The sequence below is a fragment of the Carcharhinus amblyrhynchos genome, chromosome 16, assembly GCF_965287045.1.
Source record: "Carcharhinus amblyrhynchos chromosome 16, sCarAmb.v2.hapA, whole genome shotgun sequence".
Taxonomy (NCBI): Eukaryota; Metazoa; Chordata; class Chondrichthyes; order Carcharhiniformes; family Carcharhinidae; genus Carcharhinus; species Carcharhinus amblyrhynchos.
In genome coordinates this window covers 14014742-14134873 of record NC_137339.1, presented here as the reverse complement: position 1 = coordinate 14134873, position 120132 = coordinate 14014742, and the positions used below count along the sequence as shown (strand labels likewise).

The window sequence follows — 120132 nt, the reverse complement described above, 5'->3', positions numbered from 1 at the left end:
ATTTTGGTCCCCTTATTTGCGAAAGGATATATTGGCCTTGGAGGGAGTGCAGAGAAGGTTCACCAGGTTGATACCAGAGATGAGGGGGTTAGATATGAGGAGAGATTGAGTAGATTGGGCCTGTACTCGTTGGAGTTTAGAAGGATGAGGGGAGATCTTATAGAGACATACTGGGGATCCCCAATTATTTCCATATTTAGGACTCTTCCATGCCAGGAGATGCTCAATATTTGTCTGAGGCAATGGAGATGGAAGCTGTTTAGCTTCTTTTCTTGGCTTGCAGAATTTGTCCATGCTTGACGACAGTGAAGAAGATTTCTGAGATCACAGGCCTGGTATCCATGGAGTTTTGTGTTTTTGGTTCATTTGCAGACTCCTCAATTGACTTCTCAACTTCGGGGTGACAGCTGCAACCTTGGCAATCCTGCTGCTGATATGGGTGTCAAGGGTCAAGTTTTTGATAATTGAAACAGTTGGTGACTTCCAGAATGAGGTTGTAGATGTTGAGGGAAAGTGGCGCCTTTACATCCTGGCCCACAATTTTGGTCTTCCTGATGCTTATTTATCAGTCCAAAGTCCGTGCAGACTCAGGGGAACCAACTTAACTGCAAATGACCTTCAGTATAGGATCTCGATGACCAGGATATTATGCACTTTGGCCTTGGCATACAGTCTTGCTAAATTAAACAGTCTGCTGTCAGTTTTGGCAGGCGGGGAGACACCCTCATTTGAGAAACCAAAAGTATACAATAATAGCATGGAGAATCATATGCCAAGAGAGTTGATATCAGGGTGCAGCCCTGCCTTACCCCATTGCTTTTCTTGAAAGTGTCTGGTCCAAAGACATTTCACCAAAACCGACAGATTCCATTTGCCTTCCTAGTTGCTTGTTGTACTTGTTGGTCAACTTTGTGTTCCTGTACAAGAACATCCAAACATCAACATTTGTAAGTTTCACACCATTTCAAATCTTACTGCGAAAGTGAAAAGAATCCACACTTCCCCACATTATATTCCAACCTGCATGTTATTGCTCATTCGCCTAATCTGTCTATATCTCTTTACAGCCTCCGTTTCCTCCTCAGTTTCCATCCACTCTCTGTCTCTTTCTCTATGTCATTAATATAAATTGTAAACGGTTGAGACACTGGTACTGATTTTTGCAGCACTCCACTTGTTACAGCCTGCCAACTTGTAAATGCCCCATTTATTCCGAATCTTTGCTTTGTGCCCATTAACCAAACCTCACGATGTACCAATATATTGACCCTTTTACATAAGCCTGCATTTTGCATATTAATCTTTTGTGTGTCACCTAATTGAATGCCTTTTAGAAATCCAAATTTACTACATCAACTGTTCCCTTTATCTACCATAATAGTTACATCCTCAACACTCTAAACTTATCAAACATAAAACCACATTGACTTTGTGTCTGACCATCTTATGATTTTCTGTGCATCTTTAAGACTTCCTTACAAATAGATTTCAGCATTTTCCCACTGACAGATATCAGGTTAGGTTGGACCGTAGTTCCCTGTTTCCTCTCTCACTCCCTCCTTTTCTCAATAATGGTATTGCATTCACTAACTTCCAATCCACTCGGACCATTACAGAATCTAGGACATTTTGGAAAATCATAAGTAGTGCATCTGCTATCTTTGCAGCTATCTCATTTAGAACCCTAGCATATAGATCACCAGGTCCTGGGGATTAGGCAGCTTTTAGTTTCTTAAGTTTCTCTGCTGATAACAATTGTCTTAATTTCTTCACTCTTATTCGTACCTAGGCTATCCTCCATTTCTGGTACATAGCTTATGTTTTCCAATGTGAAAACAGACAAAAAATATTATTTAAAGTTTCTACCATTTCCCTTTTCCCCATAATAATTTCTGCCGTCTCTGTCTCCAAGGACCAATGTATGCTTTGGCTACTCCTTATTATGTTCTTTTAAAAATCTGTTTTTATATTTCTGGCTAATTTGCTGATTTTTATAAACCTTTTGGTGGTCCTTTGCTGGATTCTAAAACCTTCCCAATCCTCAGACTTATTGTTGCTTTTGCAGCAATGTAAGCCCTCTCCTTTTAATCCAATATTACCCTTAAATTCCTTGTAAACTGTGGCTGTATCTTTTTTGTGGAAGTTTTGTTTTTTTAATAGGATGTATCTTCTGAACATTTGAAATGATTTCTTTAAAAGTTTCCCACTAGTTATTTACTGAGGCAACATTAGACTGTTCTCCCCATATACATACAGAATTGGCTTCAAGTTTGAAGTTCTCATTTGTTATTGGAATATATCACTTTCAACTAATTATTGAATTCAATTGTATTATAATCACTATTTCCCAGAGGATCTTTTACTATGAGGTTAACCTTGCCTCACTGCACAATACTGGAATTTAAATAGCTTTATTGATAGTTGGTTCTACAATTACTGCCAGCAAACTTTCATGAAAGCATTCAATAAACAAAGCTTGCAGATAACATTTACCAATTTGAAATGTACTACCAGCTCCAATTTCTTGTTTAATGCTCTGTTCAATGGTATAAAACTATTGCTGGGGAAGTCTACAAACTACTCCCCCTAGTGTTTTCTGACACTTGCTGCTCCTAATCTGCAGCGACACTGATTCCACTGCCTGATCTTCTCAAGGTCCTTTCTCGTAGCTGTCTTTATGGCATTCTTTACTATCAAGGTTACTCCCTCCTCCTTCTCTATTTGCCTGACTTTGAAATGTTGTGTTCTCTGCAATACTTATTTAGCAACCTTAGTCACCTTATAACCATGTCTCTGTAATGGTGACAAGATCTAAAAGATCATAAACCAACATATTATTTACATTTTTAATGTACAATCGCCTTTTAACTATGTAGCTGTTTATTTATTTCATATTAATTAATGTATATCAGTTGTGGTGTAACTCTGTGCATGGAGTTGTATCATAGTGATAACATTAAATATCAAAACAGAAGACGAGCACAGACTAAAGAAGATATTTAAAGAATTGTACTGAACTACACTGTAGCCTAAAATGCAAAACATAAATGATTACTTCAGTGAAAGGTTTGCCAGAATCAGCAGGTTCTGCGAACTTACTTAAACTATAGGAGGGCTCATACTAGGAAAGATAAGTAGACTGAGCTTTGTTCAGAAACAATAAATGTGCCACATTGTCCCAGCTCTGGAAATTGATAATGGCGTTGGAGATAACAAAGTGGAGTAAAGCTGATTATGGTACCTCATTTGTGTTCTTCAAAGGGGGCCTAATCAGGGAATGTCTGGAGAAAGTGTGGAGATGAACTGTGATGTAATTAAAAAACAATGAAATGGAAAGAAAAAGCAGGCTTCACCTTTCATGGCACAGGACCTTAGCAAAAAAAGGAATAAACAAAGAGCCCTCAAACTATCTCTGCTTAGAACAAGTTGGTCAACTGCTCAAAAGACACTCACAAGGTTTGCCATTGGATTGACCACCAAAATAGACTCCAGCTTGCAGGGAAGCTAAACAGCTGATATTGTCATGAATTGTGGATTAAATAAATATGTCACCTTTGTTGAAACTTTATCCAAGTTGCTATGTCAGTGATAATGTGGATATGCCGGCGTTGTACTGGGGTAAACACAGTAAAAAGTCTGACAACACCCGGTTTAAGTCCAACCGATTTATTTGATAGTAAACTCACTAGCTTTTGAGATTTCCCTCTTCGTCAGGTGAATGGAGAGTTCTGGCCTCAGACCAGAGGTTGTCAGACTTTTTACTATGTCAGTGATACCCAGAGTAAAGACAAAAGAATCATAGAAATCATAGAAACCTTACAGCGGCCATTCAGCCCATCGAGTCTGCACTGACCACAATCCCACTCAGGCCCTATCCCCACATCCCTATATATTTTACCCACTAATCCCTCTAACCTACACATTTCAGGACACTAAGGGGCAACTTTAGCATGGCCAATCAACCTAATCTGCACATCTTTGGACTGTGGGAGGAAACTGGAGCACCCGGAGGAAACCCACGCAGACACGAGAAGAATGTGCAAACTCCACACAGACAGTGATTCAAGCCAGGAATCGAACCAGGTCCCTGGAGCTGTGAAGCAGCAGGGCTAACCACTGTACTACTATGTCGCCCATCTTTAGAATCAGAAAAGGGTCTTTCAAGATTCATCCTTCGGTGTGTTATTAGTTCATCTAATTGCCGACACTTCATACATAAAGGAATTTTAGTTGATTTTTTACTACCATTGCCTGCCATTGAATCTTATTTACTGATGCACTATTACCATTATAAACTCCTTGCCCACTCTGCTCATCTTTATTATCATCATTACACTGTTCTATTATCATGACTTTTCTCTTCGGATTTTTAAGGGGAAGGTGATGGTTAAGTGGTATCGCTAGATTATCAATCCAGAAACTCAGCTAATATTCTGGGAACCCGGATTTGAAACCCATCATGGCAGGTGGTGGAATTTGAATTCAGTGAAAATACCTGGAATTAAGAATCTACTAATGACCATGAAAACCATTGTTGATTGTTGTAAAAACCCATCTGGTTCACTAATGTCCTTGAGGGGAGGAAATCTGCTGTCCTTATCTGGTTTGGCTTACATGTAACTCCAGATCTACAGCAATGAGGTTGACTCTCAACTGCTCTCTGAAATGGCTGAGTGAGCAACTCAGTTCAAGGACAACTAGGGATAAGCAACAAATGTTGGCCAGTCAGCGATGCCCATGTCCCATGAATGTGTAAAAAAAAATCACTCTTCACCTCAAAATTGTCAAAGTCTCATCCACAGCCTGAGTTACACAGTTCACCAGGACACCAATCCCAGACTGGAAAATAGAAGTAGTAGGCCATTTGGCCCTTGGAGCCTGCTCTGCCATTTATCTCGATCATGGCTGATCATCAAGTTCAATATCCTGATCCCCGTTCCCTCTTGATCCCTTTAGCCCCAAGAGTTAAATTTAATTTCTTCTTGAAATCACCAATGTTTTGGCCTCAGCTATTGTCTGTGGTAGTGAATTCCACAGATTCACCACTCTTTGGATGAAGAAATTTCTCTTCACCTCAGTCCTAAAAGGTTTACCCCTTATCCTCAAACTATTACCCCTAGTTCTGGACTCCCCCACCATAGGGAACATTCTTTCTGAATCTACCCTCTCTAATCCTGATAGAATTTTTAAGTGGAGTCCATATCCCTCTTTCCTGTGGTGTCTCTTGAACCAAAAATCTTTTTCCTGCAACACTTTCTGAGTCACACATTTAATTATCTAATCTGCTTGATTCTATGTCAATTGGCACATTGATCGGGTAGGAATTCAGATATGGTTATCTTCCTGGTTCTGCATTTGAAATTGAAGCCTAACTTCTCAAAATCTCTTAGCAGACCATCCCAGGTCTATCTGTGTTATTGGTTCCTATATGTATCACACCAATTAGATTCTCTCCCTCTCACTCAAAGTTCATTTTCAACTGCAAGGAGATGTCCTTAACTCCGGCATCATGCAGGCAAAACAACCTTTGGAGCTCCAGGTCAGTGCTGCAGAAAACAGTATCGACCCCCCTATATACAATGTTCCTTAATACTACCATAGACTTTTTGCACTCCCCACTTGAATGACATCCTGCATTAGGTTGCCAAAGTTAGTTTTCTGATTCATCCTGCAGTCCTTGTTCTCATCCACACAGATAGCAATGAATTGGCTGGTCAATATTAAAGGCTGAGGGTCATCTGTTACTACATGCTAAATCCCCAGACTTGCCTGATTCGCAGTCACAGTTGATCAAAATTACCTGTTTACCGATCCATAGGGTGGCACAGTGGTTAGCAGCATTGCCTCACAGTGCCAAGAACCTGAGTTCGATTCCCGGCTTAGGTCTGTGTGGAGTCTGTACGTTGTCCCTGTGTCTGCATGGGTTTCCTCTGGGTGCCTCCCACAGTCCGCAAGACATACTGGTTAGATGCACGAGCCATGCTAAATTCTCCCAAGGTGTAACTGAATAGGCACTGGAGTGTGGCGACTAGGGGATTTTCACAGGAAGTTTATTGCAGTGTTAACATAAGCCTACATGTGACACTAATAAATTTTAAAACTTAAAAAAAAACTGAACTATACTTTTGTAGAAGGATCAGTTAGATTCAAAATATTAACTTTGTTTCTCTCCACAGATGCTGTAAGAAGTCTCACAACACCAGGTTACCCAGACAGTAAACCAATGAAGTAAATCTGTGGGTTCCATTAATTGCCTGTGATCTGCACGGACATGTGCTAAACATCATCAATATAAAACACTTCCAAATGCAAAGGTGGGCACAATAAGAAATCTCACAACGCCAGGTTAAAGTTCAACAGGTTTATTTAGTATCATTCAGCTGGTGAAGGGGCAGCGCCCCGAAAGCTCGTGATAGCAAATAAACCTGTTGAACTGGTGATATGAGACTTCTTACTGTGCCCGCCTCAGTTCAAAATCAGTTCAAAGCACCCTGCAGATGCTGCCAGACCTGCTGAGTTTATCCAGCATTTTCAGTTTTATTTCAGATATCCAGCATCCACAGTATTTTGCTTTTATTGCAGTAGCATTTGGGTTTTGGCAAGAAAGAAGGCTGAAGACAGTGGCCCCATCCTGAATGAGTCTCTGAGGCACTTGAGCAACATAAAAAAACTGCAAAGGGGAAGAGATGCTGACTTTGTCTCACATCCTGAAATCAAATTTTTAAAAACTGTACAATAAAAAAAGGCTCCAACGCCTATTTTGCACCTTTAGAAATGAGTTTGGAGGGGTTTTCAAGATGATTAGGATTGTCCATGTGCTGATTTACTCATGAATGAAAATCACCCACATTCTGGCGGGCTGGTCAGCAATGCACCAGCCGGGAAGCACAATGTTTCTCTTTCCTGCTTCAATAATCAATACACGACTGGACCTCCCGAGCTAGTTAGATGATATTGAGATTTTGCACACATAACCAATCCCAGACGACAAAATAATTTCAAATTAAATACACGCAAACTGAAGGCATTGATTTGATGATTATGAATGCAAATAAAGAGACATGTACTGACAGAGCGTGACATTAGGAGGTAGATATCTGTAATGTTTCACTCTGTAAACAAATCTGTACTTAATAAAAAAAATCCCAGACGGCAAACCAATGAAATAAATCCGTGGGTGCGATTAATTGCCCGTGATATGCATGGGCTTGTGCTAAACCTCGTCAATATAAAACACTTCTAAACACAAAGGGGAGTTTTTTTCAGCTGAACGGGACAAGTATGAGTTCGACACTCGACAGAGGTTTCATCGTTGATGGCTTCGGAACGATATCTTTGTCCAGCTCTGACCAGTTAGCCAATACCTCGGCTGCAACTGATGGAAACCAACTCACGAATGCAGAGCGAAGACCACTCCCCTCCAAGTGGGAGTGCGGTGTAACTGACAGCGTTGGCTGTTGCCAGAAAGCTGACTTTTTCTGCAAACCCAAAGCCCCGGTGAGAAAGGAAGTCTCCACATCTCAGCCAGAAGCACTGGCAAATGCAACCTCGCCGAGCGGATCTCCCGCGACCCCGCCGCATGCGGACCTGAGCATCCTTGCCCAAGAACACCCACCTTGTCCTTCTCCCTCGGAATCCAAGAGCTTCTCCATGGATGTGTTGGGAACTGCATCTTCCACTCCGCTCTGGGATGAAGACAACCAGAAGTTTGAAGCTGCAGATATCCCAAGTGACCTTTCCAGCATAGATGTCGCCTTAACTTTAGATGTATCTGAAATTGCGGGGCAACACTGAACCAACCCCTCTGGATTTGCTTCTGCCTCTTTAGTACCCGAAGCGAGATGGGACGGATAAGACCTGTAAAATGCGACTCCCACCCAGCCGAATGTTGCAAACGACTAAATGGAATAATCGTACATTTTTTTAGTGTGTACCTTTTGTAATGTTTTGTGGTATTGAATAAAAACGTAATTCTCGAAACGAATCGATTTCTCCATACCGGACCGTTCATTCATGTTTTTCCCATCTCGCCTTAAATTCCTCCGGTTTGGTACCTCTACAATGAGGATTAACTTGTACCAGAAATTGCCTACTTTTCCTATGTCCCGAGTCCCTTTTTGTGCAGCTTATTTTAAAATAAGCACAGAAGTCTCAATACCAGCTTAAAGTCCAACAGGTTTATTTGGTATCATGAGCTTTGGAGCACTGCACCTTTTAAACTAAATAAGTCTGTTAAGTCCAACAGGTTTAAATGAACAATGCTCCAAAGTGCCTGATGCCAAATAAACCTGTTAGACTTTAAGCTGGTGTTGAGATTTCTGCCTGTGCCCACGCCAGTCCAACACTGGTATCTCAAGATCATATTAAGTGTTAACTGTTAACTCCAGTGCCGTTCCTGGACCTCGCTCTGGATCACTTTCCTGATGTGGATGTGCCGGCGTTGGACTGGGGTAAACACAGTAAAAAGTCTGACAACACCAGGTTTTAGTCCAACCGACTTATTTGATAGTAAACGCACAAGCTTTCGGGTTAGTCCCTTCGTCAGGTCACCTTTTTACTCACTTTCCTAGCATAGGTTTATGTTGTATAGATTTTAAATTTGGCTTCTTTGTTTTGGTAAACTTCAGTAAAGAGCCCTTGATTTTTCTCAATGCAATGTGATCAAACCTGCTTTTATTCCCCTATCCTGATCTCTAATTGAGTGCAGAATTTTGACACTTCCAAGGGTGGTTATGGTTGGTGGCTTACATAACCATTTGTGACTAAGTAGCCAATTGGATTAAAATCTTACCTTCAGCCCCAGCATGTAATTAACAACTCACTTGCCCAACACTTTAGCAGCTGGTCAAAATTATTCCCAACCAGCACAATTCAATCTTGTGTCCAACGAGAGCCTTTCTGGCTCAAGTGATATGCTCCAAATCTAACTGAGCTAATGAGAACAGGCCATTTTGCCCTTTGAGCCTACTCTGCCATTTGTTTTGATCATAGCTGATCATTGAAATTCATATCCTGATTCTTCTTCTTTCTTTCCTTCCTATCCACAGCACTGCCTGCCCCCTCACCCACAATCCCTTTAGCACCAACAGCTATACCTAATTTCATCTTGAAATCAGAATGTTTTGGTCTCCACTACATTGTGGTAGTGAATTCCACACATTCACCACCTTCTGGGTGAAGAAATTTCTCACCTCTTAAAGGTTTACCCCATTATCCTCAAACTATAGTCACTAGTTCTAGACTCCTCCACCATCAGGAACATTCTGTCTGAATCTACCCTGTCAGAACTTTAAGTTTGATAATGTGTAGGTTAGAGGGATTAGCAGGTAAATATGTAGGGACTGGGTGGAATTGTGGTTGGTGCAGACTTGATGGGCCAAATGGCCTCTTTGTGCACTATAGGGTTTCTATGATTCCCTCTCTCTTCTGAATGCCAGTAAATACAATCCTGACTTAGCCTCTCCTCATGACAACTGCCATCCTAGGAAACGGCCTGGTAAACCTTTGCTATAATCTCTCTAGAGCAAGGACACCATGGGCTGCAGTGGTTAGCACTGCTGCTCCACAGCTCCAGGGACCTGGGTTTGATTCCCAGCTTGGGTCACCGTCTGTGTGGAGTTTGCACATTCTCATGTCTGCTTGGGTTTCCTCCAGGTGCTCCCAATTCCTCCCACAGGTTAGGTTGATTGGCTATGCTAAAATTGCCCCTGTCTTGAGATGTGTAGGTTAGAGGGATTAGTGGGTAAATATGTAAGGATATGGGGTAGGGCCTGAGTGGGATTGTGGTCGGTGAAGACTCAACGGACTGAATAGCCTCCTTCTGTAGTATAGGGCTTCTATGAAAACTGCACCCAATACTCCAGGTATGGCCTCACCAATGCCCGATACTCACATCCTCTTGCTACGAAGGCCAACATATCATTGCTACCTTTATTGCCTGCTGTAGCTATGTGCTTACTTTCAGTAACTGATGCATAAGGACACCAAGGTCTTGAATAGCCAATTCTCAGTTTACACCCATTCAAGTAACCAGTCTTCCTATCATTGGTACTGAAGTAGAAAACCTCATTTATCCATGTTATACTGTATCGGCTATGTAAATACCTCCACACAGTCTGTCCAAATCACACTGAAGCATCTCTTTATCCTTCTCACAGCTCACTCAACTTTACCTGCAAATTTGGAGATAATGATCTGGAAGAGGGAAAATGTATTAATAGGTGAACAGCTGAGGTCCTATCACAGATCCCTGTGGAACCCCACTAGTCACTGAATGCCAATCAGAAAAATATCTATTTATGCTAACTCTTTGCTTCCTATCTGCTAATGATCTTTCTATGCCCCTGAAGAGACTACCTGCAATCTTATGTGCTTTAACTTAACATAGTAGCCTGTTAAATGAGACCTTGTCAAAAGCCTTAAAGTCTAAAACCACATCCACTGGTTAGCCTCGGTCAACTCTACTAGTTAGACAAAGAATTCCAATAGATTTGTCAAGCATAATTTTCTTTTGTAAAACCAAGCTGACTTTGTCTGATTATACCGCTGCCATCCAAATGCTGCATTATGAAATCCTAGATAATGGACTCTAGCAACTTCCCCATTACTGACATTATGCTCACAGGTCTATAATTCCCTGTCTTCTCTCTACCTCCCAATTTGAATAATGTGTCTATATTACCTACCCTCCAAACTAGTCCAATGAATTTTGTAAACAGCAATGGTTCTTTATTTCTAGGGTCACTTCCCTAAGTACTCAGGGATGAAAATTATCATGACTTGGAGATTTATCCACCTTCAATTCCACCAATTTCCCCAAAACCATTTCTCTACTAATGCAGATTTCCTTCAGCTCCTCACTAAAATTTGTTTCTCTCAGAACTTCTGGTACATTGCTTTAGTCTTCACAAAGGAAGATATGAATAAAGTATGAATTTAATTCCTCAGCCGTTTCTTTATTCCCCGTTACGAATTCTCCCATTTGATTGAAAGAAAATGTAGGCCTCTTACAATCATTTTCTCTTTACATACCTGTAAACTTTTACAGTCAACTATTTTCTCTGCTAGCTTACTTTCATACTCTTAATCAATCCCTTGGTCCTCCTTTGCTGAACTTTAAACTGCTCTCAATCCTCATGCCTGTTGCTTTTTCTTGCCAATTTGTGTGCTTCTTCATTGAATCTGATAACTCTAATTTCCCTATACCAGATAGATTGCCAGATATTCAGTCAATTCTACCACTTGCTTCTCTAATAGCCCAATAATACCCGATTCACTTTTGATGCCACTAGGTAACTTGCATTCTAAATCAATCCCACTGCATAAATATTCCTAATCTGGGCATTTTGGTGCAAACTTTGATTACATTTCTGCACATGGACATCTAGTCCTGTTTTTTTCAGACCAAGTAGTTCCGAGGTAAAGCAGAATGAGCTGTTAATTCTATCACCTGGTATTGTCATGGTGGAGAAAGAAAATAGGCAAATCCAGTCTGGATTTAAGATCAGGATGGGGAAAATTGGCCGCCTCTCCCATTATGTTGCATGAAACTGCTTAATTCTTGCATAGGAATAATGATTTGAGGAAACCAGATCCTTTAGAGTTTCAAGATGTTAATACTTTGAGGTCAACTTGCAAGAAAAAAGTGCAGCCACCGAGTTCCATACAAGCTTTGTAAGTCTAAATCCTGACTACCTTAAGTGTCTTTGTAATCACAGAAGCGCAAACTTCACTGTTACTGCCCTACAAGTGATCTCTCAAATGCCAGGATTTAAATGACAAACACGAACATGTAGTAAAAAATTTTATTTACAAATTAAAGTACAAACAGGAAAATTAACAAATAGATAAACAGTAATACTCAAATTCAAGAGAAAGTATATGTAATTTGAAAACTAAAATTGACTTAGATACTAGTCACTTATTTTAAATCAAATGCTATGAACTTGAGATTAATCTTAAGTACAAATTAGTAACTGCAGGTATTTACAAGCATGAGTGTTTTATAATAGGATATGTTTACCATCATCTTAAATGTAACAGTAGTGTACAAAATGCCTTGAAGTTGTATACAGACAAATAATGATTCACCCTTTCAATACAAAAATATACATTTTTGAATAAGGAATCTAACATTTTGGAAGCTACAAGGTGTAGAAGAGCCAAGTCCTGCTGTATCACCACCATGAAGACACAGTGTTCAATATCAGTGATAGTGCACTGATTTCAGTTATTTGGCAAACTAATTATTCCCGTCTCTTCCGTATCTAGGTAATGCTCCTGTAGAGGGAAACAAGTGTAAGCACTAGAACACTGCAATGCATCAGATGGTATTTCACACGCGCAAGTTGAACGTTTTTTCCAAACTGCAATTGATAACAAGATTTATTTTTTAAAAACATCTTCACCACAAGTTAAATTTTTTTTTATACCTGATTCAGCTTCTTAAACTCCACCACCTGGAAAAAGATGTGTTCTAAAATTTCTTTTGCACTACGATTGTCTTGTCTGTTTGATACACCAAGAATGTCACCACACTTACGAACGTAAAATTCAAGATCATCATCAGTACCTAGAAACAAATCAACACTATTTTCATTCAATCAAAACAAACAGAATAAACCATTACTGTCATTTTAATATTTTAATATAGCAACATCTCTACTACAGCAGCCGGAATGATTATGCAGAACAGGATAATCTTTCTAGGTAAAATTTACTCCAAATTATCACGCTTGGCAATAGAAAATCAGTGTGTGCTCAGACAGTTGTTGGAAACTAATTCTGAATGGGTCCACTGTATGCATGTAAAAGCATTTTTCATTAAATTGGTGCATTACAGAAATGATTGAAATACTCTGGAAATTCCCCACGTGACTTCAGTTGATCTGTAAACTCAAACCCCAATAAGTAGTGACCCCTGACTCTGCCAGTTTTTCTACTGGGATATAAATACTATAGGAAGTTTTACTGCACCTATGCAAGGTTTAAATGAGACCACAGCTAGAGTGTTATAAACAGTTTTGGTTTCCTTATTGGAAAAAAGGATACAGTTGTGTGGGAAGCAGTTCAGAGAAGGTTCACAAAACTTTTTTTTTATTCATTCATGGGACAAGGGCATCACTGGCTGGCCAGCATTTATTACCCATCCCCAGTTGCCGTTGAGAAGGTGGTAGTGATTGCTGCAAGCCACGTGCTGTGGATTGATCCACAATGCCATTAAGGAGGGAATTCCAGGATTTTGACCCAGCGACTGCGAAGGAACAGTAAATTATTTCCAAGTCAGGATGGTGAGTGGCTTAAAGGGGAACTTGCAGGTGGTAGTATTCCCACATACCTGCTGCCCTTGTCCTTCTAGATGGAAATAGTTGTGGGTTTGGGAGGTGCTGTCTAAAGATATTTGGTGAATTGCTGCAGTGAAATTTTGAGATTAAGGCTTACTTTATGAAAAATTGAACAGGTTGGCCTATAACCCATTAAAATTTAGAAGAATGAGAGGTGATCCCGTTGAAACATAATATCCTGAGGGGATTTGACAGGGTGTATACCAGGAGAATACTTCCTCTTGTGAGAGAGAATAGAACTAGGGGGGGACAGTTTAAGAATATGAGGTCTTCCTTTTAAGACAGAAGTGTGGAGAAATCTTTTCACAGTCATCAGTCTGTGGAATTCTCTTCCCTGGAAAGCAGTGGAGGCTAGGTCAATGAACTTACTTACGGCTGACTTCAATCGATCTTTGATATGGGGGAAATACAGGAAAATTGGAGTTCAGATCTCAACCTGATCATCCATGATCTTATAAAATGGTGGCACATACTTGGAGGATTGAATGGTCTACTCCTGTTTCAAAGTCCCCTGTTCCTACTGCCAGATCCACATTTGTTGCCAGAGACAAGAATACAAATTTGAAGGCACATGTAGCAAGGATTCACAGAGTAAATTTCACAACTTGTCAGGTTGGGTTTGCATTCCTAACCTTTGATCGTCTGCTGATAAACTTCATAAGACTGACTTGACTCCAGCAGCTCTCTTTATTCCTTGTTTTGGGATGGGGGCAGGGATGCCTAGTTCTATCAATCTACTGTCTGAACTTGGATGCACACTATTTGGGGAAAGACAAATTCTACCTCTTGTCATTTTCTTATTAACTTAGTTTGAAAACTGGTGATGACTTCCAAAGTGTCTGAATGAAAGACAGATTATACCTGCACCTTCACAAAAATCAGAGGAATTCCACGAGAATGGAAAAATGATTACACCCAATGAGAGGGTTAATAATCTCTCAAGTTTAGAAATTAAACAAGCTGCTATGAAAAACTTCTTATAAGAGCCTTCACAGACAGGCACCAAGGCCTGGGCAAAGCTCATAAAATCAGACATCTGTAATTGGAAAATGGGGATGATCCACATATACAGAAACAAGCTGTACCATGATAACTTGTAATAAAATACAATGGTGTATTAAGTTTTCACACTGATTGGATATTGTAATGAAGCAAGCATAAAGTGATTGTGATTGATTAATGCTAATTACTTGTAATTGATTTTGAAAACTATAATTGCCTCTGAATATGTCATTCTGGCTAGTTAGAGATGTGAACTGTAGCATTCCAGCATTCTTGCTCCAGCTTGCATTAAAACAGCTGTTTAAGAGAACTCTGTTACTTGAAGGGTAAAAGTTTTAATCAATTAAAAGGCTGATATTAAAGCCAGCAACACCCATTAATTATTTCAACATTGATTCAGCTGCAAAAAAACTATGCTCATGGTCAAAAAATGTGTGCTATCTTACCCCAGCCCTTACAAAGACAGAACTGTGAACTTCAGATTAAAAACTTTCCAAGATATTTCATGACTCTTACAATAACTTGCATTTAAATTGCCAAGTCACAAAAGGATACATCAGGACGGAACAAAAAGTTTGATTAAAGAACTAGGTTTCAAGGAGCATCATGAAAGAGAGAGGTGGAGAGGTTAAGGAGAGAATTCCAGGACTTAGGGTGAGGACAATTAACGGCATAGCTTCACAACAGTGGAAAGACTGAAATCAGGGGTGCACAAAAGACATGAATTGGAAGAGCACAGAGATCTTAAAGACTTGTAGGATTGGAGGAGGCTGTAGAAATATAGATGGACAAGGTCATGGAGTGATTTGAAAATAAGCACAATGATTTTAAAGTTGAAGAATTGTCTGCCTGGGAGTCAGTGAAGGTTGACTTAGAGTGAATTAAGATAAAGGGAGCAGAATTTTGGATGAGTAGCAGTTTATGTAGAATTCAACAGGTCAGGAGTGTTGGAAGAAACAAGTCATAATAAAGATGTGGATAAAGATTTCAGTAGCAGAACAGCTGGTCAAGGTTGTTTTCAGAGATGGGCATGCTCTGATTTTACTGCAGCAAATTATAAAATCAAAGAAAATTATATTTTAAACCCATATTTTTAAAACCCACATTTGCTTGAAGTCCATTCATGCAGCACAAACACAAGCAAAATTATCAGCGCAATCCTTAAAACCTTTTAAAAATGGCCAATGTTCAAAGAATAAAACATATACTTGGGAACAGTGGCTTAGAAACAAGGAATAATTAATCAATTATAAAATGAATTATTAGCTCACATTTGTTAGTCAGCTGTGCAAGTCTGACTTTCTCAGATGAAAATGTTTCATCAAGATCAAAGAGATCCAAAGTCGGGGCTGGTAACTCTCTAAAAGAGGGAGGAAAGACCTGTCGGATAATAATTAAAAGAATGTATTCATATACCGCATTACAAGAGAATCACCCACACTGATAAAACTGGAATCATGCAACTTTATTTTTTTGAAGCTGGCAATACTTTGTTTTGTTTGCACAAAGTAGATCTTGCAGTCTCAGTAGACTGCCATACTGTCACTATCAGAGCCGAATTATCACAAGTGTGTTGGATTACTATCAAAGAGGCAAAACTGCACTATGACGTGTTACAATAGCTAGCCATCAAGTCTGCACCAAAAATGATCCTACCCAGGCCCTATCCCCATAAACACACATATTTGCTTTCTAATCCCTCTAACCTACGCATCCTAGGATCCTAAGAGGCAATTTAGCATGGCCAATGCATCTAACCCACATTTTTGGACTATGGGAGGAAACCCATGCAGACATGGGGATAACGTGCAGACTCTGACCCAAACTGGGAATGGAATCCAGCTCCCTAGTGTTGAAGCAACCATGTTAACGACTATGCCATCGTGCCACCCACGGAATGAATAATATTTATCTTCTTACCATACCATTTTCACCATCACCTCAAGATAAGACAACTGGTACAGGTTTTCTTAAATTGCAGATTTAAAAATAAATCTCACCGACGGGAATAAGTAAATGACCAAATAAAGAAAAGTAAAGTTCATTTATTAGTCACAAATAAGGTTGCAATGAATTAACTCTGCAATAAAGTTACTGTGAAATTCCTCTAGTTGCCATACTTTGGCATCTGTTTGGATCAATGCACCTAACCAGGGAGGAAACTGGAGCACCCGGTGTTAAAGAACACAGATTACATTTGAAGACACCATCATGGCCCTTTCAAATATTCTATAACATTGTCTGTGAATCTGTACTTACAGCTGGCTGCAGTGTAGGGAGCGGTGTTTCAAACTGAGGTTGTATTAGTTGGAGTGATTCATGTTTCACATTCAGTTGTTCATACGCCCTGGAAACAAAAAAAATTGAAAAGCTGATGAGATTGGGGGTTCTAACAGTACATAAATTGATTCCCCTATCACAAAGTGTTTAATCATCTACATTTCATCAGGAACTACATTTATTTACCATCTTCTTCTAGTTAGCAAAGTAATTTTGTCTTAATTATGATTGCTGGATAATCCCAAGCATTCTAAGAATTACACAAACAACCAAATTAAGATTATCAATTGGATTCACAATGTAGCTCACTACGCTTGCTAGAATATTTATATGCAAGGACCTAGTCTCTCAGGCAAAAGGAATATGTCTAGACATTGCATTCTTTTCAAATAAACAAACCACAGGAGACAATAGCTCCCAGGTGTATTTGCCATGGCAACGCCTCAACTTAATCAGAACCAACTTGCCAACCAAACAGCAGCACCTTTCTCATGCAGTATAAAATGTTGCTCCTTCTCTCTTGATAAAAGCAAGACAAAACGCTTCAACAGCATGTCTCTTTTTCAGCAATAACATTTTATGATTGTCTATTTTAAATTCTACTCACTTTTCTACTGCTACTTAAAAATATATCTCCGAAGTACAGTATATTTCATACACAATGAGAGATACTAACGTGATAACTTTTGGAAGAGCCATTGTGTCCAGTTTAAACACCGACATATCAAATAGAGTGGTAAAGTCTCTTGGATTTTCATCCCCTTCTTGTAGGCACACCCTCAATCTGTCAGATAGTTTAGCTGTATCTGGAAGCATGGTGTAATCTGAAATCTTATAATAAAGATTTTTCATCAATAATACAGGAAGAGTAGCAATGCAAAACAAAATGTTAGTTTTCATTCAATTAAATAACACCAATCTTTATGCTTTAGTAACAAATGCTCCTGATAAAGGTATACATTCTGTTTCAGCATTAGGTACATGTAAAAGCGAGTCAAGCAGATCCTTCTAACCCCATCCTATCTGCAAATTATTATTCCAATTTCCATTTTTTGTTTAGCATCCTGGGGTGTCAGTGATATCAATTGTGTTCTGCCCGTTCATGATATACATATAGTATTATTGATGCTGTGCTGTACTGCTGCCCTGATGGCTCAACAAGTTTATTCATTGAGGATGTGAAAAGTGCTTCATAAATGCAAGAAATCTTTTAGCTTTTCTATACAATAATGCCTGCATTTTCAGGATAACAATTTTTTTTTGTGAGAGAAAAGAGCAGACATTTTAAGTTCAGATGTCAAAGCTTTGACAAAGGGTCATCTGGATTTGAAACGTTGGCTCCTTTCTCTCCTTACAGATGCTGCCTGACCTGCTGGGATTTTCAAGCATTTTCTCTTTTGGTTTCAGATTCCAGCATCCGCAGTAATTTGCTGTTATCAACTTTTTTTTTGCACTGTGTCAAGTGCATAGTTTTTAAAAAAGGCATGCAGCATTTCCCACCATTTGCTCTAAACAACTAGTTTACCTCCGGATCTTCTGCGTCAATTTGGTTCAAATGGATTTCATTTGTAGTCAGCCATTGGAAAACAACATCCTGAGACAAAAGGCACAAGAGATGGAGGATCAGCAAAGCACAGTATAAACTTTCTGACATTATCTTCAGGGTCCATAGACTGATTGCATCTGATCGAGAACTTTCAAAAACACGTAGGCAGAGTTGGAAGATCAGTTAAGTCGTTAGTATGTTACGCAACAACAAAGGAAGAAAATTAGATAGCCACAGGAGTATAAGAAACATCTCAAAAAAGTGATAGAGTTTGAACAAGGTGCTGTAGAACTCGACTTGAAGCATTTTTACAAGCTGGTCTTCCTCCTATAACAAAGACATCCAGATACTGAAGAGGGTGCAATAATTTCTTATTTGGAATTTGGTAGCTGATTTATTAGGAGAGGCTGCAGAAGCTGGGAATATTACCATTGGAGAAAGCCATCTCAGGCTTTCAAGATTCTAAAAGGTGTTGTGAAAATCATTTCACGATACATATGTTTATTTATTTCTGTCACAAGTAGGCTTACATTAACACTGCAATGAAGTTACTGTGAAAATCCCCTAGTCGCCACACTGTGGCACCTGTTTGACTACACTGAGGGAGAATTTAGCACAGACAGTAACTCAAGCCAGGAATCAAACTCAGATCTGTGGCGCTGTGAGGCAGCAGTGCTAACCACTGTGCCGCCCCCAAATGTAGGAACATAACTTTCAATTTTAGGTAAATCAAAGTTATGAATGGAAGATAATTGAAATACTGAAATTTAGAAGTTTTCAGATCACCCAAGATATTTACACTTCAAAGGTCCTTACATGTATACGTTCAAGATCAGATTTAGAACTGTGAAAACAATAAACAATGGACAATACCTTTCTGAATCTGGTGGAGAAAAGATGTCCACAGTTGTCTTTTTAATAGATTCTAACATAAGGACATTAAGCATTCATGTGTTTGGGAAGCCTTAATCTATGTTACGTGTAACACCCTCAAAAGAAAACCTCCAGCAGGTTTGTCACACATGATTTCCCTTTTATAAATCCAATTTTATCATTACTTTCTAACTGTCCAGTTGCCAGACCCTTTATAATAGATTCTAACATTTCCCTGTTATTGATGTCAAACTAACAGCTCTGTAGTTCTCCATTCTCCCATCTTAAATAAGCTTATTTATTAGTGTCACAAATAGGTTTGCATTAATACTGCAATGAAGTTACTTGAAAATCCCCTAGGCACCACACGCCAGCGCCCGTGTGGGTGCACTGAAGGAGAATTTAGCATGGTTGATGCACTTAACCAGCACGTCTTTCGGACTGTGAGAAGAGACCCATGCAGACATGGGGAGAATGTGCAGACTCCACACAGACAATAACCCAAGCCAGGAATCAAACCCAGGTCCCTGACACTGAGGCAGCAGTGCTAACCATTGTGCCACTGTGCTGCCCGGGGTTACATTTGGAATGATGGTGAAAGCAAGACTAGCGTGATCCTACCAGCTGTGTGCGTGCAGAAAATCCGCACTATGGTGTCAGTTTAGGTCTTTAAATGTATCTCAGATGAACTCTGCATTCCTAAATTATCTTTGTGAGGAAAGTGAGAGTTAGTGAATTGCAGTTATTATACTCTGTTGGATTCTTGTTTATTTACTCTCTTCATCTGCAGAGAAAGACTGCGGGCGTCCAGGAAACTAAATCTTAAGAGTAGCAATGCATTAACTAATAACAGAAATCACAAAGCGATTAAACATTTCTCCAACAGAAACATGTAATTAATCATTGCCAACCATCTTGCACACACAGCTAATGTTGAAAATATATCCAAACAGGTATATAATTCACTCATGCTTCGTTCACTAGACAATTCAAATCACTGAATCAATTGGATTCCACTTTAATGTTTTTGCTCTTATTTCACTTGTAAAACTTGACATTTTAAATCAGAGAAAGAGAAATTATGTGCATAATAAAGTTAACATTTATCAATTAAATAATTAATAAAACTATCCCAAAACAGCATACCATAATTTTGCCATTTTCTTCTTTGTCAAGGTACTGGTCACTGATCATGTGACAAGATCCCAGCACAGCCAATTTTCCGTTCTGGAGCTGTTAACAAATTTCACATATTTTTCAATTAAGATAATTTGTAGCTCAAGTTCATTATTCTGACACATCAGCTTTTAAAAGTATGGAATTCCTACAGTGCGAGGAGGTCATTTGGGCCATCGCATCTGCACCGACTGTCCGACAAAGTATCTTACCAGGCCCTCTCCGCCACATATCCCCGTAAGTCTACACATCTACCATGGTTAATCCAACTAATCTACGTATCTTGGGACACTAAGGAACAATTTTTTTTCACCACGGCCAATCCACCTAATCTGCGCATCTTTGGACAGTAGGAGAAAATCACAGAACCTGGAGGATACTTATTCAGACGTGGGAGAACGTGCAAACTCCACATAGACAGTCACCCACGGCCAGAATCAAACCTGGGTCCCTAGCGCTGTGAGGGAGTAGTGTTAACCACCAATTCCATTCTTAACGCCTTGTTTCTAGCATTTTTCCTAAAGGTGTTGGGAGTGTCTTTCCCTGGGTAGGAAAGATTATAAGAAAATATCATACAGTATATGCCAGCAGACGCATAATCTTCTTTTATAATATGAAAGAAAGGCTAAATCCAAGGTGACATTTCTTGTAGGAAAATGTGTTTTTTTCCTATTCTCAGTTGTTTTATAATTGATCTATGACTTATAAAACAAAAGCATAAAAAATTTATTTAGTATGTTATAGTTGTTCCTAAAATCAGGCTATTTGCAAAGGCATGTCTAATTATTTTTAAACATGGGATCTTTCAGCAAGTTGCTACCAAGTTATTTGGAGCCTAAAAGGGTACGTTGTTCCTTAACTAATATTGTTATTAATGTATTGTTATTAACACACTTTGGTGAACTACCTGTACACAAAGATGTGAAAGAATTGGTAAAAACTCAAACAGCAAGGTTTTGTTCCCAGGAAATGTCCTCTGTTTTATTAAATTTAAAAAAACTAGTAAAGTGTCCAGGGCATTGTCTACCCATAGTATGCAACAAATAAAAGCTTTTGCTAAAAAAAAGTACAAGGTGATGGCAGAGTAGGGTGAGATTTCAGAAACTTGTTCTGCAGTGCAAACTGGCTGCCAGAGCTTGTACTTAATGACCCAGACTTAGCATTTAACAGCAAATGAGCAGAGCTAGCTGCTCATTACACTGAACCACAGATCTTTTGTGCATTTCTCCACTGGAGCTGGCGGTGATTGGAATCAAAAACAGCTCAGCACCCCCTTAAACAGGGGTTCTGGGAAATATGTGAACACATGGGAAGCAACTGTGTATTTCCTTAACCAGTCAGAATAAAGAACTCTTACAGAGATAAACAGAATATAAACCAGAAAGTGCCAGTTATTTTTGGTATCAGAGAGGTTGTTTAATAATAATTAAGACTTGGCACACTGTTAAAAGATCACTTACGCTTCTATGGAGAAGCCCTAGCTTTTTTTGAAGTTTTTAGTGTGTGCTTTGTGGCTAAACGCTGAAGCTTTGTAACGTGCCACGTTTCTCAGCAAGGTTCTGGTGTAATGCCACTTCTGGAGGAGGACAAGTCAGACAGCAACTTCCTGGTCTAATCAGCATGTACAGATGCCAGAAGAGCATGGCGACTTCTTGTGAGCTGTGCTCAGCATATCCTCCAATTGTATCTTTTACTCTCATTCTATGCTTCTCAAACTTTATTCTAACTCTTTTAAACTATCTTCCTCTACACGATAGCCATGACTGTAACATTAGATTCCGCCGTCTTCTCTGAGCATGGTATGCGCTGTATTAGTATACATTGTCACATGTATAATACATATGACAATAATAAATCAAATCAAATGTGGTATCTGATTTAGTTGTTAAAGGTGAGTGCTGTTAGCAAAATTCAGACAGCTGACATGACAAAATTAAAAGATATATGTTGGTGTAGTGGCTGTACCAAACAATTGTTATCACAGGAAAGGCAAACCCTATGTAGAAATTTAATAATGTGCAGATATAGCTAAATTATTTTCCAATTCTTCGAACAAAATTTAAAGTAAATGAGGGCGTGTCTACATTCTAGACATTTTATTATTACTTATGTCTATTAATTTTCCTCACAAACTATTTTGCGAATAAGCAGTATTTTTTGTTAAAACATGAGGATAATTCCAGTTACAAAGGTTTAGGACTCACTACAAGAGCTATTCTATGGTGCCCCTTCTGACTGTGATAATCAAAGACCAAAATAATGGCCAGTTATTCTGGATGCAGCACAATCATCACTCCAGGACATGCACATTTTTGAAAGATTATGAAATTTACATGCAAGAAACAGAAATGTAAGTTGGTAATTACCAAGGAACAAGCTGTAAAATTATTGAAGCAATAGTCTGATTTAAGCAGTGGATATCTGCTTCTTCCTTATTTGAGGAACTGTCTCCCCTGATCTTTGGAGTTTGGATTAGTTTATTTCCTGGTCCCTACACTGTCTAAAGCTTTTTCCCAGTCACTCTGCTCCAGTTTTCTGGAACTTGTTGTAGAACTACTTTGCCTTGTGACCTTGTCCCTTGTCTTTCAAAGTCTCTTAAAATTCATCTCTTCCTCCTGGTCTTTAATCACCCCAAATTTCTCCAATATTTGTTTGGTTACACCTCTCTGCCTTGTGAAGACCTCTGAGATAAAAGGAGTGCAGCTATTACCATTCTCATTAATCACTGTGGTATTCCCCAAGCAAAACAATACAAGTTACAAAAAAGGCAGATAGTCCATAGGAAATAAAATACTGAGTATTTGACTTGCTCAGTTTCACAAATTGCCATCATTATGTTTCAGTATATATAACTGAAAGGAAAAACATCTCTATTTAACGCAAAACTTGAAACTTTTATTCTGACATTTGAAACTGGACCTTTGATTTAAAGGCCTTTCTTTCCGATACATTGTAGACAATTAGAAAAACATTAACAAAAATCTCCAGTAGTGCTGCGTGTGAGCAGTCTTAGAATCATAGAATCCTACAGTGCAAAAAAGGCCCTTCAGCCCATCGATTCTGCACCAAACACAATCCCACCCAGGCCCTACCCCCATATCCCTGCATATTATACCCACTAATCCCTCTAATTTACGCATCCCTGGACACTAAGGGGCAATTTCATAGCATGGCCAATCAACCTAACCTGCACATCTTTGGTCAAGACGAAGTATAGTGTTGAAGCGTAGCTGATACGGAACAACTGGAAGGATTCATTCTGAAGCCATATTTCTGGTCTTTTTGTACATTACATTAATTTTATATTAATTAATTATAGTTAAATATCAGAACTGTCACAATTTGGAAAACAGAGAAGTAGAGTTAATTGGGAGTTTAGATATTTCTCAGAAGGTGGTTAAGGAATAAGAAATTGGAAAATTGAGATGCAGCTACTGGCAGGAAAGCTCAGTTGAAGCACAAGAAGTTTCAATGGCAGTTTCTGTTATAAACTAGAAAGGGATTTCTTGCGGGAAAAAGGGATTGACACAAAAGTAAGGTCTGGTAGACTGAAATATGTACTGTTGCAAAGCTTTTAAGCATTTAACAGATAAATTATTTAAAACAAAGAACAGTAGAGCACAGGAACAGGCCCTTCAACCTACCAAGTCTGCGCTGATCATGTTGTCCAATCTGGACCAAGCACCTGTATCCCTCTATTCCCCTCCTGTTCATGTGTCTGTCCAGATAAGTCTTAAATATCACCAAAGTGTCTGCCTCACCACCTCACTTGGCAGTGCATTGCAGGCCCACCCCCCCCCACCCCGTGTAAAAAAACAACTTCCCCGACACATCTCTACTGAACCATCTCCCTGCCCCCTTACCTTAAAACTTGTGCTCCCTTGTAATTGTCATTTCTGCCTTGGGAAAAAGCTTCAAAGTCTTGACCTTATCTATGCCAGTTGTAATTTTATAAACTTCTACCGGGTCACCCCCTCAACCTCCGTTTTTCCAGGGAGAACAATCCCAGTTTATTCAATCTCTCCTCATAGCTAATACCTTCCATACAAGGCAACACCCTGGTAAACCTTTTCTCTACTCCCTCTAAAGCCTTCATGTCCTTCTGGTGGTGTGGCAACCACAATTGGACACAGTATTCCAAATCTGGCCTAACCAATGTTTTATATAACTGTAGCATAATTTGCCAACTTTTACATTCAATGCCCCAGCTGCCGAAGGCAAGCATGCCATATTTTTTCTTCACCAACTTTTCCACCTGTGTTACCACTTTTAAGGATCTATGTGGACCTGTACTCCCAGATCTCCCTGTGTGTCTATGCTAATAGGTCTGTCATTTATTTTATAGCTCTCACCTGAATCAGATCTACCAAAATGCATCAGCTTGCATTTGTCCAGATTAAATTCCATCTGCCACTTCTCCATCTAATTTTCCAGCCTATCAATATCCTGCTATATTCTCTGACAATCTTCATCACTATCCACAATTCCCATAATCCTAGTACCATCCGCAAATTTGCTAATCAAACCAGCTACGTTCCTTCCATATATTACAAACAACAAAGGTCACAGCACTGATCCCTGTATCACTAGTTACAGACTTCTATTCAGAAAAACACCCTTCCACTGCTACCCTCTGTCTTCTATGGCCAAGTAAGAAGTCCAATAGGTTTATTTGGTAGCACAAGCCACAAGCTTTTGGAGCACTGCCCCTTTATCAGGTGAGTGGGAGTCGTGTTCACAACAGGGCATATAAAGACACAAACTCAAATTACAAGATAATGGTTGGAATATGAATCTTTACAGGTAATCGGGCCTTAAGAGGTACAGACAATGTGAGTGGAGAGAGGGCCAAGTGCAGGTTAAAGAGGTATGTATTGTCTCCAGCCAGGACAGTTAGTGAGATTTTGCAAGCCCAGGCAAGTTGTGGGGGTTACAGATAGTGTGACATGAACCTAAGATGAGGCCGTCCTCATGTGTTCGGAACTTGGCTATCTATGACCAAGCCAGTTCAGAATCCATCTAGCTAGGTCACCCTTGATACTGTGTGATTTAACCTTTTGCACCAGCCTGCCTTGAGGGACCTTGTCAAATTCTTTACTAAAGTCCATGTAGACAACATCCATGGTCCTTCCCTTGTTAATCATTTTATCACCGCCTCAAAAACTCAATCAAATTAATGAGACATGATCTCCCTCATACAAAATCATGCTGTCTTGTTGCAAATAAGACCATTCAGTTCCAAATGTGTATAGATTCTATCCCTGACAATCCTCTCCAATAATTTCACTATCACTCATGTCAAGCTCACTGGCCTATAATTACCCAGGTTGCCCTTGCTATGCTTCTTAAATAAAAGAACATAAGAACATAAGAAATAGGAGCAGGAGTAGGCCATCTAGCCCTTAGAGCCTGCCCCGCCATTCAATAAGATCATGGCTGATCTGTCATGGCTCAGTTCCACTTTCCCGCCCTCTCCCCATAACCCTTAATCCCCTCTCTTATCAAAAACCCATCAACCCACGTCTTAAAAATATTTAGCGAGGCAGCCTCCACCACTTCAACGGGCAGAGAATTCCAGAGATTCACCACCCTTTGAGTGAAGAAGTTCCTCCTCAACTCCGTTCTAAACCGCCCCCCTTTTATCTTGAGGCTGTGCCCCCTAGTCCTACTGTCTTTTTTGAGCGGGAAGAGTCTCTCCACCTCTATCCTATCCATCCCATTCATCATCTTATACGTCTCAATGAGATCTCCCCTCATTCTTCTAAACTCTAATGAGTACAAGCCTAGTTTATTCAGCCTCTCCTCATAGCTCAATCCCCTCAACTCCGGTATCAGCCTAGTAAACCTCCTCTGCACTCCCTCCAGGGCCAAAATATCCTTGCGCAGGTGCGGCGCCCAAAACTGCACACAGTACTCCAGCTGCGGCCTCACCAATGCCCTATACAGCTGCAGCAAGACCTCCCTACTTTTAGATTCAATCCCCCTCGCTATGAAGGCCAGCATCCCATTTGCCTTCCTGACCACATGCTGCACCTGCAAGCTGGGTTTTTGCGACTCATGCACAAGGACCCCGAGGTCCCTCTGCACCGTCGCCTGCTGCAGTTTTTTGCCACGTAAGTAATAGTCCTTCCTACCATTATTCCTACCAAAGTGGACCACCTCACACTTGCCAACGTTAAATTCCATTTGCCATTTCCTGGCCCATTCGCCCAGCCTATCTAGATCCTTCTGCAGACTCTCCACACCCTCCGCACAATTTGCCGTTCCCCCAATCTTGGTGTCATCAGCAAATTTCGACACCCTACACTCGGTTCCCTCCTCGAGATCATCTATATAAATGGTAAAAAGCTGAGGCCCCAGCACCGACCCCTGGGGCACTCCACTAGTCACCACCCGCCAATCCGAATAGCACCCGTTGACCCCCACTCTCTGCCTCCTATTTGACAACCAATCCTCTATCCACGCTAACACCCTACCCCCAACACCATGTCCCTCGACCTTCTGCAATAACCTCTTGTGAGGCACTTTGTCAAACGCCTTCTGAAAATCCAGAAAGACCACATCCACCGGCTCTCCTCTATCCACCGCCCTAGACACATCCTCATAGAACTCCAGTAAATTTGTCAGACATGACTTCCCTTTAATGAAACTGTGCTGCGTCTGCTCTATCAAGCAATCCTCTAATCCAAAGATTTCTACTGAGGCCCAGCAATTTCCTTTCTTGTCTCCCTCAGTAATCTGGGATAAAAAGTTCAAAGTTAAAGTTTATTTATTAGTCACCAGTAAGACTTACCGTGAAATTCCCCAATCTCCACATTCTGGCACTTGTTTGGGTCAATGCACCTAATCAGCATGTCTTTCAGACTGTGGGAGAAACCGGAGCACCCAGAGGAAACCCACGCAGACACTGGGAGAATGCACAAACTCCACACAGACAGTGACCCAAGCTGGGAATCAAATCCAGGTCCTTGGCACTGAGGCAGCAGTGCTACCCACTGGGCCACCTGTGATAGACAAATCCCCAGGCCCACATGGCACCTATCTTATTGCTTTTTAATACACCAAACACTTCCTCCTTTGTAATGGTGACTTGCTCTAGAGGGATGACTTTCTCTAGAGGAAAATTATACCTTGGAGTGGTAGAATGCCAGAATCGGCCTGTTGAGGGGAAAACACACAGAACCAGTCGACAGCACTGCAATGGCTGGCTTCATTACACTCAGTGTAGCACCAAATGGATATACAAATGTTAGGGCCCTGCAGCACATAACAAAAATGAAGTTACTAAACGGTCAAGAAGATAGCCAACTTGTCAATACATGATACATCTTACATAACAAAATACCATAATGTTAGTACATAGGTGAGTGATGCCTCAAAGAATCCATCCAAAAACAATATAAGACACAAAAAGACTGAAAGGCAGCCCAACAGAAATAAAATACTGTAAATACAAACTGCCACAACTTTTTTCAACATATAACAATTGGATGAAAAGACACTTCTAGTTAATGTGAAACTTGAAAACTTTATACCAACAATTTAAAAATTATTTAGAATGAATATGAAGGCATCCAAAAAAGCACAATCAGACTGTTGGTGGAAAGGTTTCTCTCTCAGGTGCACTGTAAACAATAATAAAAACATTAACAAAAATATCCTTCCCAATATCTTCAAAGAGGAAAAAGTAAGCAATAGATTGGTTGAAAGTGGCTCAGAGGATACTGCAATATTGCTAGTTCATTGATAAGCATCAATTATGTCACTCTAACAATGTCTTTAACTACTGCTTGCCTAGAAATGGGCAAAGTAGTTAAAAATACTTTGATTGTTCAACATACTACTTCATCTTCACTGGTGTTGTATGAGGAGCCAAGATAAAGTATTATGTTGAAGAGTAGAGGAGTTAGAGAATGGGAGGCAACTGGATGAGTGTGCACTCTGAAGTTGTATCAGACTTACATACCTTAGACTAAGAATATAAAAAAAACTGCTGTGGTTGCCGTCTTTATCCTTTGCCATTATGGTTTGCTCTGTGTGGGAATGTCTTAAATGCCTGCACATCTTCACCCATATCATTGCTCGATCTCTTGCACCCAGTTATAAGATACCATAAAACATCCACTTGTAACGTGAAAAGTTGAGACTGACTACTAATGTGGGTATATAACATGTTGTAGTTGAAAAGGGAGAAGTATTATCTGAAATGTTGGGTATACGCAAAAACAATTTCTGGGGCTGAGAAAAATGGGTTCATCCTGCATACAGTGACCTAGCTTAATGAAGATCTTTTCCAGAAATCTATTAAATTTTAACTTTTCAAACAATGGCTACCCATCTGTTATTGGTGGTTAGCACAATTCTAGAATTTTGTTTTAAATTTGAATAAATGTGATAATGATACATAATTACATATTTCAATTGCCAAAATGCACCTTTTAAAGAAAAATTCCCCCATTTCATATTTTGATTAGCACTGGAACTAATATGGAATTAGCAATCACCAACATGTATCTTATTACTTTATGGCACAATACTAATACTCAGCATTAATCTACTTTGCCACTAAGAACAAGTAATTGTAATAGCACACAGAGTAGCTGCACAAGCTCATGGGAGAATGAAAAAAGATCAGTTTAGGAGACAACTAAATTATTGCATTGACACATACTGCAAGTAACATTCATTAATTATGCATTTTGATTTTTATTATAGTTCCATAATAAACAATATTAATCAGGGAAAGTTATCCTTTGAATTTCAGTAAACTGGTCTTTCAAATTCTTTGCTACTAAATGCATTATGTTACTTATGTAATATAGTGACTGTACTTTGGAAGTAATTCATTTGTCGCTAAATGTTTAAGGGTGCATGTAGGATAGTAAAGCAAATTCCTTTGTCTTTGTTTTCAATGTAGCTACCACTATGTGTAGTTTATTGAATTTTAGTTTTGCTTATTAAAATGCCGCCCTGCAAAACTATTTCTAAGTGGTCAATTTCTGTATTCAAATCATAAAACAATTATTAAGCAAGATTACCACACAAACATTAAGAAGTAGATTAAAATTCTGTGGGACAGAAACCATGCTTCTATTTGATGACTTTTGAAAAACCTACTGTAAATTGTTGCCATTGTTGTCTTCATCCATTATACCTGGCACAGATTTCCCAGCAGCTCGACTAATTTCCCTGTGAACAGCAATTAATTTTCTGTAATATAATTTGGAGGGGAAGCACCTTCACAAAGCAAATTCTAGAGCAATTGATTCCATTTAAAACCAAGATACACAAGATCAAATCCCATTGGTACACTTTAGAAAACTAAACTTGCCATCCATAACTGACTCTCTCTCCTCTGCGTGATCCCACACAATGATAACCTTTGGGATTCTGATTGCAGGATTAGATGAAGTTCTTCATCAAGTGCTATAATTTTGTGGCAGTAAATGGTTTTAAAATTCCCCAACAATATATTACCATTTGCAATAGCAAGTTACTGAGAAGACTAATTGAGCTGAAACTCTTCCCGGTTTAATAAAAATTTAGTTATACAAGCTTTATCAACTGCGAGTAGAGTCATTTATCAATCTGTGGCCCATTTTATAGGCTGCAGTCATTGTAATAATGGGAATTCACTGGGTAAAATAGAAATGACAAGATAAGTGCCTTGTCAATGAGGAAGCAAGTAATTTTTCAAAACCATGAGAGCCACTGGAAAAGTGATAACCTACTCTTAATCAAACTTTTTTTTTACTGTTCAGCAAAATAGCCTAATCTTATTGTCACCACTTTTATCACTTTTCTATTGGAAAGTAAGTTAGCAAGACAGCTCAATCATAATTTGACAGCATTTGCCATGGCAGAAAACATGGATCGGCCAACAGAGCATGGTTTCAAAAGAAGCTCAGTAGCAACTGAGATCAAGAAAATTAACATAACTGAAATGATTTCCTTTCCCCCTAAAACATTTGGTACATATATATGGAACCTGAATGGAAAAAAAACAGCCAGCAGACATTGGATAAAAGCAAATTAATGAGGATGTTGGAATCTGAAACCAAAAGAGAAAACACTGGAAAATCTCAGCAGGTCACCAAAGGGTCATCTGGACTCAAAGTGTCAGCTTTTCTCTCTCCTTACTGAATGCTGCCAGACTTGTTGAGATTTTACAGCGTTTTCTCTTTTGGAGACAGAAGACATTACCTGTACATAAAAAATTGACAATTAATGGGATAACATCAGAATGTATTTTCTGAAGTAGTGACTGAATCATTGGAGTATAACTTTGTCATCCTTTGCCAAAATAATTTATCAACTAAAGATGTAAAGTACTTTATAAGTAGCATCATACAGGCAGAATGAAAATGATTAGATTAAGCTGTAGATGAAATATAAGGTTACCTGTTCAAAATTCCATTTGATATTAATGCTTCTTTAGGGTGGAAATATTTGTAGTACATATTTCTCACAACAGCATCTTGAGGACAAAGATATTTAAAATTATGATTTAAACAGAAAGATACAAATGGAAAAATAGAATCTGAAGAAAATTTACCATGCTCACCATTATTTACCATAATTCCATACTCCTCTAACAAAAAGTTTATATTTGTGTCATATTTAGATTCTCCACCTTCCCCCAGCATCACAAGAACGCGCCCTCCACTTTCTAGGTACTTTTTCAATATTTCAAGCTGTAAGATAGAGGGAAAAATATTACAATCATCAATTCTGAATTCAGAAAACAGAGTATTCTTCAAAATAAAACTTGGTTCCAATCATAGCCTGAAAATAAGATGCACTATGATTACATAATTACTAGCATACAGAAATGATTAGCCTATAGTTTGAAAATTTGCAACAAACAATTTTGTAAATGGGCACAGAGATAAAGATAATTCACTAGATTTTCATTGAAGGAAGAATGTGTGATTTAATAGGAGGCAATTTGTAAGAAGCCTGTATATATTATACATGCTTGTACTATTTGCCTATTCACATCCTGTTACTTAATGCACCGCATCAGTAGTAATCTTATGGTTCTGGTGTAATGGAACCCAGTGGCATTGAAATCAACAGAGTAGCAGTGAAAGCTCAATTGAGGACATTGTTCTTTGAATTTGTTCGACACGGTCCAGAAAATTAGCCCCTATTTCCTTGTTTTAACTTTATGATGCAGTGCTGAAGCACTTAGCCACCAAAATCGGCTACAAACATGAACACGTTTTCTTGTGCATTATTAAAAACTTGTTTATTAATATCTGCACAGCATAATTTCATGGCCATTACAGTTTACACAAACATGTGCCTCTCCATTCCACTACCTTAATAGAAACCATCAGGAAATGATTTGTAAGAAATGTATTCAGACCATGCAATATGCATGGACATGTATTTAACATTGAAGTTTATTACAGTTCCCAAATTATTATTTATGCAACTGCACACATTTTAGTTTATTGACCGCTGGTTTGTGCGCATATTAATTATTTAAAAGACTAAAGAAAATCATGGTAAACAGAAGCAAAAATAAAATATGGTCATAAAAATTGCTGAATAGTGCAATTTTCAAATCTCAGGAAGGTTACAGTGATATCTGGTTAATCGTCTTCTGATGTGACGGGCAAATAATTCAATTTTGCTAGATGTATTTCCCAATATATAAAATAAATATAAACTGACTTGTTTAGAAAGTAGAAGATGGTGGCACAATCTTAAGATTAGGGCTAGGACATTTAGGAGCGAAATCAGGAAGGATTTGTCACATAAAAGAAACTGGAAATTTGGAATTCTCCAAAACTCTTGCAGATGCTTGGCACATTGAAAGACTGAAATTAATGGGTTTTGTTCATTGAGACTTTCAAGGAAAATGGAGCAAAGATGGGTAAGTGGAGTCAAAGTACAGATCGTCCATGATCTAACTGAATGACTGAACAGGCTTGAAGGATTAAATGGCCTATTCCCAGGAGGTTTCCTTGTTTGAGTTAAAATGTTCATTATGTAAGCTATATGTATCCAGAGTTTTACCTACAATAGGATGCTACAGAGAATTCAGGAGCTTAAGTAAACTGACTGTCTCTTTTTGTGACTATTGTGCTGACCTTTGATCCGAAAGCAGCGCAGTAAGAACATACAAACGTGTAAATTAGTAGGAGTGGGTCCCTTAGCCCCTTGAGTCTGCTCTGCCATTCAATAAGATCAAGGCTGATCTTAACATCAAGGCTGATCTTAACATCAACTCCGCATTCCTGCCTACCTCTAACCTTTTCAGCTCCTTCCAATAGAATCCCTACAGTGCAGGAAGAGGCCATTCAGCCCATTGACTCTGCACCAACTCTCCAAAAGAGCATCTTAGCTCGTGCACATAGCCTATATATCTTCAGCCATTAAGGGGCAATTGACCAAGCCACCTCATCTACACATCTTTGGACTGTGGAAGGAAACCCATGCAAGCACAGGGAGAATGTGCAAATTCCACATTCAAGACCAGAATCAAACCTGAGTCCCTGGGCTGTGAGGCAGTAGTGCTAACCACTGTGCCACCTTGTTAATCAAGAATCAATGAAAATTCATAATTTAAAATGTCTGTACAATCTGTAATTATTTTTAAATTCATTTCCAAAGGACTTTTCAGAGTTGACATCAATTTTAAAGGGATCTATTGTACCTTTCTTGGATAAAATATTGCTCCTCGTGTCCTGGCAACCTATGACCTGGAAGCAGTACCAACAGAAAGGAAGTCAGGATACAGACAGCATGCAGTCACACACAAAGGAAAACTAGAAGCAGAGGAGTTGAAGAGTGAGTGTCTAGATGCAGGCAGAAAGATAAAGCAGACAGAGACAAAAAGTGGAGCACATGGAATTCTCGTGAGGAGAAGTAGGATATCACTCTCAGGAATAGGTCAGCTTTCTATTTGGCAGGAAGGGAGACAGCTTCAGGAGGCAATGTGCAAGCTGGCTATAAAAAGGTCCAAATACTTGAAAACTATGTAAACAGCTCAGGGGTATTAAAGATGTTGGATATTTTTTCATAGTGGCCAAATGAACCAGGGGTGTTATAGTTTGCTCAGTAGAAGAACAACTCTGGAAAACTACATGATCAGAACTGTCCTGACCCGAGGGAGAGAGCTCATACAAGAATGCTTTGCTTATGCACCTATGAAACTCTGTTGTGAAGCTAGAGCTCCTGATTTACCCTGCATGAATAAAGAACACTATGTTGTGGGGCTGTAATGCCAATAATGCCACATTTGTACAAGGAGTGATGGAAATGCTTGTGTTGTGTAAGATTTGTTGTATCAACTATTAAATGTGAAATTTACCTTTTTATATGAAATATAATTTGTCTGCTAATTCATGTTTAATTTGCATTGGTTCCATGTCAAAGTAAAAGCTAAAAAAAAGGAATCTTGTTGATAATTCATCATTTAGGGGTTATTCAGTAAATTTGGTTGTTTTGGTTTACAATTCCACTGTGGGATCATAACACCAATCATAAACTAACAAATACTCGCAAAACAGTAAATTTCATTCATAGAATTAATGCACTTTCTTACTTCAGCAGCAGTAAATTTTTCTCTGGGTCCTGCTGTGATCCACAGTTTCACACCCATCATCTTTTCCTCTGTAATTTCATCTTTAAAACTGTCAAACACAAAACGCATCAAGTCTGAAATTATTTTCTCAAAAACATATCCAATACAAGCTTGCTGGTCTTTAACAGTAACACTAAACTTAACCCAAGATATTGTTGCGGATATGGTTCTTGTATTTAGTATATTTAGATATTTTGGCATAGGAATTAAAAGTTTAACTGTAGAAAATGGAATAAATGCAATTAAAACAAGCTTGGAGTCTATAACATTCAAACGTTTAGGGTTATGCTGTCTTAATGGGCTAATGGCTAGAAAGGCATGATCATAAAACAGCATGTAGACTTACTTTAGCTAAAGAACTGGAGACGTGATGTCGACAATCCTTATAAGAATAGCTGTCCAGGGGAACATTTTTATTTTGAAATTAGTACTAAATTAGTTTACATTCAGCAAACCCTGAAAGGTTGTAAAACCCATTTACTTCATCGTATCAAAGAAGAAATTGTAAATGATGGATAATTAATCTAAAGGTTGATTTTAAGGACAGCCCAGATCATGCTGTATCACCATGGAGAATAGTGGAACTTAGCAAAGTTTTCTGGTTTCAATTTATCTGGATTTTTTTGTTGAGAGAGTTAGTTGCAATTAGGACCTTGTGTGATTTGCAGTACACTGAGAGGAGATAGCTAAAGTAAATGAAAGTTAGATGTACCTGCACTGTAAGCAGAATGAAAAAACGAATTTCATCATTTGACCCACGGAACGTGAGTGAGGCTTGATCTCAGTTTGAATGGTAAGGGAACAGAAACTGGAATATTGGTTTGTTTGAAACTAGCAGAAGAATCTACAATGAATCTACAGTAGTGTGGCAAAGAAAGTAACAAAACGATGAGTTTGGAAGTGTTGAAATGGAAATCAGAACAAGGGACTGATACATCCAATCAAGAGATGGTAAATGAAAGTTTTATCTCTGAGAATAGATGCAGGCAAGGACATTAGCCAGAGGATTATGGCAAATTATATAGGTTGTCTCAACAGAAGTAAATAACTCCAGGATATCAGAGTATAAGAGAATTCTCGGGGAAAAGTAAGAATTGAACCTGAGTACATAACGTATGTCTTTAGCAATCATATTGTTAAGTTAACAGTGCTAGTTTTGTTTAAGTCTTTTGTACACAATACAATTTGCAATCTGTTTAAAAATGAAATCTTGTGGTGTAGCTCCACGGCTGAAAGCAAATATTCAGATTTATCTTTAAATGTTAACAGTCCCTAACTGGATCATAATATATGTTTATTTTTCTTCTGAATCTGAAAATTCAGGTATTTACTAAAATAATGAAGTCACAAATTTCATAATTTAACTGAAAATAATTTTACTACATACAAAAATCAAGGAATGTAAATATTAATAGCTACATTATCTTAAATAAGATTAAAAGCACAATGAACACAGATACTTATGCTTTAAACTTCTTAACTCAACTTTCCTTCCATACTCATTTGACTTGTATTCCAAACAATTTGTTAGATGGTTACCCAGAATTGAAAGATTAACCACTAATCTGAGTACTGTTCCAAAGACTCGTAGAAGGGCTTCAATTTTATGGTCCTTCCATTTATTCTGGCAGGGCTGTTTCTTCAAACTTGCATCAACTGTCCCATGAATGTACACTGCCCATTCAACATAGGCTTTGCTAACCTCTCAAGCATAGCCTTTTCAGGTCAGAACTCTCCTGGTTCTAAAGTTCTTCAACTCTCTCACTCTCTCTTCTCAGCTTGGCTATCCCAGAAGTCCAACTTATTGTTGACAGAGTCCTTCCATTATCAAGGAGTTTTCAAAAGCTCTTTTCGCCAACACCCAGAATTTCAATTGAAACCTACCTGAAAGGAACATCCTCTCTAGCCAGCTTGTACTAAACTAAAGCCAAGCTATTTGATCAATTACTGGCAGCCAGTTGCTTTTTACAAGAAATCTTTCAGAGAAACCTAATTCTTAAAGGGACCATCATCTCAACATAAAACATAGCTCCCCCCCCCCAAAAAAAATTTATGGGCCATCAAAATATAAATGAATTCCAAACCAATAGGTTACAGGTTAAACTATTTTTCATGACATTACCCAGTGTCTTTGAAACATCAGTGATAGACATAGCAATCTTGTTTCGGATCTTAAGAATTTTTACTTCGTACGTATATTATTTTAGGTACTTGTAGTTTTCTAGTTTTAAGAGTTTAAAAGATGGAAGGATTAAATACCTATAATTAGTTGCCTATATTCCCTAATTCATTGCCTCCCAAATAATTTTTAAACTGACAATGGTTCTCTGACACCTGTAATTATGAGAAATTGCATGTATTTGAACTGACCATAATAAAGTTTTGTTTTCCTATTATTCACAAAATGCTGGAGGCATGCTGTCTAGAAGATGTTGACTGCATAATTTGGCAAACCAGCCAGCTATCTTCTAAGCTCATCTGCTCCTGCTTTCTATGAAGTTTATTTATTAGTTGCAAGTAAGCTTCCATTAACACTGCAATGAAGTTAATGTGAAAATCCCCTAGTTGCCACACTCTGGTGCCTGTTTGGGTAGACTGAGGGAGAATGTAGCACAGCCAATGCACCTAAACAGCACATATTTCAGAATGTGGAAGGAAACTGGAGCGTCTGGAGGAAACCCATGCAGACATGGGGAGAATGTGCAGACTCAGCACAGACAGTAACTCAAGCTGGGAATCAAACCTAGGTCCCTGGCACTGTGAGGCAGCAGTGCTTTGTCATATCATTAACTGGATGAGATGAGTGGACCAAGTCAACCGGTGCTACCGTAGAGGCATCTTTGAAACCTATTTTTAACTAATTGTATTTTTGCCTATTCTTTTGTACTAGCCTGACTTCAAAAAGAATCTTCTGAATCTTCAATACTGATAGTGCTCAGTAAAGTCCCCCTCATTGTTCTGCTACATAAACATGGAGCTAGCAGAATTTGCCATAAGATATCAGCATCAGGTAAAACAATTGTTGACAAATACATCAGCATTAGCTGCCTGTGATTAATTTGGAAAGCAGATATAGCAAACTGCATTTGATTTGTAAATAAAATTTAAAAATAGACACTGTCATTGAGCATGTGATCTCAATATTCTTTGCAAATATGTATATGTGGTTTAAATGTTTAGAGTTCATTGGTAATAAATATAATTCCAGAAACCGAGTGTGAAAGTGTTTTTTAAATTGTTGAGGGCTTTACTTCCTTGCTTACTGAATGTTAGATATTAGTGAAGCACATTACTGTTTTATGTGAATTTACGCAAGGTATTTTCTACTAAAAGCATGTTATGAAAACAATGTCACTGTAGCCACACCTGGGGCTAATCAGCAATTTCTATGGACAACACTGATCTAAATTATTTTATCATGGACTTCAGTTATTGAAGAAAACAGTTATATTAATAGTGCTAAATACTTAGTATTGCAATACAACAAAATCTTTGATTTTGTTTTGTAAGTTGATCTATTTCCGTTTCAGTCAGACGGTTTGTCAGCATAGTATCTGTTACCAGTTGATGTCATCAAGATCCTAGTATACTCCCAGCGTACAGCCAAATAGTATAATCTTCTGAGTTTTGTCCCAGGCTTGGGAAAGTACTTAAAGCATAGGAAAAGTGCTTTGACTTAAATACTTGAATGTCTAAGATGCGTCTCAAATAAAGCAATCACAAGTTAAAAATGCAAACACTTGCCTTTGTATCTTCCAGTTGGCCCGAAGTTTCTTCTGCAATGACTTGTACCCACTGCTGGCAGTAAAGAGTTCTTTCTTTGATGCGTTAAAAACTATAGTATTTCGTTGCTCCTTCTCCATGGTTTTCTAAAAGAAAGACAACTTATATGTGTTATCATATATTTTCACAATGCTAAAAACGCAAACAAAAATTTGAATTCAAACATAACCACATGCCAGTCACTTGTCCTAAAGAAAGGTAAAACTAATGAAGACTTGTACTTTCAGATACAAGCTGTGTGAATTTGGTCATGGTTCAGTTTGTACAAAATTGTTTACTATTTAAGATACACAACTGACCACAGAAGTACTACTACTACTGTACAGTTAATTGCAGCATTCTGAACTACATGTTCTGCATTAAAGTGCGGTCTCATCAATTCTCATGCTTCAATTAATTTAACTAAAAAGAGTAGCTCCACTGTACAGATTAGGAAGATCCCATGTCTATCCCGAGATTATCTTGCAATTGAAGTATTTAGCTGAGACTACGTTGAGATGCCAAATTGGCCAGAGTGCCCCTGACTTAGAGATTATGTAACATCAACCATGGTTGATATCTGATACAATATCACCTTTTGGAAGCAGAAATAGATAAGATAATTGCTGAGAAATGCAGAAACAATAAGACAACAGAATTGGGGATATTAACTATCCTAATTAGTACAAAAGGAATAGAGAATACAGAACTCTTGAAATGCATTCAGCAGAAATGTTTTTTCGTAGCTAGCATGCAATAACTCCAACAAGAGAAAGGGCAATTCTGGACTTAATTTTTTAGGGAATGAAACCAAGTGGGAGGAAGGGAATTAGTGAGACAGCATTTTGGTGCTAGTGACTATAATTCAGTTTGACTTCATGCAGTTATAGAGAAGGATAAAGACCCAAGAGTAAAAGGTTTACATTTGGAAAAGGCCAGAGTCATGATTTGTCAAAAGTGGAGTGGAAATAGTTACTTGAAGGTAAATCCATGTGATCAAGCTGTAATCTGTCTCAGATTTTATTTTAGTAGAATTTAGTGTATTTGCTCAGACATGCCATAATGTTAGACCAAGAGACAGACGAGAGCAGAATTAGGCTGCTCAGCCCATCCAGTCTGCTCTGCCATTCAGTTGTGGCTAAGATTTTTCTCAACCCCATTCTCCTGCCATTTCCCCATAACCCCGATCACATTATTAATCAAGAACCTATCTATCTCTGTTTTAAAGACACTCAATGACCTGGCTTCCACAGCCTTCAACGGCAAAGAGTTCCACAGATTCATCATTCTCTGGCTAAAGAAATTCCTCCTCATCTCTGTTTTAAAGGATCGCCCCCTTTAGCCTGAAGTTGTGCCCTCTGGTTCTAGTTTTTCCTATTAGTGAAAACATCCTCTCCATGTCCACTCTATCCAGGCCTCGTTGTGTCCTGTAAGTTTCAATAAGATCCACCCTCATCCTTCTAAACTCAATGAGTACAGACCCAGAGTCCTCAACCATTCCTCATACGGCAAGCTCTTTATTAGGAGCTTGTCACATAACCTCTGAAGAGCCAACTTGGTCAAGTTTTCATTTTAGGTGAATATAAAAAGATGTCAGTCGATACTGCCAACAATTATACCTCAGAAACTAACCTGATATAGTATTCACCGAGAAGCAACAGATGATTGTATTAGAAGGAAATACCTCAATTACCCTGTAATTGAAGGATAAGTAGTTAATAATCAATTAAGTTGGATATTTGTATTTCTGCATTTTTCGACTAACACTTGTATGAACGAAGTTAAAGTGCTGTCATAGTCTGGGAAAGGGAACCTGAACCTTTGAGATTGACCCTATCAAATACACAATGACCCCTGCTGAAATTGCTGGGGCCTCAGCTATTTACCATTTATATAGATGATCTGGAGGAGGGAACCGAGTGCAGGGTGTCGAAATTTGCTGATGACACCAAGACTGGGGGAAAGGCAAATTGTGCGGAGGGTGTGGAGAGTCTGCAGAAGGATCTAGATAGGCTGGGCGAATGGGCCAGGAAATGGCAAATGGAATTTAATGTTGGCAAGTGTGAGGTGGTCCACTTTGGTAGGAAGAATGGTAGGAAGGACTATTACTTACGTGGCGAAAAACTGCAGCAGGCGACGGTGCAGAGGGACCTCGGGGTCCTTGTGCATGAGTCGCAAAAACCCAGCTTGCAGGTGCAGCAGGTGGTCAGGAAGGCGAATGGCATGCTGGCCTTCACAGCGAGGGGGATTGAATATAAAAGTAGGGAGGTCTTGCTGCAGCTGTATAGGGCATTGGTGAGGCCGCAGCTGGAGTACTGTGTGCAGTTTTGGGCGCCGCACCTGCGCAAGGATATTTTGGCCCTGGAGGGAGTGCAGAGGAGGTTTACTAGGCTGATACCGGAGTTGAGGGGGTTGAGCTATGAGGAGAGGCTGAATAAACTAGGCTTGTACTCGTTAGAGTTTAGAAGAATGAGGGGAGATCTCATTGAGACGTATAAGATGATGAATGGGATGGATAGGATAGAGGTGGAGAGACTCTTCCCGCTCAAAAAAGACAGTAGGACTAGGGGGCACAGCCTCAAGATAAAGGGGAGGCGGTTTAGAATGGAGTTGAGGAGGAACTTCTTCACTCAAAGGGTGGTGAATCTCTGGAATTCTCTGCCCGTTGAAGTGGTGGAGGCTGCCTCGCTAAATATTTTTAAGAAGCGGGTTGATGGGTTCTTGATAAAAGAGGGGATTAAGGGTTATGGGGAGAGGGCGGGAAAGTGGAACTGAGCCACGACAGATCAGCCATGATCTTATTGAATGGCGGGGCAGGCTCGAAGGGCTAGATGGCCTACTCCTGCTCCTATTTCTTATGTTCTTATGTTCTTATGTTCTTATGAATGAATTGGGTGCTTGTAAAGACATTAAGATAAGAAACAGTTTAAAAAGGCATTGTCTAAAGTGTTAAGGCAATTTGAGCAATTAGCTAGAAACCAATGAATTAAACATCACAACATTACTGACCAATTAACAATCTCCAACAACATTGGCCAAGGTGGCATTACAGCACCTTTTAGGGATATTAAAAGGGTACAGGAAAGTCTTGTGTGCAAGGGAAACACACTTAATCTTTAGGGACAGAAGTGAATGAGAACCCCTGCCAACGGGGATGGGATGTGGTGTGGTGTTTGTAGGACTTCAGGGACAATGGACAACTTCCCTGTCAGACAAGAGTTTATTTTGTAGTACTGTGCCTGAGCAATTGAGTTTTGTACTGCTAGTGTGGATCCCAAGAAAGTTGTAGCACTCTTCAGAAGCTGTTCAGAGATACCCTGCCGGCACAGAGAGTAGAGGTTGCTGTCCGCTTTGGTAGAGTTTTGTTGAAAAGTATACTTTACCTTTATTTCCCTTGTTAGTTAGTTGATGTTTTAGTTCATTGAATAAGTTGATTGGTCTTTGATAATTGCAGTATTGTTTCATTTTGCTTATAATAAATAAAGTTCAATATAACTTTTAAACCTGCAACACCTACCATCAAAAAGGACAAGGGCAGCAGGTGCATGGGAACACCTCCAGTTGGAAGTTCTCCTCCAAGCCACATACCATCCTGACTTGAAGATATATTGCTGCTATTTCACTGTTTGCTGAGTCAAAATCCTGGAACTCCTTCCAAACCGCACTGTAGGTATACCTACAACATAAGCATTGCAGTGGTTCAAGGAGGCAGCTCACCACCACCTTCTCAAGGGCAATTATGGATGGGCAATAAATGCTGGCCTAGCCATGACACCCACATCCCATGAAATAAAAAGTTATTCCCTAATTCAGTGTTTGGGTCTTTGCCAGATGGATATATCTCTGTAGAATAAAGTAAGTTTAAAAAGGATAATTCAGGTTCCAGTAATTAAGCTGCATGGAACTAAAGTCAACTAGGCTTAAATTCATTAAATATCCTTTCCAAATGTACAAGAGCAGAGGGAACCATTCAGGAGGAAATAGAGAGAATTCGAAGCAAATAGGTTTCAAGAAAAAGGAATAGGACTCCCAAATTTAGAGTTCTCTGCTACGCTAATGTCAAAAATCATAAAAGGTACAATACAAGAAAAATGGGAAGCTTATGTCAGATATCAAGAGTTCAGTATTGCGGGGAGCCTAGAAGTTATACAAAATGCAGGACTGAAATTAGGAAATCAAAGAGAGTGCAAGAAAGAATATTGGAAAGTAAATCAAGAAATATCTAAACATGTTTTATAAATATGTAAAGAAGAAGGTAATAGCTAAGAAACGGGTAGAAAAACATTAAGGACATTCTGAGGATCTCACTGAAAAGGGGGCAAAATGACACTGGTGCATGGGAGAAACTATTATGTGCTACATAGCCTTATTCAACAAGCTGCAACACGTTAGGAAACTGACTGCCTAAACTCAGCTGCAGAGAAATGACAAAAGCAGAAAGACAGAAAGTAGAATCCTAGCTTGAGAACTCATTTCCTTGGAACAAATCTGTCCTCGCTGCCCAAATACCTGTGATCCAGGATTGTCCTACTGAGTCCGTTAAGGGCACACAAATCATGAAACTTGAAAGATGCCATCCTCCACGTGAGGGACCGATGAGGGTGAAGAATACAATGACTACAAAATAATTGTAACTATTTACTGCAAAAAGTCATCCAAAACAAAGGATGAAGGTGGAGAAAGAAAAATATAAATACTAGGATTTGGAGCTAGCATATAATTTTCTATTAATTTAAAATGCATTGTTAAAAGTTTCAGCTTTTTTTTCCTATCTAGTAAAAAGTACTGCTGGGAACCTGATGATATGTATTCTTAAACATGGGAAGTAGGCCTGGCATTCCTTCCCATGGTTCTCAAATGATTAAAGAAGTAAGCCTTTTAACAGCTATCTAATGGTTATAAATCCTTTGATGTAAGCATACACTAACTTTAGGAGCTGGAACTGAGACATCATTATACAGCAGCCATCAACAGCTTTCTCCATTTGGGAAGCAAATGGAATCAACCTGGAGATAGTCAGAATTTAGAAATGATCTTATTACAAGTTTCTTGTTTTGGGGAAGTCAACTTCTCTCCTGTATGCCAAGAACTGGAATTTGCAAATTTATACATTGCATGAATCATGAGGGGGCATGCCAGAGGATTCAAGTTTAGCCTTTTACCATGACATTTTGTACCACAGGTTGGCCACGATGCACTTGTGTCTACTTTTGAAATTTGGTAGGTTTCACAATACCATGTTTCATTCAGGTTAAAAATAGTAGGCTAATTTCTTTAAAATAATATTTGCACGTGATATACAGTAGATATAATTCTTTGCCTACAAAACCGTTGGAGAAAGAGTCAAAAATCATTAACTCATTACATGATTAAAAACTTAAATGAACATCATTATACAGAGCCCCATTTCATTGTTTCAGATAAATAGATAGTCAAAAAGAGGCAGCTAAGATCTTTTGGGGTTTTAAATCTCATGTCCAGCACATAAAGCACTGCTTTTGCACTGCAGAGTTCTCCTTGTATGACACATTTGATTAGGGCAACTGGCAAAGTAAGAGAATGTATCCAATGCCGGCAGCTTGGTTGTGAAGATTTCATTCATGCTATAGCCCTGGATCTGATGTTTATGATCCATTGAAGACAATTTTGATGGAAGCACTCAAGCAGTTGCATTTGTTTTCTGCACTGAACCTGTGACTCTGACCCATACAAGAGGGTGATGACACCAGCTCTGAATACTTGAATTTTAGTAGAAATTCGTAATGAATAGTTTTACCTGGCATGCTTTGAGGGGCAATGTTGGCCATGGACAGTCGATTGCTTATGTCCATGTCAACAGTGGAATCATCTGAGATAATGCTTTTTACATAGGTAAACTATTTAACAGAATTGAGGTTTTTGCTGTCGTAATGTTCTCAGAGCTGTGATTGGTAAAGGACTTCTTTTTTAAGGCAGCAGCAGATGAGTTATGTACAAGTTGGGTGGGTTGCACCCTGGCAGAACCTGGACCAAAATCTTCGCAGGCTATTTCTTGTACTGTTGGGGATGGTTTAAATAGAATGGCAGGGGGATAACAAGAGAGAAAAAGGAGGATTGAAATGAAAATCAGAAAAGTAGAAAGCAAATGTGAAAGGCAGAAGAAACAAGGGCTAGCAGCAAAGAGGTCCTTAGCACAAATAACATGTGTAAAAGTATTGAAAAGACAACTCTAAAGGCACCATATCAGGATGCACGGAGCACTCACACACAATAAGTTAGATGAATTAACAGTGCAAATAGATATAAATGGGTGCAACATGGTTGTGATTATGGAGACATGGCAGGAGGGTGATAAAGGCTGGTAACTGAATATCTAAGGGTACTCAATATTTAGGAAGGATAGGCAAAAAGGAAAAGGTGGTGGGATGGTGTTAATTAAGAATGAAATCAGTGCAACAGTGAAAAAGGATATTGGCTCAGAAAATCTAGCTGTCATCTTGGTGGAGTTAAGAAGCAAATTATAGGGTGCGGGGGGTGGGGGGGAAAACATTAGTGGTAGCTGTCTTTAAGCTGCCAAACAATATTGGTAAAGAAAAAAATGATTTTAAACAGGAAATTAGAGGCACATAACATGGGTGACTTTAACCAATGCACAGATTGAGCAAACAGAATTATCAATAATTCAGTGGTGGATTAATTAATGGAGTACGTATGAGTTTTTTTAGACCAAAATGTCAAGGAACTAACTAGGAAACACGCACAATACCAAATCTGGAATAGAACTGAGAAAAGGTTCTTAATAACCTTGTTGTGTGGAGTCCTTTAGAGAACAGTGACTATATCAAGATAACTAGTATGATCTGAAAGTAGGCTCCTATACAAGGGAAACCACAAAGATAGGAGGCATGAGTTGTTTACAAAAGATTGGGGAACTTTGTTAAAAGGCATGGTGGTAGATAGGCAATGGCTAATGTTTAAGGAATAAATGTATGCATTGCAACAGTTATAATATAATCCTTTTCTGGCGTAGAAACACAACAAGAAAAGCACAGCTAACAAAATAAATTAAGGATAGCATTAGATCTAAAGAAGAGTCATATAAAGTTGCTAGGAAAAATAGTTGAGGATTGGGAGCAGTTTAGAATTTAGCAAAGGAGGACCAAAAAATTGATTAGGAGGGGAAAAGAATATGGGAGTAAACTTGCAAGTAACATAAAAATGGACAATAAAAGTTTGTATAAACATGCAAAAAGGAAAAAAAAACAAGGTCCCACAAACCAGATTCGTCGAAAAAGTAAAAGCTCATGGGAAAGAGGGGAATTAGACAAACCGGATCAAAAGCTGGGTTAGTAACAGGAAACAAAGGGTAACAGTCAATGGATGCTTTTGCAAATGGAAAGTTGTTTCAAGTTGTGTTCCACAGGGTTCAAGATCCTTGCTATTTGTGTTATGTATTAATGATTTGAGACGGGGGAGGGGGGCACGATTGAAAAATGTGAAGAAACACAAAGATTGGCCAAGTAGTGGATAGTATAGAGGAAAGCAAAAGTCAACTAAACAGTATCAGTGGGATGCTGGAGATCAATGGAGTGGCAGATTGATTTAAACATAGAGAAGTATGAGGTAATGTGTTTAGAGAAGTCAAACAGTTATAGGGAATACAAAATAAACGGGAACATACTAAGAAGGATAGATGACGTGAGAGATCTTGGCATACAAATACACAGATCCCTAAAGGCAGCAGTTCAAGTTGACAAGGTTATAAAGAAGGCATACAGAATGCTCTCCTTCACTGGTAAAGGTATAGAATACAAAAATAAGGATATAATGTTGGCATTGTATAAAGCATTGATGAGATCACAACTGGAGTATTGTGTGCTGTTCTGGTTACCAGGTGGCATGGTGGCAGAGTGGTCAGCACTGTTGCCTCAGTGCCAGAGACCCGGGTTAGACTCCCGGCTCGGGCCACTGTGCGGAGTCTGCATACTCTTCCTGTGCCTGCGTGGGTTTCCTCCCTCAATCTGAAAGATGTGATTAGGTGCATTGGCCATGCTAAATTCTCCCTCAGCGTACCTGAACAGGCGCCGGAGTGTGGCGGCTAGAGGATTTTCACAATAACTCCACTGCGGTATTAATGTAAGCCTACTTGTGATTAATAAATGAACATATTACAGGAACTACGTAATTGCTCTGGACAGTGTACAGAGATTTACAGAAATATTACTAGGGCTAAAAAAATGTAGCAATGAGGAGAGATTGGGTAGATTAGAGTTATGATCCTCGGAACAAAGGCAGCTGAAGGGTGACTTGATAGAGGTGTGCAAAATTATGAGGGGAAGAGACAGAGTGGGCTGTATTGCCTGTGATCATTGAAGCTATCCGGTCTTCTCCACTTGGTCCATAGACATAAATGACCAGAAATGTCCTTTTTGAGTTTAACTTGTCTTCATATTTTAACTTCAGAATAAATATACTTGTGAATCTCCCATGGCTATCTGTAGTTAATTCAGCAAGAATTTTGACAATTAAAAGTATATTTCTCAGACAGAAATTGTGGCTCTAGTCTTGTGACTGATAGAATGTCTGAAGCGCAACTAGCAAGGTGAAGTAAAAGTAATATTTTGTTGTGCTTAGATTAAGTAGTCTGAAAGTATGCAGTATGGGAGACAGCAAATAGTTATGAACTAAATATAATCATGTTCCTTTTCATCTGCCATTTCACAGTGGTGATGTAGAGATGTCAGCATTGGAGTGGGGTAAACACAGTAAGAAGTCTCACAACACCAGGTTGGAGTCCAATTAGTTTATTTGATAGTAATCTTACAAGCTTTCGGAAAAGGTGTTCCTTCGTCAGGTGCGTGGAAGGTTCTGATCAGAGAAGGGCATATAAAGTCACACAAGGTTTACAGAATACTGATTAAAACACAAGTCTTTACAATCATGACTTGCCTGGGCTTGTAAAATCTCACTTACTGTCCTGTCTGGAAACAATATGCATCTCTTTAACCTATGCTAATACTACCTCCACTCACATTGTCTGCATCTTTAAGACTTGAATAGCAGGTTAGCTGTAAAGACTTGCATTCTAATCAGTATTCTGTAAACTGTGTGTGACTTTATATGCCCTTCTCTGATCAGAACCTTTCAAACACCTGATGAAGGAAGACTGTTTCCAAAAGCTTGTAAGATTATCAAATAAACTGATTTCACGGTGGCACATGGAAAACATAATTCATTACATGGCAAGAAGATTTTAGTAGTTCTGAATAAGAGATTATGAACAGAAGGATAAATGGATGATACTAAAAGAGTTTATTCTTACAACCTAATAGCAGCACTGGTTATGCTAACTGAATAGGTACTTTATGTATATTGGAAATGGCTGGCTATTTTAGAAGAATTACACAATGTTGCAGCAGTGAACAATACATCTAGGACAAACCTTCATATAAAATCAAATGAGTACCAATTATGAATTACCACCCCCCATCTGTGAAAAATCAATGCACAAATGGAAGGCAGATCATTGTAGAAGTTTATGCTAATATAATCCAGTACAATCTACACCATAAATTGAAGAGATTGTGTTTGACAATTCACAACTTCAGTAAGAAACGACAACTGTATCTGCCTGGAAGAGTCTGAAAATGATTGACAATGATTGGATTTGCATAACATCAGCGTCCCAACGTGCAAGTGAAGTGTAGGCCCTTCAAACTAATGAATAGGGAACTTCCTCAGTGTCAAGTTACTCATTTTGGTAACTAACAGCGAGTTGGTGGAAGTAATGTTGGAAATGGGTTCACCAACTAGCAGTTCCACCATAATCTCTATGGTTACTATTCACCAACAGATGCTCAGTACAGAAGGCGGGGGGGGGGGGGGGGAAGAGGGTGGCTTCATAAGCGTATGCGTCTCTCTCGGTATCTGGACAGGTGATAAAATCCCAACCCATACGACAAGGGGAGTCCTGCACCACCGCCGTTTGAAAAAGCTTTAAACGCCTGCAGCTCCTTACCTGTAAACTCGCCACCATCTTCCTCCCCTTCATGGGTGAAAGCCGCGCTGCATCCTGGGATTGGTAACCAGGGCGCCGTGCTGCATCCTGGGCCCGTAACCAGGGCGCCGCGCTGCATCCTGGGCCCGTAACCAGGGCGGTTCTAAGCAACCGTAGCTCCAGCGGTTGCTAAGGAGGTGAAGCCCAACGATGGACTGGAATCAGCCGGAGGGAGCTGCGCCCGGACGAGAAGCAAACATGGGGAGTCATAAAGAGCACCACAATAAAAATGTGGGCTACTCGCGACAAATTGTGTGAAATCGATTCCCCTGTACATGTTAGAAATATATATTCTATCAGAATTAATGAGACTAGAAACATACATGGCCTGACTTCTGACAGAACTTTAGAGCAATGGAATCGACGCCATGGAAGGCCGTCATTCAGAGGAAAAACATTAATGGGATTTGTCTGTCGGCGTCCAAATAATAATGCAGAGAATGACATTCAACAGTTGATATATGCTACAGTAACCACCGTTGACTTTAATCCACACATTTAAGTTTATTTATTAGTGTCACAAGTAAGTTTACGTTAACACTGCAGTGAAGTTACTGTGAAAATCCCGGCACCTGTTCGAATACGCTGCGGGAGAATTTAGCGTAGCCAATGCGCCCAACTAGCACGTCTTTTGGACTGTGGGAGGAAACCAGAGCACCCGGAGGAAACCCATGCAGACGCGGGGAGAACGTGCTGACTCCACACAGATGATGACCCAAGCTGGGAATCAAACCTGAATCCTTGGTATGTCTTTTAAGGTACCAATGTAATAAACTAACTCAAATTAATTAAGGGACAAATTAAAAGGGTAGCTCCCCAAAAGGAGGGGGAACAGCCCAAACAAAAAGCAAAGTTGAAAGGAAACTTAAAACATGAAATCAAAACGCGATTATCGGAGTCACAGAAGGTGTCAGTTGCAGCTGTGGACACTGCATGTTCCCTCTCCAGGGATACCTAGCCGCGGTAGAGGGGCACATAGTCAGGATGGACGATCTCATCAATCCCCTGCTGCCTGGACCTATTGATGACCCGCCTTGACAGGCTCAGGAACAGGTTCACGAGGAGATTGCCGTACTGACCCATCCCTGTTCGCACCAAGTGCCCGTAGAGCAGGAGCGTGGGACTGAATTGCAAACAAAACATCAATAAAAGATTCTTGAGGAAAACAAAAAGGGTGTGCAATCTACAACGTAAAACGTAGACATGGTCCACGGACTCCACAAGGTCACAGAAGGGACAAGCTTGGGAGCCCGTGAATCTTAAGAATCTACAATTGTACAGTACTGCTGCATGCAGCAAGGTCTACCCCAGGTCCCCAAGATAATTGGGGGAGATCCCTCTGTAGAGGGACCTCCACCGCCCGGCAGCAAAAATGCCTGCCAAGGTGTATCCAGGCGACAGGCAAGAATGTGGTAGTGGAAGGCATGCAGCAGCAGCCCATACAAGAAACGTCTCTGTCCGGTGGAAAAAGGCACCGAGAACATTTCCATGAGGTGGCACATGTGGGGCACCTGACCCGGGTGGGGGTCTAGGCTTCGGACCAATATGAAATTCCATCCGAGCAAAAGCCTCAATGAGCGAGTTCTTTTAAGGCACCAGACAAGTAAATGAACTTAGGGACAAATTAAAAGGGGCAGCTCCCCAAAAGGAGGGGGAACAGCCCGAACAAAAAACAAAGTCAAAAAGAAACTTAAAAAAATTAAATCATAATGTGATTTTTGGGGTTTAGAATACACCCCAACCCCTACAGTGCCCAGTGGCATGGAAGATGTCAACTGCGATGGCCCACATGCTCCCTCTCCAGGGATACCTGGCCATGAATATAGCCGCGATAGAGGGGCAAACAGTCAGGATGAACAACCCAATTGATTGCTTGCTGCTCGGACCTGTTGATGGCTTGCCTTGCTAAGCCCAGAAGCAGGTTCATGAGGAGGTCATCCTCCCGACCCGCCCCTCTCTGCACCAGGTACCCGTAGATCAGGAGCATGGGACTGAAGTGCAAACAAAACATTAGTAAAAGGCTTTTCAGGTAAACAGAAAGGAAGTGCAGCCTAAGACACAAAACATAGACGTGGTCCATGAACTCCGCAAGATCACAGAAGGGGCAAGCTTGGGAGCCCATGAACCGAAAGAACCTATGGTTGTATGGGACTGCTGCGTGCAGCACCCACCACCCCAGGTCCCCAAGATAATTGGGGGAGATCTCTCCGTAGAGGGACCTCCACTGAGGACCTCAGCTGCCCGGCGGCAACAAGGTCTGCCAAGGTGTATCCAGGGGACAGGCAAGAACGTGGTAGTGGAAGGTGTGCAGCAGCAGTCTGTAGAGGAAACGCCTCTGTGCGGTGGAAAAAGGCACAGAGGACATTTCTGTGAGTTGGCACATGTTGTGGGCCACCTTCATTGCTAGAGGGATGGAGGTTAAAAACAGTGAGATTATGTTGCAGCTGTATAAAGTGCTGAGGCCACACCTGGAGTACTGTGTATAGTTTTGGTCTCCTTACTTGAGAAAGGATATAGTGGCACTGGAGTGGATGCAAAGGAGACTCATTAGGTTGATTTCGGAGTTGAGAGTGTTGGCTTATGAGGAGAGACTGAGTAGACTGGGGCTATACTCTTTGGAATTCAGAAGAATGAGGGGAGATCTTATAGAAACACATAAGATTACGAAGGGAATAGATAAGATAGAAGCAGGGAGCTTGTTTCCACTGGCGGGTGAAACTAGCACTAGGGGGCATAGCCTCAAAATAAGGGGGAGCCGATTTAGGACTGAGTTGAGGAGGAACTTCGTCACACAAAGGGTTGTGAATCTGTGGAATTCCCTGCCCAGTGAAGCAATTGAGGCTACTTCATTGAATGCTTTTAAGGCAAGGATAGATAAATTTTTGAACAGTAAAGGAATTAAGGGTTATAGTGAGCGGGTGGGTAAGTAGAGTCGAGGAAAAGGCAGTGCAATTAAACAACTACTTTAGTTACATCTTAATGGAAGAAGACACAAAAAACGTCCCAGAAATGCTAGGGAACCAAGGACCTATTAAGAAGGAGGAATTGAAGGAATTGTATCATTTTAAGAAAGTGCTGGAGAAATTAATGGAACTGAAAGCCAATAAATCCTCAGGGCATTAACGGAGATGGCCACGGAAAACCAATATTCAGAGGGAAAGCTAGATGAGTATATAATGGAGGAGATAGAAGGAGAAAATGATAGGATGAAATGACTGAGGATAAAGAAGCATGATTGACCAGTACCCCATCTACCACCAATAATATTCACTGCCTCTAGCACTGACACTGCGGGGACGATTCTCCAACCACATCTGTCCTGGAGAATACTGTGAGGGCCTAAAAATCATTTCCGCATCTTGCACCAAATGGTTGGTGATCCTCCTGGCCTCTCTCTAATGGTGTGGAACGGATCACACCCAGAAAGGCTGCAAAGCTAATTGGCATATTTAAAGTAGTATTTAAATATGCATTACCTGTTTGAATCCCACCACACAGGATCCACCAGACTTTGGGTGCGACGTGAGAATGGTGAAAATCACTACTAGTCTGTATTAGCAGAGGCCTTACGCGGTGGCCAGGCCAGGGGCCTCAGAGGCCATTGAAGCTCCTGGGTGGTTGGGGTCATGGCTGGACAGTGCTTGTCAGGCAGTGCCCACCTGGTGGTGCTCTAGACACCCTGGCGGTGTCCACCTGACACCTTGGCTGTAGCCACCAAACAGGCCAGCAGTGCTGGCTGGGCATCACCAGTGTGTTAGTAGGGCACATCCAGTGTCAAGTGGAGGACTATGCAGTGGACTTTGGTGGTGGGATCATGTAGAGATGGACCTTGTCAGGGGTAATGATATGGGTAAGGGCAGGGGCATGTTGAGGGTCAGGCAGGGGGAACCCATCAGGAGAAGCCCGGATACCAGCGACTTGTGTCGGGGAGGGGGTGGGGAACATGTGGGTGAGGTGGTCCCAATGTGTCAGGGTGAAGGAAGAGGGTCTCTCAGTGCACTGTGAGATTGGAGCACCCTTGCACTTTGAAGCTGGACTTACCAGCATATTTAAGCCCTGTTTCCACCCCCCCTACCCCCACTCCCCAAGCACTGGTGCAAAATTCCAACTTTCCCGAAAAAAGTGACTGACTGTGTGGGAGGATTTTGGTATGGAGCATGCATGAGAGACTGGTGTGGATCACTCTAAATTCTCACTGGGCTGAGAAGGATTGCAGTTGTCCAGGGGTGGGTGAGAGGCCAACTGATCAGGGGGGCCAGCGATCACGCTGGGGGGGGTGACTGAGAACTGTGTCTGAGCTGTTGCACAGAACACAGTGATTGCACCCTCGACAGTGAGCTTTCTGGTGAGCTTAAGCCCCATCTCCTCTCCCTACTGGCAGGAAACAGTTCGTGCATTATTTGCACAGAGTGGCATAAGATTGGACTTGTGGCCTTGCCCAAAAAACAGATCTGAAACTCTCCTGTTTTCATACTCATTCAGGATTGAATTATTTTTTGTAAGATCTCTGTGATCCTAATTGTACAAGGCATTGGTGAGACCACACTTAAGTACAGTTTTCTTTTCTTAACTAAGGAAAATTATGCTTCCTTGGAGATGTCCAATAAATCGTCCAGGGATTAGAGTATTGGTTTATGAAGAGATGTTGAATGGAATGGGTTGATGTTTCCTGCAGTTAAGAAGACAAGGTTATTTGATGCAACCTACAAAATTCTTGACTTTTGATCATGTAATTGCTGAGTGGCTGTATCCCTGACTGAGGCATTTAGAACTAGGAACCATAGTCTCAGGATAAGGGAATGGCCATTTAGGTCTTCATTGTTGTAACGTAAAGAAAAGACTTTTGCACATGTAGATTCAAACTAACAACAAGATTTATTGAAAGAGATGTTCTTTACACAGAGTACGAATTGAAATTAAAAGCGGGAGCAGCTGAAACACCCCAATTGCATCGCCATCAAATCATGTGACCAGCTCTTAAAGCAATTATCCAACTACTTAAATATATAACAATTGTGGCAAAATGTGTTTATTCAAAGGGTTCAGGGAGTAGTGGAGAACGAGATTAATAGTTTTTGCACGCTAATCAAGGGATGTGAGGATAGGGTGAAAGTATTCTTGAGGTAGAAAATCAGCCATGACTTTATTGCATAGAGGGGCAGGCAAGAAGGGGCCATTTAGCCTATTCCTGCAAGTTAGCATAAGTTTCAGCCCTAGCCACTACTAGCAGGAGGAAATCCCAACAGATGATACATTGAACAGTACAAGTCACTATAGAACATCTTTCTCCTGATCAACAGTGTGAAGAAACAATACCATATTGAGCACTTATTTCACTCGTTGGCAGCAGTACCCTCAGAATTCGATATTTGTCTCTTTGCATTCGAACCATAATACAAATCTATAGTATTGTGAAAATATGTTCTTCTATGTGATCTCAATTCATGTTTTCCAGAGCCTCAAATCAGAGTTTTAATTTCTGCATCAACTATAAAAAAGCCATCACTAATATGTTTACTTCACGCCAAAAAAGATGATACTAGAATATAATATTATGTATATTTTCACTCTGATCCTTGAACCCAGTTCTTATGTGAAGAACTTTGGCAAAGAACTGCATTTACTATAAAGAAGATTTCTCTTCGTGGAGTTTGGTGACAACTCAGTGAAGGGCAAAGACTTCTTATCCTGCCACCATTTTCCCTTACTGCCACAAATGTACCTTACAATTTGCTCCTGAAACTTCTCATATGGGCCAAAAAATAAGCCCTTCATTTGAAAACTTAGGATTCTAAGCATGAACAAGAACTGGATAGATATATGCCATAAGCTTAACCTGGATTGAATTTTCTCCCCCAACCTTTCAAAAATAGCCACAACCATATGGTCCTCTAGACAAGAACATTTTCTAAAATGTTTGTTAGAGTTGACATCCATTTGAACTCTTAGCTACTAAGTTATGGGGAGGCAGTGGCATAATGGTATTGTTACTGGACTAGTATTCCACAGATCCAGGGTAATGCTCCTGAGGACCAGAGTTCAAATCCCACCACAGCAGATGGTGAAGTTTGAATTCAGTAAAAGCCGGATGATGACCATGAAACCATTGCCGATGGTTGTAAAAACCCATCTGGTTCACTAACGTCCTTTAGGGTAGGAAATCTGCTGTCCTTACCTGGTCTGGCCTACGTATGACTCCAGACCCACAGCAATGTGGTTGACTCTCAAATGTCCCCTAAGGGATGGGCAATAAATGCTGGCCCAGCCAGTGACGCCCAGATCCCATGAACAAATAAAAGAAAAATCAATATTTGGGATAGGCACCTTTTATTTTCCAGCAATATCTTGAAAATCCTCAAGTCAGAGAAAACTATAATATTGGATTTTCAGGTATCCACTGCTATATCCAGTTGGTTAGTCCATCATTCAAGATGAAGAATAGATCAGATCCCTGGGGCAAGAAGACCAACATAATAGTATCTGCCAAAAGGAATACAGTAGTGCTTTCATGATTGTGGAATGAAAGGGACAATTTTACTTACACGTCTAATACTAATTTCAAAAAACCAGAATTTAAAGTCATGAACAAATATTTGGGAATCAGAAGAATCATTGCATAAATGAACCAACAGCTTGGTATGTACCAGAGTTGTCATTTTATTGTCAGAAGCTACTATTGAAGAAATTTTAATCTAAATTGAGAAATGGAGTTCTGAGTTGCAGGAACTAGCAATTGAGGTTGTGCAATTCAGGCTTGTTTTAAACAGTATTCAAGTCTGCATGTTTATAATGACAGGAACAGGAAGGTTAACAGCAAGGTATATTATACAGCTGGATGTCACAGAGAAAAATGGAAGGACAGAAGGAACACAATGTTAAAGCAAAGTAGAGTTAAGGGCATTTTACCCATATATATGTCCATGTGTATACATGTTTAGAATTGAGTTGTGCAAGGCATGTTTGTACATTAATGGGAGACTGACCTGCAAGAAATGCTCCATAATTCATAAATTCTTAAGCATTATACTCCTCAGAAAACTGTAAGTGAGTCATTTTTCATTCAAGCTAAACATTAATTTCCCCAGATGTTTTGTGCGGTTTTCAGTGTCTTTTTTCTGATAATAATGTCCATTTACATTCCTCAGTTTAACTAGATACTTGTGTTATCATCTCAAATTATCATCTGTAGTAGCATAGGAAAATCCCAGGAATGCAGTTGTTGCAGTTGGACTGTTAAAGGTAGAATCAGGAATGCGTCCCACAGAATTAGGGACAATTTCTTGTGTGAATTCAGGATCAAAATGCTGTAGGTCACCAGGGCCAGTCTGAAAAAACAAAGACATTGTGAAGCAAAAAATTTAAAAATTGCTAAGTTTATTTATATTATCCTGTGAGACACAACTTTTTTTGGTAGTGAAAATACTTTAGGTCCCTTTATTTGATGCCATGTCAGGTATTGAATGGACTAGCCATGATAAAGCTCACTATATATCTAATCAGATCTTAAAATAATAGTCAAAATTGCACTTTTGCACTCTGATGCTTTCCCTCCAGGCCTCCCCCACCACCCCAGATAAGTACTGCTTACAGTATTGGGGTAGTGCAGTCTTACATGCACTTTTTCCCCCTCAGGACCTCTTTAATTTTGCCATGCAATTTAAGCCTTCACATACCTGAAGTGTGAACTTGGGACACTAGAATAAATTCAAGGAAATTTAGAGATAAACCCTTACAAAATTATATGCAGGAAAAAGTGAAAAACCTTTCTTTAATAAATACCAAAAATTCCATGCATTTCCAATTTTCCTAGCAGATGAATGGTGGACAGATTTCAGCCAGTCAGACACATCAGCTACTGGTTTTACTTGCAAATCGAATGAACCCAAACAGGAGTCTGGTATGTCATAGGTGCCTCAACTGACTTCTTCATCTCACTATAATCATTTTTTCACTTACTTGAGATTTGGGAAAGCATCCATCTCACTATGGAATTTCTACAGTTAGAAGTGAGAAGGTAATTGCTTTGCATTTGTAAAAGTCTCCCTAACATAAATGAGAATTAGAAAATCACCTATGGGGATATGGCAGATGATATGAGTTTGATTGTGTTTGCATCTAAAGTTTGAAAAGTAACAGGTGGTCTCAACCTGTTCTTTGCAACATTTTGTCCACCATGAACACTAAAACATACCCTATATATGATGAACTGACTGGAGAAGAAACCATATGCAGACACAAGAACAGCAACCCAACATTACCTTGTGTAATATAGATCAGACTTAAATACACCTGTCCAACTATCTCCATGTTAGGTGCTAAATTGCGAACATTGCTCGAGCAGATTTCTATACCATTGTATCCTCTTGCAAAATGCCACATAACAAAATATACAGCTCTACAAGTATATAAACCAACAGAAGCCAGAAAACATACCACATTGGGATTGTATGGTGGGGTAATTCTCTTGTGGTAGAGATCCTCCCAGTTGATGGATGAAAAGAATATGTGCTTTTTTATATCAAGCTGTGACAGGAGAAAATACAGTGAAGTTAGTCATGCCTCATTCTAAAGTTTCAAGTGAAAATTATGTTGTTTGGATTAAAGACCTTGAAATGATTAGATCTGTTACCCAACACATTGCATGTGCTCAGTGTAAAAGACAGTATCCATAACTATTATTGAGATTGTTTTGCATCAAAACTTAATCTTATGTATGCAGCGAATAGGCTGTAGCATTCCTCAGGAAAAGCAATCCTTTGTTTATGGAGTGCCAAGAAAATATTTCAATTTCAGAGATGCTCAGAAAACTTAATAGGCTTAACTTTCAAATATATCCAACCACCTCAGTGCAGTAATCAACAAAACAAAGAGCTGAAATATGTAGCTAAAATAGCAGAATATAAAGTAAAGACATTATGTGCAAACTAAATTGTACATTGTTTTCACTGCACCTCTCTACAGTATTCAGACTTGATCAGTGACAGAGCAGAGGCATTCAACACTGGAGGTAATATAGAGCTTCACAAAAAATTGATCCCTCATATTAAAGAATTGAGATATAAAGAAAGATAGGAAATTTGGATTTTCAGCCTTGAGAAAGATGAAGTGATGGGTGATCTTTTAGAGCTATCCAACTTTGCCAGCATATGGAAAGGATAAACAATAAAATTACTTCTAACACATGTCTGACAGACAGATTCATTACAGTTTCAAGACTAACATATGATAAACTGAGATAAAGAAGATCTTCACACACACAGTCATTAAATTGAATGAATTTTTAGATAATGGAATAGAGGTGAAAGCCCTGAAACAATTAAATGTAATTGTGTATGCTGGATGAATTTAAATGGATGGAGTGGTGTTCCTCTTCACAAATTACATTGTGATGTTGTAATATCTCTCATGTAGTCAAAACATCCCAATACACATCTTAGTCAAATTAATTATTTTGAAGTGCAGTCGTGTGGCCAATTTGCATAACAGCAACATTCCATTAATAGCAAATAAAATAAATGATCATTGAACTTGTTCTGATGGTATTGATTGTTGGATGAATGTTGGCCAACGCACAAAGCAAATGCCCTACATTCTTCCTCAAAATAAGGTTATGCTGATGAACTCTCCTTCTAATCAGTGTAAAGTATCCTCATATAATCCAGTGATTAGTGTTCAGTCATGTACAAAATGTACACATACAAAATCTGCTTCAGCTCCTAATCTTCTCTTTTGGTCCTTTTGTAGAAGTCCCATCAGGATATCACGAGCGGCTGTTGATTTACCCATTGGCAAGTGGAGTGGCTTGTAGAGAATATTATTGTACAACTCAGCTACATCTCGGCTGTAAAAGGGTGGCTGACGACATTAAAAAAACATTGAGTCATTAACAAAATTTTGAAGGAAATAAGCTTGCATCAAACTAAATTTACTGTTTAGACTTGATTAAAGAGAAGCTTGCACAATAGACAAAATAAATTAATAAGCCTGTTTTCTTCATTTTAAACTGTTTTAGACTCAAATTGGACATATTGTGTAGTATTTTGAATACGTCTTGAATATTCTAACAATTTTCACAGTAACTTCATTGCAGTGTTAATGTAAGCCTACTTGTGATACTAATAAATAAACTTTAATTCTCCTTCATTGTTACAATTATTTCAGTACTAAACAGAGTAGTTAGAAATTTTCAGTTTAATGTACAGTATTTAATACTACAACGTAAATTCGTTCAGAGTATTGAAACCATCACCAACTGCAGTAGCAAGAGACCCCAACCATCTTAATGCAGCCCATTGGATGGGATAATGGCAGCAAGTATATTGGATGGGGAGTGGTGGTCAAGAAATATATAGTTTAATATATTGATTGTGAAAAAATGTTAAAAATACACCTAAATACTACATTGAGTTTTGGGTACAGATTGCAGGCTCAAGTAGCTAGATTGTTACTCACCAATCCAAATAACATCTCGTAGAGGACTGCCCCGAAGCACCACCAGTCAACAGTCCGATCGTATGGTTGTTTTTTTAACACTTCTGGAGCAAGGTACTGACAAAACAAAAGTATATTCAGAGTGGATGCTTATAAATTTTCCGCAATGTGAAAATATACTGTTTGTGAGTATTTCATGGGAGTAATAGCCAATTGAAAGTTCATCAATCACATGACAACAACAAAAGTAAACAAAATAAAAAAAATTCCATTAACTTTCTTCCACGAATTAGAAACCTGATCAACAATCAGAAGTTAGACCTCACTGAAGTGTAATATTCTTGCACTCTCACTGAAGTTTATTTATTAGTGTCACAAGGAGGCTTACGTTAACAATGCAATCAAGTTAACGTGAAAATTCCTAGTTGCCACACTCTGGCACCTGTTTGGGTATACTGAGGGAGAATTAGGCATGGCCAGTTCACCTAATCAACATGTCTTTCAGACTGTGGGAGAAAACTCGAGCACCTGTAAGAAATCCACCTGGACAAGAGGAGAATGTGTAGACTCTGCACAGACAGTGATGCAACCCTTGAATCATATCTGGGTCCTTGGTGCTGTGAGGCAGCAGTGCTAACTACTGTGTCACTGTGCTGTCTTATGTATACAATCCTAGGTGCCCATTATCCACACAAGTATGACCAATGATATCATCATTCTAGGAGTTATCATTAACCAGAAACTGAACTGAGTAGGGTCAAAGGCTAGGAATCCTGTGGCAAGGAACTCACCTCATGACTTCCCAAAGCCTGTCCATCATCTACAAAGCACAAGTCAGGAGTGTGATTAACTATTCTCCCCTTTTCTGGATGAGTGCAGCTCCGACAATGCTCAAGAAACTCGACACAAGTCAGGACAAAGCAGCCTGCTTGATTGCACCCCTTCCACAAGCATTCACTCCCTCCACCACTAACACACAGTGACAGCAGTGCAGACCATCCAGAAGATGCACTGCAGCAACTCATTAAGGCTCCTGAGGCAGCAACATCCAAACCCAAGACCGCTGCCATCTAGATGGACAAGGTAAGGCAACACATGGGAATACCACCACTTGGAAGTTCTTCTCCAAGCCACTCCTCGTCCTGACTTGGAAATACGTTGCTGCTCCTTCACTGTTGCTGTGTCAAAATGTTGGAACTCCCTCCTTAATACCACTGTGGGTGTACCTGTACCTCAGGGATTGCAGTAGTTCAAGAAGACCTCCTCAAAGGCAATTAGGAATGGGCAATAAATGCTGGCCAGTCAGCGATGCCCACATCCCGTAAATGAATTTTTAAAAAATTCAATTAATGCCATATGCTTTAGGAATGATCCTGGACAACATTCAGTCATGTGAATTTAGTTTTAGAGACAGAGCAGAGAAGGATTAGTGTCACCTGAAATGTATGGTGAAATGTAGAAACGTGAAAGATGTTTGATTTGGACTTAGCTGAAAAATAAATAAACTTTGCAGGCTGGATGCCCTAATTGATGTTACTTACAAAAACTATCTGTGTGGTCGCTTCACATACAGGCTTTGATTATTTAACCCTTTCACGCCAAATAAAATATAAAATTGTCACACACGTACCTCAGGAGTCCCGCAGAAAGTAGAAGTTGTTCCTGTTGGTTCTATTACTTCTTTACAAAGGCCAAAGTCTGTTAGTACAATATGACCCTGAAATAAAGTAAAACCTGGTCATGATAGGCGTTCTGAGACATTTTTATTTGAAATGAAACTGGGAAGACTGTTATTAATACCTGAGAATCCAAGAGAATGTTTTCAGGTTTCAAATCCCTGGAATACAAAGTGAGATCTACCAATCAACTACAGAGGCTTCGGAATTTTACTTTTATAATATTGCAGAAAACACCTCCTTCATAGCAGAACTCACCGATACACAATGTTGAGTGAATGCAGGTATCCTATAGCGCTGGCCACCTCCGATGCATAAAATCTGGCTCGTGGCTCTGGAAACGTGTGCTCACGTTGCAAGTGGAAAAAGAGCTGCAGCATTAAAAAGAACACTTCTCAGTGGTTGTAATATGTCAATTGTTTTCCAGCAGTTGCATGGTTTTAAACTGACATCCCTCTGCATCAACATGTTGTGGAGGAGCTGGTCAGTAGCTATAGCAGATACCAGAATGTCATTTCCTTTGGCATGGTTCCCCCAGGATATTGTCAACTTTCAGCGACTAGGTATTCCCAATATTACCTCAGTCTTCCAGTCGCTGAGAGCAACTGTAGTCCCCTTCCCCTTGAGCCTCATCAATAGGATCTAGTTCCCTCACTAAATTTACTGCAAGGAGATTTTGAGGATTTTAGTTCACTGCATTGCAACTGTTTTGCCAATGCTGTGGGTTGAATAATATCAAAAGTTTAGCGTAACATCAGGATAGTATGAGTCATAGAGTTTTAAAAAGTTCAGTGTAACATCAGGATAGTATGAGTCATAGAGTTTTACAGCACAAAATTAAGCCCTTCAACCCATCAGCAAGCGGCTGTTTTAGCCGGAGATCAAAGTATTCAAAACTTAACCTTGATTCAGATCTCAAAAGTTCCAAGTTCTGCTCCTTCTCTGGGGCCTCTGTGCCACCTTGTGGGTAGTGCTGGGAGTGCAGCTGTGCAAACTGCTTTAGAAATAAGGGACAAAGGAGGCCCCGGGAGTGAACAGCGCAGAATCTGGGACAATCAGCAAAATTCCAGAATGAACCCATACAAAACAGGGTGGTTGGCTGTTGAAGTCACCAATGTATATTGTCGGGTGTGCTGTTGGGCCACGTCATTTGTTTTGATTTATTATTGTCGCATGTATTAGCATACAGTGAAAAGTATTGTTTCCTGCATGCTATACAGACACAGCATACTGTACATAGAAAGAAAGGAGAGAGTGCAGAATGCTGTGTTACAGTCATATCTAGGGTGTAGAAAAAGATCAACATAATACAATAGGTCCCTTCAAAAGTCTGAAAGCAGCAGGGAAGAAGCTGTTCTTGAGTCAGCTGGTTCGTGACCTCAGACTTTTGTATCTTTTTCCCAATGGAAGAAGTTGGAAGAGAGAATGTCCTGGATGCGTTGGGTCCTTGATTATGCTGGCTGCTTTTCTGAGGCAGCAGGAAGTGCAGGCAGAGTCAATAGATGGGAGTTTGGCTTGCATGATGGATTGAGCTTTGTTCACAACCCTTTGTAGTTTCTTTGTGGTGCTGGGCAGAGCATGAGCCATACTAAGGTGTAATACAACCAGAAAGACTACTTTTTTTGGTGCATCTGTAAAAATTGGTGAGAGTGGTAGTTGACATGCCAAATCTCCTTAGTCTCCTGAGAAAGAGGTGTTGGTGGGCTTTCTTAACTATAGCATCGGCATGGAGGGACTAGGACAGGTTGTTGGTGATCTGGACACCTAGAAACCTGAAGCTCTTGACCCTTTCTATTTCATCCCCATTGATATAGACAGGGACATATTCTCCTTTATGCTTCCTGAAGTCGATGACTATCTCCTTTGTTTTGTTGATACTGAGTCGTCGCACCAGCTCATCAGATTCTCCAACTCTTTTCTGTATTTTGTCTCATCATTGTATGAGATCTGACCCACTACAGTGGTGTCATCAGCAAATTTGAAAATCGAGTTGGAAGGGAATTTGGCCACACAGTTATTGGTGTATAAGTTTAGTAAGGGGTTGACGATACAGCCTTGTGGGGCACTGGTGTTGAGGATGATCGTGGAGGATGTGTTGATTGCGGTCTATGGGTTAGCACGTCTTGGATCCAGTCACAGAGGGAGGAGCTGAGCCCTGGGCCATGGAGTTTGGAGATGAGTTTCGTAGGAATAATGATGTTGAAAGTTGCGCTGTAGTAAATAAATGGAAGTCTGATATAGGTCTTTGTTATCTAGGTATTCCAGGGTTGAGTGCAGGGCTTGGGAGATGGTGTCTGCTGTGGACCTGTTGCGGCGGTAGGCAAACTATAGCAGACGCAGGCAGTCTGGGAGGCTGGAATTGATTAACATGACTAACCTTTCAAAGCACTTCATAATGATGGATGTCAGAGCCACCAGATGATAGTCATTAAGGCGCACTGCCTCGTTCTTCTTTGATACTGAGATGATGGTCATCTTCTTGAAGCAAAGAGGGAACTCAGATTGATGTAAAGAGAGGTTGAAGATGTCTGCGAAACCCACGCCAGCTGGTCTGTGCAGGATCTGAGTGCTTGTCTGGATGCCCAGTTCAGGCCAGTTGTTTTTGAGAAGGTTGACTTTTGAGAAGGCTGCTCTGATGTCTGCGATGGTGTTGTGGTTTGTCAATATAGTGCAGGAAATCCCTGATCAGAGTGAAACAGTTAATGTGCCATCTTTGAACTGGGCTGATGGAAATTATCTCCACCACATTCAGGAGGTTGTGGTTGGAAGCAATGTGCCCAACATGTACACTGCTGTCTCAGTATTACTTTGGTCGCAATGTCATTGCTGAGTGAGACCAGCACAAATAATATGCAACCAAGGATATGGAGGGGCAAAAAACAAAGGGAAGGGGTGCTACAGTTAAATGTAAAAGTCAGACAATAAAGCTTATGAAGAAACTGCAATCTCCAGGAATCACGGTCCACTAGTGCCCATCCACTTACCTCACCACCATTTACATAATCCAGGACAAAGTAGAGTTTCTCTGTTGTCTGAAAGCAGTAGTGGAGCCCAACCAGAAAGGGATGCTTGAGATTTTTCAGCAGCACATTGCGTTCAGCCATAATGTTCTTTTGCTAAGTTAAAATAGATACTTTTAGAATCTAGAGAAAAGATCCTTTAGTCAGTCCATTTAACTACTGTACATCGACATTCTCTGGGTACATTTCTAATTTGTGGGTGAATTCATATAGGTTAGGGCCATGCTAAATTACCCCTTAGTGTCCAAAAGACATGTGGGTTAAGTTTGTTAGCTGTGGTAAATGGGCAAGTTTATAGGGATAGGACAGTGGTGGGGGCCTGGGTAAGATACTCTTTCGGAGAGTCGGCACAAACTCAATGGCCTGAATGGCCTCCTCCTGCACCGTAGCGATTCTATGGTAAATATCAAATTCAGCCCAGCTTCAGTACACCTAAATGCATGCAATCCTATCCTTAAACAATCTCTTTAGTATTAATTAGCAGTCATATTTAAATTTTTACCCTAAATTTATTCCAATGCAAAAGCACAGTTGTAGTCCCTTTCCCTGATAACAGTCTGAGGTTAGCCTAAAGTTCATAACCTTAGTGTCATATTTAACCCTGAGATGAGTTTCAGAACTCACATTCATGCCACCATTGGGACTGCTTATTTCTATTTCTGTAGTATCATCCAACACACCCTATCTCAGCTCATCAGCTGCTGAAACTCTCAGTTATGCCTTAAATACTATTGGATTTCATTCTTCCAATGCACTCCTAGCTATCTTCCCACATTCTACCCACTAGAATTCATTTGAATTTCTGCTCTCTCTGTCTTAATTTGCACCAACTTCTATTCCCCTATCGTTCCCATGCTCCCTGATCTACATTGGCTTCCACTCAAGGAACGTCTTCAGTTTAAAATTCACATCCTACTTTAGAAACGGCGGCAGCAATGTGGCACAGCGGTTAGCACTGCTGCCTCACAGCACCAGGGACCTGGGTTCGATTCCCACCATGGATCAACGTCCGTGCAGAATCTGCACTTTCTCCCCGTGTCTGCGAGGGTTTTCTCTGAGTGCTCCGGTTTTCTCCCACAGTCTAAAGACGTGCAGGTTAGGTGCATTGGCCAGGCTAAATTCTCCCTCAGTGCACCCGAACAGGCGCCGGAGTGTGGCGACTAGGGAATTTTCACAGTGACTTCACAGTAAATTCAATGTAAGCCCACTTGTGACAAATAAATTATCACAAAATAAATCCTCAATGGCCTCATGCCTCCATCTCTGTGACCTCCTCCTACCCCACAACCCTCCGAGATATCCGCACTTCTCTCATTCTGATCTCATGAGCATGACTCATAGTGGATAGTCAAAGCTTTTTCCCAGAGTGGAAGAGTCAATTGCTAAGGGCACAGGTTTAAGATGCGAGGGGCAAGGTTTATGAGGTAGATTTTTTCCCCAGGCAGTGGTGGGTGCCTGGAGCTCGCTGCCGGGGGAAGTTGTGGAAGTGGATACGATAGTGACTTTTAAGGGGCATCTTGACAAATACATGAATAGGATGGGAATGGAGGGATATTGTCCCAGGAAGGGTAAGGAGTTTAAGTTAAGTTGGGCAGCATGGTCGGTGCAGGTTTAGAGGGCCAAAGGGCCTGTTCCTGTGCTGTAAATTTCTTTGTTCTTTGACTCCAATTTTTATCACTCCATCACTGCTGCCTGTGTCTTCAGTTGTCTGGGGCCTCTTGGCCTCTACATGTTGCTTATCTCTTTAAGAGGCTCCTTAAAACCTATCTCTTTTTAAACGAGGCTTCTGGTCATCAAACCTAGTGGGTGAAATTTAATCCATTTCGTCCTGGTGGGTAACATGGTGGTTGGGCCCACTTTTATTTTTGTTCATTCAGGGGACATGGGTGCCACTGGCTGGCCAGCATTTATTGTCCATTCCTAGTTGCCCATTTCAGAGGGCAGTTGAGAGCCAATCATGTTGCTGTGACTCTGGAGTCACATGTAAGAAAGACCAGGCAAGGCGACAGATTTCCTTCCTCGAAGCAAGTTTGTGAACCAGATGGGGTATTCTGACAATTGACAATGATTTCATGGTCATCAGTAGATTTGTATTTCCAGATTTTTATTAGTAAATTCAAATTCCACCACCTGCCGTGGCGAGATTCAAACCTGGGCCCCCAGAACGTTAGCTGAGTTTCTGGATTAGTGATAATATAACTAGACCATTACCTCCCCTTAATTGTGGGAACGCCCACCCTTCAGCCTCCCAGTGGCAGGAAAAACAGCTGTGATTAAATTGGAGTCGGGAACCTGGAAACTTGCCTACTCATGCTGGGATGTCAATTACACAACCGAGCCAATTGACATCAATTATTTGAGCCCACTGGGTGTAGTGGGAGATCAGGGATTAAAAAGCAGTCATGTGGCTTTCCTACACTTCCAAAGGCCATCTACCAAACCCTATTTATCAGCTTACCAGGGTTGGGGGAGAGGTGTCTTGTTGTCGGTCCTCAATTGAAAGATCCAGCATCAGAAAGAGAAGAGGGGGTGGGGAAGCACGGCAGTTAAAAGCTACTCCCCTTCCAAAACCCTTCTCTCCTGCGATTCCTATGACCCACCTCATGTCCTCATTTACCTGAGTCCATGGGATCTAGCAATGTTCCCTTGTGAAGTTCCTATGGCAGACAATGTTCCTGGTGGTTACTGCCAGCCCTGTAAAGCTAATTGGTGGGCAGCCACTGGAGGGCAGGATTTCTGCTACTGGAGTCCTAAATGCTCGGGACAATCCGAAGCTAGTCAGTTAAGGGACCAGGGAGACAATATTGGGCCTCTCTCACAGAGTCAACATGGTTTTCCAACAGTTTGGAGACCCATGGGACCTGTGTTGAGAACATTAAATCCAAACCAATATCTCCTTTCATGGCTTGCTGTCATATTTTGTTTTGTATTGCTCCTGTGAAGCATCTTGGAGAATATTTTATTAAACTTAAAGTGCTAAATATAAGATTTTTTTAAAAAAAGTTTATTTATTAGTGTCACATATAGGCTTACGTTCACACTGCAATGAAGTTACGTTGAAAATCCCCTAGTCGCCACATTCCGGCACCCGTTCGGGCACGCTGAGGGAGAATTTAGCATGTCTTTTGGAATGTGGGAGGAAACTGGAGCACTTGGAGGAAACCCATGCAGACATGGGGAGAATGCGCAGGTTCCACACAGACAGTGACCCAAACCGGGAATCGAACACGAGCCCCTGGAGCTGTGCTAACCGCTGTGCTACCTAGTTGCCATTACACTAAAGGAGTTAAACAATGAGGACAGTCTTATACTTACATCTTTTCTATTCAGAATCATCTTCTTCTGCAAGACTTTGATGGCATAAAACTTGCCATCTGATTTATGTTTAGCAAGGAGAACCTAAAATAAAAGTTCAGAGATTTAGAGTCCTAACTCTGTAAACCACACTCATAGGATATAAAAGCTATATGTTTTCCAAGTCTATATTGATTATATTTCAAGCATAATTTTGACCGAGTTTGAACTAATAAATTGGATCATATTTCAAGACAGTTGCAAGTTTCTGTCATAGAGTCATAGAGGTTTACAGCATGGAAACAGGCCCTTTGGCCCAACTTGTCCATGCCGCCCTTTTTTTTGAAGCCACTAAACTAAACCCAATTGCCAACTATCCCTCTATATCCATCTCACCCATATAACTGTCTAAATGCTTTCTAAAAGACAAAATTGTACCTGTGTCTACTACTACCTCTGGCAGCTTGTTCCAAACACTCACCACCCTCTGTGGGAAAGAATTGCCCCTCTGGACACTTTTGTATCTCTCCCCTCTCACTTTAAACCTATGCCCTTTAGTTTTAGATTCCCCTACCTTTGGGAAAAGATATTGACTATCTAGCTGATCTGTGCCCCTCATTATTTTATAGACCTCTATAAGATCACCCCTCCTTCGCTCCAGAGAAAAAAGACCCAGCCTATCCAATCTTTCTTTATAACTCAATCCATCAAGTCCCAATAGCATCCTAGTAAATCTTTTCTGCACTCTTTCTAGTTTAATAATATCCTTTCTATAATAGGATGACCAGAATTGCATACAGTGTGGCCTGTATTGCATACAGAATTGCATACAGTGTGACCTGTATTTCATACAGAATTGCATACAGTGTGGCCTGTATTGCATACAGAATTGCATACAGTGTGGCCTGTATTGCATACAGAATTGCATACAGTGTGGCCTGTATTGCATACAGAATTGCATGCAGTGTGGCAAGTGTGGCCTTACCAATGTCTTGTACAGCTTCAACAAGACGTCCCAACTCCTGTATTCAATGTTCTGACCGATTCTGACCTGTTCTGTGAACTGTTCACTTTGACAGACCTGCTTTTAGCTTACTCGATGAGAATACCTTATTTTAAAAATAACGCTCTGTGGAAAATGGAAACAAAATGTAGAATAAAAACAGAAAACATTGGGAAAACCCAACAGTATTTTCTGTTACTATTTCAGATTTCCAGCATCTGCAGCATTTTGCTTTGATACCAAAATGTTCTGATTTTCTTCCCGCACCTAGTGGCGCACTAAGGCTGACTTTCATCTATTTCTATAGCTAGTTATTCTGGGATCAGGTCGCTAATCTGTCGCCAGGGGCTCATAGCTTGAGGGGCACCACTCCACATCAAGTATGGTTGACCAAGAGTCTCCCTGCTCTTACCATCAGCCACAGGTGTGTTGGGAGGATTTGCAGGTTGCCACTCAAACTGTTTGGCCACATTATGAATATACCTTCCTTGGCCATCAGGCCCTGGAGTGGGACTCAAACCCGGAGGTTCTGGCTCGGAGGCGGGGATGCTAACCACTGTGCCCTGAGACCTCCACGACAAAATATAGCAGCTTGGTAAAGCAGGTTCAAAGTTTGCACTGCAGGAGAAACCCAAACATAAAAAGTACAAACAAAATAAAATTATCTTAGCAGTAAAATTTCACTTACTTTCCCAAAGCTCCCTTTTCCAATAATTTTGAGAAAATCGAAGTCTGTTGGTTTGGCACTGCGAGCAAATAATCATGTTTTTAATGAACTGTTCCCTGGGACAACAGAACATGATTCCAATATTAAAATTAAATGAACTCACAAGGAATTGGCAGAAGGTCCCAGGTTGATGTTATTCGGTACTGACTTGACCTGCAAGGGTAAATTTGGATAACGTGATCAAAGGAAGGGATGTGCTTGTTAAATGATTGAATAAGAATCTGGAAATAATCTCTCCCTCAATGTCAATAAAACGAAGGAGATGGTCATCGACTTCAGGAAGCGTAAAGGAGAACATGCCCCTGTCTACATCAATGGGGACAAAATGCTAAGTGTCAAGAGCTTCAAGTTTTTAAGTGTCCAGATCACCAACAACTGTCCTGGTCCCCCCATGCTGATACTATAGTTAAGAAAGCCCTCTACTTTCTCAGAAGACGAAGAAAATTTGACATGTGAGCTATGACTGTCACCAATGTTTACAGATGCACCATAGAAAGCATTCTTTCTGGTTGTATCACAGCTTGGTATGGCTCCTGCTCTGCCCAAGACCACATGGAACTAGAAAAGGTCGTGAAAGTAGCCCAATCCATCACGCAAACCAGCCTCCCATCCATTGATTCAGTCTACACTTCCCGCTGCCTCAGCAAAGCGGCCGGCATAATTAAGGACCTCACGCACCCCCGGACATTCTCTCTTTCATCTTCTTCTGTCAGGAAAAAGATACAAAAGGTCACGTACCAACCGACTCAAGAACAGCTTCTTCCCTGCTGCTGTCAGAGTTTTGAATGGACCTACCTTGCACTAACTTGATCTTTCTCTACGCCCCAGCTATGACTGTAACACTACATTCTGCACTCTCCTCTTTCCTTCTCTATGAACAGTATGCTCTGTCTGTATAGTGTGCAAGAAGCAATACTTTTCACTGTATGTTAATACACGTGACAATAATAAATCAAATCAAATGTCAGAACAGAAAATTACGGGTTAAGGGAGTGTTTTCTACTCACTGGATTGCCTTCCTCATTATGAAAGGGATCCTTTCGGATTTTTGAGCGATTCATTTTTCACAAGGCGACTGGTTCTGGAAAGAAGAAATCTCCTGTTTTAAAGTGCGATTTTATAAAGAGAATCCAATTCAAACAGATATATGATACCTTCATTCTCAAGTGGTACTTGAAAAACTTGGGAGCAAGTAAAGCTTGCATTATTTTTAATCAGAATGGTGTCATTCACAAGGGTTATATAAGAAATTACAAGCGTACTGAATTGAAAAAAAAAATGCACTGAACATTTTCATCTGTGAGACTGTGCGTGCTGCCACCGGTTTCATGTATTTTCAGATTACTTTATTACTTTCACAACAAATCACTCTTGCAACAATTCCAATTCTACTCCCAGTGAAACGGCACGGTGGCACAGTGATCAGCATTGCTGCCTCACAGTGCTAGAGACCCAGGTTCAATTCCTGGCTTGGGTCACTGTCTGTGCAAAGTCTGCACGTTCTCTGCGTGGGTTTCCTCTGGGTGCTCTGGTTTCGTCCCACAGTCTGAAAGGTGGGCTGGTTAGGATGCATTGGCCATGCTAAATTCTCCCTCAGTGTACCTGAGTGTGGCGACTAGGGGATTTTCAAGATAACCTTATTGCAGTGTCAATGTAAGCCTGCTTGTGACACTAATAAATAAACTTTTAAAAAAAACTCCTTTCCCTGAACTCTTTATAATCTTAAACCTAGGCTTTTACTGTCCTCCCCGTGGACTATCCGAAGCTGTTGCAGTGTTATCAGCACCTATTCCCAAGTTAGGTTCTCAGTTAGCTAATTAGATATATTTACAAAAAACGTAAGCAGGTAGGTTTACAGAATGGCTCAATCCTTTGTATAAAGACTGCAAAGAAGCACAAGGTTGTTTAAATCTGTATAAAGCTGCAGTTCCAGTGTATATACAACTTCATCTGCCAGCAGTTTCTAAAACATTCTCACATCCACTTCTGTTTAATCCACAATTAATTTACTTGTCATACTCTAGTGTATTTGCACTGCATTTCTTAGACCAGAGGTTTAAACATTCTCAGTTTCTTCAATGTGTCTGGAATGGATGACAAATTCCAGGAAGGCATAAAGTAACATGTAACAATGTGAACAATGACAAGATATTAGATCTTCCGGTATTCTCATTTCCAGGTTAATTTCTGGGCAGTGTTATAACCTCTTAAGCAAAGTTTTACTTAACACGAAAATAGTATTTGGATAGGAGCCATTTCCTACACGGAACCTAGTTCTTCCTCCACTCACTTCCACTGCAGAAGGTGTGTCAGACCTTGCTAGGGAAGATTGATCTAACAATGTTGCTCTCCCATGTATACCTATGTATCAGGCAGCTCGCTGGTCTCGCTGTAAGCCATCTGACTGTACAGCCTAGGCATACCCTGTCGGAACAGGTAGGTTGCCATCGTTTTACCAGTGAGCATCTGTGCAGCAGTCACATTGTCACAGTAAACCCACCATTAGTGTTGGGTAAGCTTCTAAAGGCCATGCTGTGGGATATAATTAATATTCACTTTAAAAGGCATGGGTGATTATGTAAAAGACAATCACACCTGACAAGCCTAACGGAGCTTTTGTAAATAAGCATGGTGGCACAGTGGTGAGCACTGCTGCTTCGCAACGCCAGGGACCCAGGTTCGATTCCGGCCTGGAGTCTGCACATTTTCCCAGTGTCTGCGTGGGTTTCCTCTGGGTGCTCTGGTTTTCTCCCACAGTCCAAAGATGTGCAGGTTAGGTGGATTGGCTATGCTAAATTGCCCATTAGTGTCCTAAGATGTATACATTAACGAGGTAAAATACGTGGGGATACAGGGATAGGGCCTGGGAGGGATGCTGCTTTGGAGAGCCAGGTCAGACTCAATGGGTCAAATGATCTCCTTCTGTAGGAAGAGTTTTCCCGTTTCTGCCTGCCACGGGAATTGTAGTGGGCGGGATACAGACCATGTAAGGTCTTTTAGAGGTGGGGGCTGGGGGATTTTCTGACCTTGGGGCAAGTGTGGCCAGAAAATCTGGCCCATAGATTCCGTGATAACTGTTCCTCCACTGCCACTGGGTCAAAACCCTGGAACTCCCCTGGAAATTCCTCCGTAACAGCACAGTGTGTGTACCTACACCACATGAACTGCAGCATTTTAAAAAGATGGCTCATTAGCACCATCTGGAGGACAATTATGGATGGGCAATAAAATACCAGCTGAGGAAGTAATACCACATCCTGTGAAGGAATCAGTAATGAGTACGGTCCAGTAAATGTTCCAGAGATTTAATACAATGTAAGGTTTCTTGATAACATTCGGGCATATTGGCACTGAAGGAAATGTACCAGACATAATCAAATAAATGGTGAAGAACAAGGAAAAAGAATAATATTTATTGGATATTTTTCAGGTTGGAGGAATGATGTTCCCAAGGTGTCAGTGTTGGATCTACTGTTGTTCAAGTTGTATATTATCTATGCAGATTACCAACTTTTTCAGTACAATAGGGAACATGCATAGAACCACAGAGAATTGTAATGAAGTGTTAATGTATTAGGCAGACAAAGGTGAGAGGAAATTCAATGTGGATAAATGTGAAGCATTCATTTGAGAGTAAGAAGGAGGAAAATTGCATTAAACAATAAAACCTGGAATATAGTACTGCTCAGAAATTTAGTCAGATATGTAAGAAATGTGGACTTTTTATATCTTCTTGCATTGTGAATTCTATGTTGTGTATCTTCTGTGCTGTTTTGTATTAACCTTTGGTAGCACCAAGTTAACAGCTGGGTTAGGTTCTAATGGCAAACTACTGCTCACATTCATAGAATCCTACAGTGCCGAAGGAGGCCATTCAGCCCATCGAGTCTACACCAACCACAATCCCGCCCAGGGCCAATCCCCATAACCCCATGCATTTACCCTAGCTAATTCCCCTGACACTAAGGGGCAATTCAGCATGGCCAATCCACCTAACACTCACATCTTTCGACTGTGAGAGGAAACTGGAGCACCCATAGGAAACCCACGCAGACATAGGGAGAACGTGCAAACTCCACACAGACAGCAGCCCAAGCCGGGAATGAAACCCAGTGCCTGGCGCGGTGAGGTACTGCATTGACAAGGTTAGGCATAAATGAGGATGTCACACGATGATTTGGGGTAATGTGTTGTACGAACCAGACAATTAGAGAGAGACAGGGTAAGAAGCTGGAACAATTTAAAATGATTGAGACTGTCGGTGGAATGCATAAATTAACAATGGAGACAGAAGAAAGGAGACAGTTAAATGTTTAGGCTGCCTGGAAGATCACAAGTGTAAAGAACAATGTAAAGCCTATTAATTGGCTGCTTGCGAACTTTGTTAATTGTAGACTTGATATAGCTCTGACAAGGATATAACAATTGGTTGATGGAGCTACTAATGGTCCATTAATAATATTGATTATGTTATGAATTGTACAAATTGATAGCTGGACTTTTACCAAATGAAGTAAGCGAAATCCTGGTGATGGGGGGGCTGCAGAGAGATGTGAAAGGCTCTCTCACGGAGGTGGGATCAAGCTATTGAGTTGAATGATCAGCCATGATCACGATGAAAAGTGGAGCACAGTGGTTAGCACTGCCGCCCCGGGTTCGATTCCCGGCTTGGGTCACTGGCTGTCTGGGGTTTGCATGTTCTCCCTGTGTCTGTGTGGGTTTCCTCTGGGTGTTTCGATTTCCTCCCACATTCTGAAAGACGTGCTGGTTAAGTGCATTGACCCAAACAGGCACTGGAGTGTGGAAACTAGGGGAATTTCATAGTAACTTCATTGCAGCGTTAATGTAAGCCTTACTTGTGACTAATAAATAAACTTTAACTTTCGGTTGGAAGGGCTGAATGGCCTACTCCTAATCCTATTTTCAATGTTTCTATGGTTACTTGTGCCCTGCTCATGGGTAGCGAGTACTAGACCATTGCCACTTGCTGTGAGAAAATATTCTTCCTCATTTGGAAGCATGGAAGAAGAATTCACGATGGATTTTAAAAAGAGAAATTGATAACTCTTTGGGAAAGACAAGGATATAGGGACTGGACAGAGCAACAGGACTTCTTCCAAGAAAGCCAGTGTGGATCCAATGGTCTTCATCTGTGCAGTGAGATTCAAAATGATGTCAGTGCAGAAAATAATAGCACTTAGGTCATGATGTTCCCAAAATTACCCACAGCATGTTTACTGCGCAGAGGAAGATTGTCAGCAGTCTGGAGCTTCTTGTTTTAAAAAACACAGTTCTCAGAAAAGTCCAGCAACTCTATTTTATTGTTGCCACTAACTACATGAAATCTTGGTTCTATGAGCTGGAGTCAAATGTTGAGACAAACACAGTTTATGGATATATTGATGCAGCTGCCGCCCTGAGATTGGCAAGGGCTACAATGGTTTCAGGCAAACGTTCTTTGTTTTCCAGTGAAGGCCAACATAGACCGGAGGAACAGCACCTCATCTTCCAATTAGGCACTTTACAGTCTTCTGGACTGAACAAGGAGTTCAACAATGTCAGAGCATGACTTCTCTCCACCACCTTCACTCCATTTCCATTCATTTTACTTCATCTATTTTATTGTATTAATTTATGCTCCAGTGTACACTGTAAATTTTAATTTTTTTTCCAACATTGCATTTAAGAACATAAGAACATAAGAAATAGGAGCAGGAGTAGGCCATCTAGCCCTTCGAGCCTGCCCCGCCATTCAATAAGATCATGGCTGATCTGTCGTGGCTCAGTTCCACATTCCCGCCCTCTCCCCATAACCCTTAATCCCCTCTCTTATCAAAAATCCATCAATCCGCTTCTTAAAAATATTTAGCGAGGTAGCCTCCACCACTTCAACGGGCAGAGAATTCCAGAGATTCACCACCCTTTGAGTGAAGAAGTTCCTCCTCAACTCCGTTCTAAACCGCGCCCCCCCCTTTATCTTGAGGCTGTGCCCCCTAGTCCTACTATCCTTTCTGAGCGGGAAGAGTCTCTCCACCTCTATCCTATCCATCCCATTCATCATCTTATACGTCTCAATGAGATCTCCCCTCATTCTTCTAAACTCTAACGAGTACAAGCCCAGTTTATTCAGCCTCTCCTCATAGCTCAACCCCCTCAACTCCGGCATCAGCCTAGTAAACCTCCTGTGCACTCCCTCCAAGGCCAAAATATCCTTGCGTAAGTACGGCGCCCAAAACTGCACACAGTACTCCAGCTGCGGCCTCACCAATGCCCTATACAGCCGCAGCAAGACCTCCCTACTTTTATATTCAATCCCCCTCGCTATGAAGGCCAGCATCCCATTCGCCTTCCTGACCACCTGCTGCACCTGCAAGCTTCTAATTTCCGCTTTCAATCTTGTTCCCCCCCACCCCACCAGGGCCATCTGCTACATTCCTCAGGTTGTCCTTTGACACTCTGCACCTTTGTTCTGTAATTTACACATTCTGATCTCTTAATGGACGCTATTAGCACCATTCTCAGCCATTAATCACCATCCTTTTGCCTATGACACCTTGTTTAATTTAACCCCCATTTCTGTCCCCCCACCCCCTCTTACAATATAAATCTCATTCTATTTTCTTTGCCTTTAGTTCTGACAAAGGGTTATCTAGACTCAAAACATTGGCTTTATTCTTTCTCCACAGATGCTGTCAGACCTGCTGAGATTTTCCAGCATTTTCTGTTTTTGTTTCAGTTTCCAGCATTCGCAGTATTCCCTACTTGTTTGGCACCAATTCAGATTGTCAGAACCCGGGAGGGAATTCCCTGGTTGCATTTACTTGTAGGCAAGTATAAGAGCTCCTGCCTTTGTAATTATAATATTTTGATGTGTGTGGGGGGAGCATCCACATACTCTGAATATTTAAATCAACTCTGGCCAAGCTTTTTTTTTTAAAATAAGAGTTTTGTAGATAACAAGCATTTTTTAAAAAAGAGAGACTAGAGTTATTTTCCTCCTTTGAGGGTAAAATTCAGGTTGTTGACATTGCCTCGAGGCACAGCTGGAGGACTGTGGCAGTTCTGGTCACCTCACTATAGGAAGGACGTGATTGCATTGGAGAGGGAGGACGGGGAGAGCAGGGACGGAGGTGGGGGGGATTCAGTGGAGATTCACCAGGATGTTACATGGGATGGAGTATATAAGGAGAGGCTGGATAGGCTTGGACTGTTTTCTCTAGGGTAGAGAAGGCTAAGGGGAGTGGGGGCAAGATTGAGGTGTATAAGATTATCAGGGGTATGGACAGGGTGAGTAGGGAACAGTTGTTCCCCTTGTTTAGATAGGCTAGATTGTCTAGATAGGCTGGGCGAATGGGCCAGGAAATGGCAAATGGAATTTAATGTTGGCAAGTGTGAGGTGGTCCACTTTGGTAGGAAGAATGGTAGGAAGGACTATTACTTACGGGGCGAAAAACTGCAGCAGGCGACGGTGCAGAGGGACCTCGGGGTCCTTGTGCATGAGTCGCAAAAACCCAGCTTGCAGGTGCAGCAGGTGGTCAGGAAGGCGAATGGGATGCTGGCCTTCATCGCGAGGGGGATTGAATATAAAAGTAGGGAGGTCTTGCTGCAGCTGTATAGGGCATCGGTGAGGCCGCAGCTGGAGTACTGTGTGCAGTTTTGGGCGCCGCACCTGCGCAAAGATATTTTGGCCTTGGAGGGAGTGCAGAGGAGGTTTACTAGGCTGATACCGGAGTTGAGGGGGTTGAGCTATGAGGAGAGGCTGAATAAACTAGGCTTGTACTCCTTAGAGTTTAGAAGAATGAGGGGAGATCTCATTGAGACGTATAAGGTGATGAATGGGATGGATAGGATAGAGGTGGAGAGACTCTTCCCGCTCAAAAAAGACAGTAGGACTAGGGGGCACAGCCTCAGGATAAAGGGGGGGGCGGTTTAGAACGGAGTTGAGGAGGAACTTCTTCACTCAAAGGGTGGTGAATCTCTGGAATTCTCTGCCCGTTGAAGTGGTGGAGGCTGCCTCGCTAAATATTTTTAAGACGCGGGTTGATGGGTTTTTGATAAGAGAGGGGATTAAGGGTTATGGGGAGAGGGCGGGAAGGTGGAACTGAGCCACGACAGATCAGCCATGATCTTATTGAATGGCGGGGCAGGCTCGAAGGGCTAGATGGCCTACTCCTGCTCCTATTTCTTATGTTCTTATGTTTGAGGGGTCAATCACGAGGGGGCCATATTTTTAGGGTAAGGACAGGAAATTCAGAGGGGATTTGATAAAACACTTTTTTACTCAGAGGGTTGTGGCAATCTGGAATGCAGTGCCCGGGAAGATTGTAAGGTTTCCGGCCTCCACTATCTTTAAAACAATATTTGGATGAGCACTTGAACAATCATAATATTCAAGGGTATGAGACAAGTGCAGGAAAATGGGTAGATTAATGATATTGTCAGTGCAGAGTAGATGGGCCAAAGGGCTGTTTCTGCACTATACAACTCAGGGTCAGGAAGTGATGAGAGAGGGGTGGGTCTCACATCACTGCCTCCCAAAGTCAGATCAGCTTCCCACCAGAAACTGCTTCATTGCAACATCAAATTGCAGTATAAACAAAATCAAATTATTCTTATAGAACCTAATTTGGTAATATTCACTTCCAATACAAGCGTCAACAAGGTGCCTTGTAATCTGGTTTAAATACGCATTCTGAGTACTCAGCGTGTAATCATCGGCAGTTCAGCACTGCACAAGCATCTGATCAATCCTTCCCTCTGCTGGTTAACAACCTATGTAGAACAATAATAGATGGGCCAAATGGCCTCCTTCTGCACTGTACAATTCTATGATCCTATAATAGTGTTCGTACAAAGTTATTGCTGAATATGAAAAATAACCAAAAAAAATCTTTGCTTGGAACTTGATGTGGAGAATTCTGATAGCTTCATACATCCTTGGACAGAGATTAAATCTGGTTTTGTTTGCCAAGGTCACCTCCCCCAGTGGAGTTTAAACTGCCCAAGTATTTGCAGTTTGTATATGTTGTCTAAGAGATAACACTGCATGGATTTGCGAATGAATGAAAAACACCACTGTGACTTCCGAAGCCTTTTTTATTATTTCAAAGCAGGGTAAAGATTAGCTGGAGGTTTGTCAATTTCTTGCACTGAAATCACAATAAGATTTTGCTGTGGTGTACTTATCAGGATTTAATCCATTTGTGTCTGATTGAGAAAAGTGATTCATTCAAATTAAGTGCTTTAGAAAAACAGGAATATTTATAAGTGAACAAAGTTCAAAAGTCAGCCTTACTGTTTGATGCCTTGACTGAGAAAACAATTTCAATCACAAGGACTTTTGCTGAGTTTAAAGGGATAATTAATTATGCATTTTGTTTTTGTAATAGCAGCTGTTGATTTTGCTAAGTCTTGTTTACTTCTCTTCCAGATCAATCTATCTTTTCTACATTGGTCCCATTATCAAATCCTCCTGCTTTGAACCATCAGCCCTTTGGTCCCTTTGGGCTCAGCCCTGTCACCTCTGAATCACAAAGAATTGGGTTCAAATCCCGCCCCAGAGGTACAAAAATCAAGGCTGCCACCCTAGGCACGTGCCACTCTGTCAAAGGTGGCATCTTTTGGGTGAAATGTTAAATTGAGGTCTTGGCTGGAATTCTCCGGCCATTCACACCGGCGGGATTCTCTGGTCCTGCCAGTGGTGCACCCCTGCCACAGGTTTCCCGGCCACATGGGGTGGCTTCAATGGGAATTCCCATTGACTGTTATGGGACCAGAAGATCTTATCTCTGGTAAATGTTGCATCGCCTCCCACTGCTGAGAAAAATGCTAACGGGAGGCCAGAGAACTTGACCTTATCTGCCCTTTTGGGTAAAGGATCTCATGACAATGTCTTGAAGATGAGAAAGGCAGGTATTCCAGGCTCTTCTGAAAAACACTAACCCTGTTTCTCTCTCCACAGATGCTGCAGACCTATTGGTTTTTTTCCAGCATTTCCTGTTTCTATTTCAGTTATTCCAGGTGTCCGGGACAATATTTGTCCATCAATCAACTTTACAGAAACAGATTATCTAGTCTTTCTCATGTTGTAGTTGTGGGAGTTTGCAGAGTGCAAATTTGTTGCCATGTTTCTTACATAATAGTGGCTTACACTTCAAAATTACTTTATTGGCTGTAAAATACTTTGACACATGCAGCAGTCATGAAAAGCCTCATAAAAATCTTCTTTTTAATCCTCTCCCTATTGCTGAACTTGCTTAAAACCTGTTGTATGTCTAACTTTTAGCTAGTTCTAACTCAACAATCTGAAACGTTAACTCTGTTTCCCTCTCCACAGGTGCTGCCTGACCTGCTGGGTATTTCCAGAATTTTCTATTTTAATTTTGGGGTTACAACATTTGCAGTATTTTGCCTTTGTTTGACCAATTTCATTCAACTGGTTAAGTTGGTTATTTCCTTTTTTCCCTCAACAGACTTTTTAGCCCTGATTTTAATATATGGATCATGGCTAGAAAGAAGTATTTCCAATCATATGCTAAAACATCTTCAGCCAAGTTTGGGGAAGTCATTCAGAGGTGTGGATCATACTCAAGTGGAGATTCAATCCAATTCTCTTTCACATTTGAAATGTTCAAATGAAGCTTGAAATGGGGCACCATGGTGGCACAGTGGTTAGCGCTGCTGCCTCACCATGCCAGGGACCCAGGTTCGATTACAGGCTTGGGTCACCACCTGTGTGGAGTTTGCACATTCTCCCAGTGCCTGCGTGGGTTTCCTCCGGGTGCTTTGATTTCCTCCCACAATCCAAAGATGTACAGGTTAGGTGGATTGGCTGTGCTAAAATTGTCTCAGTGTCAGCGGAGTCTAGCTAGGGTAAATGCATGGGATTATGGGGATAGGGCCAGGTGGGGCTGTGGTTGGTGCAGACTTGATGGGCTGAATGGCCTCCTTCTGCACTGTAGGATTCTATGAAGCTATCCCCATTAATCTAATTTTAGCTCCTTTGATTGCTGACTGCTTAATGGAGTTTAATAATAATTCCTAATAAGGCCACAAGCAGACCACAGGCAGATTTTAAATTGTTCATGTATTAATGGAACTGTTATTTTTAAAATGGACTTGTCAAATGGTGTAGTTGCAGGATTTAATGACCAAAAATGTTGCTTTTTAACACGAAGATGTAGAACATTGCAAAGTGTCAGCATCTTTCAACAAGTTAACATAAATTAAAATGAGAAATTTTGAATTAAGCAAACAATGTTGTCTAATCAGATGAGCAAGGGAAATGGGTTATATTTTGTCCTGTTAAAACTATCAATAATTCTAAATTAACACTAAATAACATAGAAGGGCTTTAACTGGGGATTCATCTGTGCTCATATGTGAGCAGACTGAATGTGTGGTGTTGGATTAGAAATTTTACAATTGACTGGAAACATCTTGCCTATTTGAGCCAAAGCATCTTGAACCTTGGTTTACATTACAGCTTTAGCAATGATGTGTGACAGATAATGCTTTGTTCTGACACTAGGATATTGGCCGCAATTTCACCAGCATGCCCACCCTGATTCCGGGGAGGGCGAAGCTCAGAGAACAGCATTCTCTGTTGGCCTCGGGTGAGATTGTATGAACCTCAGGTGGATGTGCTGGTAGAATTCCACCCATTGAGTAAATCCACGTACATAGGAAATCAACTTTTCATTACCATGTACCTGATCTGAGTGAAGCTTATTCTTAAATATGGCATCAGTGCCATAATGAAACACATGTATTAAAACAGAGAAACATATACAAACATACAAAATATGAACAGAAGTAGGCCATGTCAGCTATGATTCTCACCAACTTTTAAAGATGCATCATAGAAAGCATTCTTTTTGGTCATACCACAGCTTGGTATAGCTCCTGCTCTGTCCAAGACCGCAAGGAACTACTAAATATCATGAATATGGCCTAATCCATCACACAAACCATCCTCCCATCCATTAACTCTGTCTACACTTCCCGCTGCCTCAGCAAAGCAGCCAACATAATTAAGGATCCCACGCACCCTGGACATTCTCTCTTCCATCTTCTTCTGTTGGGAAAAAGATACAAAAATCTGAGATCACGTACCAACTGACTCAAGAACAGCTTCTTCCCTGCTGCTGTCAGACTTTTGAATGGACTTACCTTGTATTAAGTTGGTCTTTCTTTACATCCTAGCTATGACAGTAACACTACATTTTGCTCCCTCTCGTTTCCTTCTCTATGAACGGTATGCTTTGTCTGTGTAGCGTGCAAGAAACATTATTTTTCACTATATGTTAATACATATGACAGTAATAATTCAAATCAAAATTCAACCCTGAGAGAATGCTCCACCAATTAATAAGATCATGGCTGATCAGTTTAAGTTTTAAATTCCGCATTCCCATAACCTTTGAGTCCCTTGCTTAACAAGAATGTATCTCATTCCATTTTACGAACACACAATGACCTCACCTCTATGGCCTTCTGAGGCAGAGAGTTCCAAAGTCACACAACCCTCAGAAACAAACTCTTTTCATCTCCATTCAAAAATGATGACTCTAATTTAGAAACAGTGCCCCCTAGTTCTGGACTCATCCACAAGAGGAAGCATCCTTTCCACATCCACCTAGTCAATACCATTCAGCATCTTACACATTTCAGTCAGCTCACTCCTCAGTCTTCCAAACTCCAGTGGAAATCAGCCTAGTCTAACTCTTCCTCATAAGGCAATCCGCTCTTACCAGGTATCAATCTAGTAAACCTCATTTTAACTACCCCCAAGGCATTTATTTCCTTCTTTCAACATGGACTCCAAAACTGCACACAGTATTTGAGAATATGGTCTCACCAATGCCCTGCATAACTGAAGCATAACACCCTTACTTTTATATTCAATCCCTCTCATAGTGAAGGATAACATTCCATTAACCTTCTTAATTACCTGCTGTATCTACACACTAACTTCTTGTGGCTCATGCATGAGAATACCCCCATCCCTCTGCATTCGGGCGGCACGGTTGCACAGTGGTTAGCACTGCTGCCTCACAGTGACAGGGATCGATTCCCAACTTGGGTCACTGTCTGTGTGGAATCTGCGTGTTCTCCTCGTGTCTGCACGGGTTTCCCCGGGTGCTCTGGTTTCCTCTCACACTCCACAAGACATGCCAGTTAGGTGCATTGGCCATGCTAAATTCTCCCTGAGTGTACCCGAACAAGCACTGGAGTGGGGCGACTAGAGGATTTTCACAGTAATTTCATTGCAGTGTTAATGTAAGCCTAATCATGACACTAAAAATAAACTTAAACCTTGGAATTCTGCAGTCCTCCTCCATTTAAGTAAATACTCTGTGTTAATTATTCTTTTTGCACATTGTACATATCAACATAACTATAATTTCAATAATTTTGTCAAATCACAACCTACTGGTCTTTAAAATACTAAAAGTTCAGTTTATTTGACAATATTTTCCTTGTGGACTCTTCGATTGGTGTCCTCTTTGTGAAAACATTACTAGCACTAACTATTCCTCTATGTAATATATAACTATGTTAATTCATTGACAATATTTGGGATTAGACCAGGTATCAATCTGGTAAACCACATTTCAACTACCCCCAATGCATTTACATCAGGATGAGGCAGCAACATAATTAAGGATCAATTTCAGCGCCAGAGACAAGCCTGAGTTGCTGCGGTTTCTCTTCCTCCTGTATATTTTCCCCGTTAAACAGGAGGCCAGATCTATCCCACTGTGAAGTTTAGCCATTTCAGTGTCGCAGTTACTGCTGTAGCTTGCTAACCCAACGTACCTGCCGGCATCCATACGCGAAGACACCAGGGAAGTAAAAATTCAATCGATTCTGGCCAGCGGGCTGTTGTCGGCACCATCAGCTGATAACCAATGTCTGGTCATTATTATAGCACCGTTAAGACAGTGCAATGTTCTCAAAAGTGCTACACGGGAGTGCAATCGGACTTTGACAGCGATTTGTTAGATTTTAAGACGGAAGGTGATTGAACACTTGGAGAATATGATTTAAAATGATGTACCTCTAGCGGCAAATCCTGGAGAAACAGCAACCCTCTCTAGTCGCTGTTTGGTAGCAATAAGCTGCTGCTATTCCTGGAGCTGCCTCAGCGAAGAATGTGAGTGACCTGCAGGTAAACCAGGGCAGAAAAGGACAGGAACCTATTTACTAAACAGAAAACAGGAAACAGAACACTGTTTCTACTCACCTGGCATGAAAAAGGTACACTGCAACCTTCAACTGCCCTGTATTTACCACTGAGCGCATTAGAAATATGTATTTAACCATTCTAATAATTTAACATTACTAGTTACATAAAGAGAATCTCTCTACCAGGACTCGTTGAAAGAATCACCATTAAGATTAACCTATTCCCATTGCATTAAAAAAAACATTTTTTTGTTAGTGAGGGTTAAGTGCCTATTGCGGGCGCTGGAATTTGAAGGAATTATTATATTGGACAGCCTGAGGAAACTTGGAGTAGAACATGTTATCACCCTGAGACTGCTTCTTGATTTGATTTATTATTGTCACATGTATTGGCATATAGTGAAAAGTATGGTTTCTTGCATGCTACACAAACAAAGCATACCGTTCATAGAGAAGGAAACGAGAGGGTGCAGAATGTAGTGTTACAGTCATAGCCAGGATGTAAAGAGAGATCAACTTAATGCAAGGTAGGTCCATTCAGAAGTGTGACGGCAGCAGGGAACAAGATGTCCTTGGTATGTGACCTCAGATTTTTGTATCTTTTTCCCAACGGAAGAAGGTGGAAGAGAGAATATCCGAGGTGCGTGGGGTCCTTAATTATGCTGACTGATAAGTCGAGGCAGTGGGAAGTGTCGACAGAGTCAATGGATGGGAGGCTGGTTTGCGTGATGGGCTTCATTTGCGACTCTTTGGAGATGATGTCTTATTGAATCTGCTGACCCCAGAGAGAACATCATGGGGACCAGCTCCCTAACCTCCTGGATGAAGTGCTCCTCTGCAAATGTGCTTTGTGAAAAATTAATCCTCGTACAGAAACTAGAAGCAGGAGTAGGCCATTCATCCCTTCATGTCTGCTTCACCATTCATTATGATTGTGGCTGACCATCAAATTTGATATCCTGATTCTGCCATCTCCTCCATATACCTTGCTCCCTTGAGCCCCGTGAGCTATATCTAATTTCATCTTGAAATTAGACAATGTTTTGGTCTCAATTACTTTCTGTGATAGTGAATTCCACAGATTTGCTACTCTCTGGTTGAAGAAATTTCTCCTGACCTCAGTTCTAAAAGGTTTATCCCTTAATCTCAAACTATGATCCCATCATTGGGAATATTCACTCTGTGTCTACCCTGTCTTAACCCTGTTAGAATTTTGAAAGTTTCTATGAGATCCCTTCTCACTCTTCTAAACTCCAGTGAATATAATCCTAATTGATATAGTCTCTCCTCATATGACAGACCTGTCATCTCAGGAATCAGCCTGGTAAAGCCTCGCTGTACTCCCTCTAGCAAAAACATCTATCCTCAGATAAGGACACCAAAACTGCACACAGTACTCCAGGTGTGGCCTCATCAATGCCCTATACAAGTGCAGTAAAACATTCCTATTCTTATACTCAAATCCTCTGGCTATGAAGGCTAACATGCCATTTGCCTTCTTTACTGTTTTCTTGACCCCTGTAAACCTTTGTGGTTAATTAATCTCTTCAAGGCAATAGCTTGAATTATGGTATCCACATATAGTTGTTAAAGAAAACATCATATTCTCCAAAAAAATGAATGAAGTGTCTCTTAGTAATGATTCAATCTCTAAATATGGATGAGATACTGAATCTGAGTCTTTTTTAAAATATTAAATAACAATTTCACCCATGCAATTAGTAGCAGTTTGTAGGTGATTTTCATTTAATAGTGAACATAATTGTGAAGCAACATCTTCTTCAAGCTGCGCTATGCTACTTTTTTGCAACAGTATATGTTTCACTGTGCAATAGACTCAAATATAGCAAATAAAGTCTGCAGCAATTAAAATGAGAATAAAGGTTCACGATACGGCATTCGTGGCAAACATGCACGTTCTATTCGTATTTTACTTAGAACAATTCAGGAAATCCTGCACTCCAAGTTGTAGGTTATAGCATGAGCTAGCTAGTGTTACACTGGCTCTGACTTCTTTGGTGAATTTCACATTCAGCCCATCCATATAAACTGATACTGGCACAGTCTGGATTAGACCGAATTCCTTTGCTGTTCTGACTATTCTGGCTATTTTGAGTAATGCAGAGATATTTAACTATGATAAACATAACCCCTTTGCCGATTAGAATGTCTACTTTCCTTATTTAGATACTCATTGCTTTTGCTTTGTCCACCTCCCACCTGGTTCCCACTCGGAGAAGAAATCAACATCAGACCAAACTGATAGATTATTCAAGGAAAACTTTCACAGGAGACATCCAGAGTCACAACATCATTTCTCTGTGCTAATTATATTCTTTCCTTGAGTTTTTTTCCCCTTCTACCACTTTGAGAATGCTATAAATAGGCAGGAACAGAGTCACATGGATGTGAAACATAACTGTCTCTCTTCCTCTGCAGAAGCTGCAAAACCTGCTGAGTTTATCCAGCATTTTCTGTTTTTACAGCAAGTTACACTGCTGTCACACTCTCAGATTAAGGAAAAGTAGAATCTCGTGAGTAAACAATGCTTTGATAAACAGCACCCAAACACTGCTGGATATTAATATTGGTAAACAGCTAATCGCTCCATTGGATCAATACTAATATTAAGATGTTAAAGAGCTCGTTGGTCACTTAGAAACTTAATAAACCAAACTTAATGTACAAAAGGCTTTAGTTATGCAAATATGTGGTTAGATCATAGCTGGCAACCGGAGAGAAATCTGGACACCAGACTTAGGATAGTATCAGCCTTGGAGCGCCATAGATTTATTAGAATGATGACTTGACTGAAGGGTTAAATTACGTAGAACAGTTTGGCATAGGAATTGGCCCTTTAGCCCACAATATTATGCTGAACATAATGCCAAATTAAGCTAATCCCTTCTGCCTGCCCTTGATCCATATCCCTGTATTCCTCGCGGAGTCATGAGCTTATCTAAAAGTCCCTCAAACACCCCTATCGTATCTACCTCCGCCACTACCCCTGGCAGCAGGTTCCAGGCACCTACCACTCTCTGTGTAAAAAAAATTTGCCCATCATATCTCCTTTGAATTTTCTCCTCCCGCCTTAAGTACATGTCCCCAGTATTAGACATTTCAACTCCGGGAAAAAGATTCTGATTGTTAACCCTATCTATGCCTCACTGAATTTTATAGACTTCTATCAGGTGTCCCCTCAGCCTTCACTGCTCCAGAGAAAACAACCCTCGGCTGCATAAAAAAATCATTAGAAAGTAGGGGTGTATTCCCAGGAATTTAAAAGGTTAAGGGTGATTTTCAGGGGAAGGGATCGGATAAACATAGAGAAACTAGCTCGCCTGGTTTTGGACTAGAGTCAGATCTTCCAGGAATGAAGTTAGGAAATACTTCTGCATGCAAAGAGTGGTAGATAGAAACCACACAGAAGGAGGCCATTCGGCCCACCGAGTCTGTGCCGACAACAATCCCACCTGGGCCTTATCTCCGTAACCCCACATAATTACCCCGTTAATCCCTCTAACCTATGCATCCCAGGACACTAAGGGACAATTTAGCAAGGCCAATGTACCTAGCCTGCACATTTTTGGATTGTGGGAGGAAACTGGAGCACCAGGAGGAAACCCACGCTGACATGAGGAGATTCTCTAAGGGGAATTTCACATAACTTCATTGCAATATTAATCTAGGCCTCACTTGTGACAAATAAATAACGTTTACTTTACTTTGAAAATGTTTGCAACTCTGTCCTGCAGTTAGGAATTGATGTTAATTTTAAATTTTAAGATGAATAAATTGCGGTTAACCAAAGGCATTAAGGAATGTAGGGCAATAGTGAGTATATAGGGATAGATCATTGATCTGATTTTATTGCAAGATGGTACAGGTTCAAAGGGCTAAATGGCCTTCTCATGCTCCTGTATTCTTACAATCTAAGGATCAAAATGATTTCTTCATTTTGGCCGCAGTAAGGCTTCCGCATCTTGTGTTTTTTTTAATGTAAACAGCTGAAGCAACCAACACCTCATAAGATTAAAATAACCAAGTTCTTTGCCTTGTGACCGATGCCACCCGGATTGGCTATTAAGATAAATGCTTGGGAAAATAGACAAGGTGTTCAGACTGCTTCCCCTTGTATGAAGTATCAACAAAATATTTTGCCCTGTGCAAGTCTACAACAGCCAATCTGATCCTAAGTGTTCGGAGGCTCAAGTTTCTGCTTGTTCCTGCCTGTTCTGAAGATATTAAACATTATCATGTGACCTTTTTGTGTATTGTTATCTTATTAATGCCTGTTACTATAACTGAGTTCAACATAATGATCAGAATGTGTTGGTAATCACATGCCACAGCCAGCTGCATCTAGATAATAATAGTTCAAACTGGTCCCAGTTTTAATGGGAACATTGGAACAGGCGTAGGCCGTTTAGTTCCTTGAGTCTGTTCCATCATGCAGTGAAATCCTGACAGATCTAAGACCCAACTACCGCCTTTGTACCATATTATTCAACACCTCAGTTTAACAGAAATCCATCCAGATCAGATTTAAAATTAACAATTGGTCAGCATTACATGGCATTTGAGGAAGAGAGTATCGAATGTTTACTACCTTTAGATCAAAGCAAATTATCACGGATGTTGGGCTCGGAAACAAAAGTAGAAAATGCTGGAAAATCTCAGCAGGTCTGACAGCATCTGTGGGGAGAGAATAGCACCAACGTTTCAAGTCTGGATTACCCTTCGTCCAGCTCTGATGAAATGTTATCCAGACTCGAAACGTTAGTTCTGTTCTCTCCCCACAGACCACAGATGCTGTCAGACCTGCTGAGATTTTCCAGCACTTTTTGTTTTTGTTTACTGTCCTTTGCTGATAGCAGTTTCTTAGGCTGTGTCCCTTAGTCCTATCAACAATCAACAAGAAGTAGTTTACAACCTGCTCCATCAATTCCCTTTAACATTTTGAAGTCTCTACACAAATCACCTCTAATCTTCTAACTTCCAGCGACTATAACCTAGTTTATGTTACCTCTCCTCCTAATTTAACTCTCAAAGTTTTGCTATTGCTCTAGGGGTGGCATAGTGGCACTGTGATTAGCACTGCTGTTTCACAGTGCCAGGGGCCCCGGTTCTATTCCTGGCTTGGGTCACTTCTGTGAGCAGTCTGCATGTTCTCCCTGTGTCTGTGTAGATTTCCTCCCTAAGTCTGAAAGGTATGCTGGTTAGGTGCATTGGCCATGATAAATTCTCCCTCAGTGTACCTGAACAGGCACCGGAGTGTGGCGATGAGGGGGTTTTCACAGTAACTTCATTGCAGCGTTAATGTAAGCCTTCTTGTGGCACTAATAAATAATAAATCTACACTGTCTCCTTTTCTAGACTAATAAATCCTTCCTTAGGTGCTGTGCCCATTGGATTCCAGGTCTGTTGGCTTTGAGCAGTTGCAGCATGATTTCTAACCCTTTGTATTTTAGCCCATTAGATTTAATGCCAGCACACCATCTGCCTTTTTGATCATATTTTTATACTTGTTAATGGTGCTTTAATGGTCCATGTAGATGGAATTTTAAGTCCCAACACAGATCCTTGTCACATTGCTCACATTATTACAATTAGCTTGTTATTCTTCCTCAGTATCAACTGGTTTCCCAAACTGGTCAATCATTGGCTTTCAATCCATGGCTGCAACTTCACTGAACAGTCTTTTATGAGGAACTTTATCAAATACATTGTCTAAGTCCATATAAAGTGCATTCGTAGACATTCCTTGTCCACAGCTTGGCTGGAATTTTCTAACACTCCAGTGGAGGAATTTCCTGCAGCAGTGATGGCGTGCTGTTTTGGCCACTAGCAGGACGTTCTGGTCCCACTGGCATCAATGGCATTTGCCTGGCTTGCCAGCCTCACCACTGGGGAACCTGGCGGGGAGAGGGGTTTGGCGGGGTGGGGGGGGGTTCAACCTCGACAGGATTGGAAGATCCTGCTGATGCGATGAGCTGGAAAATCTCAACCGTTCAGTCAGCATGTCAAAAGATTTGACCGGGTTCATTGGGCATCACCAGCGCTAATCCATGCTTTCTCTCTCTGGGCAGTTGGAAGTACAGTAAAAAGTCTGACAACACCAGGTTTAAGTCCAACTGATTTATTTGATAGTAAACTCACTAGCTTTCAAGAGGTTTCCCTCTTCAAAGTTGGAAGTTTTCAAGGTAAGTCACACAGTATGCTTAGTTATTAACTCTAACAATTTGCCAACAACAGGTGTTAAGCTAACCAATCTATGATTCCATGTTTTCCTTCTGTCACATTTCTTATTCCCGCTTGGGTCACTGTTTGCATGGAGTCTGCACATTCTCCCTGTGTCTGTGTGGGTTTCCTCCAGGTACTCTGGTTTCCTCCCACAGTCCAAAAGACGTGCTGGTTAGGTGCATTGACTGTGCTAAATTCTTCCTCAGTGTTACCTGAATAGGCGTCGGAGTGTGGCAACTAGGGTATTTTCACAGTAACTTCATTGCAGTGTTAACGTAAGCCTTTCTTGTGACTAATAAATAAACTTTAATCTTTAAGTAAATAAGTTTTTAAACAGTGGAATGACATTTTCAATTTTCCATTCTAAAGAGATGGTTCCCAAATGGAGAGAACTTTGGACTATTATGACTATGGCAACTGAAATGCTCCCACTCATATCGCTAATTTCTTATATGCTAATTACAGGAGACTCAGAATAGATTAGGATCAACTTTATTCAGGCATATGTAGGAAGAGTGCTACTTCAGACCTCGGACACAGTCTCTGATGTTTATATGAAGGCTGCATATATTTGTATCATGCTTCACACAGACATTATTTAAATTTTGATTTAACAAAATAGAGAAGTTTTACCAGAACAGCACATCTTGTATTTGTCACATTTAAAATTGTCCATATTGCAGCAGCTTCTAACTTATTTTGGTGTGCCTATCCCCCTGCTTTCACCGGAACTCTTCTTGCTGAATGACTCCAGAACTTAGTTATTGCTAAAGCAGTCAATTTGTAATGTTTGTTGCAGTTTGAAATTCTGCTGACTTTAAGTTGTACGTGGTACTATTTTCCTGATTTCCTGTAAGAATAGAATCCATAACCATTTTTCTCCTATTTTCTTATTAATTATTAAATCTTAAACCTTACGATGCATTCATATTAAAACTTCAACCTTTGTCATTTTTATTCCCTCACCCCCAGTACCACCTACTTCTTTCAGAACGCTGGGATGGAAGCCATCTGTCCTAAGGATTTGCCACTCTTGAGTCCCACTATTTTCTTCGTTATTATATTGTTTACATTAAACTTACTCAGTCTCGGATACGATAATAATTTTCCGGGGATATCTGGCATGCCCACCATTTGCTCTACCCAAAATACTCAAGCAAAGTAATTATCAACATTCCCGCCATATCCTTATTTTCATTGATGTCACCATTCAGTTTGCGAGGAATCCACATTGCTTCTGATCATTTTTTTCCCTGATGTAATTAGAAAGGATTTTCTCGCTCGGGTGGGGCTGGAAATTCTGAGTCAATGCAGATTTCTGTTGTTGGATCCTCGCCTGCGCTGATTCTGTGGCAGGCGAGGTGGTAGAATTCTGGCCATAGTGTTTTAAAGCACAATTTCTGCTTGTTACTCCACTTTCTTCCCCTCTGTTTGTTTTTGGACCATTATCTACTCCAACTGGTTCCCAACTGGTGTGCTGTGAAGATTCCCCAAGTGTGTCATGAAAAAAAGATTCAAATGATTCAAAGTTCATATAATTAAACTAAAACTAACCTTCATCCTCAGCTCTGTGGCTGGCAACTCCCTTGCTCTGGCAACTAGTGCTCCCCTTATTATTGAATCCCCCTACAACATGAGGTTTCCTTTCTTCTTCCCTTTGGACAGCCTCCTGCTCCAAAATACCATGATCCACATTCTAGCTGTGCCTCCAACTGTCTTCATTCTTATCCTCTCAGCTGGTAAATACATTGCACCAGTTGGATCAGATCAATTTCTGTGATTCCTTTCCCTCCGTCTCACTTGTGTTTTCCTTACTCTGTGCACAACTGGTCACATCGACACTGTTCTGAACCTGTACCTCTCCAAAAGGTGTGAGCAAACAAAATCTGGAGCAAACTGTTCAGGTAATGCTTTGCCTTCCTTCTACCTAAGGATGTCTCTGATTCACAATCCAGCTCAACAATTCAAGATGATGACACCCACTGCAGATGTGTTCGCTCAGTAGAGTCCTACTGTCCACAAACTCCCACATACTGGACGGACACACACACACACACACACACAGTGGCATGATGGCATAGTGGTTAGCACTGCTGTCTCACAGTGCCAGGGTCCCAGGTTCGATTCCCGGCTTGGGTCACTGTCTGTGTGGAGTTTGCACACTCTCCCTATGTCAGAGTGGGTTTCCTCTGGGTGTTCCGGTTTCCTCCCACAGTCTGAAAGATGTGCTGGTTAAATGCATTGACCTGAACAGGCGCCGGTGTGTGGCAACTAGGGGAATTTCATAGTAACTTCATTGCAGTGTTAATGAGAGCATTACTTGTGACTAATAAATAAACTTATTACTTTAGACACACAACCTGTCCTGCCATAGTTTTAATTATTCATATCTTGTTTTTAGTTTGTTGTTTTTTTTCCCACAGACTAACTTGCAGTAAACTACCACCTACTGCTCTCAGCTTCTGATACGAATAACCGGAGGGTAAAAGAAAATGAAGAAAAAGCAGCACCTCCTTCTCCTCTGCACCAAGTTCTGGACAGTATCACTCTGTTAGCTCCGTACTGTGTTCTGCTTTCACCTTTAGGTTGTTTACTCTTTGCGGCAGTAAATGCTCTTTGAAGTGGTTTGGTCGTGCAGAACTCAAATATTGCGGAAAAAAAAGTAATGTTGCTGAAGCTTCCCGTCTTGGAAGTCAACTTGCCAACCAGTCGGCACCCCTTTTCTCTTCAGTATTAATTGTTGTGGTTGTTTGAAATTTGGCATTCTTGTGTTTGTCCTGATGAGTGCCAGATGCAAAGCTTCAGTAACATGTCTCTCTTTTCAGCTAAATACTGTTTACTTACACAGAGCTCATGGCAGACACTCAAGTTACAACTGCTAACGCAGCCTCCTGCTCACAGTAACTAGTAGCTATTTGGGTTAACCCACTTCCAGTTAATTAACAGTTAACCGTCAGGCAGTTCCTGATAACTGGGCAGCTGAACAAGCTTGAAGTTTCTTTTACAGCTTTTTTTTTAAAAGCTCAAAGTAAAATTTTAGACATCAAATTAAATTCCAACTTGAGAAATAATTACCAGAGAAATCGCACTTGCAGCCAGTTCCTTACATTGGAGCTTTGCTAACATTACACTCGGTCCTGTGTTCGCTCTGCTCTCCACTTATGCTGTGGTACTTTTGCCAAGTACCGTTGATACTTGTCTGTTTCATTCTAAGCTTGCTCTCGGAAGTATTGCAGAGCACTTAATAGAAAATGAATCACGTTGAAATGCAATCACTGTTATTATGTTGACAAGCAGCCAAGTCATTGTGCACCATGTAATGTCACATAAATAGCAAGGAGTGGCCAGTTAGTCTGTTTTTTATTGAAGTATTATTGGTTGCCCAAGGAACCCAAGGAGAAATCGTGCGTTCTTTGAATAATGTTACGAAATCTTCAATATTCATCAAAACTACAGCTAGCAGTTTAAAAGTCACCTGAAAATCCGCCGTGATATGTTCTGACAACGATGGAGACCCGCACTGTAGAGGTCATTCAAAACACCTTGCCTGAGATGCCTTTGCATTGTACAAGAGAAAAGTCTGTGTAGCATACAGTGTACTTCAACATGCAGAAGGAGCAATACCATAGAACCATAGAATCTCTACAGAGCAGAAGGAAGCCATTCAGTCCATTGAGTCAGCACCGACTCACATCTTACCCAGGCCCATCCCCAGCCCTATCCCTGTATCTCTGCACATTTACCATGGCTAATCCACTTAATTTATGCATCTGGCAACACTAAGAGGCAATTTGGCACGGCCAATCCACCTAACCTACACATCATTGGATGGTGGGAGGAAACAGAAGCACCCGGAGGAAACCCACACAGACACGAGGAGAACGTGCAAACTCCACACAGCCAATCGCCCAAGACCAGAATTGAACCCGGGTGCCTGGCACTATGAGGCAGCAGTGCTAACCGCTGTGCCCAGAAGCTCTATAGAGTTGTATTGAGGGTTAATTCTGTTCAGAAGATAATTTTTAGTTACAAGGATTACATATTTTAAGACATTAAGGCAGTGTTTAAACATAAGCTGTTATTCTTGTATCTTGTGTACGAGTTGCGTTGCAGCTTCTGGCTCTGTGCTGACAGAGCCCATCCTCTTTTTGCTCTGCCAGACAAGGGAACACCCATCAATACTTCTGTACACAAGAATGTAAAGCTAGAAGTACAGTGATTATTTGTAGGTGAAGGAGCAGCATAAGGACACACACACACGTCTGGATTTGAGGGAACGCAATGCATTCGCCCAATCTACATCTCCAAGAGCAATCGCAGCTACGTAAATGTAAGAATCTCATTTTATCGCCTGGTGTCATTTTGTGCTCAGAACTGTTATTCTTATTTTACAAAAGTACTTTGGTAGTTCTGTTCTTTGTTGCTGAATAGAGAGCGTCTTTGATCTTCCTTGGCTTTTAAACAGCGAAAGTAAAAGAAAGAAAACTGGAACGGGAATAAGTCAAAGTTTGCAGATCCAAGTCAATCCATCCATTGAACACAAAGGGAGGTACACTTTTATCTTCAGCAAAGATCAGATCCACAGCCGGTTAAGATATAATTCCAGGTTACTGTTGTGAGACCAAAGTATTTGAACATAGTTTCATCCTTAGATCAAATAATTTATAGGTGTTAATGCTTAGATCAAAAGTAAACACATTCCTCATTTCTTTCTCTGAGTCAGAAGATTGTGGGTTCCATTCCAGAGACGGGAACGTATTATCTAGGCTACCCCTCCCAGTGCCAGTACTGGGAGAGTGCTACACCATCTTTTAGACGAGGTGTTAAACTGCATCTATCCCATCATGTGGGTGCAAAAGATCCCAAGGGACTAATTTGAAGAAATGCCGGAGTGTTACCCCTGTTGTAACCTCAGCCAATATCACTGAAAACACACAACTTGGTGATTGGCATATCGCCACTTGCGGTGAGCAAATTGGCTACCACCTTTTGCTGTGTTACAACAGTGACTACGTTTAAAAAAAAGTACTCACTCATCTGTGAGCTGCTTTGGGAGGTTCTGAGACTTAATTATTCAACTTCACTTTCAGAGGAGAGTTTAATGAGCAAGGAATGCGCCAATGCAGCAACTTCATGCAATACGTAGGGATTCCGCAAAGCTAACGGATTCTGAATAGCGCGGACGTGGAGAGGATGTTTCCACTAGTTAGAAAAAACTAGAACTAGAGGGCACAACCTCAGGCTAAAGGCTTGATAAAACAGAGATGAGGAGGAATTTCTTCAGCTAGAGAGTGGTGAATCTGTGGAACTCTTTGTTGTGGAAGGCTGTGGAGACCAGATCATTGAGTGTCTTTAAGACAGAGATAGATAGGTTCTTGATTAATAAGGGGATCAGGGGTTATGGGGAAAAGGCAGGAGAGTGGGGATGAAAAAAATATCAGCCATGATTGAATGGGGGAGCAGATTTGATGGTCCGAATGGCCTAATTCTGCTCCTATGTCTTATGGTCTTAACAGTGGAGTGGCACAAATAATTCCGTTAATTGTATGGGTTCGCAGTTCACCACATTTTCTCACCACAATTTGCTGGCCCATTTTCACATTGGTAAGAGCGTATGTTACCATTATTCAGCACATGGGAGTGAGGTAGCTTAATTTAGCCTTGGGGTCCAAACCAGTGATCCTCATGAGTGACCCTCCTTCATCAGCAGGCTTGTTCATGAACCAGGACGCCATAATAAGATTAAATACATTTAAGACCCGCTGAATATTTCATAACAAGTTATAGAAAATGCTTGATCATTGGTATGTTAATAGAACTATCATCGACTTCAAATGGTAAAAAATTAAGTATTTACACCTTGGACACGGAGGGAGTGCACGGCTCTCACAGTCAATGTTGTGAGTAATCAGTATGCACCTCAGTTCACGTGCCCTTGCTTTACGTGTGAATCACTTCAGTCATACCGGCAGGAAAATAAACTACATGGATGGAAATCTACAGAAAGTGGCAAACCTACAGGTGAGCGCTGGTCGGCAAAATGTCTTTGGGCCGCACTTAGAACTCAGATGGGCCTCATGTGGTCCCTGGGTTACAGGTTGCCCAATAGTCCAAGCCAACCAGTGTCACTCCCCTGTTATGTATAATCACATCTTTTCCTTCTCAAGAACGGTCACATGGACGTGAAATGTCTGTCCCTAGGGAGGCTGTCAGATCTGCTGAGTCCCAACATTTTGGAAATATTTTGTTATTGAAGAAATGTCATATCTTCATAGAGTCCCTACTGTGCAGAAGGAGGCCATTCAGCCCATTGAGCCTGTCCCAACAACAATTCCTCACAGGCTCTATATTTGATTTGATTTATTATTGTCACATGTATTAACATACAGTGAAAAGTATCGTTTCTTGCGTGCTGTACGGACAAAACATATTGTTCATGGAGAAAAAAACAAGAGAGTGGAGAATGTAGTGTTACAGTCATAGCTAGGATGTAGAGAAAGATCACCTTAATGCAAGGTAAGTCCATTCAAAAGTCTGACAGCAGCAGGGAAGAAGCTATTCTTGAGTCGGTTGGTACCTGACCTCAGACTTTTGTGTCTTTTACCCGCCCGAAAAAGGTGGAAGAGAGAATGTCAGGGTTATATCCCTGTAACCCCACATATTTACCCTGCAAATCGCCCTGACACTAAGGGGCAATAAAACATGGCCAATCCATCTAACCTGCACATCTTTGGAGTGTGGGAGGAAGCAGGAGCACCTGGAGGAAACACAGATATGGGGAGAATGAGCAAACTCCACACAGTCACCTGAGGCTGGAATTGAACCCGGATCCCTGGCGCTGAGAAGCGGAGGTGCTAACCGCTCTGCTGAAACAGTGGGTGGAATTTTCCCATCCCGCCGCTGCAGTGGGAATCGAGGCGGGCCGGACACAAAATTTGGCGGATTATTCAAAGGTCCCTTGACCTAGGGGAGAAATCTCCAGCACTGGGGGGGCGAGGGCGACCGGAAAATCCTGCCCATTCACTCCCTCCACAGATGCTGTCAAGACCTGCTGAGTACTTCCAGCATTTTTCTGTCTTTGATTTCAGATTTCCAGCATCCCCAGTTATTGACAAAGGTTGGGCAATTTCATGGGGGGGGACTCTGCCTGGTAAAGCTAGTGTCTGCCGCTCTCTGCTGGCCTCCGGGTGGAAGTGGCAGCCGCAGCTCACTGAGTAACTTCTTCGCTCTCTCTCTCTTTAAATTCTTTTGCCACGTCGACTTCGCGGGGACCGCACATTCCGCAAGAGGCTGAACCTCAGCACAATGTAACGGTATCACTTTTCCTGTAATTCATTCGAAAGGTACTCTCTCGGCTTTGTTTGCTCTGAAGGCAGAGGCGAAAGTAGATAACCTCGGGAGAAACTCAATACTTGCAAGTGACCGAATTGTTAACGTAACGGAAAGAGGCAGCGCTCACAAGAAAATGCCCATTTAGGCCACAATTTTCCAGGAACTCTGTACTCCCAACAACAAAAGAAACCCCAGATCTATTTATCTCTTCTAAAATGCGTGGCGTCTTGCAAGAATCAGCAGATGGAGATTTCTGTTTAATTTGATGAGTATTCCAGCAGATCTGAAGCAAGGATTCTGAAAACGAGTGTGATATGTTAACTATTAGCAAACATCCGCATTATTAGTGGTTTTTTCTAAAAAAAACGTTTAAGATGAAAGGGTTTTAAGGTGGAAGGGTGGGATGTACACAAAATGTATTTATCATAAATATTTACTTGGTAAGGAGGCTGCAGTTTCAAACAATGTAACAACACGCTAAAAACATCCAGCTTTCTGAATGATTAGCTCTGAACTATGTATCCATTCCTCTCAACTTCTTTTATTTGCTATCGCTGCTGTTTGTGTTGTTGAACATCCTGAACAAGTCTTCTGAGCCATTATTTCAGCATGTATAGTGCCCCCCCCACCCGGGCAGCAAAGTCTTTGCGGGCTGTTCGATCATGAAGGGCATCACACCCAGACATTGCTTGTTCCAGGGCGGATAAGTTGTGGCTGTCAGACAAAGGGGGATGGAGGAGGTATTGCTGGTAGCAGCTAGGGTATTTAGTTTATTGTCCATCGAATCATAGAATTCCTACAGTGCAGAAGGAGGCCATTCAGCCCATTGAGTCTGCACTGACAACAATCCCACTCAGCCCCTGTCCCCACAATCCCACATATTTACCCACTAATCCCCCTGACACTAAGGATCAACTTAGCATGGCTAATCAACCTCCCCAGCACATCTTAAGTTTATTTATTAATGTCACAAGTAGGCTTACAATGAAGTTATTATGAAAATCCCCTAGTCACCACACTCTGGCACCCTGTTTGGATGCACTGAGGAAGAATTTAGCACGGCCAATGTAGCTAGTCAGCATGTCTTTCGGACTTTGGGGAGGAAGCCCATGCAGATTACGCACGGACAGTCACTCAAGCTGGGAATCGAACCCGGGTCTCTGGTACTGTAAGGCAATAGTGCTAACCACTGTGCCACCATGCTACCCCAGTCATCATGCTGCCCCTCTTTAGAGGTGGATGGTGGATGGTGGGTGGTGTCTGGGAGTATATATATAAAAAGGCCTCTTTACATAAATGAAGGGGAAATAATTCTTCTTTGGTGTTCAGTAGGTCTTAATTAAATCAGACTTTGGATCACTTTTGTCTTTTTTTGTGTAAGAAGGAAGGATTTGAATTTATAAAACGCCCTTTATGACCTCAAAATACGTCACAGTTCTTCACAGCTAATTAAACCCCATTTTGAATTGTAGCCCCATTTTGTAATAGAGGCAACACTAAGTCAATTTGTCATGCCAACAGTAATATAGCAATATGATGACCTATCATTGTGATATTGCTTGAGGGATAAATATTGATCAGGATACCAAGGAGAGCTCCCCTGCTCTTTGGAATAGAGATGCAGGGATCGGTTACAACCACCAAAGGTCTCTCTGACAGTGCAACTCTCCCTCAGCACTAGCCCTCTAACAATGCAATACACTCTCAGTACTGCCCCTCTGATAGTGCAGAACTTCCTCAGTACTCTCCCTCTGACAGTGCAGAACTTCCTCAGTACTCTCCCTCTGACAGTGCAGCACTGTCCCTCAGTACTGGCCCTCTGACAGTGCAGCACTGTCCCTTAGTACTGGCCCTCTGACAGTGCAGCACTGTCCCTTAGTACTGGCCCTCTGACAGTGCAGCACTGTCCCTCAGTACTGGCCCTCTGACAGTGCAGCACTGTCCCTCAGTACTGGCCCTCTGACAGTGCAGCACTGTCCCTTAGTACTGGCCCTCTGACAGTGCAGCACTGTCCCTTAGTACTGGCCCTCTGACAGTGCAGCACTGTCCCTCAGTACTGGCCCTCTGACAGTGCAGCACTGTCCCTCAGTACTGGCCCTCTGACAGTGCAGCACTGTCCCTCAGTACTGGCCTTCTGACAATGTAGCACTCCCTTACTATTGTCGCTGTGACAGGGCAGCACTCTCTCAGTACTGTCCCTCTGACAGAGAAACTAGAAGTAAGAGTAGGCTATTTGGCCTTTCAACCCTGCTCTGCCATTCATTTTGATTATGGCTGATCATTGAATTTAATATCCTGATCCCTCTACCCGCCCCCCCCATCCCATCCCTTGATCCCTTTAGCCTCTGAAGCTATATCTAATTTCTTCTGAAATCAGACAATGTTTTGGCCTCAACTACATTCTGTGGTAGTAAGTTCTACACATTCACCACCCTCGAAATTTCTCCTCAGTACGTTCCCTCTGACAGTGCAGCACTCCTTCAGCACCCCTTTGATAGTGCGGTATTCTTTTAGAACTGACCCTTAGACAGTACACTACTCCCTTCACATTGCTCTTGGAGAGTGCTGTTCCTTTGGTCTGGCATTCCCTTGGCACTGTTGCTCATGCAGTGTGGTACTTCCTCAGTGCAGTGCTCACTTGGCACTTCCAAGTTGGTCAGTCTGGCACTCCTGTAGTACTACTCCCAGTATGTGGGTGAGTGTACCATCTCAGACAGCATAGCATTCCCTTGGCACCCTCCCTTGGACGGTGCGGCTCTCCTTCGTGCAGCATTCCCTTGGCACAGCAGGCGAGTTTAATCTCTGTTAGTGGGAATGCTACCAATAAGCAAAATTTGATAATGTCGAGAATGAGGCAAATGGTTACTCCCTCCATTATCACACGATGCCTGTGACCATCCATTGTGTTATGATTTCAAGATCAAGGCTACATGACTGCTTCACTGCCTCTCCTGTAGGATTAATGACCCTGGCATCTTGCTCTAATGGTGTTTATTTTTAAAGAGGAAGTGAAGATTAGCTGAGGCTAGGCTCCATGTTATGGAGGATTTTAGATGAGCCAGTCTAGGGTCTTTCCTACTGGTTCCAGTGAAATACTAGTTGCTGTAGAACTAGGAGTTCTCCAATAGTTCCTCATACCAGCATGATGGTTCTTAATGACTTGGGGAGGTGGGGGGAGTGGTGGTGTGTGTGGTGGTGATGGGGGTGAATGGGTGGGAGGATAAAACAAAGCTATCCATGCTGAGCCTTGCTGCATTTTAAATGCGTATAACAGAATAATAGTTTTCAGAGAAAATCTTTCATTCTTTAATCCCCAACCTTACTCCTTCCAGACAAACTTCCTTTCTTGCAGAGGTTTATTTTGAATATCCTTTTGCTACTATTTGTAGTATTATGCAACATTGTCCACTTTTACAGCATTCTTTAACATCAGACCAAATCAAAACTATTACCACTAAATCAATTAGTTAAGTTACAATTTTCATTCAAATTGTTTTAGCTTTTTCTTTCACCAAATTGTATTTCAGTTTGCTGTTTATCTTGTCACTGTGGGAACCAGAAACTCATCAGGGAAATCCCCGATTTGCAATGATAGGGGTGTGCCAGCTTCTCCGCCCCACAGTGTGTGGGTGAGATGTACCAATCACTCTATCTCCCAGTATGTGGGTGAGATATACCAGCCTCACCATCTCCAATGTGTGGATGAGATGTACCAGTCTCTCCATCTCCCAGTGTGTGGGTGAGATGTATCCGCCTCTTGATCTCCATCTTGTTATTTATGGAATACCCTGCATATTTATGATATAATGTACTAATTTTGGTTTACTATTCTCATTTTAGTCAAGAAATGACATTTGGATGTACTTTTTAAAAATGACAACCTACAGTCTGCGTGGCCATTTCACCATGAAGAATATTAGGTAACAGTTACCGATCATTAATTATCCAAATTAGATCAACCAAGCCTTAAAAGTCGATTGGTCCTTGGATAACCATGCCAACCTATTTGCTCACATGGGTTTCTATGGAAACTACAATCCTGCTACCCAGCAATAGCAGGGGCTGATGGACATTACACCATAATAATACACACTGATCCCACCCTCAATAATGTGATCAGCGTATATCACAATGAACAAGCCTATTTTAATAACGTACTGTCTCTCTCTCTCTCTCTGTCCCCTGGATGTTTTGATGGAACTCTGGCTATTGAGTCCACTAGTTGCCTTGGCTACAAATTTCTTTGATGTTCCTCAAGAGGTTTCAAGTGGTTCCTAGCACGTCATTTGCTAACCTTCATTTTCCCTTGTGTTCAATTGCTGTCAGCATGGAGCAGCTGAAGGAAAAGAGCAATAAGTCATAGAAAAACAGCTTGGTTAAAGCCGATTTACAATAGGAAATTACACACTGATTCTAAGTACTAATGATGTGTACTGTTCGTCTTTTCCCAGAGAAAGGTCGGATGCTGTGTGGGACATTAGATCACTGATTGATTTTGAAGAATAATGTGGTTTTGCTCTTGTGGGGAGATGGGTGAGTTGCGAAATTGAACATCTCTTGGACTTCTTTGCGCTATATTTGATTTTTTTAAACCTCAATGTCTAATCTTTTTTTAAAATTTATTTATTAGCGTCACATTAGCACATTACATGAAGTTACTATGAAAATCCCCTAGTTGCCACATTCCGGCGCCTGTTCGGGTACACTGAGGGAGAATTTAGCATTGCCAATGCACCTAACCAGCATGTGTTTCAGAGGATATATAAATATTAATATAAGCCTACTCGTGACACTAATAAGTAAAATAAGCATTCAATGGTGCTGGGGGTAATGCAGTGCAACTGTACGTTTAATTTCAACTGGACTATGTGTTGAAATTAAACATTCCCCAATTTTGCCTTCATTGCCAGAGCCCGATGTTGTACTGGAGGCAGCCTGCTTCCGGAGAAGATGCAGTTGTGATGTAAATATTTTGGTGAGGAATGGGAATGACCCTCCTGCTTCACTCTCCTTTGCTCCAGAGAGGTGTCAATGATTATTGATTCATTCATCTATGGAAAAGACACCTGGAACATTGTTAAAGCACATCAGTGTTACCTGGCCTTGCCTCCTTGAGGTTGTTGATCTAGGAGAAGTCTATCCTTGCTGATCCCTGAAATGTGAGACATGCAACACTGGGCATTTAGTGTGCACTGAATATTGTGCCTTTGCGGCAATTATTGTGGCACTGAAGACAGTTGTGCAGCAGATATTGCAATGATTGTGCTTTCCAGTATCATGTGTTCATTTCGTAGGTGGGACTAGCAGTGGCAGGTGGGATGTTTGCACTCTATCCAATTCCAGTAGCAACCAATCCCTTACTTCACCCAATTGGCAGGTACAACCCGTTAGAGCAGCATTGCTGAGAAAGTGTCTCTAGAGAAGTCATTTCTGATAATGGTAGAAGTCTCTCCTTTATTCATACCTGGGGAAGTGAACATCTCAACAGATTTCTCTGAGGGTGAAGGGCAGTATGGATGATAAGGCTGTTTTCTGGGACTGCAGTGTTCCCACCAGTTCAAATGGTTCGGACAACGAGGATGTCTTCCACCTGAGGTCTGAAGAGTGGCAAAGTGCATGTGGCAAAAAAAAACAGTGAAAATTCTGACAACACCAGGTTTTAGTCCAACCTATTTATTTGATAATATACTCACAAGCTTTCGGGGTTAGCCCCTTCGTCAGGTGAATGGAGAGTTCTGGCCTCAGACAGAGCATATAAAGCACAGACAGTTTAGAGATTACTGATTAGAAGGTGTAAGGATTCGCATTCTAATCAGTAATCTCTAAACTGTCTGTGCTTTATATGCTCTGTCTGAGGCCAGAACTCTCCATTCACCTGACGAAGGGGCTAACCCCGAAAGCTTGTGAGTATATTATCAAATAAATAGGTTGGACTAAAACCTGGTGTTGTCAGACTTCTCACTGTGTTTACGCCAGTCCAACGCCGGCATACCCACATCATGACTACTATCGCAAAAAAAAACACCATGAATGCAGGGAGTGCTGCTTGATGGGTGCTCACACTTGGTGACAAAAAGTCCTGATAGAAATATCTGCTAATGTGTCCCGGGGTTCTGGCTTCCCTTCCTGTGTTAGGCCAGTACAGCTTGTGAATACATGCTCTCCTGAAATGTGAGTCAAGACAGCAGCCATCCTTTCCCGGTGGTTTGATGCCAACATGAAGCCTGTCAAAAGTGATAGTGGAGCACATCTTCAGTGTATGGGGGTGACAGCATCTCACTGATGTTGATGCCTCATGGATTTTGAGGCTGAAAGCTTTGTGATTCCACAGGAGTAGACAGAAGTTTTACCCTGCTCATGATCCTGCTTGGGCTCTATGGCATGTGGAGCTAGGTTAGGTTTGAAAGGCAGCAGAAGCACTGTGTGCTCACAATAAAGTTCACATGCGCATCATAACTCCATCCCCACTGTTTGCTCAGTGAGACTCAGTTCCAGTTCCATCTATCCACTCACTTGTAGCTGTGCTGTCAATAGGAAAGGATATAATCAGATTATGCGGTTGAAATACAGGGTAACTGTGGGCTGGCAGGTAGAGTAGATATCACTGTGCCCAACAAGGGAAATATCCCAGATCAAAAGGTCATTGATTACTGTCAATGATCTACCTACCCAAGGTTTTCCATCTGCCTGAACTCTCTGACCTCTGCTGGCATTGCCGATAACTCTATTAGTGTTACAGAATCGCAGAATTGTTGCAGCGGAGAAGGAGGCCATTCAGCCCATCATCACACGCATGGCTATCCAGCTCAGGCACACAGATGGCCTCAGGCACTGAGGGAACGTTTTCAAGATCCAGTGGAAACTAATAGCAATATGCCACCAAAGCTCAATAAAATGTTTCTGTAACGATGCATGGTTTGGTGTTGCTCGTGCTCATCCGCTTTTCTCAGGAGAAAGCAGTGGGGAGTCCACTCCGGCTAAAGCTGCTGGACTCGTACCTGCTGTACGTGGCATTGAGCCGAGGAGCTCAGTTCCTTTACTGCATGCTACATTCCTCTTCAACTCCTTCTTGTTTGAATTTGTCGCTTTGTGCTGATAGCTTGCTTGTGGATACAGATCAACCCTTAGAACAAAGGTGATCTAATTGGCATCTCACCTGGGCATAAATTTTCATTTGCCAGCACCATTCTTCATCTTGTGGTGAGGGTGGCACAGTGGTTAGCAATGTTGTCTCACAGCGTCAGGGATCCTGGTTTGATTCCGGCTTTGGGTCGCTGTCTGTGCGGAGTCTGCACATTCATGCCGTGTCTGCGTGGGTTTCCTCCGGGTGCTTCAATTTCCTTCCAAAGTCCAAAGATGTGAAGGTTAGGTTGATTGGCCATGCTAAATTAACCGTGGCGTCAGGGGGCATGGTAAATATGAGGGGTTACAGGAATAGGGCCTGGGTGGGATTGTGGTTGGTGCGGACTCGATGGGCCTCCTTCTGCACTCTAGAATTCTATGAACTTCATGTGTTGAATGTACACATTGCCATGCAGCAGACATAATGAGAGAGCTGGAAGTTGTATTGCCTCTGCTGTGGATCTGCCAGAACTTTTGTGTACACATTTTAGTTTCATTCCGTATATAAAAAAGACTCTTAAATTTGCATTCTTGAAGCATTGGTTATTAGTTAATTTGCAAATAAATTCTTGATGCTAATAAATTATTTCTCCACAGGGCAGAGAATGTTGCTGGCGCATTTTTGCCATCTCTGTGGACCCAGCAATGGAAGAGAAACACATCAAAGGGCTCACCAATTTGCTAGATTGATGTCAAGGATTAGAGACAAACATTTGGACCAATTGGAATTTTGTGCAATTCCTATGTGGTCCTGATTGCAGTTTTAATTTACCACCAATTCCTGTGACTGTTTCACATTTACCTCGAGATATGATTCTGTGTTTTTAGTAGTTTACAAGGGGAGTTCCACTGAACTGAATTAAGCAGAGTCCAACATCAAGGGGATCAGTGAATTCAGCCTCTTAGCACAACATGACCTTAACTATGGTCTGAAACCTAACTTTGACCAGTACCCTTTGTGAACACAATGAGGGGAGGGGATGGTCTGATGGTCTAGACTATTAATCCGAAAACTCAGCTAATTCAGAGCTGGATTCGAATCCCGCCACAGCAGGTGGTAGAATCTGAATTCAATAAAAAATATTGGAATTAAGAATCTACTGTTGACCCTGAAACTATTGTCGGTTGTCAGAAGAAACCCAGATAATGTCCTTTAGGGAAGGAAATCTGACATCCTTACCTGGTCTGGCTGACATGTGACTCCAGAGCCACAGCACGGTGGTTGACTCTCAGCTGCCCAAGGGCAATAAATGTTGGCCAGCCAGCGATGCCCATGTCCCACAAATGCATTAGAAAAACCTCGGTCACGATGTGGCTTAGTTTCCCAGCTTGTTGAAAGTTGTACGTGAGTGCATTGTACTACCAGCTAATCACTTTCTTCTATTTGAGTAGCACGTATCCTTCAAATCCCATTGTATTTGACCTTCTCATATTTATGTATTGCTAAGTCCATGAAATATCTTTCATTGGGAGTGATGTTCCTCAGTCACGTCCCACATTCTGGTCATAATTGTGGGCAACTCTTTAATTTTCTCATTCCAATCATTGTTTTCAAGTATCTATGTGGCCTGACCCCTCCTGTATCCCCGCAGCCCCCTGAGAGATCCTGAGGCTTTCTGAGCAAATCCAATTTCTAATCAGTCCACCACTGGTGACTGCCTTCAGCTGACATGGCCTTAGCTCTGGGATTTCCTCCCTAAACCCCTCTACCTCTCTTTCCTCTATAACATTTAACTAAACTTTTGGTTATTTAACTGCTTATGTATTTCAGTGTTAAATTTTGCTTTATAACGCTCTTGTGTTGGGATGTTTTATTGTGTTAAATATGAATCATAGAATCACTACAGTGCAGAAGAGGCCATTTGGCCCATCAAGCCTGCACCGACTCTCTGAAAGAGTGTCTTACCCAGGCCCTCTCCCCTGCTCTATCCCCACACATTTCCTGAGGCTAATCCAAAGAACCTACACGCCTTGCAAAACTAAGGGGCAACTTAGCCAATTCACCTAACCTGCAAATTTTTGGAGTGTGGGAAGAAACCGGACTACCTGGAGCAAACCCATGCAGACACAGAGAGAATGTGCAGACTCCATATACACAGTCACCCAAGGCCAGATTTGAGTCCGGATCCCTGAGGCTGTGAGACAGCAGTGCTAACCACTGTGCCACCGTATATTTATGTGCTTTATAAATACAAATTATTGTTCGTGTTATCTGATTGTACTTTAAGTGACCTCTCCAAAGGTCCTTAAAGGAACATGGTGATCCAAATCAAGGTGTTCAGTTGTATGCAGTTGATGGACGTTAACTAGGGACTTGTTTGTGGGAAATAGGAACAGCCAGAAATTTTGGTGGGTGGGTTTGGAAGCCTATGCTTATGATGTGTATTTCTGTTAGTAAAAGTGTGTAAAGATTGGTTCGAGTTCTATCCTTCATAATTCAGTGGCTATCTGTTTAATGCTTTGGGTGAGATCTGATGGTCAGCATTTTACGAATGTTTGCATTATATTTCAGGCCGGCTTGCGCATGTGCTACTGCTGTCATCGACAGTGGCACTTCTCGGAGGACTGATTTTTGGATATGAATTGGGAATCATCTCGGGTGCTTTGCTGCAGCTCAAGGAAGTCTTTGGTCTTAGCTGCTTGCAGCAAGAAATACTGGTCAGCGCCCTTCTGATTGGGGCTTTCTTTGCCTCGTTGGTTGGAGGGATAGCCATTGATTATCATGGGCGAAGAAACTCAATTGTCCTTAGTGCGGCATTGATCTGTGTTGGAAGTGGCATCCTCTTACTGTCCTCCTCGTTCACACTGCTGGTCTGTGGCCGGTTGACTGTTGGATTTGCCATGGCCATTTCCTCCACGGCCTGTTGCATCTACGTTTCCGAAATAGTCAGCCCCAGTCACAGAGGCAAGATGGTGTCTCTTTATGAAGTTGGGATCACGTTTGGCATTCTGAGCGCCTACGTCTTGAATTATGCCTGGTCGGACGTAGGAAATGGGTGGAGATACATGTTTGGTTTGGCCATTGGCCCAGCGGCTTTCCAGGGCATCAGTGTTCTCCTTCTCCCCTCAATGGCGCAGGGGGTCAAAAGGCAAGGTGATGACTCACAGAAAGTCCTGCTGCAGCTACAGAGTGGAGAGAATGACAATCCCGACTCGGAGGAGGTGGATTTAGCTCAGGGAACCCGCCGCCAGTACGGTTTCTTTGACTTATTTCGTTCCAAAGACAACATGAGGGCTAGATTTCTGGTGGCACTGGGTTTAGTGCTGTCGCAGCAGCTCACCGGCCAGCCCAATGTGCTGTACTACGCCTCAACCATTTTTCGGTCGGTGGGATTTCAAAGCAATGCCTCAGCAGTCCTGGCCTCAGTAGGACTGGGAACAGTCAAAGTCATCACGACTGTCATAGCCATGGTATGCACTGACAGAGTTGGAAGACGAACACTGCTAATTGGCGGCTGCATTGTAATGTCCGTGTCAGTCACTGTGATCACCTTCTCAAGCCAGGGTGTCGCTGTGGCATCCCACGCCAGCTGCAGACTCAAAGCCCAGGTTAATGGATCGAATCAGATGGTAAATTCCAGCGTGACTTCCTCCGAACCAATTCTTTGGCGAACAGATCCGACATTCACCAATGGAAATTCGCTCAACGTGAGTCGAACTTTGGCCTCGTCTGCCCAGGGCAAACGCCATCTAGCCTTTGAGGTAGGAGTGAACAACAGCTTGTCCAGCGAGCAGTCCAGTCATTCCCTCAGCACAGTGGACTCTTTAAATAACATGTACGCTTCAGATGAAAGCTTCCATTCAAAGAAAACAAGAAATCACCTGAAACAAACTTCAGTAAGCTCAACTCAAACCTCCAGACATTTGGCTTTAAATTGGATTACACTCTTTAGTATGATGGCCTTTGTCAGCGCTTATTCAATTGGGTTTGGTCCAAGTAAGTGCAATACTATTTCTATTGATTCTGTAATTATAAGCTGGTATTAGAACTTAGAACCTCTACAATCTAAAACGAGGCCATTTGGCCCATTGGGTCTGCACCAACAACAATCTCACCACGCCCTAGTCCAACCCCACATATTTATCCCGCTAACGTATGCATCCCAGGACACTAAGGGGCAATTTAGCATGGCCAATGCACCTAACCTTTTTAAAGTTTATTTATTAGTCACAAGTAAGGCTTACATTAACACTGCAATCAAGTTACTGTGAAATTTCCCTCGTCGCCACACTTTGGCGCTTGTCTGGGTCAATGCCCCTAACCAGCACGTCTTTCAGACTGTGGGAGGAAACCGGAGCACTCGGAGGAAACCCACACAGACAAGGGAGAACATGCAAACTCCATATAGATAGTGACCCAAGCCGGGAATCATACCTAGGTCCCTGGATCTGTGAGGCAGTAGTGCTAATCACTATGCCACAGTGCCGCCCAACGTTCTTAAGTTGCAGAATGTCTAATTTGTTGAAAATGATGGAGCAGAGAGGGATTTGGCTCTCATCCACACCAGAGAAGGTAGAATCATGCACAATCAAAAATGTTTATAAAGGACACTTGCTGAGATGAACTTCATTGATTTGCAGTCTTGTAGTATCAGTTCTGACTTCTAGGAATAGTTGAGGATGAGGACTGCTTACTGGCATGGCTGCATGACATTGTTGAAGTACCTATACTGGAAACTAAATTAACAATTTAACTTCATATCAACCAAACTTATCCCTTTCCTTCTGTAATAATTTTTGTCTTGGTTTTCTTTAAGGTTTGTCTGTTAGCCTAAGAATGATACCATAGACTGTTATCCATTAAAACCGTTCCTTTTTATTTACAGATCAATGTATATTAAAGTTTTTTTTAAGTTTATTTATTAGTGTCACAAGTAGACTTACGTTAACACTACAATGAAGTTACCATGAAAATCCCCTAGTCGCCCCACTCTGGCGCATGTTTGTGTACACTGAGGGAGAATTTAGCATGGCCAGTGCACCTAACCAACATGTCCTTTGGACTGTGGGAGGAGACTGGAGCACCTGGAGGGAACTCACACAGACACGGGGAGAACATGCAGATTCCACACATACAACGACCCAAGCCAATAATCGAACCCGAGTCTCAGGCGCTGTGAGGCAGCAGTGCTAACCACTGTGCCATTGTGCCGTACACCTCTGTAATCTACACAGAATTTGTAGTTCTGCTTCTCACCAGATCTCAGTCTCTTAGTCATGTAACATTGCATTCTAGTTAACATATGAACGAGGTGCTCCTGATGTTAATCTTTTACCCTGCATCTTCCCCCAAAGTCTCAGACTTCATAGGGTTAGTCTCTGTAGAGTCTTGACCTGATCTTGTACGGATTTCATTTTGTGGTTGAGAGACAAACTTCACCCTCTCATCATTTGGGTGTTTGTAGAATTTCTGTTTGTTTCTGGTTCCCTCCAAATCTAAATAATAAGTCCAAGGCTCCACTGGTTTCCTTCCCAGCCATATCAAGGCTCTTGGGTTCATTCTCATACTTGCCTGGTCTGCCTTAATTCTTTATGACCTCAGTTGTAGAACTCTATCTATTTCAATGCCTTGTTTGTGCTGATCTCGTACCCACACTCTTTCCCCAGGTTGTAGCACTTTCAAACCTCATGCTGTGTGCCTGAAGTGGAAATTCTGAGTTTGACCAAATCTTTGTTGCTCCTTGCATTTCCTGACTTCATCATAATGATCTGACATATTATTAAGTTGACATGTTTATTGTAGAGCTTGAATTGTATCCACAGCCATCTTCACATCAATAGTTCTCATGCCAAGAATCAGCTTTTAGCAGTGTGGTTCTGTAGTTAAGAAAGGGTAGGTTAATATATTTGTTATTTTTCAACAATCCTTTGTCTGAACTCTTTTTTCCAATCCTCCTGATTGAGGGTATCTAGGCAAGCTAGTCATGCACACACACGCACATGCATGCACACACACACACACACACACACACATGCGCCTGCCTCCATCACAGAATATCATAATGAACCCCTAAAATAGCAAAATCAATAACATCTTTCTTCACAATAGATCAGCAATTCTCAAACTTTCCCTCTGTTATTGTCTTTCTGATCCTCTACAAGTTTGGGACACCGAGCTGACTTTCAGATAAAGAATTGTGCGTGAACAAGTATTACAAAACAAAAAAAAGGTAGTAAGTCCAATTTATAAAGGTCAGTGCAATGGTAACTGTGGCATGATGTGCGTTTTGTGAATGGGAAAGAGAACGAAAGTGAGGTTAGATAGGGTTTGCTGGGAGTCGGATGTGCAACGGGGTTTGGGTGTGCAGGGTGGGAGTGGAGGAAGGTGTGATTATTGGGTGAGGTTGGGTAGAAGCCCTCGCCTCCAGGTTGTTAACATCTATATATAACAACTGTCAAGGAACTCATTGAGTAAAGATAATTCTTAAAGCTGCTCAGGGAAAAAAAAACACATACCAGCAGAGGGAGTTGAGGAGTGGAGTAACATTTGAGATCCCGAACAAACTACAGATGTATTTGTTTAAATCTCACGGCCTGATCTATCTATGATAGAATCTACACAAGGCCACAACAACTGCAACAGTATCACAGACTTGACAAATTGCTGTAATATTTCAGTGACGTGGTTGGTTCTGAGTGAGATATTCCCTGCGGACATTCGAGGACGAGCGTTTGCATTCTCCAACAGCTTCAACTGGGTGGCGAATATTATCGTCACTGTCACATTCTTGGATGTAATTGGTAAGTAAGAGAAGAATAATTGGGTTTGTCTTTGACCTCATTATGTCAGAATATCGGCAATAGCCTAGTCATATTATCACTAGACCGTTAATCCAGAAACTCAGCTAATGACCTGGCTTCGAATTCCGTCACAGCAGATGGTAGAATTTGAATTTATTAAAAATATCTGGCGTTCAGAATCTACTGATGACCATAAAACCGTCGCCGATTGTCAGAAAAACCCATCTGGCTCATGAATGCCGTTTAGGGAAATAAATCTGCCATCCTTACCTGGTCTGGCCGACATGTGACTCCTGACACAGAGCAATGTGTTTGACTCTCAATAGCCCTCTAAAATGGCCTCGCAAGCAACTCAGCTCAACTGGAAATGGGCAATAAATGTTGGCCTTGCCAGCAATGTCATGTCCCACACATGAATAAAAAAAACCTCCGAAGATTTTAGAGTAAATAACTGCATATGGAGTGCAATGACTACTGTTACTGAGGCAAATACAGCAGCATTCTGCAGCAGCAAATTTCCACAGACAGCAGATGCAAATGATAAGTCCTTTTGACCAAGGGAAGAATGTTGGACCGTGTTCTTTGAAATTAGCATATTATCTCAACGAAATTGGTACTTTTATCCATTGAGAAGATGCATATTTCTTTCTATGTTCGAAGGTCTAAATTGCTCAATTTTGACCTAGGCCCAATCATCCTCAGTTTCCTCATCAATGGCCGTCCTTTCATCATAAGGCCAGCACTGGGCATGTTCACTGAAGTTTGCACAGTGTTCACTGTTAATCATGATGATTCAGACACTGGAGCAGTTCATATCCAAATACAGAAAGACCCAGATAATATGCAGGCTGGGCTGACAAGTGGGGGAAAGTAACATTTGTGTCACACAAATGCCAGGCAATGATCATCTCCAACAAGAGAGGATCTAACCATCGGCTTGTGACATTCAAAGGTATTATCATCATTTGATCCCTCAGTATCAATACCCTGGCGATATCATTGACCAAAAACTGAACTGGACAAGCCGTATCAATGCAATGGCTACAAGAGGAGGTCAGAAGTTAGGAATCCTGTACTGAGTGACTCACTTCCTGATTCCATCCCCCCCACCCCCCAACACACACACGCACACACACACAGACACAAAGCCTGTCCACCATCTACAATGCACAAGTAAGGAGTGTGATGAAACAGTTACCTGGGTGGGTGCAGTTCCAACAGCACTCAAGAAACTTGCCACCAATTAGTCCACTTGATTGGCACCCAAACCACAAACATTTGCTCCCTCCATCACCAACAAACAATGGCAGCAGTGTGTACCATCTATAAGATGCACTGCAGGAACTCACCTTCCAAACCCACAACGACTACCATCTAGAAGGACAAGAGTAACAGATCCCAGGAATTCCCCCTCCCACCCCGCCACCGCCTTCCCCACCAAAGTCACTCACCACCCTGACTTGGAAATACAGTGTTGTTACTTCATTGTTGCTGGTTCACAATTGCAGAACTCCTTGTCTAACAGCACATGGACTGCAGCAGTTCCGGAAGGCAGCTCACAACCACCTTGTCAAGGACAATTAGGGATGGACAACAAATGTTGGTCTAGCCAGTGATACCTACATCCCTGAAAGAAATAAAACAAAAAGTGCTGTCAGGCAGAGAACAAAGGCTGACTGGGAATAGGAGACAAACACAGGCTGGATGTTTCTTATTTTCAAAGAGGAATATGATAAGTGTCCAATGTTGGCACAGAAGTGATGTGGTCGCTGTCCCGACCTGTTCAGAACAAGAGTTGCCTTGTCTGTGCAAAGAAGGAAAAAGAAGAATTACTGGCTGGTGAAGTGTCTAAATGTTTGTGTGACAGTAGAGTGACACCAAGCTTTCATTGCAGTTAAGTAACTCAAGAGGGAAGCTCTTGGGCAGAGGCCAATATTAATATTGAAAAATCCCACACCTGAAAAACGAACATTTCTTACTCTTTGTTCAGAAACAATTGGACTCTTTGGGACCTTCCTATTCTATGGAGTGGTGGGGTTTGCTTCAGTCACTTTCATATGTCTTTACCTGCCTGAGACCAAGGGACAATCACTGGACGAGATCGACAGACAGTTTTCTGCTAGAAGGTAAATCATAAAATCTTTACAGTACAGAGAGAGGCCATCAAGCCTGCACCAACAACAGTTGTAGTTTATTTATTTATTAGTCACAAGTAAGGCTTACATTAACACTGCCATGAACTTACTGTGAAATTCCCCTAATCGCCACACTCCAGCATGTGTTCGGGTCAATGCACTTAACCAGCATGTCTTTCAATCCCACCCTGTCCCTGTAACCCTACATGTTTACCCGATTAACTTCCCTGAAACTAGGGTCGATTTAGCATGGCCAATCCACCTAACACACACATCTTTGGACTGTGGGAGGAAACCACAGCACCTGGAGGAAACCCACGCAGACATGGGGAGAATGTGCAAACTCCACACAAATGGTGACGCAAGTCATGAATCGAACCTGGGTCTCTGGCACTGTGAGGCAGTAGTGCTAACCCCGGTGCCAACCCATCTTTTCTTCAATTTAAAAAGAAGCTAAGGCTTTGAAAATATACTGCATGAAATTTAATAGAACTGGAGGGAATATGTGTTTCAAGAAAAAGCAACAAAGTTTTTTTAAAAATGTATCTATTAGTCACAAATCATCTTACATTAACATGCAATGAAGTTACTGTGAAATTCCCCTAGTTGCCACACTCCGGCGCCTGTTCAAGCCAATGCACCTAACCAGCACATCTTTCAGACTATGGGAGGAAATTGGAGCACCAGGCGGAATCCCACACAGACACGGGGAGAATGTGCAGACTTCGCACAGACAGTGACCCAAGCTGGGGATCGAACCCAGGTCCCTGGCACTGTGAGGCAGCAGTGCTAACCACTGTGCCACCATGTTGCCTCTTGTCTTATTATTGCATTCCCTTGTACATACTCTGAATTCAGAATAAGCAGGTGTTATTTTGGATCACTCACCAGCTCCTACAGGGACCTTCTGCCTCTATGCAGCATCCTCATTGTCCAAGGGTTGCTAATTACGGCTCATGCCATGATATTATTGTTGGACAAAACAGGGCCTGAGAATAACTTCAGCCAATATAGAGATTAAAACTGTACCGTTGACATTTTCTGCAGCATATCCCAGCACTTGACCAACTGATCCCCGTGGAGCTCTTCGGCCTGGGTTAAAGCTGTAATATCCAATTAAATTCAGTCTGGAGGTTCAAATGCCACTACACAATGGCTTTCATATAGGATACTTGGATTATATTTATATTCATCCCATTACACTCTGTGTCCTACGTTTAGACGAGTCTAAGGGTATATTTCTTACTTTCCCAGTAAACATTACCCACAATGTGATGGCAAGAGCTTCACTAGTTCCCAAAGCATAGGTCTTCCAAAACTGGTCATGATCAAGTGTTGAGTTTTAAAGTTTAAATTTTGGCTAGGAAGATTCAAGTTTTCATTGCCCCTTGCTGTAGAAAATCACATGTGGATGTCGCGGTTTGTGTGAGATTTCTGTAATGGATGTAATGGGTTGGCAGGCTGGCAATTCTATTCCATATTGCCTACACACTGCCTGGACTACTGCTATATTATCTCTTCAGACTATGGTGGGCAAAATCTTATCAAAAACTGGCAGAATGTTGTTTCCGATGAGAAAACCGTCATGTGTTTCTCCAGCGAATCATCTGCCACTGATTGAATTAACATAAGTTAAGATTATCTTTGGAAGAGAATGGAGAAAAAATTGTTAAACAACCTTAGAGGTACATTAAAAATTTGGTGCCTAGGGTTATTCATGTTCAGAGGTTTTAACACTCTTGGTTCCTGGTCTGTAATTATACACAAGAGGTTGGAACTGACAACTTTAGCCTCCAGTAAATGGTTAATTCGTTCACAAAAGTTGCATTTCACATCTTAGCTGTATTTATCTTCCAGAGTCTCAGGAGCAAGGTGCTGCTGTCCGCAAACCAGCAGAAGAGGAGCATCCATGCCTCGTTACAAACGGGTTGATGGTTTCTTATTTTAGACATTCCAGATTTTTATTGATACAGACTCCAAATGCGATAAGGCTAATTTGAATGGCTCTTTGAAATTGAGACTTGAGAGCTTTAACGAAGCATTGAAAGCAATATCCCAGAAGAATCTGAAGGAAGAGTGTGATCCTTTATGTCAATTGTCTTCATTCCTCGCTGTACTCTGGACATTCTACCAGAGACAGCCGACATGCAAAGTAGTGGACTGCAAGTATTTCCCAACAGAAAGGGAGGAGCGTTAGGAGGATGAATCACTCTAAGGCACTCATGTAACTCATGAACTTCCTAACTGCCTACTCATGAGCAACATTAGCAGAGGCCTAGCAATGGGTTGTAACTTGATGTTGCTGCTTTACTTGTCCTTTGATTAAGGCAACATTCTGTCACAGAGAGGCCAAACAAAGTGATTAAGAGAGAAGAAACAAAACCTTTCTGTGACATTGTGTTTAAAGGTTTTTTTTCTTGAGGGAGATATGACCTTTCATTTACTTCAGGTTTCCAGAGACTATTGTTCACTGTGCCAGCTGAGAGTTATAGATGATGCATCCTGACCTATTGGTTTATCATTTTCTTTAAGCGCCTTTTGAACTGGTGCAGCATGATTCGAAAACCGAGAGAATGTGCATCGCACAACTTCCATTCCTTTTTCCAAAGTCACAGAATTTGAGGTGTGAACAGGTGACATCAAAATGATTGTCGCTTCCTGTTGGGAAGCACATGGTCTCCACTAACTGGAACCATGTGACAGTCAGGCCGCTACATGGAGCTCATCCTGAGGGGAATTGCAATAGTGAACCTGTACCCTGGTGCTCAGTGGCACAGTGTGTTGGTGCAGTCAGTCTCTGCTTTGCCTTCAGGTTTAATCATTGCTGTGAAACTTTGAAACAATATAAAATGAACAAGAAGCAAAAATTGAACCCTGGCACTTTGGGCATTACATGAAGCAACAAAGAGGCATGAATGACGATGGACCCATATATAATTCAATCTTTTTTTTGACTTCTTTGACTACTCAGCCAGTACTCTGAAATGAGAGTAAGAAGTATTTAATATTGTGCAATATTATCTATTTATTTGTTTTTTTTAAACAGGATGAACGTGTGGTTTGTATGTTCATATTTTAATGTTTTAGATTGATCTGTGCACAGACCAGTGCGAATTAAATCAATGTGTGGTTACTTTGTATTGTGCTCTGGTAAATTTTACATTTCTGCTTTTGGTACATTCTTGTTGATTGGTTTGTGTATTTCAGACCTCACCACAATCTTTGCACCCCAGCCACTAACTCCATCCTCCCAGAGCCAAGGCCATAAGCTCTGGAATTCCTTCTCTAAACCTCTCTGCCACTTGACTTCAACTTCCTGTTACAATGACAGGCCTTTAAAACCTACCTCTTTGACAAAGCTTTTAGTCAGTGGCATGCCTAATGCCGCTTGATGCGGTTTAGTGTCAAGTATTGCATTACTTGCCTTCAGTGAAGTGCGTGAGGACACCTTACTATAAAGGCATTGGACGGGATTCTCCGGTCTCCCAGCCACATGTTGGCAGTGGGGGGTGACGTGTTGTTCATTCATGGCAGGATTCTCTGGTCCTGTTGCTGTCAATGGGATTTTCCTTTGAAACCACCCTACGCCGCCTGGAAACCCATGGGCATGGCTGCACTGCTGGCGTGAACGGCTGGAGAATTCCACCCGTTATACAAATGCAAAAGTTGTTGTTGTTGTTGAGTTGCCTGAAGACATAGAACATAGAACATTACAGTGCAGCCCTTCGGCCCTCGATGTTGCGCCGACCAGTGGAACCAATCTAATGACCCTCTAACCTAAACTATTCCAATGTTATCCATATGCCTATCCACTGACCATTTGAACGCCCTTAAAGTTGGCAAGTCCACAACTGCTGCTGGCAGGGCATTCCACGCCCTTACTACCCTCTGAGTAAAGACAGCGTTCATTTCTCAAGCCCCAAATATTCAGAAACCAATTGGCATAATTTCACATGAGATTATGTTTCTGAGAAGTAACATTTATTTATTGGTTTTAAAAAATGTTTATTTATTAGTCACAAGGGTCACATTAACACTGCAATGAAGTTACTGTAAAAATCCCCTAGTCACTACAGTCCGGCGCCTGTTTGGGTCAATGCACTTATTCAGCACATCTTTCAGAATGTGGGAGGAAACTCACACAGATCATGCAAACTCCACACAGTGACCCAAGCCTGGGAATCGAATGTGGGTCACTGGCACTTTGAAGCAGCAGTGCTAACCACTGTGCTACCATGCCATCCCAGCCACAAGTAAGCTTACATTAACACTGCAATGAATTTACTGTGAAAATCCCCTAGTTGCCATACTCTGTTCAGGTACACTGAGGGAGAATTTAGCATGGCCAATGCACCTAACCAGCACATCTTTCAGGCTGCGAGAGGAAACTAGAGCACTTGGAGGAAACCCACGCAGATACAGGCCGAGCGTGCAGACTCCACACACTGACCCAAACCAGGAATTGAACGCGGGTCCCTGGCGATGTGAGGCAAAAATGATAACTACTGTGCCGCCATGCCGTGCACCGTGCAGCTGTGTGAATCGCTGTGCCACCCTTGCTTCACTTTTGGCGGAGTTGAGATGTTCCAGCCAATGAATCCACATACTCAGGGTTTCCCTTTCAGAATGGGCAGCATGGTGGTACAGTGGTTAGCACTGCTGCCTCATAGCGCCAGGGCCCCGGGTTCAATTCCAGCCTCGAGTGACTGTCAGTGTGGAGTTTACACATTCTCTCCGTGTCTGCATGGGTTTCCTCCGGGTGCTCCAGTTTCCTCCCACAGTCCAAAGGTGTGCAGGTTAGGTGGATTGGCCATGTTAAATTCTCCCTTAGTGTCCCAAGATGCGTAGTTTAGGGGGATTAAATGTGTAGAGTTATGGGGCTAGGGGCTGGGTGGGATTGTTGTTGGTGCAGGCTCGATGGGCCAGTGGCCTCCTTCTGCACTATAAGGATTCTATGTATAAGTTTGGTACCCAGGCAGCTCCTGCTCAATGTGGGAAATTGATAATCAGAACCAAGACAGGAGAAAGTTCATTTTTACCATGGGGATTTATCAAAACCATATTGACCATGCTAACAGACAGGGATTTCATTACATTTAGTAGCACTGGTGTTAATGACTTGATGCAAATTTCCTGAAGGTCCTGAGTTATGATGGGGTTATGGTTCCTTTGGTCCTGGTCACTTATTCTGCCTCTTCATGTGTGACTAAATAGTGAATGCTGCCAATTTGTTAGGCTTTGGCGACTTTGGAAGAGTATCATACCCAGGTGGGCTGCCAGCCTCACCCCACGGATACATTACCGACTTGGGCACACTAGCCAAATAGACACTTTTGTTATGAGCTCGTGAATGCTGTCCACAAGAAAGATTAGAAAAATGAAAAGATTATGAAAAATGACAGCTGGTGGCACAGCATGAAGGAAATTATTGTTTTGAGTGGGAGCTTTCATCAGAGCTCTGAGTTCTAGTGAAGGGCTTTGGCTGAAATGTTAACTGTTTCACTTCAGATGCTGATCAGGCTGCTGGGCATTTCCGGAATGGTTTATCTTATCCTGGGTTTTCCTTACTCTCGGTTTTCCTTTCAGCCAAACGTATTGCATACAATCTGTCTAAATCATTAAATGATTAAGGAATTTGCACCTATTCTTTACAGTTGATTATTTGTGTATGTGTGTTAGAATCATAGAATCCTGTCAGAGGCCATTCAGCCCATCAAGCCTGTGCCAACAACAACTCCACCCAGGCCCTATCCCCATAACCCCGCGTATTTACCCTGCTAATCCCTCTGACACTAAAGAGCAATTTAGCAAGGCCGATCCACCTAATCTTACATTTTTGGACTATGGGAGGAAACTCGAGCACCCGAAGGAGGACAGAATGTGCAAACTCCACCCAGACAGTCACCCAAGGCTGGAACTGAACCCGGGTCCCTGGAGCCATGAGGCAGCAGTGCTGGCCACTGTGCCACCATTTCTGACAGATGTAAAGTATTCCTTTAATAACTTCACCACATTTCTGCTGGCAGTTTGAAATAAGAGCAGCATTTGGTTCAAAAGTGCTTTGCAAATAAACATTTTACAGAGTGCCGGAAGTTGGATCAGCGTCAATTCAAATCCTGCGTGGGGTGGTAGACTTAAAATTTGGATGACTTCTATATTTCAGAAAACTTCCAGGGGAGTTTTCTTCCACGGGTCCACGTTCTGATACATTGGACCCAGACAAGTGTGCGCACATCTCCCACTTGCAATAACTGAACAGTTTTTATTGTTCTGCAGCTTCAGTCTACAAGCTGTTGAATGTCAGTGTAGTGTGGCAGAATAGTTCAGAGTGGGATCAGGCACGGCCCACCACTACATTTCGAAATGCATCATGTCCCGCTTGACAGATGGCACCTCCATTAGTTTCAGATTATGTTTAATTGGAACATCTGTTCAAAGCAGTTGGCTGCATATTTTTCAATGATTTCTTATGGGTGGTCTCCTTATGGGGGAGGGGAATGGGAGAGGGAGGGGGAGGCGAGGGACATAAAAGGCCACCATGACAACACTGCAACTTCATGTTACAAAGGACTTGCTGAATCTATCTTCTGACTATGTAATTTTCTGTAATAAAATGATGAAAATCTGAGTTCTAATGTGCTCTTTTACAAAAGACATATAAAACCAACTCAAGCGTCTGAGATTCAGCCATCAAGAATAGAAGGTGTCTTGACTTGATTTAGAGTTTCTTTTTCACTCCTTTTTGCCCTTGGCTGGCTTGTCTCTCCTGTAATCCTCTTTTTACCTGTTGCAAAAAGGTTCACCGCCTGCTGCAATTAAACTGCAATAAATTATAGTTGCTTTTTTTCTAAAGGCACATTGAATTACGCAAAAAACTCAATTTTTCTTTGTTTGATGTTGCCTTACTCCCCATTATTCTGGAATATTCTCTGATGTAATTTATCCACCTGGGTTGGGGTCCTGTCACACTTTTCAATGTTCCTCCCTACCTCTGTCAATTCGTCTTGCTGTACAGAAGAGAAAGATGGGCAGCGTTTCAAGTAACATAAAGGCTGAATTGAATTGATGGCCTGTTTCTGTGTCATATATAATTCTACGTGATCTCTGCACTCCCCCACACTGTGGTTAGCACTGCTGCTTCACAGCACCAGGGACCCGGGTTCAATTCCAGCCACTTGAGCATCTCCTCCTTGAATCACCCCAACATTGCTGACTGTGTCAATACCTTAAGCTCTGGGATTTGCTCCCGACATCTCTCTGTCTCTCTCCTTGACACCCCCCAAAAAAACTGCTGCTTTGATTTCTGTCAGTGTTCTTAAAACACTGTGACTCAGAGGCAAACTTATGTGACTCAGAGGCAAGTTTTGTTCGATAATGTGCCGTGAAGCAGCTTAGCATATTTTACTATGTCAAACAAAAGGTCAATTAACCTACTGATGCCATGAACTGCCCACATTATACTTTATCCCAACCTTTTTTGTCCCTGCAGGATAAGTTTGTGAGTGGTTCCCTGTCCCAAAAGGCAATTCAGGTGAAACCCTAGAATAGAGTTATCTAATCTACATCCTCCATTAACCATCCTTGAACAGTTGCTTTGTGTATGACACCTCCATGGATCCAGCATCATACTCACCACGGAACACAGGAGAGGCCATTCAGCCCATTGCCCATGTGCCAACTCTTTGAAAGCTATCCATTAAGAATCATAGAATTCTTACAGTACAGAAGGAGGCCAGTTGGCCCATGGGGACTGTAACTACAACAATCCCACCCAGGCCCTAAACCCGTAATCCCACGTATTTATAAGAACATAAGAAATAGGAGCAGGAGTAGGCCATCCAGCCCTTCGAGCCTGCCCCGCCATTCAATAAGATCATGGCTGATCTGTCGCTGCTCAGTTCCACTTTCCCGCCCTCTCCCCATAACCCTTAATCCCCTCTCCTATCAAAAACCCATCAACCCGCGTCTTAAAAATATTTAGCGAGGCAGCCTCCACCACTTCAACATGCAGAGAATTCCAGAGATTCACCACCCTTTGAGTGAAGAAGTTCCTCCTCAACTCTGTTCTAAACCGCCCCCCTTTTATCTTGAGGCTGTGCCCCCTAGTCCTACTGTCTTTTTTGAGCGGGAAGAGTCTCTCCACCTCTATCCTATCCATCCCATTCAGCATCTTATACGTCTCAATGAGATCTCCCCTCATTCTTCTAAACTCTAACGAGTACAAGCCCAGTTTATTCAGCCTCTCCTCATAGCTCAACCCCCTCAACTCCGGTATCAGCCTAGTAAACCTCCTCTGCACTCCCTCCAAGGCCAAAATATCTTTGCGCAGGTGCGGCGCCCAAAACTGCACACAGTACTCCAGCTGCGGCCTCACCAATGTTCTATACAGCTGCAGCAAGACCTCCCTACTTTTATATTCAATCCCCCTCGCTATGAAGGCCAGCATCCCATTCGCCTTCCTGACCACCTGCTGCACCTGCAAGCTGGGTTTTTGCGACTCATGCACAAGGACCCCGAGGTCCCTCTGCACCGTCGCCTGCTGCAGTTTTTTGCCCCATAAGTAATAGTCCTTCCCACCATTCTTCCTACCAAAGTGGACCACC

General features: G+C 41.4%; 3 protein-coding genes across 6 annotated transcripts; 1 reads left to right on the top strand and 2 right to left on the bottom strand.

Moving 5' to 3' along the window:
• Nucleotides 1-11835: 11835 nt before the first annotated feature.
• ift52 (intraflagellar transport 52 homolog (Chlamydomonas)) lies at nucleotides 11836-47654 on the bottom strand. Of its 4 annotated transcripts, none has more exons than XM_080204730.1 (15): nucleotides 47577-47654; nucleotides 41097-41255; nucleotides 37562-37686; nucleotides 33779-33866; nucleotides 30785-30914; nucleotides 30622-30697; nucleotides 29338-29409; nucleotides 27351-27477; nucleotides 20191-20277; nucleotides 18151-18219; nucleotides 17302-17456; nucleotides 16605-16692; nucleotides 15617-15725; nucleotides 12432-12571; nucleotides 11836-12279 (listed from the first exon to the last, which is right to left on the bottom strand). In XM_080204730.1, the coding sequence occupies exons 2-15, from the start codon at nucleotides 41163-41165 to the stop codon at nucleotides 12226-12228; spliced, it is 1389 nt and encodes a 462-aa protein (XP_080060856.1). In that variant the 5' UTR covers nucleotides 41166-41255; nucleotides 47577-47654; the 3' UTR covers nucleotides 11836-12225. The 4 variants fall into 4 exon arrangements, with proteins under 4 accessions (XP_080060856.1, XP_080060858.1, XP_080060859.1 ...); XM_080204732.1 differs by lacking the exon at nucleotides 41097-41255 and adding an exon at nucleotides 39212-39273 and having other exon boundaries at nucleotides 47577-47643; XM_080204733.1 differs by lacking the exon at nucleotides 47577-47654 and adding an exon at nucleotides 39212-39273 and having other exon boundaries at nucleotides 41097-41204.
• A 4823-nt stretch (nucleotides 47655-52477) lies between these two features.
• Nucleotides 52478-91542, bottom strand: LOC145353847 (serine/threonine-protein kinase Sgk2-like). Its single transcript, XM_080204729.1, has 14 exons — nucleotides 91307-91542; nucleotides 81588-81933; nucleotides 68774-68847; nucleotides 67870-67919; nucleotides 67728-67785; nucleotides 66058-66141; nucleotides 62707-62838; nucleotides 59981-60093; nucleotides 59847-59883; nucleotides 59677-59763; nucleotides 58068-58163; nucleotides 57315-57470; nucleotides 56049-56138; nucleotides 52478-54940 (listed from the first exon to the last, which is right to left on the bottom strand). Exons 3-14 carry the CDS (start codon nucleotides 68825-68827, stop codon nucleotides 54782-54784), a joined length of 1116 nt encoding a protein of 371 aa, XP_080060855.1. The 5' UTR covers nucleotides 68828-68847; nucleotides 81588-81933; nucleotides 91307-91542; the 3' UTR covers nucleotides 52478-54781.
• Nucleotides 91543-92645: 1103 nt separating this feature from the next.
• On the top strand, nucleotides 92646-114624 carry slc2a10 (solute carrier family 2 member 10). The gene is made up of 7 exons (XM_080204398.1): nucleotides 92646-92748; nucleotides 99372-99451; nucleotides 99983-100064; nucleotides 105166-106590; nucleotides 109272-109394; nucleotides 111385-111520; nucleotides 113387-114624. The coding sequence occupies exons 3-7, from the start codon at nucleotides 100037-100039 to the stop codon at nucleotides 113475-113477; spliced, it is 1803 nt and encodes a 600-aa protein (XP_080060524.1). The 5' UTR covers nucleotides 92646-92748; nucleotides 99372-99451; nucleotides 99983-100036; the 3' UTR covers nucleotides 113478-114624.
• Nucleotides 114625-120132: the final 5508 nt, after the last annotated feature.

What these genes read in the sequence shown, in the direction of transcription:
- ift52 (XM_080204730.1), bottom strand. Translation starts at nt 41,165, where the DNA reads ATGTGGCTTGGAGGAGAACTTCCAACTGGAGGTGTTCCCATGCACCTG. An exon ending in AAGAAAATGGCAAAATTATG is followed by an intron (nt 18,220 to 20,190) that starts GTATGCTGTTTT and finishes CTTTTGTCTCAG; the next exon opens with GATGTTGTTTTCCAATGGCT. An exon ending in TGCACAGCTGACTAACAAAT is followed by an intron (nt 12,572 to 15,616) that starts GTGAGCTAATAA and finishes ATTTGTTTCTAG; the next exon opens with GTACTGATGATGATCTTGAA.
- LOC145353847 (XM_080204729.1), bottom strand. Translation starts at nt 68,827, where the DNA reads ATGAATCGCTCAAAAATCCGAAAGGATCCCTTTCATAATGAGGAAGGC. An exon ending in TCACTCAACATTGTGTATCG is followed by an intron (nt 59,884 to 59,980) that starts GTGAGTTCTGCT and finishes TTTGTATTCCAG; the next exon opens with GGATTTGAAACCTGAAAACA. An exon ending in CTTTCTGCGGGACTCCTGAG is followed by an intron (nt 58,164 to 59,676) that starts GTACGTGTGTGA and finishes TTGTTTTGTCAG; the next exon opens with TACCTTGCTCCAGAAGTGTT.
- slc2a10 (XM_080204398.1), top strand. Translation starts at nt 100,037, where the DNA reads ATGTGGTTTTGCTCTTGTGGGGAGATGG. An exon ending in CACATTCTTGGATGTAATTG is followed by an intron (nt 109,395 to 111,384) that starts GTAAGTAAGAGA and finishes CTCTTTGTTCAG; the next exon opens with AAACAATTGGACTCTTTGGG. An exon ending in AGACAGTTTTCTGCTAGAAG is followed by an intron (nt 111,521 to 113,386) that starts GTAAATCATAAA and finishes TTTATCTTCCAG; the next exon opens with AGTCTCAGGAGCAAGGTGCT.